At 44.1% G+C, this 144,179-nt stretch overlaps 2 protein-coding genes across 6 annotated transcripts in view; both read right to left on the minus strand.

The window, feature by feature from the left end:
• The window catches only part of SIDT2 (SID1 transmembrane family member 2), a 74,845-nt gene extending 34,933 nt beyond the window's left edge, over positions 1–39,912 (minus strand). Inside the window, exons 1-9 of one of the 4 annotated variants that reach the window (XM_056542799.1) lie at positions 39,706–39,912; positions 35,876–36,176; positions 15,265–15,386; positions 14,918–15,082; positions 14,787–14,832; positions 7,433–7,534; positions 4,961–5,044; positions 3,670–3,769; positions 3,508–3,573 (exon numbers count right to left, since the gene is read on the minus strand). In XM_056542799.1, coding sequence (XP_056398774.1) covers positions 3,508–3,573; positions 3,670–3,769; positions 4,961–5,044; positions 7,433–7,534; positions 14,787–14,832; positions 14,918–15,082; positions 15,265–15,386; positions 35,876–36,049 — 859 coding nt within the window. In that variant the 5' untranslated portion in view covers positions 36,050–36,176; positions 39,706–39,912. Of the gene's footprint in view, positions 1–3,507; positions 3,574–3,669; positions 3,770–4,960; positions 5,045–7,432; positions 7,535–14,786; positions 14,833–14,917; positions 15,083–15,264; positions 15,387–35,875; positions 36,177–39,693 lie in introns of all 4 variants that reach the window. The other 3 variants (XM_056542796.1, XM_056542797.1, XM_056542798.1) reach the window with 3 other exon arrangements.
• A 31,408-nt stretch (positions 39,913–71,320) lies between these two features.
• Positions 71,321–113,933, minus strand: PAFAH1B2 (platelet activating factor acetylhydrolase 1b catalytic subunit 2). Of its 2 annotated transcripts, none has more exons than XM_056544373.1 (6): positions 113,803–113,933; positions 100,581–100,675; positions 99,183–99,272; positions 79,536–79,652; positions 79,155–79,277; positions 71,321–72,899 (listed from the first exon to the last, which is right to left on the minus strand). In XM_056544373.1, the coding sequence occupies exons 2-6, from the start codon at positions 100,659–100,661 to the stop codon at positions 72,621–72,623; spliced, it is 690 nt and encodes a 229-aa protein (XP_056400348.1). In that variant the 5' UTR covers positions 100,662–100,675; positions 113,803–113,933; the 3' UTR covers positions 71,321–72,620. The 2 variants fall into 2 exon arrangements, with proteins under 2 accessions (XP_056400348.1, XP_056400347.1); XM_056544372.1 differs by having other exon boundaries at positions 113,785–113,929.
• Positions 113,934–144,179: the final 30,246 nt, after the last annotated feature.

Below are 144,179 nucleotides of genomic sequence, written 5' to 3' on the forward strand. Positions count from 1 at the left end.
AGACCCCTTGAGGTACGTAACAAGGAATAAAGTGAGCCTTAATACCCCACAGGTGTTTCACGACTTTTGCATATGTAAAAAAAATTTTTTTTTTTTCACTAAAATGTGTGTTTCCCCCCAAATTTCACATTTTTCCAAGGGTTAATAGCAGGAAATACCCCCCAATATTTGTAACCCCTTCTCTTCTGAGTATGGAGGTACCCCATAAGTTGACCTGAAGTGCACTATGGGTGAACTACAATGCTCAGAAAAGAAGGAGTCATATTTGGCTTTTTGAGAGCAAATTTTGCTCGGGGGGCATGTCGCATTTAGGAAGCCCCTATGGTGCCAGAACAGCAAAAAATACCCACATGGTATACCATTTTGGAAACTAGACCCCTTGAGGAATGTAATAAGGTATAAAGTGAGCCTTATTACCCCACAGGTGTTTCATGACTTTTGCATATGTAAAAAAAAAAAAAAAAAAAATTTACACTAAAATGTGTGTTTCCCCCCTAATTTCACCTTTTTGCATGGGTTAATAGCAGAAAATACTCCCCAAAATTTGTAACCCCATCTCTTCTGAGTATGGAGGTACCCCATAAGTTGACCTGAACTGCACTATGGGCGAACTACAATGCTCAGAAGAGAAGGAGTCATATTTGGCTTTTTGAGAGCAAATTTTGCTCGGGGAGCATGTCGCATTTAGGAAGCCCCTAAGGTGCCAGAACAGCAAAAAAAACACACATGGCATACCATTTTGGAAACTAGACCCCTTGAGGAACGTAACAAGGGGTACAGTGAGCATTTGCCCCCCCACTGGTGTCTGACAGATCTTTGGAACAGTGGGCTGTACAAGTTTTCCTTTTCATGGACCACTGTTCCAAAGATCCGTCAGACACCTGTGGGGGGTAAATTCTCACTGCACCCCTCATTACATTCCGTGAGGGGTGTCGTTTCCGAAATGGGGTCACATGTGGGGTTTTGTTTTTTTTTGCGTTTGTCAAAACCGCTGTAACAATCAGCCACACCTGTGCAAATCACCTCAAATGTACATGGTGCGCTCTCCCTTCTGGGCCTTGTTGTGCGCCCCCAGAGCACTTTGCGCTCACATATGGGGTATCTCTGTAGTCGGGAGAAATTGCGTTACAAATTTTGGGGGGCTTTTTTCCCTTTTACCTTTTGTGAAAATGTAAAGTATAGGGCAACATCAGCATGTTAGTGTAAAAAATAAAAAAAATTTACACTAACATTCTGGTGTAGACCCCAACATTTCCTTTTCATGAAGGGTTAAAGAAGAAAAAGCCCCCCAAACCTTGTAACGCAATTTCTCCCGAGTACAGCGATACCCCATATGTCGCCCTAAACTGTTGCCCTGAAATACGACAGGGCTCCAAAGTGAGAGCGCCATGTGCATTTGAGGCCTAAATTAGGGATTTGCATAGGGGTGGACATAGGGGTATTCTACGCCAGTGATTCCCAAACAGGGTGCCTCCAGCTGTTGCAAAACTCCCAGCATGCCTGGACAGTCAACGGCTGTCCGACAATACTGGGAGTTGTTGTTTTTCAACAGCTGGAGGCTCTGCTTTGGAAACAGTGGTGTACCGGACGTTCTTATTGGGGGAGGGGGGCTGTGTAAGGGTATGTATATATGTAGTGTTTTTAACTTTTTATTTTATTTTGTGTTAGTCTAGTGTAGTGTTTTTAGGGTACAGTCGCATGGGCGGGGGATTACAGCGAGTTTCCCAGCGCAAAATTTGCTGCATCTCAAGATGCGAGAAACCCACTGTAAAAGCCTCGCCCATGTGAATGTACCCTGTACATTCACGGGGGTGGCGGGGCGGGGGGGGGGGGGCTTGCATCAGCTGTTGCAAAACCACAACTCCCAGCATGCATGGTCTGTTAGTGCATGCTGGGAGTTATAGTTTTGCAACAGCTGGAGGCACACAGGTTAGGAAACACTGAGTTAGAAACAGACAATGTTTCCCAACCAGTGTGTCTCCAGTTGTTGCAAAACTACAACTCCCAGCATGCCCAGACAGCTGAAGGGCATGCTGGGAGTTGTAGTACGGCAACATCTGAAGGGCCAGATGTTGCTGAACTAAAACTCCCAGCATGCCTGGACAGTCAGTGCATACTGGGAGTTGTAGTTTTGCAACAGCTGGAGGAGCACAGATTGGAGACCCTTATACAATGGTCTCCAAACTGGGACCCTCCAGATGTTGCAAAACTACAACTGCCAGCATGCATGGTCTTTTAGTGCATGCTGGGAGTTATAGTTTTGCAACAGCTGGAGGCACACAGGTTAGGAAACACTGAGTTAGAAACAATGTTTCCCAACCAGTGTGTCTCCAGCTGTTGCAAAACTACAACTCCCAGCATGCCCAGACAGCTGAAGGGCATGCTGGGAGTTGTAGTTCGGCAACATCTGAAGGGCCAGATGTTGCTTAACTAAAACTCCCAGCATGCCTGGACAGTCAGTGCATGCTGGGAGTTGTAGTTTTGCAACAGCTGGAAGAGCACAGATTGGAGACCATTATACAATGGTCTCCAAACTGAGGCCCTCCAGATGTTGCAAAACTACAACTCCCAGCATGCCCAGACAGCCAAAGGCTGTCTAGGCATGCTGGGAGTTGTAGTTTTCAGACTCCTAGAAGCAGCAGTGAAGATCTTCACTGCTGCCTCTGAGGACCACATACTTACCCGTCGCTGCTCGTCCACGTGGCCGGTCCCGCGCTTCTCCTCGGTCCCGCCGCTGGATCAGGTAAGTCCGCCGGTCCCCACGTGTTCCCCCCCGAATGCCGCAGGTCCCCGCGAGCCCCTGCAGCCTTCGTCCCCCGTTCTGCCCGACTTCCAGGGGCGGGCAGTGCGGGGGATCTGAACTTTCACCCCAGATCACTGTGATTGGTCCACAGGGACCAATCACAGTGATCGCTGACCAGGACCATCAATTGATGGTCCTGGGGGTGAAGCAGAAGTTGTCCCCTGCTGGAAACAGCGGGACTTCTGCCAGTTAACCCGTTCGATGCTGCGCATCGCCGGGTTAACTGAATGTCATTTATAAACGCCGGGATGCGCGAACGCACTGCACAACCCGGCGTTTATATATGACATTCTGCGGGAAGGGGTTAAACTGCACATGGTCTTCATCAGTGGTCTCATACTGAGGCCCTCCAGATGTTGCAAAACTTCAACTCCCAGCATGCCCGGACATCCAACGGCTGTCTGGGCATGCTGAGAGATGAAGTTTTGCAACATCTGGAGGGCCACAGTTTGAGACCAATGATCTGCATAGAACCTTGTCACATATGCAGTTTCTGATTCAGTTTGTATCTCTTGTATCCTTTATGCTTTGAATTTTAACTGCCTGGCCCTTTTGTTTTTGAAAAGATAAGCAACCGTCAGAGCTGTCTGGCAGCGGCTTACCTCACCTCTCCACATTCACAACACATGAACATTCAGCTGAGCCAAATGCTAATGTGTATGATGGCTGACAGCTACTAAAGGTTGTATCCATAAATTACATACTGCTGGTGGCTGGGCTGACCAAGACTTCCAGGGTCTTCTGGCGATCTCCATGCTCCACAGGAGTATCTAAAATATAATTTGTAAGTATTAGGGGGGGTTAAAAGCTCTGAAAAAAAAATCTGTTCAAAGACAGATGCTTGAGGTAGTAAAGGACAGGTTTACCTGGATTTAATGGATAATAAGGCAGACCCCCACCGCACGCCTCATCCTCAGTCTTTACAACTACCACAACATAGAAGCCACCTTTGTTGAAATCTTTTCTCTGAAAATCACAGAAGAGTAAATGAGAATTCAGACAGAAATAGACAATTAAACCCATAAATGTATAAACAAAGACATACAAGATGTTTTATGACATAGCCCTTTCCACAAAGCAGCACATATTATTGAGATATAAAGTATAACAAGAAGTACATGAATGCACTTCAATTGTACTGTTCTGACTGTGTGAGTGTCACAGTAACGCTAGCACTATTTCCATGAACCAGCATGCCCAGGATGAGCATGTGTAGGACTGTTACTAGAATAGGGGACACTACAGTGCACAAACTTGTAGCAGGACACGATAAAATGTAAATGAAGCATTTCCCTTGAATAAAGAATGTGATCATCATCCATTAACTGCGCATGATTGTACATGGGACACAAATGCAACATATTTTCTGCAGAACTGTTAAGCTATTAAGTCCCAGAAGAAAGGCATCCATCGTGACACCTAGAATTTACTATATGTTTGTGTGTGTAGCAACTTCCACAGGCCTGGTTTCAGAAATCCCAAAAGAACCCCCCCGGCCATGTTGAATGGACTGAATACACCAGAGCTCTCTGGAACAATAGTGTGGGCTTTAAAGGGGTACTCCACTGGGAAAAAAAAAAGCATTTTAAATCAATTGGTGCCAGAAAATTAAACAGATTTGTAAATTACATCTATTTAAAAATCTTAACCCTTTCAGTACTTATCAGCTGCTGTTTGTTCCAGAGGATTTTCTTTTCTTTTTGAATTTCCTTTCAGTCTGCTCTCTGCTGACACCTCTGTCCCTTTTAGGAACTGTCCAGAGAACAAGCAAATCTCCATAGCAAACCTATCCTGCTCTGGACAGTTCCTGATACAAACAGAGGCGTCAGCAGAGAACAATGTGGTCAGACAGAAAAAGAAGTCCAGAAAGAAATACAACTTCCTTTGTAGCATACAGCAGCTGATAAGTACTGGGAGGATTAAGATTTTTAAATAGAAGTAATTTACAAATCTGTTTAACATTCTGGTGCCAGTTGATTACCAGTTTTCCAGGGGAGTACCCCTTTGAACAGGGACCCCCCACATCTATGAGTGTTATGTGCCTTAATAAGGTATATGGAAAGTGTTATCAAGGTGCGCTAAACCTTTGAATTATGAAGATTAATAAGGTGTCCCTTTAATACAACACATATATAGTGGCAAACCTGATATATGTACCTGAACTGTGATGGCAGCTTGCTTGGTCATAGTTTGATACATGCCAATAAATGCAACGTTATTATCAAGGTCATATACTGGGCACTGAAAGGAGAAAACAAGGACACCATTACATTCATGGCATTATAACTGATCTTCGCAAACAATATGAAAACTACAAAGTCATCAGCCTTTCTACTTTGGGGCAAATCAAGCCATGGAGTAGATAAAGTAGACTGTAGCCCTTGAGATCTCCAGTACCGCACTGCTTCCACGCATGTCTATAGTCCTAGCACTATACATCAGCCGGGCCACCCCATAACGCCAACAACATGACCCAAACAGTGTCACAGAATAAGCATCTTTTACACAATGCAAAATGTCTTCACAAAACATTTTATATGGGTTGGGTGTGGTGTCTGATTTATTAAGGTGGTCTGATTTATATAGGGAGTTTTAGGAGAACTGAGACCCCATGTTGTGTTTGACTTCTGTTTTTTACTTGTTCTTGATTTCTTAGTCCGACAGCAATCTTATGAGCCTTGCCAAATCTATATTAGTAATTCACGGTCCACCTCTACAGATGCAGGATAAGCTCTGATGAACGGACCTAGTCTCTACAGAACACCAGATCCCATTCTTAAATGTTCACTAAAAATAGGTTAGTAGTATCTGTTAAAGAGGTACTCCACTGGAAAACATTTATTTTTTAAATCAACTGGTGCCAGAAAGTTATACATATTTGTAAATTACTTCTATTGAAAAATCTTAATCCTTCCAGTACTTATCAGCTGTTTTATGTTCCAGAGGAAGTTCTTTTCTTTTTGAATTTCCTTTCAGTCTGACCACAGTGCTCTCTGCTGACACCTCTGTCCATTTTAGGAACTGTCCAGAGTAGAAGCAGATGCCCATAGAAAACCTATCCTGCTTTGGACAGTTCCTAAAATGGACAGAGGTGTCAGCAGAGAGCAGTGTGGTCAGACAGAAAGGAAATTCAAAAAGAAAATAACTTCCTGTGGATCATAACAGCAGCTGATAAGTACTAGAAGGATTAAGATTTTTTAATAGAAGTAATTTACAAATCGGTATAACTTTCTGGCACCAGTTGATTAAAAAAAAAATGTTTTCCAGTGGAGTACCCCTTTAAATGAATTTGTTAAATTAAAGGGGTTGTCCCAACTCGCTCCTTCCAGATTTCTCCGCTTCTCAGGCCTGTTTGCAACAGCCAGAGGTGTTTGGAAAAGCTGAAAGCAGCCAAAGTGGGGAAGTTATGCGATTTGCAGGACTGTCATTGACTTTAATCTACTCCCGGAGTCGCACAAAGAGTATCCCACAGGGCTATGCTGTCTGAGAACCTCTCATTAAAGTCTAAGGGGTGAAGAAAGTTGTGTAACTCCCCCGCTTCGGCTGTTTTTGGCTTTCCCGACCACTGCAAACAGATTCTGATGAACATTATACTTCATTTATGACTATAGAATTTTTTCTTCTTCAGCATTTCATTATTTACTGAAGATAAGTTTGTAATATTTGCTGACATTATTTACATTATATTACTTTGCAAACAAGATAGACTACTTTGTATACTCCTAAACACTGCATGACTTTACTGTAAACATTAAGTTAATTAAATTAAATTGACCATAAATTATACAGGGAGTTTACTTTGAGGTCTGATAAGTTAATAGAGTCTGGGGGACGCATTCTTAGTCACTGCTATCAAGGAAGATGAACCCTCTATTGACAGAACAGTGACAGCAAGTTAAAGTCTACAGCAGTGTTTCCCAACCAGGGTGCCTCCAGCTGTTGCCAAACTACAATTCCCAGCATGCCCGGACAGCCTTTGGCTGTCCGGGCATGCTGGGAGTTGTAGTTTTGCAATAGCTGGGAGGCACCCTGGTTAGAAAACACTGGTCTACAGCCTATTGACATCATTTTCAATCATATCTTCATACTCACCTGAAAGCTATACATTTGGCAATATCCTAGTATAAATTTAAAGGGGTTATCCAGGAAAAAACTTATATATATATCTCAACTGGGTCCAGAAAGTTAAACAGATTTGTAAATTACTTCTATTAAAAAATCTTAATCCTTTCAGTACTTATGAGCTGCTGAAGTTGAGTTGTTCTTTTCCACCTAGTGCTCTCTGATGACACGTGTCTCGGGAACCACCCAGTTTAGAAGCAAGTCCCCATAGCAAACCTTTTCTACTCTGTGCAGTTGCCGAGACAAGCAGAGATGTCAGCAGAGAGCACTGTTGCAAGACAGAAAACAACAACTCAACTTCAGCAGCTGATAATTATTGAAAGGATTAAGATTTTTTAATAGAACCAATTTACAAATCTGTTTCACTTTCTGGAGCCAGTTGATATAAGAAAAAAAGATATTTCCTGGAATACCCCTTTAAGGATATTTATGAACTTTGGTGCAGTAACAGTTCAAAATAAATAAATAAAATAAAAACTATTTGTGATACTATTCCATTGGACGTACCTGAATATCTTGTACCGAGATGACAGAGCAAGGAAAAGCAGAAGGAGAAGTGACTTTAACAATCACAGAGTCTACATCCGGTGGAAACACATATTTAAAATACTGCGAACAGACAATAAGAAACATGTTATGTAAAAACAGCATATAGGTCTGAAATGAATGAGCTTGTGACATCACATTCACTTTGTGCCATCGTGCTTTCATATTTCACAACCTTGCACTTTTTTTTTTTTTTTTATGTAGAAGAAATCCAGTCCATTACCATTCTCAAAATTAAACACCCAACAGGCCACACTTTTAAATAAATAGTGTGCTGGGATTTTACACTGATTTTCCATCTTAAGGATAGGCCATCAAGGATTATAAGGGGGTCCTAGGACCCTGTCTATTCAGTAGAAGAAACGCGTAACAGGTCTTGAGGAAGCACCCCAACTCTTTTACTGGAATAGCAACATACTTGACCAAGAATAAATAGGACATCAATGTAAACCCCCCCCCCCCCCCCCCCCCAAAAAAAAAACTATCAATATTCTGGCATTTTCCGACCCAAACTACTTAATTCAGAATGGAGAAAGACAGCTGCAGGACCACTAGCATTGAAAATATCAAGAGTATTTATCTATGCGATGTTATCATGAAAAAGTAGTAAGTGTTCCGAAACAAAGCATAATAAAAGAAAATATGGTTCATTACAGCTTCACGAATTGTGCTTTCATGGTGAGAACCACACAAACCTGACAGCACCAACAATAATGCCATATAGTGAATGGAGTTCTGTAGAAGTGTTATCCACAGGACGATTCAGCTAAGATCAGCCATTCGGATCATCTTTTACAGCATTGTTTCCCAACCAGGGTGCCTCCAGCTGTTGCAAAACTGCAACTCCCAGCATGCCCAGACAGCCTTCAGCTGTCTGGGCATGCTGGGAGTTGTAGGTTTGCAACAGCTGGATGCACCCTGGTTGGGAAACACCGTTTTAAAGCAATAACTGCTTAGGGTTACGGACTGCCGAGTCTATACTATATACTGTGAAATGTGTAAACGTTTGTCTAATAAGTGATGACCCTTAACCCCTTAAGGACGCAGGACGTAAATGTACGTCCTGGTGAGGTGGTACTTAACGCACCAGGACGTACATTTACGTCCTAAGCATAACCGCGGGCATCGGAGCGATGCCCGTGTCATGCGCGGCTGATCCCGGCTGCTGATCGCAGCCAGGGACCCGCCGGCAATGGCCGACGCCCGCGATCTCGCGGGCGTCCGCCATTAACCCCTCAGGTGCCGGGATCAATACAGATCCCGGCATCTGCGGCAGTTCGCGATTAAAATGAACGATCGGATCGCCCGCAGCGCTGCTGCGGGGATCCGATCATTCATAACGCCGCACGGAGGTCCCCTCACCTTCCTCCGTCCGGCTCCCGGCGTCTCCTGCTCTGGTCTGTGATCGAGCAGACCAGAGCAGGAGATGACCGAAAACACTGATCTGTTCTATGTCCTATACATAGAACAGATCAGTATTAGCAATCATGGTATTGCTATGAATAGTCCCCTATGGGGACTATTCAAGTGTAAAAAAAAAAATGTAAAAAAATGTAAAAGTAAAAGTAAAAAAAAAGTGAAAAATCCCCTCCCCCAATAAATAAGTAAAACGTCCGTTTTTTCCTATTTTACCCCCAAAAAGCGTAAAAAACATTTTTTATAGACATATTTGGTATCGCCGCGTGCGTAAATGTCCGAACAATTAAAATAAAATGTTAATGATCCCGTACGGTGAACGGCGTGAACTAAAAAAAATTTTAAAAGTCCAAAATTCCTACTTTTTTAATACATTTTATTAAAAAAAAATTATAAAAAATGTATTAAAAGTTTTTTATATGCAAATATGGTATCAAAAAAAAGTACAGATCATGGCGCAAAAAATGAGCCCCCATACCACCGCTTATACGGAAAAATAAAAAAGTTATAGGTCATCAAAATAAAGGGATTATAAACGTACTAATTTGGTTAAAAAGTTTGTGATTTTTTTTAAGCGCAACAATAATATAAAAGTATATAATAATGGGTATCATTTTAATCGTATTGACCCTCAGAATAAAGAACACACGTCATTTTTACCATAAATTGTACGGCGTGAAAACGAAACCTTCCAAAATTAGCAAAATTGCATTTTTCGTTTTAATTTCCCCACAAAAATAGTGTTTTTTGGTTGCGCCATACATTTTATGATATAATGAGTGATGTCATTACAAAGGACAACTGGTCGCGCAAAAAGCAAGTCCTCATACTAGTCTGTGGATGAAAATATAAAAGAGTTATGATTTTTAGAAGGCGAGGAGGAAAAAATGAAAACGTAAAAATTAAATTGTCTGAGTCCTTAAGGCCAAAATGGGCTGAGTCCTTAAGGGGTTAAAGGGGTACTCCGGTGGAAAAAAAAAATTCTTTAAATCAACTGGTGCCAGAAAGTTAAACAGATTTGTAAATGGCTTCTATTAAAAAATCTTTACCCTTCCAGTATTTTTAGCAGCTGTATGCTAGAAAGGAAATTATTTTTTGTCTTGTCCACAGTGCTCTCTGCTGACACCTGATGCTTGAATCAGGAACTGTCCAGAGCAGAAGAAAATCCCCATTGCAAACCTATGCTGCTCTGGACTGTTCCTGACACAAAAAGAGGTGTCAGCAGAGAGCACTGTGGACAAGACCAAAAAAGAAATCCAAAAAGAAAAGAATTTCCTTTGTAGCATACAGCTGCTAAAAAGTACTGGAAGGGTAAATATGTTTTAATAGAGGTCATTTACAAATCTGTTTAACTTTCTGGCACCAGTTGATTTAAAAAAATTGTTTTCCACCGGAGTATCCCTTTAAGAGATTGCAACTGTAAAAGCAGTATTTTTTATATGCCCAGTTAACAGTTCTTATAAATAGAACCCAAGATTTGGGGAGCAAAGTCCAAGCTACTGTAGTGATCATCTAATCCTGTGCACTTGTTTACTGATCTACAGAAGGTGTTAGCTAGGTCAATGCAGGTCAAAGACCGGTGTGAGAATACGAACAAGCAAAAGGAGCTCATTAAACTTGACATGGTATCTGACACAGTCATCCACCCTGCACAATGGTCTGGAAATGCAACTTTTATTATGAGGCTGGTAAGAAACTGATGAGTTTATAAAAGGTAAATGTGTAGCCTTACATTGTATCATTATCTAGATTTAATATGGCCAGCATGCCCAGTTCAATTAAATACCAAGGAGAGTTACCTTAACCAGTCAGATTAAAAAAAAAAAAAAGGGCTCAGAATAGGACTCCATCTTTCTATATAGGGTAACACTATCAGAGCATAGAAATACTGCAGAAAGCACCGTCCGCTATGTGAGACTTGGCACAACCATGTCAATCATCTGAAATACTACTACTCACCATGATAATACTACTGTTTTCCTAAAGGGACAATCTTTTTTACAAAACCTTAAATAAGTGTATATATAGAAATGTATTTATTTTTTCACATGGGCAAAACACAGAAACTGCAAGTATTTCCACATCAAAAAACGCAATTTCCATATGAAAAACCAAAGTGTCACTTATAAAAAGTGACAAGGAAATTTTTTTTTTTTTTTACATGAAATGAAATGGTTGTTTGAGCAGACAGACAACTGGTTGCTGATGGTCTTGTCAAGTAAACCTCCAGCAAACAGCTTATTTTGGTGGGGGAAGGAGCAGCCAGCCAGGCATTTCCCTTGCAGCAGCCACTGCAGTGGATATGTAGTATTACATGGCAGCCATATAAATGAAAGGCCATATATGTAATACAAGGATGACTTGAGTCTGCCAGAACAGGGATGACTCTCTGATCTAGTTCATAGATAAAGATCCCAAGAAAGGGATTCTCTCTTTAACCATGTAAGGACACAGGGCTTTCCCCTGTTTTCACTTTTTCCCTCTCACCTTCTAATAATCATCATTTTCCACCTACAGACCCATATGAGGGCTTACTTTTTGCGCTACCACCTATTTTTCTTTGTTATTACATCAATCATTTCACCACAAAATATACATCACAATTTTTTACTTGTTTTATTATTATTACTATTATTCTGGCCAGGCATGCTCACTTGTTCAGTTCTCCAACTACAGTGAACGTACAGCCACATAGACTGCAAAATACAGCTCAGGGGTGTGAAAATCCTATCGCCTGAAGCCCAAAACAGACAGTTCCAGGCACCCGGCAGGTGAATTCTTCAGGCATTTAGCCGTGCTCCGGACAAGCAGGCCTAAATGCCTGAAGAATTAACATATGACGTGGCAATCAGTCTTGTCCCCACACTAAACTTTATAGTCCGCAGCTGTATGTTGCAGACTATAGCAAGCCGCGCAGGACATCAGCCTCCCGGTGTAAACGTATGCGATGACGCCACCCATCACGTGCCCTTCCGTCAGGATCGGCGATGCCATCCAGCAACAGCAACCACCGGCAGGCCCGCCAAGGTGCCGAGCCAGAGCCTGCCGAAGCGCACCAGGGGACGGAGGACCGGTAATGCATAGCAGAGGATCAGAGAGCTGAGTGAAGGGGAGAAGGGGGGGGGGGGTGAATGAATAATGTAGTACAGGAGGTGATAAGGGGGGGGGGGGCGGCTGAAATATAATGGCACAGGGGGCATTAGGTGGGGGGATATAATGGCACAGGGCATCAAAGGGGGGGAATATAATTGCAAAGGGCATCAGAGGGGGTATAATGGCACAGGGGGCATCAAAAGCTGGAATATAATGGCAAAGGGAGCATCAAAGGGGGAGAACATAATGGTACAGGGGGCATGAGGGGATAAAATGTCACGGGGGAATGATATAGCACAGGAGAGCTTCAAGTGAGGAAAGATGTGGCACAGGGGGTGATGGGAGGGGATGGAATGGCACAAGGGGGTAGCAGCCACAATTCTAAAGCTGATACTGGTATTATGTTGTGCATTGTTGACACGCCACGTGATACTTGCAATTGGCGGTATAGCAAGGATTGTGTCACCAAACTATGCAAGTCGAAAAAGTTTTGAAAGCTCTGACTTATAATTGTTTAAATGGGAGCTCTACCTGCCTACCTGATGGGGTCATATCTATCTGGGGGCCTGTCTACCTACTGGGGGAGCGCTACCTAATGGGGGTCATATCTATCTGGGGCTCTGTCTGGGAGCCCTACCTTTCTACCAACTGGGGGGAACATATCTATCCAGGACATTATTTATTTACCTACGGGGAAAGACCTGCCTGCCTACAAACTGGGGAATCATATATCTGGGGCCCGATTTACATACTTGGGGGAGGATAAAGGGACATACCTAACTAAAGGGGGGAGGGGGACTTACTTTTCAGGGGCCCGATCCACCTAATGGGGTGACATACTGGTCTGCCAATTAAGTTTCTATTAATAAAGACCTTATTTACATACTATTTTGGTTGAAATTATTTTATGTACCAGGAAAAGTGGATTGCCAAAAGGGACAAGTAGATTGTGCTAAGTTTTAGTCCCTTGGACAAGTAGTTGTGCAGCTGCTACACTGGCCTCACAGAACCTTCTAGAACTACATCACTCACTGCAATAAATATGTAAAAGGGAGTCTGGCTGAATATTCACTGGCCAGGATGAGGTAAATATACCTCATATAATATTGTGTACTGTATAGCTTCCTATATTACAGTGTAACACTATATTCACTTAGCAGGAGGGAAGGGGGAGAGATATTATTCCCTATAATAACACTGTCTGCTGTGTAAGGAGTTGGAGAGAAGAGAGAACCATTATGTGGATAACATTAACCTTATGGATGTGTCACACTATGCAGCACAGGAATGTCATTCTGCACTAATGACTGCTGGGATATGAAGTTCAAAGCAAATCATGTGGCAATCAGAAGCTCTGTCTACCACAGATTTTCATATGAATAGGGGAGGATAAAGAGGAAGGCAGAGACAAAGAAATATGGTCATGTCTGCATCAAGTTTGCTGTGGAAAGTGGATCATGGTAAAATCCTTTAAGACTCAAATGCCCCAATAAGACTATAAGCAGTGGTTATCTTTATGAAACAACCACTTTAAATATTTTTTTTTTATATTTAGGTCTAGAAAAAATAAAAAAATAAACAACATTCATCATACAATTTCATACTGATAAAGGTAAAGCAGGGTAAAGCAGTTCTACAACTCTACAAAAATCTAACGATAGAGAACAACCTGTTAAACATACACAAGGCAAAAAAATGTTTATATAGCACAGAAATGATCATCAGTGTGATTAAAATAAAGATTTAAAATTGCCGTAACTTACCAGAAGAATGTGGAAAAGGCACTGTAGTGTATATTAATGGACACCTGTCATACTTTCATGCTGCCCGAACCACATGTCATTAGGACATTCCCTGGTGGCTTCTTCCCACCCCACCAGCTTTGACTGATCTGATCTTTTCATGTTTCGGTATAGGGTGAGATCTATGAATAAAGGCCAGCCGGGCAAGTAGAAGCAGTCAGGCTAGCCCTGATTGTTTAGGAAGCATGAAAGTGATTACAGGTTGTCTTTAAAATGTGAAAGGAGCTTTCAATACCTTCAACAATGAGATATGGCAACTTAAAATTTTGGCCCAAAGCCTGAGGATGTACAGTTCCCAAATTCTGATGACCACATAGGGTTCTGATTTTAGCCAGGTACAATATTTTCAGTCATTGTTCAATCCAGGAAGGATGTATACTTTTTGATGAGAGGGCATTCTTTTTTTATTCCCACCCTGAGCTCTTCTAAATATATAATAAATTATCTACAATACCCCTTTAAACTCTGTTCAACCCAGGTAGATGCATATATTTTAAAGTTAACACTTTAAAGCACTGATCTCTTCAACATAGATGAAATGCCTGTTTAGCCAATCACTAGTAACCTGCCTCAGAAAGTGCAAAGTGAAAGGGCAGTGGGGACCGGACTGTCAGGGGATCGGCGGCAGGAGAGAATGTCATTTTCACTTTTTCCTCAAATCCTTGGCATAAAATTAATTTTCTGGACGGCTCCATCAATGTGTTGAAATGCATGCTGGTGATGTCATAAATCCATACAAGCTCTTCATTAAAAAAACAGCACACCCCAAAAGATTACTAGAGGACATGTCCGTATAATCATTCAATAGTACAGCCTCAGGTTTTGGGCCTGCAACATCAAAATTCTAAATGTTTTTTTTTTTTTTTATTGTTTATGCCTTTCTTCTGGTAGGTCTTTAAAAGTACAAATACACCATACACAGAATGTAGACAAGAGCAAACACACACATAGACCTCATTGTCCCCTCACAAAACATGTAGTTGTCACCTCTTGTCACATTATACCTGAGGCTGAGCAGGAGTTGCATTAAAACTGAACCGTTCTTTTGTCCTACAAAGATAAAAAACTCATGAAGGTCACTCTGATACAGATGCTATCTATGAGCTACAAAGTCATACAGGACAATATTCCTTACCGCAACACAAAGCTCTCTACATGTGTGACTCGCAAGAAGTAGGTAGAATTTTTCTCTGACAAGGTAGAGACATCAACAAAGAAGGATTCGGTTTTAGATTCTGCCCGAGTAGGTGGTTGGCACAGTGTGCGTCCGACATCTTCATATTGGTAATTACGCTGGTACCTGAGGAAAGTACAAGTGTTTTTAAAGAAGGAATCCCTCACTCGTATGCATTCATGCAAAAATAGAGATGGGTTTGAAGTTGGATAATAAAGCAATAAATCACAAGACACAGTGGCAATATATATTGTATATGGTTAATATATGAGGCGGTTAATATAATCCTAAGGATGGCGGCTACTTACAATCCCCTGAGGGTAAGTGGTACTTGGAAAGACACAACAGCCTCCTTCTGCCGGACAACAAAGAGCAGTGGTGGTCCTTTCTGATCAGATAGCACTCTGACGGACACTCTCACCCCTTCAGTCTACACACAAAGGATAGACAGGCACTGTTATAGCATAAGGGCTCTACATAACAATTAATATACTAATGAATATAATTATGAAACATAACTAACAATAATATCAATAATACAAAAGTATAACTAACAAATACAAAATATAAATATTACTGATGTAAGATGTATACCTAAAACACAAAAAAAAAATGCATTAAAAATTTTGAAAAATATGTAACAACAATTGTTTCATACACATAAGTTTAACCTCTGCATCCTGAGTTCTTAAGGACGTAGGGAGTACAGGTATGCCCGGGGGAATTCTGGTCCCCACCACTACCCGGTCAGGGATCGGACCGGGATGCCTGCTCAAATCATTCAGCAGGCATCTCGGCACATCGCCGAGAGGGGTTCCGAGACCCGCCATGTTGGCAATCGCCGGTCAAGTCAGACAGGCAATCAGCGGCGATTTTGGGTCCTACGAGTCTCCGGTGACCCTGGAAAATAAGGGTGAATATAAGGGTGTCCAAGACACCCATGATCCTGCTGAAGGGATAAGGAGTGAGGTGGCAGGGGTGCCTCCCCTCCTATCCCTGCTATTGGTCGGTCAGAAGCGACCGAGCAATAGCAGATCGGGGGCCGGGGGGTTAAAGTTTGGTTCCCCGTTCTGCCCACCCACAGTAGTCAGGGCAGAATGGGGGAACTGTAGTGTGACCGGCGGTGGAGGACCTTTACCTGCGGCGATCGGCAGTGGAAGGTGGCGATCCTCTCCCTGGTGCGGCGATGACGTGCGGCGATCCTCCCGACTACAGAAGCCAGTGAGTTGCCTAGCAACATCTAGAGGGCTACAATTTGGAGACCACTATACAGTGGTCTCTAAACTGTAATGCTCCAGATGTTGCAAAACTACAACTCCCAGCACGCTCAGACAGCTTTTTGGGCATGCTGGGATTTGTAATTTTGAAACATCTGGAGGGCCAAAGTTTGGAGATCACTGTGCAGTGGTTTCTAAACTGTGGCCCGCTAAATCTTGCAAAACTACAAACTCCCAGCATGCACGAAAAGCAAACTGCTGTCTCGCCATGCTGGGAGTTGTAGTTGTGTACCTCCAGCTGTAGTGAAACTACATCTCCCAGCATGCCCTTCGGCGATCAGAGCATGCTGGGAGTTGTAGTTTTGCAACAGCTGGAGGTTTGCCCCCCCCCCCCCCCCCCCATGTGAAGGTACAGGGTACATTCACACGGGCGGGTTTACAGTGAGTTTCCTGCTTCAAGTTTGAGCTGTGGCAAATTTTCCGCTGCAGCGCAAACTCCTAGCCGGAAACTCACCGTAAACCTGCCCGTGTGAATGTACCCTAAAAACACTAAACTACACTAACACAAAATAAAGGGTAAAACACTTACATTTTTTATTTGGGGGGGGGGGGGGGGGGGGGAACGACACAGTATATCGTACGGCAGTGTTTCCAAAACTGAGCCAACCGTTTGGGAATCACTGGCGTAGACTACCCCTATGTCCACTCCTATGCAATCCCTAATTAAGTCCTCAAATGCGCATGGTGCTCTCACTTCGGAGCCCTGTCGTATTTCAAGGAAACAGTTTAGGTCCACATATGGGGTATTTCTGTACTCTGTAAAAAAAAAAAAAAATAAATAAATAAATAAAAATTTACACTAACATGCTGGTGTTGCCCCATACTTTTATTTTTACAAGAGGTAAAAGGAAAAAAAGACCCCCAAAATTTGTCACTCAATTTCTCCAGAGTACGGAAATACCCCATATATGGATGTAAAATGCTCTGCGGATGCACAACAAGGCTCAGGAGTGAGAGCGCACCATGTACATTTGAGGCCTAAAGTTGTGATTTGCACAAGGGTGGCTGATTTTACAGCAGTTCTGACATTAAAGCAAAAAATAAATAAATACCCCTCTGTGACCCCAAGGGGTATAGTGAGCCTTAACACCCCACAGGTGTTTGACAAATTTTCGTTAAAGTCGGATGGTAAAATGTAAATTTTTTTTTTTTTTTTTTTTAACTAAAATGCTGGTGTTACCCTAAATTTTTCATTTTCACAAGGGAAAATAGGGGGAAAAAAAGCCCCCCAAAATTTGTAACCCCATTTCTTCTGAGTATATAAATACCCCATATGTGGATGTAAAGTGCTCTGCGGGCGAACTACAATGCTCAGAAGAGAAGGAGCACCATTGGGCTTTTGGAGAGAAAATTTGTCCGTAATTGAAAGCCACATGTGTTTACAAAGCCCCCATAGTGCCAAAAACAATGGTCCCCCCACGTGACGCTATTTTGGAAACTACACCCCTCACGTAATGTAATAAGGGGTACACTGAGCATTTACGCGCCACAGGTGTCTGATAGATTTTTGGAACAGTGGTCCGTGAAAATGAAAAATGAAATTTTTCATTTGCACTGCCTACTGTTCCATTACAGAAAGACTAACTCTACAAAATCCCATTGTCGTTCCTTCCCTTCTGGGCTCTCTAGTGCAACCACAGAGCACTTGACATACACATGAGATGTTTCCTTACTCAAGAGAAATTGGGTTAAAAATTTTAGGGTGATTTCTCTCCTTTTACCCTTGTAAAAATTCAAAAACTGGGTCTAAAAGAACATGCGAGTGTAAAAAATGAAGATTTTAAATTTTCTCCTTCACTTTGCTGCTATTCCTGTGAAACATCTAAAGGGTTAACACACTTACTGAATGTCATTTTGAATACTTTGAGGGGTGCAGTTTTTATAATGGGGTAATTTGTGGGGTATTTCTAATATGAAGGCCCCTCAAATCCACTTGAAAACAAAACTGAACTGGTCCCTAAAAAATTGCGGTTTTGAAAATTACCGTACGTGAAAAATTAGAAAATTGCTGAATTTTGAAGCTCTCTGATGTCTTCAAAAAGTAAAAGCATGTCAAATTTATGATGCCAACATAAAGTAGGCATATTGTATATGTGAATCAAAATATAATTTATTTGGTATGTCCATTTTCCTTATAAACAGTTTCAAAGTAAAAAAAAAAAAAAAAGCTAATTTTTCACCAAGAAATGATGCAAGTATTGACGAAAATTTACCACTAACAAAGTAGAATATGTCACGAAAAAACATTCTCGGAATCAGAATAAAAGTAAAAGCATCCCAGAGATATTAATGCTTAAAGTGGTTCTAATTTGCAAAAAAGGTCTGCGTCCTTAAGGTGAAAATGAGCTGAAAAAGGGGTTATCAGAAATTAGCTCTAAATGGTAAACATTACACGGTATTCAGAAGGACACTTCTACAGATTTCTTTGATGATCTGGCTTCCTTACATTCTTTTTCCATAATGTTGGATGAGATACAGACATATCTACAAAGCTATGTAAATTAACACTGCTATTCCTACAGCCAGAGTGCAATGTTATGTGACTAAACATCCTAGATCATGTGTAAAGAAAGAAGGAAGAAGTCACAGCTGAGAACTCTCTCTCCTAGCATGTATACAATGCCTTTGGTTGTCCGGGCATGCTGGGAGTTGTAGTTTTGAAACAGTTGAGGCACCCTGGTTTCGGAACACTAATCAGTTTAGTTTTAAAGGGGTACTCGGGCGCTTAGACATCTTATCCCCTATCCAAAGGATAGGGGATAAGATGCCTGATCTCGGGGGTCCCACCACTGGGGACCCCCGTGATCTTGCACGCAGCACCCCAGTTAAAATCAGTCCCTGGAACATGTTCGCTCTGGGTCTGATTACCGGCGACCACAGGTCTGGCGGAGTATGACGTCACGCCTCCGCCCCCGTGTGACGTCAAGCTCCGCCCTTCAATGCAAGACTATGGAAGGGGGCGTGACAGCTGATCTGAGGAAGGGAGGGATCCTCCCGAAACGCATCATCACTTGTTTTTTATTTTGTTCTTACCAATAAAAATATTTCCACTGTGAACCTTAAACCTTACTTTGGTCCCATTCCGTCATTCGGAAGGAGCCGCAGCACCATCTACTAAGGATATTTTTCCAAGTTCCTCTGCAGTCTATCCAGGACAGTGTCACTGTTTCCTGCTACCCAGAAGGCCTGGCAGCGACTCAGCATCTTCAGTACATCATTATCGCTGGGGTTATATGCCTGCTATTTCGTCTCTAAGGTGAGCGGCCATCTTTATGGTTCCTGTCCAACTCTGGACCACTCTTAGCTCCTCTTACCAAGGGTAATACACCAGGCGCCGGTATCGGTCTCTAAATTTTTTCCCCTACAGATTCTGCACACTTGTAGGTTTCTGAAGCTGGTGACAGGCAGGCCAAGAAAAGTATTACAATCTGATGAAGACATTCATGGGAAATCTTTACTGTGTGAGGGCGAGCATTATCCTGCTGATAAATGCCAGTCAGGAGCCCAGCCATGAGAGAGAACACACGGCCACAGGATGTCCTGCACATATCTTTGAGCTGTTAGTGTCCCTCACATCACTACTGGGGGTGACTACTATGAGTGACTGACATCACCCTAGTAGTTGGGGCAGTGTGTCGCTCCACAGCAAAGGCAGGATTCAAGCGCTCTCCACAAGGCCTCCATAGTGGAACCTGATCATTGTTGTATCCCAAACAGAACCTGTATTTGTTGCTAAAGACAATTTGGTTCCAGTCCATGTTTCTTGTTCACAACACCACTGTATACAAGGGCGACTGTGGTTGTCTGTCAATATCAAGACAAATAATGGTTTTTATGACACCAAATGTTCTTTTGCCAAGTGTCTGGAAATGGTCCGTGCACGGCAGATGTGTCTGGATGGTGGACATGGAAACTGTGGGGGCTGCTCATGTTTGTTGGCCGACCAAACAATCCTTTTTTACTGATGGTCTGAGGCCATTCGGAGACTGTTCGCCATGTGTACCCTCATGTAACCCACTGCTTTTAACACCTCTGTAGGACTTGGTCAGAATGGCCTAGATGGCAGAAAATTCCTCAAAGCGACCATTCAGCTTCTCTCAGTCCAATGATAAGTCTCCTCTCAAAGTCTGTCAACTGGGCACAATGTCTTCGAGCACATCTTAGAAGCATGTCTAGCAGACAACAATCTCTCAACAAGAGGTACACTACTCAAAAGAAGCCTCTGAGAGCCTTGTATAGAGCAGCAGGAGAAGCAGATTTATGCCTTTTTTTAACTCTAATCAGACTACACCTGCAATACTGAAATCTTCCTGATGCAGAACTGCATGAAGGGTTGTACAGCAATCCGACAATTCTATCTGGGGTCATATTTATATTCTTTATCTATGAGTGTATATCATTGGATATCTCTTACTGCATTGCTGCTGGAACTGTGTGTGTGGGAATGTAAGAGCACGCTTACATGCTGCGCTAGCAGGATAGCAGTTCAGGTAAATATGTATGCAATAATACGTCCATAATAGGCCCCCGCGAAATCAGCCACAATGTGGCCCAAACGCTGCTCACACATACCTAAAATTCAGCTTAATATTGAGAGCTGTAACGGGGAACTCAGGTGGAAACAAGGGGAAAACAAATATTTTCTAATTAACTGGTGCCGGAAAGGTAAACAGATTTGTAAATTACCTCTATTTCAAAATCTTAATCCTTCCAGTACTTATCAGCTGCTGTATGCTACAGAGAAAATTGTGCAGTTCTTTCCAGTCTGACAACAGTGCTCTCTGCTCCATGTCAGGAACTGTCCAGAGTATAAGCATATCCCCATAGAAAACCTCTCCTGCTCTGGACAGTTCCCGACATGGACAGAGGTGGCAGCAGAAAGCACTGTGGTCAGACTGGAAAGAACATCACAAATTTCTCTGTAGTATATCTGTAGTATACAGCAGCTGATAAGTATTGGAAGGGTTAAGATTTTTAAATGGAAGTAATTTACAAATCTGTTTAACTTTCAGGCACCAGCTGAACTGAAAACATTTTTTTTTCCACCAGAGTACCCCTTTAAAGATACCAGGAGAAATGTATCAACACGTGTGCATAGGAATCTGAAGAATTTTCCTATAGGAATCAATCAGAAAAGATGAGAGCTAGAATCTGACTGGTTGTTATGGGCAACTATGCCACTTTTCCCTTAAACTAGTTTTGATAAGGGTGCATGCACACCATGTTTTTGCTATACAGTTCCCGTATACGGTTTCAAGTTAAAAACCATATGGAACTGTATAGAAAACAGTATGCATTGACTTAACATTGTAAACCGTATGTCAAACGCATCGTCCGGTTTAGTCCATTTTGCGTCTTATACGGTTTTGTCCGTTTTTTTTTTACCCGTACCCAAAACCCTAGTCTACCACGTTTTTTGGTCCGGGTGAAAAACTGTATTAAACCGTATATGTTTTTTTTTTTTTGTTTTTTTTTAACATGGGAGTCAATGGGAACCGTACAGAACTGTATGTGCATACGGTTCCATCCGGTTTTCACCATCCGGTTTTTGACTTTGCACAGTTTTTTCTCTTGGAATTTCAATCAAACAAGTGAAACTTTATTCAAAATGGAGTGAAGTTAAAAACTTATGTTTTTTTCTTAAAAAACGTATGCAACCGGACATAATTTTTCAAACCGTATGCGGTTTTCAACCGTACATGGGTTAAAATTTGTACACACGTTTAGTCAGGTTTTGAGGAATCTGTTTTTCATCAAAAACCTGATACGGGAACTGTATTGCAAAAACGTGGTGTGCATGCACCCTAAGTCTCCAGAATTATGTTTTAGGAAAATCCCCCTTTAAAACAAACCACAGTTTCACAGACCATGAGAAGGACCAGAGGGTCTCAGAGCTGGAGGATGTACTATGCATTATACTGTCAATGTAATATGCGTTAGGGTACATGCACACCACGTTTTTGCAGTACAGTTCCCGTATGTGGTTTTTGATGAAAAACAGATTCCTCAAAATCTGACTAAACTGTATCAAAACGTGTGTACAAATTTCAACCCATATATGGTTTAAAAAAATGATGTCCGGTTGCATCCGTTTTTTTAAGAAAAAAAAAGTATAAGTTTTAAGCTTTTCACTTCATTTTGAATAAAGTTTAACTTGTTTGATTAAAATTCCAAGAAAAAAATAACTGTGCAAAGTCAAAAACCGTATAATGCAAACTGAATGGAACCATGCGCATATACGGTTCCCATTGACTCCCATGTTTAAAAAAAAATGGTTTAATACAGTTTTTCACCCGGACCAAAAAACGTTGTAGTCTCCATTTTTTTGTACAGGTAAAAAAGGGACAAATCCATATAAGTCTGCATTCACATCTCGTTTTTTACATACGGGCGCCGGACCCGGCTGGGGGAGGGGCAAACCAGGCGCTCCCGTACCCCAGCCGGATCAGCCATTGACTCCATTTACTTTAATGAGCCGACTGGAGTCAAACGCTGACTTTGGTCAGCTCAGTTTTGACTCGTATGCGGTTTCCTGATCGGATCTAAAACCATAGTATACTACGGTTTTAGGTCCGGTCCAAAACTGGATACAGGTCAAAACTGAGCTGACCGGAGTCAATGGCTGATCCGGCTGGGGTACGGGAGTACCCAGTTTGCCCCTCCCCCAGCCGGATCCGGCGCCCGTATGTACAAAACGAGATGTGAATGCAGCCTAAGACGCAAAATGGACTAAACCGGATGATGTGTTTAACATATGGTTTACCATGTTGAGTCAATGCATTCAGTTTTCTATATGGTTCCGTACGTTTTTTAACTTGAAACTGTATACGGGAACTGTATAGCAAAAACATGGTGTGCATGCACCCTTAGTGAAACATCTTCTGCTATAGTGACATGTACTATTTAAAGGGAATCTGTCAGCTCTCCTTTCTGCAGACACCAATGGATAGCTATTAAAAGATTAAAATTATACATCTGTCCCTTTCCTGGAGTTAATGGTGGTTGCCAAACTTATAAAATCTCCTTTCTAATATCAATGAGGCAGAACAGAGATGCTGAAGTGCCACAGCCGAGCTCGCCTCCTTGATCACTCTCCCCTCCTAGATTGAAAAACAGGGCATTACACATTAGGCAAGGAGGGGCTAGAAGGTAAGGGCAAGTTATGTGGCAAGCCCAGCCAGCCTCCATAAGAAATAAAAAAGCCATTTTAATAATTTATACATCAACCATCAGCTCCAGGTAATGTTTCAGTTTTCTTTTATACCCTAACAGCTATCCAATGGTGACTGCAGCTCGAACAGCAAATACAGATGACAGCTTCCCTTTAACCCCTGACTGACTGGAGGAGGATCATACAGTGCCATTGTGGTTTATTACCCAGACTTATTACTTTATGATAAATTAATAGCAATGGATGCCAGAGTCCTAACCTGGTTACTGTTTGTCTTGCTGCCTGGCTGCCAACAGAACAGGCTATTTCCAGTACACAGCGTGCACTCTTTGTTCTCCATGTTGTGGATAGACATAACATATGGTCTGAAGCACCAAAAGAGCCGGAATATCTTCCTTCAATAACCTGTGCCATACCTGTTCACTGCAGCTAGAAAATATACCAGGCATTGCTCGAGACTGTTACTGTAAAGTCTGTGCTTCTCAGGAGCCATTGGGAATTGTAGAGTGAATTCTGGAGAAACACTACTACAGATGCCTACTACTACTACTACTTTTATTACAAATAACATAGGTACCCAGAAAAAGCGCAAGAACAATGCCAAGGAATAATGTACAGTTGTACATAAAGAAGCCATCCATATACCAATACTGAGTAAATTGGTAAATAGATACAGACTCTATAAAACAGGACAAGCCACAATGAACAAATACAAACCACAACGTGATCATGTGTCATTTGTGAAACAGGATAACCAAGTGTAGCTAGGTAAACAAGGAATAGAAAGTAAACAATGTAAAGGATGGGGCAGTGTTCTGCGTCATGATGGAACAGTAGAAAAAATCGTATCCAAAGAAGAGAAGTATAGAGGGCTGAAGAGTCCAGAAGGTCACTGCGTCTTGTAGACTCCCATCACTGGATATTGTGATATATACTGATCGAGTTAGAGAAACTAGCTATCCAAAGTGTGCCAAAGCTGGAAATATCTATAAAGACCCATACGGGGTACCACATAGTGCTCCGCGAGTTGGGTAAAAGATTTAAAAACATCCCCAACAAAAATGTGTGCCATAGTGGTAATCCCTAACTGCTTCCAGAACTCAGGGTCAGGGAATGAATAGAGGTGAGGAAGGACTAGAATGTCCCTAACATTAATGTCACTGATAACATCAGGGTGTGGTGCCAACAGTCTACTCACCAACCACACCTGCAAAGCCACAGGGGAATTGGCGGCCTATAGAAGCCCTCTAGAAATGCCCAGGGGTTGTCACAATAAGATAATGCAGGAGGTGAGCTTTGGCATTTGCTTTAAAACCTATGGAGGACCTAGGAGTGCAGGCAAAGCACCTGCCCAGCTAAATAATACAGAGAACATTCAGGAAGAGCATCCACAGCCCAATGCCATGGTTTCTACAGACTATCAAGAGACAGTTTAGCCCTCTATTACCCCAAATGAAGGCAGTCATAAGAGAGTGATGTTTCTGAACAGCAACAATAACAATAACCCACTGCAAGGCCATGCTGCACCTCCACATCATGTAGGGGGCAGAAAGGCATCAAGACCTACTAGGTCCAATTTATCTTAAACTCAGAGTATGCTTGAAAGGTATGGATCACATCAATAGCTATAGGAAGCAAGTCATACTAGAGAGATATCAAATTAAGTCTTCATTATATAGTCCCACTTTGCCAGTCCTGATGCACGTGATGACAGTGGATAACAGTGATAGACTCATCTTGGCGAACATGAAGGGCCAGAGACTCAATTGCCAACGCGAATAACAACGATTACAGTGGGCAACCTTGCCTTGTCCTCCAATGCAAATAAAAAAGGCAGACTGAACTCTGTTGACCAACACATTTGCCCAAGAACCTGATAAAAGTATCACCACCAACTAGAGAAAAATCGTGCCAAAGCCAAATTTGAGGACAACCAGTCAGATAATTCCAGTTGCTCCAGAACCAGAGGGAGTAAGGAGTATTAGGATATGTTCACGCTACGGAAACTCTGTGTGCAGAATTCTGCTTGGAGATTCAGTCTGGCAGCTGCCGCCAAAATACTTCGGCAGTAGGACCGCACAGACCTGCACCGTCACCATTGAGGGCAAAGCAGTCTACGTGTAATTAAGCCGAAATAATTAACATATTCCTTCATTCGGGGGATCAATTTCAGCAGCAGAGTTTTCTGCCACTGAAATTCAGCAGTGTGGATGGGTCCATGTAAGGGCCGTTTACACAAATGTTAAATGGCCACTGACAGGTTCAAATTGTTGTTGCAGATTAAATTAAAGACCTTTTGTAATATGTTGTTTAAATTTTTTTTGACTATTTAAAGGAGAACTCCGGAATATAAAAATTGTCGCCCATAGTGCCGGCAGTAAAAAAATAAAGATGTACATACCGTCCTCCGCTCCCCCGGGGCCTTTGGTAACCGGCTCCGGCCTCCGCCGTGATCCTCTTCCTGGTTGCGATGGTCGGAGAGTCTTACTGTGCTCAGCCAATCACCGGCCGCAGTGAAGTCCCGACTCGGCCGGCGATAGGCTGAGCGGCAGTGTGCAGGTGCCGGTGTAGTGAAGAATTTTGTGTCCTGAAGCGTTTTCACACTACCGCTCAGCCTATCGCCGGCCGAGTCTGACTGCGCTGCGGCTGGTGATTGGCTGAGCGCAGTATGATTCATCCGACCACCAACAACCAGGAAGAGGATCGCGGCGGGAAACCAGAGCCGGTTACCGGAGGCCCCGGGGGAGCGGAGGAAGGTATGTACATCTTTATTTTTTTTACTGCCGGCACTATGGGCGACAATTTTTATATTCCGGAGTTCTCCTTTAATAAAGAAAACTGCTACTGAAAATCCCACTACTAGGTCCCTACTGGAAAACCAGTCCTGAAGCAGCATCAGGCTTGTCCATCAGTCATGGACAAGAAAGGAGTCAAGGACAAGACTGCATGAGCAAACACACCAATCACCTGCCACCACCCCAAGGAGGGACATGCCCCTTCCCACGACACAGACACATCCCCTCCCACCACACACCAATCACCTCCCACCACCACAAGGAGGGACACGCCCCCTTCCCGAGAGGATTTCTAACACAGTGAGCTAATGAAAAGAGGCATTTTCATAACACATATGGGTGATACAGGGATAAAAATTAGATGAAAATGGTCAGGATTAGGTACTAAGTAACATTCATTTATTTTATTTTTTTGCAGGATCTGACAGGTACACTTAAAGGGGTACTCAGCCCCTAGACATCTTATCCCCTATCCAAAGGATAGGGGATAAGATGTCAGATCGCCGGGGTCCCGCTGCTGGGGACTCCGGGGATCGCTGCTGCGGCACCCCGCTATCATTACTGCGCAGAGCGAGATTGCAATGACGGGCAATACAGGGGCCGGAGCATCGTTACTTCACGGCTCCGCCCCTCGTGATGTCACGGCCCGCTCCCGTCAATACAAGTCTATGGGAGGGGCGTGGCGGTCGTCACGCCCCCTGCCATAGACTTGCATTAAGGGGACGGGCCGTGATGTCATGAGGGGCGAAGCCATGACGTTACGCTGCTCCGGCCCCTGTATCGCCCGTCATTACGCACAGAGCGAACTCGTTCTGTGCAGTAATGATGGCGGGGTGCCGCAGCGGCAATCCCCGGGGTCCCCAGCAGCGGGACCGCGGCGAGCTAACATCTTATCCCCTATCCTTTGGATAGGGGATAAGATTCCAGGGGCGGAGTACCCTTTTAAAGGTTCATACAGCAGAATTCCCACACGCAGAAATTTCGTAGTGTGAACATGGCCTTAAGCAAAAAATCTAGAAGAATGTGATTGTTATTATTAAGAAATCCGGCAACATTCTCTGTTAGGTGCAGAAAAGTACCCAGAGAGCAGACAAAGAAGCAACACATTTTATTGATAGAATTTTCACTTCCTTCTTCCTCCACCGTTCATATAAATCCTGTGTGTTAGATATTGGTTTATGTATCTTAGTAACAGTTCTTTTTTTGGACTGCATTCACATGTCAATTGTGCAACACGTTTGCAGGTATACCCAAGCATCCTATGAAAATGGGATACCGATGTATATAGGTACTGTCCCTCCTTGACTTCAATGGTCCAAGAAACTATTGACTACATTCACATTGTTTTGTGCACGTATATGTGTTTTTAATTTCTTGTGTGGTGTGCTGCACTTTTTATTAGTTAACCATGTTAAGGTCATTTAACTCAATGAGGTCTGTGTATCTCAATCAGGGTGCCTCTAGCTATTGCAAAACTATAAATCTCAGCATGCCCGGACAGCCAAAGGCTGTCCGGGCATGCTGGGAGTTGTAGTTTTGCAACAACTGGAGGCACCCTGGTTGGGAAACACTGCTTTAAGTTCACATATACGTCGGCATCCCACTTTGACAGGTTACTGTTGTGTACGTGCAACGGATCGTACAATCTTAACGTGAACTCTGCCTTACCTTCAAACCTTGTAGACTGAATAGATCTTCTGCCAATGTCGTATTAAAGGGGTACTCCACTGGAAAACTTTATTTTTTTTTTTTTTAAATCAACTGGTGCCAGAAAGTTAAACAGATTTGTAAATTACTTCTATTTTTAAATCTTAATCCTTCCAGTACTTATCAGCTGCTGCTATGATCCACAGGAAGTTCTTTTCTTTTTGTATTTCCTTTCTGCCTGACCACAGTGCTCTCTGCTGACACCTCTGTCCATTTTGGGAACTGTCCAGAGCAGGAGAGGTTTGCTATGGGGATTTTCTCCTACTCTGGACAGTTCCTAAAATGGACAAAGGTGTCAGCAGAGAGCACTGTGGTCAGACAGAAAGGAAATTAAAAAAAGAAAGGAACTTCCTGTGGATCATACAGCAGATAAGTACTGGAAGGATTAAGATTTCTTAATAGAAGTAATTAACAAATTTGTTCAACTTTCGGGCACCAATTCATATAAAAATATATATATATATATTTATATATATATTTTCCAGTGGGGGGTGTGAACACTGCCTAAAACCAAGCGGAGAAACAAGAACAGCAGCTGCTGTACACTTGATAATCACTGTCTTTTTAGACAGTTTTACAGAAGAAATAGCTGAAAAGGATTAACCACAACGTAAGCAAAAAAGGACAAATCAGTGATTTTTATATGTTCCTATGTTATTTCGCCTTTTTTAAGCATAGAACAGTACATGATGCAGTGTATGGAGGACCTATGGATAATACAGTGAATACAGTGACATCTATTTCTCCCTCAGTCACTCATCTCCTATAAACCATATTCCTACTCTAATCCCAGAGGTTTAATCCATGGAGCAGTCTGTTGTATAACACGGATCACAATTTCAGCATTTCCAAAATAAGTCAAAGCATTTTCAAGAATTCAGCATTTCCATAATACCCATTTCAGGAAAACAGAGTTGTTAAAGGGGAGCTTTACGCTGAGGATCCTCCTATCTTCCTGACAGCGACAAAGAGCATATCGAAAAAAGTGTCCGTATAGGTGGATATGTGCAGCTCAACAGATAGGTTGGAAAGTAGGGAACAGAGGTTAACTGTTAGCACTCAATACCCAAAGTGCTGTGATATACATAAAATTATAAGAAAAAAGTGTAGAGTCCTCAATGGTCTCTATACACAAAAACTAACATGGTGGGTATAATGGTAACAGTAGTGATATCAATGCTAATGATACTGGGAGTATAGGAATAGTATAATACTAGTTCTGGGGATGAACTTACAATGATGCTATAATTCAGAAAGAAGTGGAGGGAGTGCTGAGTATATAGAGGAAGGGGAAATTATAACAGAGAGGTGGATAGAAATCAGAGGGGTACAATGAGAGTCATCTGACCACAAATCGAGTACGTGAATATGTGATTGTATTACTAATAAAATACACGCGGGTATCGCAGGGCCCTTGCCATTTCCACCTAAAATCAGTACAAAAATGGAATAAAACAAGGAATATAAGCAATAAAACAAATAAATAAATGCAATACCCCTAAATGTGGATGAAGTAGTGTCCTACAGATAAAATGTCCGTATTATCACGGATATTCCTGTGGAAAGAAAGTGGAAGTGCAACAATCTCAGTCCTGTGGAAAGATGGGTGCCTCTTTGAGTTCAATAAATAAAGTGCAATCACAGTGGTGGCAGTGTCTGCGATGCCTCTATTGCCGGGCAGCAATTGATGATGATAGATGCAGCTTGTGATCCTGAGAATAGAAAGATCGTGGGACTATGTCCCGCTCACCCATCTGGCTGGGCACTCGGTTGGTACGTCCGCCCTTAAAGGAGTAGTCCAGTGGTGACCCAGTGGTGAACAACTTATCCCCTATCCTAAGGATAGGGGATAAGTTTGAGATCGCGGGGGGGTCCGACCGCTGGGGCCCCCTGCGATCTCCTGTACGGGGCCCCGACAGCCCACGGGAAGGGGGAGTGTCGACCTCCGCACGAAGCATCGGCCGACACACCCCCTCAATACAACTCTATGGCAGAGCCGAAGCGCTGCCTTCGGCAATCTCCAGCTCTGCCATAGAGATGTATTGAGGGGGCATGTCGGCCGCCGCTTCGTGCGGAGGTCGACACCCGATATCTGGCCGGAGAGCCGGGGCCCTGTACAGGAGATCGCAGGGGGCCCCAGAGGTCAGACCCCCCGCGATCTCAAACTTATCCCCTATCCTTCAGGGCCAATCAGGGCACCTGCTGCGGGTGTCACTCCCGCACCCGCTCCGCCCCTCTTCCGGAGGACGTGAGCGGGTGCGGGAAGAAGACCCCGGGTGCTGGGGACCCCGATCCCTGGCGTCCCTGTTGGGATCGGGGCCCCAGGAGCGACAGCGGCGGCGAGGGACTGTCCTGCAGCGGAACAGCAGCAGGAGGTGAGTGACAGCCTCCTGCTGTTGCTTAGCAACAGCTCCCAGCATGCAAAAAGGGCATGCTGGGAGCTGTAGTTATGCAACAGCAGGAGGCAGACCACCACAACTCCCAGCATTCCCTTATGGGCATGCTGGGACTTATGGTTTTGCAACAGCTGGAGGCACATTTTTTCTATGGAAAAGTGTACCTTCAGCTGTTGTATAACTACAACTCCCAGCTTGCACAAACAGCTAAAGTGCATGCTGGGAGTTGTAGTGGTGCATCTGTTGGTTGCATAACTACAACTCGCAGCATGCCCATTGGCTGTCGGTGACTGCTGAGAGTTGTAGTTTTGCAACAGCTGAAGGCACACTGGTTGTGAAACTCAGTATTTTTTTATCTAACTCAGTGTTTCACGACCGGTGTGCCTCCAGCTGTCGCAAACTACAACTCCCAGCAGTCACCTTACACCATGCACCGTACATACTGGGAGTTGTAGTTTTGCAACAGCTGGAGGCACACTGGTTTTGAAACAATGAGTAAGGTCACAAACTCAGTGATACATAACCAGTGTGCCTACAGCTGTTGCAAAACTAAAACTCTCAGCATGTACAGTCTGTCAGCGCATGCTGGGAGTTGTAGTTTTGCAACAGCTGGATGTTCCCCCCCCCCCCACCCCAATGTGAACGTACACATCTGATACGTCTGATACGCCACGGTTTCCAAAACGGAGCCTCCAGCTGTTGCAAAACAACTACTTCCAGTATTACCAGACAGCCACTGACTGTCCAGGCATGCTGGGAGTTTTACAACAGCTGGAGGCATCCTGTTTGGGAATCACTGGCGTAGAATTCCCTTATGTCAACCCCTATGCAATCCCTAATTTAGGCCTCAAATGCGCATGGCGCTCTCACTTTGGAGCCCTGTCGTATTTCAAGGCAACAGTTTAGGGTCACATATGGGGTATCGCCGTACTCGGGAGAAATTGTGTTACAAATTTTGGGTGGTATTCTCTGCTTTTACCCTTTTTAAAAATGTAAAATTTTTGGGAAAAGAAGCATTTTAGGTAAAAAAAAAATGTTTATTTAATTTTTTTACATATGCAAAAGCCGTGAAACACATGTGGGGTATTAAGGTTCACTTAACCCCTTGTTACGTTCCCCGAGGGGTCTAGTTTCCAAAATAGTATGCCATGTGTTTTTTTTTTTTTTTTGCTGTTCTGGCACCATAGGGGCTTCCTAAATGCAGCATGCCCCCAGAGCAAAATTTCCTTCAAAAAAGCCAAATGTGACTCCTTCTCTTCTGAGACCTGTAGTGCGCCAGAAGAGCACTTTTCACCCCCATATGGGGTGTTTTCTGAATCGGGAGAAATTGGGCTTCAAATTTGGGGGAGTATTTTCTGCTATTACCCTTTTTAAAAATGTAAAACTTTTGGGAAACCAAGCATTTTAGGTAAACATTTTTTTTTTTTTTTTTTTTTTTACATATGCAAAAGCACCTGTGGGGTATTAAGGTTTATTTTACCCCTTGTTATGTTCCCCGAGGGGTCTAGTTTCCAAAATGGTATGCCATGTGTTTTTTTTTGCTGTTCTGGCACCATAGGGGCTTCCTAAAGGTGACATGCCCCCCTAAAACCATTTGTCACTCCTTCCCTTCTGAGCCCTCTACTGCGCCCGCTGAACAATTAACATAGACATATGAGGTATGTGCTTACTCGAGAGAAATTGGGTTTCAAATACAAGTCAAAATTTTCTCCTTTTTACCCCTTGCAAAAATTCAAAAATTGGGTCTACAAGAACATGCGAGTGTAAAAAATGAAGATTGTGAATTTTCTCCTCCACTTTGCTGCTATTCCTGTGAAACCCTTAAAGGGTTAAAACGCTGAATGAATGTCATTTTAAATACTTTGGGGGGTGTAGTTTTTATAATGGGGTCATTTGTGGGGTATTTATAATATGAAGACCCTTCAAATCCACTTCAAACCTGAACTAGTCCATGAAAAAAAAGCGAGTTTCAAATTTTTTTTTAAAAATTGGAAAATTGCTGCTGAACTTTGAAGCCCTCTGGTGTCTTCCAAAAGTAAAAACACGTCAATTTTATGATGCAAACATAAAGTAGACATATTGTATATGTGAATAAAAAAATATATATATTTGGAATATCCATTTTCCTTACAAGCAGAGAGCTTCAAAGTTAGAAAAATTCTAAATTTTCGAATTTTTCATCAAATTTTGGGATCTTTCACCAAGAAAGGATGCAAGTTACCATAAAATTTTACCACTATGTTAAAGTAGAATATGTCACGAAAAAACAATCTCGGAATCAGAATGATAACTAAAAGCATTCCAGAGTTATTAATGTTTAAAGTGACAGTGATCAGATTTGCAAAAAATGGCCGAGTCCTTAAGGTGAAAAAGGGCTCAGTCCTTAAGGCGTTAAAGGAAAACTGTCACTTGTACGGGAGACGCTGATTATAATGAGCCCTACCTTGTCCGGATCTGCGCCGCCGTTCTCCCGCAATTGTAGTTTTATTATGTGTTGAAATCTTCCTGTAACTGACACGGGCGGGGCTCCGGCGCTTAACTGGCACTGACATCAGCGCCGCTTATGAATATTCATCCCCCCAGTTCTCCCTCTCTTTGCTGCTCCTAACTGGGGGGGGATGAATATTCATAAGCGGCGCTGACGTCAGTGCCAGTTAAGCGCCGAAGCCCCGCCCGTGCCAGTTACAGGAAGATTTCAACACATAAAACTACAATTGCGGGAGAACGGCGGCGCAGATCCGGACAAGGTAGGGCTCATTTTAATCAGCATCTCCCGCACTATCCACATTTTTCAAGATGCCATAACAATAACCCCTCTAGCCTGAAGTTTACAGCCATCCAGACAGTAAAGAGAAATTGGAGAGGAGGTGACTACCATCCGGATGTCAAGAGCGGAGACTAAAAAGATTTATGATTTTGAGAGAATCGGAAAAAAAAAAAAAAAAAAAAAGGACTAATGCAGGATTCAAATTATTGTTTTTTTTTTATGACACCCAGAGAGTTTTTTGAGCCATGCCAGGTATGGAGACAGGCTGTTAACAGTGCCCGTACGTGCCCAGACCCTGAACCCCTCTGGCGCTACCCCACTCTCCATTCTGATTTTTATCTACTGATTTTATTTACTGGTATCCGTATAGTTTTATCCCTATACACAATTTTATTATGCCCTCCCATGCCCATTATACACATTGTAAACCCATGTTTATACACCTTCACTTATCCATTATCATGCACAGACTTACACATGTACTCTCTGTACTGCGTGGACATAAACAGCTCCCGCCCTCCCACTTTATGTCCACGCACGCTGACATTTTCTATATTTCATATTCTATCACTGTCCCTCTTTTAGATATTTTTTTATATTTATATATTTATTTGTATTTTCATTGTATTTCTATTTTTATTTATTTATGTTATATTTATTTATTATTATTGCAAATTTGCACAGCCACAATGCCCAGATCATTTTTGCCTGTCTCACTTTTTTTGAGGGTTAAGGGTTATTAAAATTTTTCCCTATGAATTATAAACCATGTTTATGTTTTATATCCATACCACATGTACAGTAATGGCCGTAAATGTTGGCACCCCTGAGATTTTTCTAGAAAATGAAGTATATCTCCCAGAAAATGATTGTAGTAACACATGTTTTCCTATACACATTTATTCCCTTTGTGTGTATTGGAACTAAAACCAAAAAAGGGAAGAAAAAAAGCAAATTGGACATAATGTCACCAAACTCCAAAAATGGTCTGGACAAAATTATTGGCCCCCTTTCAAAATTGTGGAAAAATAAGATAGTCTCAAGCATGTGATGCTCCTTTAAACTCACCTGGGGCAAGTAACAGGTGTGGGCAATATAAAAATCGCACCTAAAAGCAGATAAAAAGGAGAGAAGTTCACTTAGCCTTTGCATTGTGTGTCTGTGTGTGCTACACTAAGCATGGACAACAGAAAGAGAAGAGAACTGTCTGAGGACTTGAGAACCAAAATTGTGGAAAAATATCAACAATCTCATGGTTACAAGTCCATCTCCAGAGATCTAGATTTGCCTTTGTCCACAGTGCACAACATTATCAAGAAGTTTGCAACTCATGGCACTGTAGCTAATCTCCCTGGTTGTGGACGGAAGAGAAAAATGTATGAAAAGGTGTCAATGCAGAAAAGTCCGGATGGTGGATAAGCAGCCCCAAACAAGTTCCAAAGATATTCAAGCTGTCCTGTAGGCTCAGGGAGCATCAGTGTCGGGGTAAACTGTCGACATTTAAATAAAATGAAACGCTATGGCAGGAGACCCAGGAGGACCCCACTGCTGACACAGAGACATAAAAAAGCAAGACTACATTTTGCCAAAATTAACTTGAGTAAGCCAAAATCCTTCTGGGAAAACCACACAAAAATGCATTATGTATATGTTTAAATGAAGGGTGTCATTAACAGGCACAAAAATAATAATGGGTCTGTTGATGACAAAAAAATAAAAAGTTCACACGACTGAATCTCTGCTATTCCACTCGAATTCTGCTCTACAATGCTTCCCACAGATTTTTTGCAGTTTTGCGGAATTTGGACAGAATTCAGATTAAATTTCTGTGCACTCAAAATACAGAATTCCACTAAATTTTGTCTTAATTTCAGGCTAAATTATTGAAAGGTTTAACTTGAAGCTCGTGGGCTCCAATGCAGAATCGTTAATAGGGAAGCCACCTACCATATATAACACTAGTTTCTTTATAACTTCCAGAGATAGCAGCTGTTAGACTCCAGGGATTGGATGCAACTACAACCTCTGCACCCGCTATAGCAACATCCCTGGCATAAAGACAAGTGTTAGACTCTGTTCACATTTGCATCCAGAAGGGTTTTCCACCATTCTTGCAATCACATATAACTGAACCCACAACGGCATCAGATCCCATCAATGTGGCCTACTGGGATACTACATTAAACCCTTTGCAATTCTTTCATGTGTATGGAAAATATATATTTTACCATTTTACATTATACACTATAAGGCAATTTTTCCCAACCAGTGTGTCTCCAGCTGTTGCAAAATTACAACTTCCAACATGCTTGGACAGCCAAAGGCTGTCTGGGCATACTGGCAGATCTAGTTTTACAACAGCTGAAGGGTCACTGGTTGGGAAACACTGATACAGGGGATAGATTGCATGTAGTTGTGTAATAATATAATGCTAAAACAAGACACGTTTTTTGCGCAAGTGTGAACATAACCTTGGTTTCCTCTTTTTTGACCACCGTACATTGCACCACAAACCTATTTCTAAATTTGACAACTAATAATAAGTTCTTGGGAGTAAAGTTTGGTCTATGGATTCTGTGACAATGCCTTGGAACATCTGCTTACTGTAGGTGCCCACAGGGTACTATCTGGGCAGACATTACGTGAAATGCTGCAGCGTTTTAGAGAAACCCTAGTCCAATAACTGTCCAGGAATGTGGCTTCAGGTAAGACAATTCTTTCATAAATATATAATGGTGGTAACACAGTGGACCGTCCAGAAGGACTTTCATATTACAGATAAATTGTTTCCCATACTTGATCTTACCTTGTTCCTTAGCATGGTGTGATTGAAGGCATATATATTCTGCATCTCACCATTAATAGTGTCATTATAATCCTGGTTAAACTCCGCATTCTTCTGGTGAATCTCTTTGGCTGAAGAGTCTGGGAGCCCCTCTATAGTCCATAACAGAAGCAGGACAAAGCCGAAAGCAAACATTTTCCAGCAGCGAGCTGTGGAGGAGTGCGGAGTCCCTGTCGTCCTGTGCACCTTCCAACATCAGCAGGACTTCACACCACACCTTAGGCAATCAGAAGACTGCATGTCTGAGTCACCAGCAGATACCCTGCATGATATACAGCAACGTGAGATATATAGGATGTGCAACGTGGGCTACACACTGACAGGTAGACAGCAGAAGATCACAACCAGACACACTGACAGGTAGACAGCAGAAGATCACAACCAGACACACTGACAGGTAGACAGCAGAAGATCACAACCAGACACACTGACCGGTAGACAGCAGAAGATCACAACCAGACACACTGACAGGTAGACAGCAGAAGATCACAACCAGACACACCGACCGGTAGACAGCAGAAGATCACAACCAGACACACCGACAGGTGGACAGCAGAAGATCACAACCAGACACACTGACAGGTAGACAGCAGAAGATCACAACCAGACACACTGACAGGTAGACAGCAGAAGATCACAACCAGACACACTGACCGGTAGACAGCAGAAGATCACAACCAGACACACTGACAGGCAGACAGCAGAAGATCACAACCAGACACACTGACCGGTAGACAGCAGAAGATCACAACCAGACACACTGACAGGTAGACAGCAGAAGATCACAACCAGACACACTGACAGGTAGACAGCAGAAGATCACAACCAGACACACTGACAGGTAGACAGCAGAAGATCACAACCAGACACACCGACCGGTAGACAGCAGAAGATCACAACCAGACACACCGACAGGTGGACAGCAGAAGATCACAACCAGACACACTGACAGGTAGACAGCAGAAGATCACAACCAGACACACTGACAGGCAGACAGCAGAAGATCACAACCAGACACACTGACCGGTAGACAGCAGAAGATCACAACCAGACACACTGACAGGTAGACAGCAGAAGATCACAACCAGACACACTGACAGGTAGACAGCAGAAGATCACAACCAGACACACTGACAGGTAGACAGCAGAAGATCACAACCAGACACCGACAGGTGGACAGCAGAAGATCACAACCAGACACACTGACAGGCAGACAGCAGAAGATCACAACCAGACACACTGACAGGTAGACAGCAGAAGATCACAACCAGACACACCGACAGGTAGACAGCAGAAGATCACAACCAGACACACCGACAGGTAGACAGCAGAAGATCACAACCAGACACACCGACAGGCAGACAGCAGAAGATCACAACCAGACACACCGACAGGTAGACAGCAGAAGATCACAACCAGACACACCGCCAGGTAGACAGCAGAAGATCACAACCAGACACACTGCCAGGTAGACAGCAGAAGATCACAACCAGACACACTGCCAGGTAGACAGCAGAAGATCACAACCAGACACACTGCCAGGTAGACAGCAGAAGATCACAACCAGACACACTGCCAGGTAGACAGCAGAAGATCACAACCAGACACACTGCCAGGTAGACAGCAGAAGATCACAACCAGACACACTGCCAGGTAGACAGCAGAAGATCACAACCAGACACACTGCCAGGTAGACAGCAGAAGATCACAACCAGACACACTGCCAGGTAGACAGCAGAAGATCACAACCAGACACACTGCCAGGTAGACAGCAGAAGATCACAACCAGACACTGCCAGGTAGACAGCAGAAGATCACAACCAGACACACCGCCAGGTAGACAGCAGAAGATCACAACCAGACACACCGCAAGGTAGACAGCAGAAGATCACAACCAGACACACCGCAAGGTAGACAGCAGAAGATCACAACCAGACACACCGACAGGTAGACAGCAGAAGATCACAACCAGACACACCGACAGGTAGACAGCAGAAGATCACAACCAGACACACTGACAGGTAGACAGCAGAAGATCACAACCAGACACACTGACAGGCAGACAGCAGAAGATCACAACCAGACACACTGACAGGTAGACAGCAGAAGATCACAACCAGACACACTGACAGGTAGACAGCAGAAGATCACAACCAGACACACTGACAGGTAGACAGCAGAAGATCACAACCAGACACACTGACCGGTAGACAGCAGAAGATCACAACCAGACACACCGACAGGTAGACAGCAGAAGATCACAACCAGACACACCGACAGGTAGACAGCAGAAGATCACAACCAGACACACCGACAGGTAGACAGCAGAAGATCACAACCAGACACACTGACAGGTAGACAGCAGAAGATCACAACCAGACACACTGACAGGTAGACAGCAGAGTGTATAGATAAGCAGACACACAGCAGACCACAGCCAAGACACAATGATAGGTAGACAGCAGAGAGTAAAGACATCCAGGCACACAGAAGATCACAACCAGACACTGAAAGGATACACAGCAGATCACATAGACCAACCAGATCACAACCAGATACTCCAAAGGGTACACAGCAGATCACACACAGACACACCAAGAGGAGACAGGACAGATCACACACACAGAGGCCGCACGGCAGATCACACACAGAGGCCGCACGGCAGATCACACACAGAGGCCGCACGGCAGATCACACACAGAGGCCGCACGGCAGATCACACACAGAGGCCGCACGGCAGATCACACACAGAGGCCGCACGGCAGATCACACACAGAGGCCGCACGGCAGATCACACACAGAGGACGCACGGCAGATCACACACAGAGGCCGCACGGCAGATCACACACAGAGGCCGCACGGCAGATCACACGCAGAGGCCGCACGGCAGATCACACGCAGAGGCCGCACGGCAGATCACACGCAGAGGCCGCACGGCAGATCACACGCAGAGGCCGCACGGCAGATCACACGCAGAGGACGCACGGCAGATCACACGCAGAGGACGCACGGCAGATCACACGCAGAGGACGCACGGCAGATCACACGCAGAGGAGGCACAGCAGATCACACAGAGGACGCACAGCAGATCACACAGAGGACGCACAGCAGATCACACAGAGGACGCACAGCAGATCACACACAGCAGATCACATCTGACATCCACACAGACTCAGGGCAGATGTTCTGCATCATGTGAATATGCAGTGTGATCACATGTGTGAACATGGCCTTAGGTTATATGGCTTCTGGAATCACAAGAACAAGTGTGTGTTGGGGAGGGGTCTTCACTGAAATGTTTAGGATGGTGGATACTCTAAGCCTCAGTTTACACCTCTGTTGTACATTCTGTCAAAAATTCTGGACCCAATGATCCAGATTTACTAATCTGGTCATATTTCAAAATTAAAGTAGAGCTGTGATGGGTTGTTATGGGTAAATGGCTCTAGACTTGTCTCCAATAACTCCACATGAATATTATGTCTGGTAAAATGCGGATTGTCATAGTGGATCACTATGGGGTTACAGGGTGATGTAGAGGTGACAGCTCCAGCACTCTGTATGTACACAACACTCTCCCCCAAGTAATGGATGGGCTTGTTATGGGGTCACATTCACTGCAGCCTCCCCATAATGGTTATCTGTGATCACTTCACCCATCTACTCAATATGGGATCCCTAGAGATAACCGCTAGGTGTGAACCCTGATCTGTGGTGGACGCTGTAAACAAGCAGCAGATGGCACAAGTCACAGCCGGCACAGACAACAATGCCCGTACATGAGAACTCACTGCCTTCCTGTCATGTATCCGCCGCACTCGTCCTCCCCGGCCGCCTCCCATCCGTCCCCGATACCGGCACACCTGCCCCGCTCCTCCTCCCCCGGAGCTCCGGGATCCTCAGTCCACAAAACAGCCGACTGACACCGAGAGTGGAGCCGGAAGAGCACAACAACACGGGGGCGGGGCGGGGGTGACATCATACGCCGCTGAGAGGAGACGGTCACGTGGGGAGCTGAGCGTGAAGTCTGAATGTGTGAGGAGGAAGAGTAACGTGACCACAGGACACCCCTCCCCCCCCCCACATGTCATGTGACACTAACACTATGTTGCCCATAGCAACCAATCATAGCACAGCTTTCATTTCTTAAACTGTTCTGGTAAATAAAAGCTGAGCAGTGATTGGTTGCTTTGGACAACATTTTGACCGTTTTGATAACTCATGAGCTATATCCAACCTCTGACAATAATACCGCAATCACCTCATTCACACCTGTGTCAGAGACTCTGTCAACATCAAAATAGCGCAGCATGCTAAAGAACAGTGGCCCAGATTTATCAAACTGTGTGAGAGAAAAAGTGGAGTGACTTTCCCAGAACAACCAATCACAGCTCAGCTAACGAGCTGAGGTAAAGTGAAAGCTGAGCTGTGATTGGCTGCTGTGGAAAAATCTCTCCACTAGTGTTCCTAGAATATAGCATGCCACCATGACAGAAACCCTCTGTATCACTTTAAAGGGGTTATCAAAGATAGGGAAAAACAGAACCAATTTCTTCCAAAAACAGCACCATTCCTCTCCTCAGGTTGTGAGTGGACTTACAGCTCCGCTCCATTCACTTCAATGGAACTGAGATGCAATACCATACACCAGTGGTCTCCAACCTGCAGACCCCCAGATGTTGCAAAACTACAATTCCCAGCATGGCCGGACAGCCAATGGCTGTCCGGGCATGCTGGGAGTTGTAGTTTTGCAACATCTGGAGGTCCGCAGGTTGGAGACCACTGCCATACACAACGTAAGCAGCAGTTTTTTCTAAATCCTGGATAACCACTTTAACCCCCTTAAGGACGCAGCCCATTTGGGCCTTAAGGACGCAGACAATTACATTTTTACGTTTTTGTTTTTTCCTCCTCGCCTTCAAAAAATCATAACTCTTTTATATTTTCATCCACAGACTAGTATGAGGGATTGTTTTTTGCGCGACCAGTTGTCCGTTGTAATGCCATCACTCACTTTACCATAAAATGTATGGCGTAACCAAAAAAATACTATGTGTGTGGTGAAATTAAAAAGAAAACCACAATTTTGCTAATTTTGGAAGGTTTTGTTTTCACGCCGTACACTTTACGGTAAAAATGACATGTGTTTTTTATTCTCTGGGTCAATACGATTAAAATGATACCTATGATAACATACTTTTCTATTACTATTGCGCTTAAAAAAAAATTGCAAACTTTTTAACCAAATTAGTATGTTTAAAATCCTCCAATTTTGAAGACCTATAACTTTTTCATTTTTCTGTATAAGCGGCGGTATGAGGGCTTATTTTTTGCGCCGTGACCTGTACTTTTTATTGATACCATATTTGCTTATATAGAACTTTTAATCCATTTTTTATAAACATTTTTGGGAATAAAATGTTATAAAAAAGCATATATTTTGGACTTTTTTTTTATTTTTACGTTCACGACGTTCACCGTACGGTATCATTAATATTTTATTTTAATAGTTCAGATATTTACGCATGCGGCGATACCAAATATGTATATAAAAAAAATGTTAACACTTTTTGGGGGCGAAATAGGGAAAATGGGACAATTTACGTTTTTATTAAGGGAGGGGGTTTTTCACTTTTTTTTTAACTTTTTTATTTACTTTTATTTTTACACTTTAATAGTCCCCATAGGGGACTATTGATAGCAATCACTCGATTGCTAATCCTGTTCAGTGCTATGTATAGGACACAGCGCTGATCAGGGTTATCGGTCATCTTCTGCTCTGGTCTGCGGGAAGGCAGATCAGAGCAGAAGACTCCCGGAAAACAGCGGAGGCAGGTGAGGGGACCTCTGGCTGCCGTGCTGGATGATCGGATTGCCGCGGCAGCGCTGGGGGCGATCCGATCATCCATTTTAGTGACCGCGACGCTGCAGATGCCATGATCTGTATTGATCACAGCATCTGAGGGGTTAATGGCGGACATCCGCGGGATCGTGGGTGTCCGCCATTACAGGCTGGTCCCTGGCTGCGATCAGCAGCCGGGACCTGCCGCGCATGATCCGGGCATCGCTCCGATGCTCGCGGTTATGCTTAGGACGTAAATGTACATCCTGGTGTGTTAAGTACCAACTCACCAGGACGTACATTTACGGTGCTCGTCGTTAAGGTTCAGTTCACACCTGCATCAGAGTTTCAGTTGTTCTGTTCCGTTACTGGTGCAGAACTTTGATAGAACTGGCACCAGTGGAGATGTTAAACACCGCACACAATCGGCACTTGACAGACCCCATTGATATCAATGGGGTCTGTTGAGGTTTTGGCATCATGTCTGGAGTTTTACCATAAAAAATTGCACAGCACACTGTCTTTTTTTGTCTGGTATCATACCTCCCAACCGTCCCGAATCCGTTGGGACAGTCCCGCTTTTGGGGTGATGTCCTAATGAGGCATCTACAGTTAAATGCGCGCTCAGTGGGAAGTTTGACAGGGTGAAAAGCCATTGGCTCCTCACCCTGTCAATCACTCTTGTGCCTGTGGCTTCATTTAGCCAGTAGACACAGGAGGCCAATCCCTTCCTCGGCGCTCCGGCGCACAAGTGACGTCATAAGACTCCGGAGCGCAGAGTAAGAGGAAAGAACATAAGAGGCTGCACTGATCCGCAGGAGCCGACAGAGGAAGAGGACCAAAGACACCAGTCGCAGGAGCCGACTGTGAAGAAAACCAGCTGAAGGTAAGTATGCCAGAGGGTGGGGGGTTCTTTTGCCTACTATGGGGGACCTCTGCCTACTATGGGGGAAATTGCTGCTGCCTACCGTGTGGTGGGGTGGGGGGGAAATACTACTTCTTCCTATGGGGAAACTGTTGCTGCCAACTATGGTGGGAACTGCTGCTACTATGGGGGGATTACTGCTACTATGGTGGGACTGCGGCTACTATGTGGGAAACTGCTGTCTACTATAGGGGAACTCCTACTGCCTACTGTGGGGGAACTGCTGCTGCCTACTATGGGGGGAAGTGCTGCAGCCTACTATAGGGGGGGGGGGGACAACTATGTGGTGCCCTGGTACAGGACCTGGTCCTGTCCCTTGTCTAAAGTCCCCTCAGCTAGAGTCCCTCCATTTATATAGGGCTCTCCTGCAGGGCTTACCCTTGGTCGCCTCATGTAAAGAGTGTTTATATTTATTTAATGTATAGAAAATATATGTAAAGGACCTTAGTGGTCACATGATGTACGGTTGTGATATATAAAATGTACAAGGACCTTAGAGGTCATGTAATGTACCCAGAGTTCACTGGGTTCATAACTTACATGTTTGCTGACCAATGAGCTTAGTCCAGCCCCTTATTATATAAAGGGCTGTAGTCAATCAATTCTCTCTTAGTTCCTGCTCTTGGTCCTGCACTAAAGAAGCACAATCATCAGCATCAATTCAATTCATCTAGGCCCAAAGCCTTAGAACCTGCAGCCACTAAACGTGAGTTACTCAAAGCTCCATCTATCAAATCCTGTGTGACTACTGTGGTGTCCCGGTACCGTATTGCATACTGTACCTAGTGTAGAGGTCTCCAAAGTCAGAGTAACTACATTCAGGTAGGGTTCCTCAGGTGGGACAGCCCCTAGTCGCCTCTCCTAAAGTCTATCTCTAATGTTAATATAAATGTATATATTTAGTAACTATATATATTCTATAGTAATGTATAGTACTTACCTTGTTCAGCGTCGCAGGACCTTCGGTCATGTGACCATGCTAGTAACCTCTATGGTATGTTGTAGGACATTAGAAGGTCCTTGGGTCACGTGTTACCCGCAAATCTCTGTAATGGTGATTGACATCAGTATGGGCCAATTAGCAATAGTCCAGCCCCTGCCCATATAAGGGAGCTGCGTCCAATTATCACTCTCTTGGGTTGCTGCTCTCGTGGATGCCGGACTAACAGGACAGTGCTACGCAACTTTCAAAGACACGCTAGGCCTCAAAACCTACGGCCTCAGCAGAACCAAAACCGTGAGTTCAACTCTAAATCCCGCTAATGCTAGCGTGACTACTGGACCGCAACTAACCACCAAATCCAGTGGAGCAATGCATAGTACTAAAAGACTCTTAATGCTAAAGTCCCAACCTTTGTCAATCTCCAAGGAAAGCTGTTGTTATACTCAGAGACTGTTGTATTATTGAAGCTTGCAGAAAACCTTCAGTAAAAGTTAACACTGTTTCAGAAAACTCTCCGGTTGTGGACAATCTATTATTATCTACCTCAAATCTATTATCATCTACCTCCCTATCTACCTAGTGTACATTCAGAATTCAGTACACATAAATCAGACACATATATCTCACAACCACAAAAATTAAGTCTTAGGGACTGTAAAATGCTATAACTCAGTCCATACCACTGTTATGCACTAATGTCATGCACTAATATGTTCTTTTGTCTTTTACATGTTCAGGATGCTCTTCCTGGCCAGAAGGTGCTTCTGTAGCTAACTAAAAATACACGTATCCAAATCCAGAGTTCTAGGGGTAAATGCGTAGTACCGATAGACCCTAGCAGCTAAGGCATTGGGCAGAAAGCCTCAGGCAACCCAATCCACAAGTGTGTATAACTCTAGAAAATAATAGGTGGTATATTAATGTGTGGTATACTATCTAAGGTATGTCAAAAAAGAAAAATATTGATAGTGAGATTTATTGCAGTATGTAGTAGCATTACTGTCATTATACATACTTCTAGTCGTGTATTAGTCTATGTGTCAGTCAAGAAAAAAAAAATCAAATGTCAGTCAAATGTTAGTTGTTATTAAATTTCATGCATAGTCAATAGGTGCATAATAAAGTAAAGTAAAATGGAGATACCAAAAGGATATATAGATAAATCCATACCATCCTGTTCGTTATCCAATTCCCAACAATCCTGTTTGTATGTAAATTTTGGAGCTTGTATGGACATTTTACTATGCACAAAGACTATACCATTATTCATCTACAGCCTGAATATGGACATTTGTATTAATGCTCAGGACTGCATCCGGCCCTATGGTCATTCCATACATATGGGTACTTATATTTTAAAGGGAATCTGACAGCAGGGTGATCCGGTCTCCGGCGCTGTTTACCGTATGATATGTGGGTCCTTGTTGTGTACAATGGAGGCGGCTGCTGTAGTATGAGCCGAGATTTCTCTCTTCTCCATTGGACAGAACACATGGTGAGCAGCGGTAGAAACCGGGTCACCTGCATCTACCTATCAATTCAAGTTAATGCAGGTGACTCTGCTGTATGATTGTCTTTAATAGTAGGTAGTATCCCCGTGCAGACATTAGCAGCTGCCCCCCTTGTAGACAGCAGCCCCCCTGTAGACATAAGTAGCAGCCACCCTGTAGACCACAGTCCTCCTTTAGACAGCAGCAGGGGCCCCCCTTTAGACAGCAGCAGGGGCCCCCCTTTAGACAGCAGCAGGGCCCCCCCTTTAGACAGCAGCACGGTCCCCCCCCCCCATTTAGACAGCAGCAGGGCCCCCCGTTTAAACATCAGCAGGCCCCCCCCCCCCCCCCCCCGGTGGACACAATAGTAGAAGCCCCCCTCCTTGCAGCTCCACTGTCCCGTTCTCCCATCCTCCGATCCGCATCAAGTCGTCCTATGGAGGAGCATGTGACATAAACGTCCCTCTGCTTCCTCCATAGCGTTACGCCGGGCGCAGGGGAGGAGGCGGAGTGATGTATATGTCACATGCTCCTCCATAGGACAACATGATGCGGCCCGGAGGACGGAAGAACGGGACAGTGGAACGGCAGCAGGTATCGGGCATGGTATTGGGGACATTAAATGAGTCCCCGATACCATGCAAATAGCTAGTATCGGCCCCGATACCGATATCAGTATCGTTATCGGGACATCCCTACTTATATGGTCTGTAGTGGTAATGATGGGGGTTGTTGTCAGTCACCTGATGTAACCGTATGTAATCACTTATATGGTCTGTAGTGGTAATGATGGGGGTTGTTGTCAGTCACCTGATGTAACCGTATGTAATCACTTATATGGTCTGTAGTGGTAATGAGCAGGGTTGTTGTTAGTCACCTGATATAACTGTATGTAATCACTTATATGGTCTGTAGTGGTAATGATGGAGGTTGTTGTCAGTTACCTGATATAACTGTATGTAATCACTTATATGGTCTGTAGTGGTAATGATGGGAGTTGTTGTCAGTCACCTGATATAACTGTATGTAATCACTTATATGGTCTGTAGAGGTAATGATGGAGGTTGTTGTCTTTTTAGGGGCTGTATACTAAAGAGAAATCCAAAAAATAAATTAATTTACTCTGATGTCATGACCACAGTGCTCTCTGTGGCCTCTACTGTCCATTTTAGGAACTGTCCAGAGCAGCTATGGGGATTTTCTCCTGCTCTGGACAGATCCTAAAATGGACAGCAGAGGTCAGCAGAGAGCACTGTGGTCATGACATCAGAGGAAATGCATTTCTTTTTTGGATTTCTCTTTAGTATACAGCCCCTAAAAGTACTGGAAGGATTACGATTTTTTAATAGAAGTGATTTACAAATCTATATATGCAAAAGAGAGTATATGCACTCACCACAGGTAAACAGCCGCCAGCGCGAAGTCCGGGATCACCACGGCATCAGCAGGAACAAGAGGGGTGCTCGGAGGCTACGCCGGCCATTTCGTATGTAGCAACGTACTTCTTCCGGCCTCATTGATCACGTCATCGCGCTTCTCTTTTATAGGACGCTGCAATCAAGGGGAAAACCATAGCAACCAATAAACTACAAGTGAGGAAAAGGGTAAAAAATGTGATAAGTAATGACCCCACCTAGTAAGCGTGTTTAACTATAGAGACAGGTAAACTACGGAAAGAAACCAGGTACAAAAGAGTAAAGAAAGCAAAAATGAAAAAATTGATATAGAATATAGAAATAAATAGCGTTACACTGAATAATTATAAGAAAAATACACCGAGAAGTGTGTAAAAGAATAAATGTTTAGAGACAAAGTTAATAAATAAATAAATATCCGAAATTAGAAAAAAACACTATAATAAAGCTATGAGGAAAGAAAAGGAGACATATCCAATTTTTCATTAAGTCCTACTGGACCTTGTGCGTTGCATTTCAGGATATGTCTTGCTTCGCACTGCAATAGGAGGGTATCACGATCTCCTCCTGTTCTAGGTGTAAACACACGTTCAATGCCATCAAAAAGAACTGTGATGTAATTATTATGGCATTCATGCAGGTGAGCTGCTAATCTAGGGGGACCTGTTCCTTTTGTAAGGGTATACCGATGTTCTCGGAACCTAGCACAGAGTTGTCTTTTGGTCTTCCCTATGTAAAACCTCTGACAAGGGAAAATTATATAGTAAACCACATAGGTGGACCTGCAGGTAATAAAGTATGAGATATTGATTGAAACACCTCCTAATACACAGAAAGAGGAGCATATATTATAATCACAATAACTGCATGTACGGCAACGAAAGTTGCCTACTAGAGACTCTTTCTGTAGCCAGTGTTCTGTAGGGAGGGAAGATTTGCGCTGTAATTTATTTGCAATTGTCCTGTTTTTACAGAAAGTGATTAGAGGGTTACGAGTGGAGACTGGTTTTAACTCGTCGTCTGATATCAGAATGTTCCAGTGCCGTCTTATGGAGGAATTAATCTGTGCATTCATTTGGGTGTTATTAAATGAGAAGGTAAATTTTCGTTTGTCGGTCGTTCTGACATTTTTCCTGCCAGAGTATATCAAGGCAGTGCGGTCTAGAGTTGATACTTTATCCTGTGCTGCCTGGATAATATGGCGTGGATATCCTCTTAATAAGAGTCGTTCCTTAAGATCATTGGCTTGCGCAGCATACATGGTCTCATCACTATTGAGTCTTTTCAACCGCATAAATTGACTAAAGGGAATAGCTCTCTTTGTGTTGTGAGGGTGTGAACTATCAAAGTGGAGAATGCTGTTCCGGGCGATCTCTGTTACGCCGAGCGCTCCGGGTCCCCGTTCCTCCCCGGAGCGCTCGCCTCATCCTCGTTGCTGCAGCGCCCCGGTCAGATCCACTGACCGGGTGCGCTGCGGTACCGCCTCCAGCCGGGATGCGATTCGTGATGCGGGTGGCGCCCGCTCGCGACGCGCACCCCGGTCCCCGTACCTGACTCGCTCTCCGTCGGTCCTGTACCGGCGCGCGCGGCCCCGCTCCCTAGGGCGCGCGCGCGCCGGGTCTCTGCGATTTAAAGGGCCAGTGCACCAATGATGGTGCCTGGTCCAATCTTCCCAATTACCTTGATTAGTTTCCACCTGTGCACTCCCTACTTATACCTCACTTCCCCTGCACTCCCTTGCCGGATCTTGTTGCCCTTGTGCCTAGTGAAAGCGTTCCCTTGTTTGTTCCTAGCCCGTGTTCCAGACCTCCTGCCGTTGCCCCTGACTACGATCCTTGCTGCCTGCCCCGACCTTCTGCTACGTCCGACCTTGCTTCTGTCTACTCCCTTGTACCGCGCCTATCTTCAGCAGTCAGAGAGGTTGAGCCGTTGCTAGTGGATACGACCTGGTCACTACCGCCGCAGCAAGACCATCCCGCTTTGCGGCGGGCTCTGGTGAAAACCAGTAGTGACTTAGAACCGGTCCACTAGCACGGTCCTCGCCAATCCCTCTCTGGCACAGAGGATCCACCTCCTACCAGCCGGGATCGTGACAGTAGATCCGGCCATGGATCCCGCTGAAGTTCCTCTGCCAGCTGTCGCCGACCTCCCCACACTGGTCGCCCAGCAAGCCCTAAAGATCGCCCAACGAAATCACCAGCTGGCATACTTGACCTCCGTGACACTGCAACTTCAGTCACAGATACAGCAGCTGCTGCCGCAGATACAGCAACTTCAGTCACAGCCACAGCAGCTGCAACAACCATCTCCTCCGCCGGCTCCTGCAACTCCTCCGCAGCAACCGGCCGCTCCTAACCCCTGCTTGTCCCTGCCGGACAAATTTGATGAGGACTCTAGACTCTGCCGTGGTCTCCTTTCTGGAAAGGCCTTGTCTGGGGCCACACCACTCTGGGACCGCAATGATCCTGCCACAGCCACAGTCCAGTCCTTCTTCGCTGAGGTCCGTGGTGTCTTCGAGGAGCCTGCCCGAGCTTCTTCTGCCGAGACTGCCCTGCTGAACCTGGACCAGGGTGTTTCTTCCGTTGGCGAGTACGCCATTCAGTTCCGTGCTCTTGCTTCCGAGTTGTCCTGGAATAGTGAGGCTCTCTGCGCGACCTTTAAAAAAGGCCTATCCAGCAACATTAAAGATGTTCTGGCCGCACGAGAAACTCCTGCTAACCTACATGAACTCATTCATCTTGCCACTCGCATTGACATGCGTTTTTCCGGATGGCGTCTGGAGCTCCGCCTGGATATGGACTTTGTTCGCACGAGGCGTTTTTTCTCCCCGGCTCCTCTCTCCTCTGGTCCTCTGCAATCCGTTCCTGTGCCTCCCGCCGTGGAGGCTATGCAAGTTGACCGGTCTCGCTTGACACCTCAAGAGAGGACACGACGCCGCATGGAGGATCTTTGCCTGTACTATGCCGGTACCGAACACTTCCTGAAGGATTGTCCTATCCGTCCTCCCCGCCTGGAAAGACGTACGCTGACTCCGCACAAAGAGGACACAGTTCTTGACGTCAACTCTGCTTCTCCACGCCTTACTGTGCCTGTGCGGATATCTGCCTCTACCTTCTCCTTCTCTACTATGGCCTTCTTGGATTCCGGATCTGCAGGAAATTTTTTTTTGGCCTCTCTTATCAACAGGTTCAACGTCCCTGTGACCAGTCTCGCCAGACCCCTCTACATCAATTGTGTTAACAATGAAAGATTGGACTGTGCCGTGCGTTACCGCACGGAACCCCTCCTAATGTGCCTCGGACCTCATCACGGAAAAATTGAGTTTTTGGTCCTCAGGTTCTTTGGCCCCAAGAAGAGGGGGAGACCCAAGGGGGGGGGTACTGTTACGCCGAGCGCTCCGGGTCCCCGTTCCTCCCCGGAGCGCTCGCCTCATCCTCGTTGCTGCAGCGCCCCGGTCAGATCCACTGACCGGGTGCGCTGCGGTACCGCCTCCAGCCGGGATGCGATTCGCGATGCGGGTGGCGCCAGCTCGCGACGCGCACCCCGGTCCCCGTACCTGACTCGCTCTCCGTCGGTCCTGTCCCGGCGCGCGCGGCCCCGCTCCCTAGGGCGCGCGCGCGCCGGGTCTCTGCGATTTAAAGGGCCAGTGCACCAATGATGGTGCCTGGTCCAATCTTCCCAATTACCTTGATTAGTTTCCACCTACTTATACCTCACTTCCCCTGCACTCCCTTGCCGGATCTTGTTGCCCTTGTGCCTAGTGAAAGCGTTCCCTTGTTTGTTCCTAGCCCGTGTTCCAGACCTCCTGCCGTTGCCCCTGACTACGATCCTTGCTGCCTGCCCCGACCTTCTGCTACGTCCGACCTTGCTTCTGTCTACTCCCTTGTACCGCGCCTATCTTCAGCAGTCAGAGAGGTTGAGCCGTTGCTAGTGGATACGACCTGGTCACTACCGCCGCAGCAAGACCATCCCGCTTTGCGGCGGGCTCTGGTGAAAACCAGTAGTGACTTAGAACCGGTCCACTAGCACGGTCCTCGCGAATCCCTCTCTGGCACAGAGGATCCACCTCCTACCAGCCGGGATCGTGACAATCTCTTTGCGGTATCCCTGAGTTTTTAATCCCTCTGATGTATTGAGGATTCTAATGTCCAAAAAGTCCAGACTTACGGGACTAAAGACACTAGTGAAGCTCATGTTCATGGAGTTTTGATTAACATAGTCCACAAAACTGTTAAACTCACTTTCAGATCCGTTTATATCCTTTGATGTTCTTAACAAAATGATTTAATGTAATGTAATTATGTTCAAAAACTGCCAAAAAAAACGTTTGCAAATGTACATGATATAGAAGTCCCCATAGCCATTCCCTTTTTCTGGCGGTACCATTGGGTGTTATACTGAAATATGTTACTCTGTAGAATGATGGAAATGGCTTCACAAACTAAATTAATTAACAGTGTAGACTTATTAGTCTGTTGCAGAAAGACTCTAATCGCCTGTACACCCGCTTCGATTGAAATGCGGGTGTACAGGCTTTCGACGTATATACTGGAGAGGTTATAAGCAGGGGACCATGGAACCGTGTCTAAGTATTGTAACACGTCACCCGAATCCTTCAGGTATGAAGGAATTGACGGTAAAAGGGGATTTAACAGCCACTCAATATATTTAGAGAGATACTCAGTCATAGAACCAATCCCTGCGACAATTGGTCGCCCAGGGGGATTGGTTTGCGACTTATGTATCATTGGCAGTATGTACCACTTTGGTTTCTTTGGATTCACCGGTAGTAGGCGCTCTGCTGTCCAGTTACTTAACATGCCATTCTCTACTGATCTTCTTAAAAATGCCCGTAAGGTCCCCATCACTTTACCAGTGGGATCTACTTTTAAGGGCTCGTATGTATCCACACCAGATAACTGTCTCATTACCTCTGCTTCATATTGTGAAGTTTGCATCACTACAACTGCCCCACCTTTGTCCACTTTAGTCACTGTTAAGTGAGTCTGAGATGTTATTCATTTAAGAGCGGCTTCATCCTCTGTAGAGAGATTTTTATGAGGAGAGGGGTATATTAAGCATCTGAGATCGTTAGTGACAGATTGAACAAATATATCAATAGGTGATCCTGGTGGTATGGGGGGGTTGTATGTTGACGGATTGCCGCTGCTGAACCGGGGGCTATCTGAACTACTGAACGCTTCAAGGTTATCATCTTCGGGTTTATCAGTTAATCCCGCTAGTAGTCTAATATGTGACCGTTCTTCTTCAGTTAGTCCGCTCGCTGGCATAAAGCCTAGAGAACTTATTACACATGGTGTATCTCCTTCTCGGGGTTGTTCTACCCTTGATTTTTTGTTTTTCTTATCATTAAAACATTTGTAGAGCTGTATTTTCCTGGCACTTTTTTAAATAGATCAATCTCAAATTGAGTGAGGCTGAAAGACTCATGGATGCCGACATTAAGTCCTTTCTCCAGTATAGCAATACAGTTAGGGGGTAATTCTTCACCTAAAATATTAACAACTAAACTTGGTCTGCATCCCAGGACACCGTTTTCCGTTTGATGGAATCTTTTCCTGTTCCTGCCCCCTGTACGAGTCTTCCTCCTAAAGGGGGCTCTCGACTATGTTGTGATCCTGCTTTAGGACCGGGCATACCCTCTCTATTGGCCTCATCCGAGGCACTGGTGTCAGAGTCGGTCGTCCAATAGTTGGACGACCGCTTCTTTCTAGGAAAGCGTCTCCGACTCCCACTCTTGTTACCCCTTCTCTGATTACGTGGCTGCTGTTGTTTCCAAGTAAAAATCATATTGTTCTCGTAATCGTTTTTATCTCGTACAAACTTATCCCGTTTTTTTTCTTTTACTTCTGCTTCGGTGACCCTTATTTTTCTGTCTAGGTTTTGAAAGAAATTAGCAGCCTGCTGTTCAGTAAGCCTTATGCGAAGTTCATTTTTCGCGCGGCATAAATCCTCAGTAGTTTTTAGGTATTCTAGTTCAGTCTGTTCTAAAACTATTTTCAAAAGGTTCTTGGCATGAATCAGATGAGCTTTGTCCCATGATTCTATGAAACCGGGGTCCTTTTGAAATTGAGAGGGCGTTTTGTAAGTTCTGGGTCCACGTGGGACTCGTCCGCTGTCCCTATAGGCTTTGAGGGAATTCACTGTCCAAAAAGACCTGAGTTCCCTATCAGCCAGAGTCGTAATTCGGTGTTCTAGGGCTTTAACGCTCAGGACCTTAATTTCGTCCAGAGAGTTACAGGACATGAAGAAGGCCCCTGCGTCCTGCCTGGTAGTGTCCGAGTTTCCGGAGGATCCGGCTAATTGCGGATCAATATCCATGTCTGTAAATTACTATATATCAAAGTTTAACTGACCGGTGCTCAACAATCCAGAAAAAATATAAAGGAGGTGCACATATAATAACTGTTGTAGAAAAGGAGGGCACTCAGTCCTTTGACAGATGTAACTATTCAGGTACTGACAGCAAGAAACAGTACCGTGATTCAGACACTGCGGACCGGGACCTCCGGACTCTAGTAATCATGCGGCACCTGTGGGGTGCACGTACAAGGTGAAGTACCAACAATAATGTATGCAAAAGAGAGTATATGCACTCACCGCAGGTAAACAGCCACCAGCGTGAAGTCCGGGATCACCACGGCATCAGCAGGAACAAGAGGGGCGCTCGGAGGCTACGCCGGCCGTTTCGTACGTAGCAACGTACTTCTTCCGGCCTCATTGATCACGTCATCGCGCTTCTCTTTTATAGGACGCTGCAATCAAGGGGAAAACCATAGCAACCAATAAACTACGAGTGAGGAAAAGGGTCAAAAATGTGATAAGTAATGACCCCACCTAGTAAGCGTGTTTAACTATAGAGACAGGTAAACTACGGAAAGAAACCAGGTACAAAAGAGTAAAGAAAGCAAAAATGAAAAAATAGATATAGAATATAAAAATAAATAGCATTACGATGAATAATTATAAGAAAAACACACCGAGAAGTGTATGGCGCTGGGGGTTGTTTACCTGCAGTGAGTGCATATACTTTCTTTTGCATATATTATTGTTGGTACTTCACCTTGTACGTGCACCCCACAGGTGCCGCATGATTACTAGAGTCCGGAGGTCCCAGTCCGCAGCGTCTGAATCACGGTACTGTTTCTTGCTGTCAGTACCTGAATAGTTACATCTGTCAAAGGACTGAGTGCCCTCCTTTTCTACAACAGTTATATGATTTACAAATCTGTTTAACTTTCTGGCACCAGTTGATTTAAAAAAAAAAAAAGTTTTCCACGGGAGTACACCTTTAAGGATGGAGGGTTTTTCAGTTTTTGCATTTTTGTTACTTCCTCATCACCTTCTAAGAATAATAACACTTTCAATTTTGCACCTAAACATCGATATGATGGCTTGTTTTTTGCGCCACCAATTCTACTTTGTAATGACATCAGTCATTTTACCCAAAAATCAACGGCAAAACGGAAAAAAAAATAATTGTGCGACAAAATGGAAGAAAAAACACCATTTTGTAACTTTCGGGGCTTCCGTTTTTACGCAGTTTTTCGGTAAAAATGACACATTATCTCTATTTTTTACGTCCATATGGTTAAAATGATACCCTACTTATATAGGTTTGATTTTGTATTACTTCTGTAAAAAATCATAACTACATGCAGTAAAATGTATATGTTTAAAATTGTCCTATTCTGACCCCTATAACTTTTTTATTTCTCCTTTTACAGGGCGGTATGAGGGTTCATTTTTTGCACCGTGATCTGAAGTTTTTATCGGTACCATTTTTGTTTTGATCGTACTTTTTGATCGCTTTTTATTCATTTTTTATGGTATAAAAAGTGACCAAAAATACGCTATTTTGGACTTGGGAATTTTTTGCCGCATACGCCATTGACCGTGCGGTTTAATTAACAATTTATTTTTATAGTTCGGACATTTACGCACACGGCGATACCACATATTTATTTTTATTTACACAGTTTTTTTTATTGGGAAAAGGGGGGTGATTCAAACTTTTATTAGGGAAGGGGTTTCACTTTTTTTTTTTGTAATGTTATAGCCCCCATAGGGGACTATAACATGCAGTACATTGATTCAATACACTGATCACTGCCATTGCATTCAATGGCATGGATCAGTGTTATCGGCGCTTGATTGCTCAAGCCTGGATTTCAGGCTTGGAGCAATAAATCGCCGTTCGGACGCACAGGAGGCAGGTAAGAGACCCTTCTGCTGTGTCCTAGCTGATCAGGACATCGCGATTTTACCGCGATGGTCCCAATCAGCCCGACAGAGCTGCCAAGAAGCTTTTACTAGATCGCCGCGTCTAAAGAGTTAATGCCGGACATCAGCCCGATCGGCGATGTCTGGCATTAGCCACGGGTCCTGGTTGCTTATAGCAACCGGGACCCACCGGGTATGATGCACGCTCACCTGCTGAGCGCACGTTATACCTCAAGAGATGCTTATGGACGTTCATAAACGTTCATATGCGTTAAGGGGTTAATATGTTTAATAGCATCATGTTGGCCATTTTGTGTATAATCTAAGAAGCCACAATTCTGAAGTTTCATCTCTACAAAAAGTGCCAGCCTGAGAGAATGCTTCTTGTCTTCTTAGATATTTATGGCTGTTTGGATAAGACAAGATAAGGGGGACCAGTTACATTCTCTAGAAGACATTCACACATCAGTGTTAGAGAATCATCCATTGTATTATTATCTTTCCAATAAATTTGGATGTCTAGTTGGTGACTCTATGTCTATGAGAATCCAAGTTTTAATTACTTATATGTGTCACACCTATTAAATAATAGCGCCATAAGTCAAGTGTGGAATGTTGGTTTAAGACCAGTTATTGACAGTTAACCCTCAATGATAATGATGCTAATTGCTTATACAATAGCACCCCCTAGTGTATGAGTAGTTGACATTACACCGACATGAAAGGCATTATGGGTGATATGCTCAATGCATTCTGGGTAGTATAGTGATATCATGGTCATTACCGTCATGTACACACCCAACCTACATTCATTGGGGAATTCCAATTTAAGAGGGTGTGTCTAACTAATTAAAAAGTCTGGTAAACCAGAGGTTAGGGGGAACTGTAACTGTGGACTGAACTGTGGATGGTAGACTGGTATGAACTGAATGAACTGTTCTGTAGGCTGTAGAGAGCATACAAAGACACAGGAAAGAGGTCCAACCAGGTGGGAAAGCCATGTGAGATTCCAGCAGACGGGCTGATCAAAGGGTACCAGACCAATGGCTATCCATGACGATGAGATGGACCGCTCACTCAGTGTTCCTCAGAGCCGAAGCGAGGTTCTTACATAGACTTCATAAGAGATAAAAAAAATGGTATTCCATTTAATTAAGACTAATTAGGATAATGTAGATGGAATTATACCATTTAGATTGGCGAATAAATTAATAAAATAAAGATCTCCATATTGAGATTATAGTTTGAGGATATTGTGAGACTTAATTCCACCTGCAGAAGAATCAAGACTCATAATCTATCAAAGCATTAAATAATTGCTTAGATATTGATAGAATTCCTACTCGCCAAACTAAGTTATAAGTAAATTTCCCACACAGGAAACTTGCTTCATGTTCTTCCTCCTAAAACATAGTCTAGCAAGATCATAAAACTCTGCTATTTGTCTTAATGTCTTACCAAGATCATGTATAGAAAATAGTGCAGAATGGGGGGGGGGGGGGAGTATATCATAGTTCTTTCATGTTTATATCCTTATGAATTTGCCCATTCTTGAAGTCATGTGATGTGTAGTTGGTTAGAAGGGGTGGGGAGTATATTTAGCATTCCATATTGAGATGTCTATAAGTAGATATTGCCCATCTTGATATCATGAGGTTCCTCTGGAGACAGTGATGTGTAACCTTTTCTTATATGATATTCCTAACCTAGTAGCTTATGTTTTATTGTAACAAGTTACTTACTACTCACATGTATTGTTCTACTATATGTAGCCAATTAACAAGCTTGTAATGTTTACTAATATATCTAATTAATATTTATTCGCATATATCATTGTGTTTGTTACTCATTTATGTTTATAACCTTATAAGCAATAAATCTGCATACTTTATAATACCTGTGTATTATTATATATTGCATAACTACATCCTTAACCCCTTGGGGACGGAGGGTTTTCTAGTTTTTGCACTTTCATTTTTTCCTCCTTACCTTTAAAAAATCATAACCCTTTCAATTTTGCAGCTAAAAATCCATATGATGGCTTATTTTTTGCGCTACCAATTCTACTTTTTTAATGACATTCTAAACAGAAAATCTCTGTGCGGACATCCTGCAGACACCAGCATAACATGCCGGCACTACGATAGCTCGGGAATGCGCTGTCTCATAGATGGCAATGCATTCCATACGGAGTCCGCAGAAAGCATGGACATGTTCATTTTTTATATGGATACAGGAATTGTTATTCCTGTGCCAAATGTTTCTTGCATGGAAATTTTGCTATGTGTACAGCGCAGCAGAATCCCATTAAAATCATGCTGCTGCGGAACTTTGCTTGGAAATTCTGGTTTGTGAACATACCCTTACCTGCAGAACCTCTCGAGCTCTGTCAGGTAGGATGGAAACTGATGGTGGAAGTCATGTTCAGGTCCTTCCAGAAATGTTTGATTGGGTTCAAATCAGGGCTCTGGATGGGCCACTGAAGGATATTCACTAAGTTGTAGGTACCCAAGTCACTCCTGTGATGTCTTGTGTTTAGGGTCATAGGGGAAAATGTACCATTGGTCCTGAAGCTGTGTTTTTGTGTCTTTATATGTGTTTCACATATGATAAATTAATTACCACTGCATGCACATCCAATGGAAAACGCTTAGTCACTTTTGTTGAAAGCATGGAGCTAACAAATTTTTGCAAAATTCTCAAAAATGTTTAAAAATCAATAGACATGAAAATGTATGTGTATAGATTACATGAAAACTCAATCCAAAAGGATTGGTAAATTACCCCTATTGTCCTGTTAAAAGGTAAACCTTGAACTCAGTCTAAGGTCCAAGTTCTGGTTGTTCCTAACTTCTTCCATTTATGAATTATGGAGGTTACCTTTTATTTTGGACATGGCACAGGTGACTCCAATCAAGGTGTAGAAACATCTCAAAGATGATCAAAAGGAATGTGAGCTTTTAGAGCTAAATTTCAAGTGCCATAGCCATGGGTCTGTATATTTACGTCCATGCCACGTATACATTTTTCATTTTTAATATATTTTTAAAAAGTTCTAAAATTCGATTTTCACTTTCTCGTTATGGAATATTGCATGCAGAATGAACATAGGTTTGTTTTTTTTACTGATATTTTAGCTGAAATATAACAAAATGTGAAAACAATGAAAGGGTCTGAAAAATTTACAAAGGCATTGTATAGCAAACACACATATGACAGAACTGACACAAAACAATGTTTGTTCAGTGACTAAACATTCTGGTTTTACAAAACATTCTTCAAACAAAGGAAAGTATGTTATTTTAAAAGGGTATTCCATGGTGCTTTAAAAATAATGCATACTTACTTGCATTGAACTCTGCAGCAGTTCCTGGGCTTCCTGTGATGTGTCGAGTAGGAAATGCCCACATAGCCAATCTATGGCCAGTGGGCATTTCCTGCAGGGTCAACGCATCAAGGAAAGCAGCAGAGAGTAATGGTAACGCCAACTGCGAGGATCACGGCAGGTGACTATGCTTTATTATTGAATTTTTAAAGCACCAGGACTCATTTTAAAATAAAAAATCAGTGCTGGAATACCCTTTAAAGGAATAGTGCAGTGAAAAATAACTTATCCCCTATCCAAAGGATAGGGGATAAGTTATGGATTGCGGGGGGTCCAACCGCTAAGACCCCTGCGATCTCCTTAACGGGCCCATGCAGTCTGCCGGAAGTGGCCGTTCCAACCCCTGCAGGAAGCCGTGGCCTACACGCGCCCTCCATGAATCTCTATGGGTTACATGGGGGAGGCGTGTCAGTCGCCGCTCCATGTGGGGGTCGGTGCGCCCCCTTCCAGCAGACTGCCGGGGCCCCATTCAGGAGTTCACAATCTGTAACTTCTTTGGATAGAGGATAAGTTATCTTTCACTATACTACTCCTTTAATAATGACTTATTCTTTTCTATATCAAATGGAGAAAAAAATTACAGAATTATAAGCCAAAAAACCTTAGCACTATGTTGTTGCTTCTGTGACTTTTATACAATCCGCAGTTATTTGAGGCCTGGACTTTACAGATGGAATTCATAAAACAATATTCTCAGCTGGTTCCAATATCAAAGTTTTACAATTGTTTCTTGCATCACCATATTCTATTCTGGCCCCCTATAGCTTTTTTCTTTCTCCATTTACAGAGGGCTTGTTTTTTGTGGGGTCAGCTGTAGCTTTTATTGGTACCATTGGGGTAGATTAGACTTTTTGTTCACTTTTTAATCCATATACTGTATGTTGGGATATGAGGTGACTAAAACAGAAATTCTGGTATTGAGAATTATTTTTTTCTTGGACAGCTTTCACCATGGTCAATAAACAACATATTTTGTTTTATTTTTTTGGAAAACTGTTTATAGTATTTTCAATAAAACATACAAAGGAATTAGCATACAATCATTAGACGAGAACAATTGAATGCAGCCCAAAGTTACAGCACAGGTACATAGACCAGAGTAGAGCACAGGTACACTAGCAGGACCACAGATGCATTGTAGACATAAACACTTGTGAAGCAAGAACAGAACAACAGAAAAAGAACGATCTAGGAGGCTTTGCTTGCGTAATGGACAAGAAAGGACCAGGGCTCGCACAGGACAACATATTTTTTTATTCTTCACAATAAGGACGACGCATTTCGTCACTGGCTCGTGCCTTCCTTAGGTCCACCAATGTATCCCCGAGGGGTTAATCCAACTTGTCGGGATTCTGGTGAGGAGATCCTGCTTTGTGAAGCAAGAGGAAAAACATAGCTCTTAGTCCCTATATAACCGTAAAATCAAATAATGGGATCCTAGGTGATAACATGCGGTGACATAGTATTGATATGCCTTGGTCTATGGAGAAAGGTCACCAAGGCCCCGAATCGCTCTGTATGTCATAGGGCACCTAGAGTTACAGTGTTGCAACTGGGGGAAATACCCTGAAACAAGACAAAACATCTATACAATAGAAGAAAGGATGCAGACAAAGAAGGAAAAGGACAAAAGGTAAGAAAAATGTGTTCTTACCTACTTGCTCACTTTTATTTATTTTTATTTTTTTTTAGAAATCTGCCTATGAAGTGCCCTCCATAAACTCGTCCCAAGGTTACCACATAGCCTCAGATCTCTTAGTGCTTTGGTCAATTCAGGCCGAGAGGAATTCTATACGTCTGCCCTCTGCAATCCTGTCCACCTGCACCCCCCTGGATGGAATCTCCACCTTTTCCACCACCAGGTACACAGACATTTAGCCGCAGTGGTGAGGAGGAGTCTGGACCCTAGTGCCATCCTCTATTATGCAGGTCTTCCATGTGCCTTTGGAGGTTGCAGAGGCTGGTATGTTGAACAATCACAGTATGCTGCAGGGAGGAGATATATTGGCAGGTAATATCATTGTCATCCTCCAAGGTTCCAACCATCTGTGAGACTTGGCATATATCTTGGGGCACGGCAGACATTTCTAACTACAAGGTATCCTTCACAATCAGCCCCTTAAAGTCCAATTTAAGTAAGTAACTTGCAGAGACACAGTTTCCATTTGCCATCAGGTATGGCAGGAGCATCATCATAATCTGAATCAGAGGAATGTGGGGACTGCAAGGACGTGCCCTGCTTCTTCCTTAAAGGGGTGAATAGAGGGCCCTGAGTGAAGGTGCCCGGCTGTTCCAGGCCCAAGGCAGTCAGAGAGAAGATGGAGCTTTTAGAAGAAAGTGGCCTGGGTCCTGTTGCGGAGAAAAACGCTGCAGCAGATCATGCAGGAACGGAGCCTGCCGAGGCAAGGAAGGCTCACTGTGGGAGGAGGGTGGCGGCGGCTGTGCCGTATGGGGCACATAGGCATCTAGGGTCCCAGACACTCCATCGCAGGGGTCCGAGCCTAGCTCTTAACTGTTAGCGTGCCCTATTGGCATTGTAGTCAGACAATGTATGGTAGTTTATCCGTAGTTTAATCAGCCGGGGAGCGAAGTGAGAGGTTCAATTGACCATACAGCAGGACTTCAGGTAACGCTCCCATATTTTAAGTTTGAACATATGATAAATGGATAAAGGTTTTTTTTACATATATTTTTTTTACATATTATAAACTTTTTAGTTTTATCAAGAAGGATAGGCCCCTAGCTGTCATCTAAACTGTTGGCATTCTGTGATCATTTCAAGGGTACCACCTGTTGCCTAATAACCTAGATATCCCAGTTGCTTGTGACTACAGACTCAAGGTGGTTAAATGACTATGACTGGTTTCATCTTTTATGCCAGTCACTGCCAGAGGCTGTGAAATACACTGCTAGCACTCTTCATACTCTTTATACTTACTATAATATATAGTGTAAGTTTGTAAAATATTGGAAAGGGGTTGGATGATGTGGACATACCAATATTTGGTCTCCATTTATACAGCCTTTGCCCATCAAATATGACCAGTCAGCTCTTCTGACATAGCTATATATTATAATACAGGTAAGTAAATAATCACCTTTCCCCCATAATATAACAATTCCTCTTAAAACTGTATGAATAATTGTACAAATAGGTGTTACTATCCCCTCTTTGTCATGAGGGATGTGTCCCTACACAGTCAGAACTAATTGACCAGTGTCAGTATAGTGACTGCTAGTAACACCCAGTTGCAATTTACTCATAAATTTTTTTGGAGCAATAACAGGAAAAGCAAATTTTAATTGTCTTAAACTGCACTAGAATATTGGGGAAAGAGTGTGGCACATTTTCGGAGCACAGTCTTAAGCCACTCCCCTTCTAATGCACGCAGTAGAAAAGTATCTAGAACACACAAAAAAAAAAAAAGTGGAACAAGGCCCAAGCAAATCTATCCTTATGTATTCTGCAAAACTGCTGTATTATGGATTCCCTGACAGATCTCTAGATTAGGAATGCATAACCTTCAGGGATGGGGTGAACACCTTCACATTCAGCAGAAAAAGCTATTGAAGTATTGCAACTTTCAAACGTAAGGACTAAGGGTTCGCTTACATGTTCATATTTTCTGCAGCGGATGTTGCTACCCATTGAAAGCGTTCACATGCCTGCAAGAGTAAACTGATGTCACTGCTGTTTTTTCTTCATCCCGCCCAGCTAATAAATATTCATAACCCTTTGTCAGCCAGCTCGCTCCGTTTTGCGACTACTGCACATGCACATCCAAAAATACCTTATTTCCCATATATCAGAACTTTATAATCTTTATTTCTCACACCACAAACCAAAAGATTAAAAATGCAGTGTTGTTCTCTCCATGAAACAGTCTATATGTATAACGGTGCCAGCCTGGCTCCTGACACTGCGATCATAAGGTCACTGCATGCACCTGCAGTGTGCTATGCAGACAGGAGAGAACACTGTGTTTAAAATAAATTCTCAGCCCCCCTCAACGTTTCGCTACAAGACTTAGCTTTGTCAAGAGGACAATGGGCACTGAGTGCAAAAACGCCAAATCGGGGGTTTATAAAACCTCCCTTGATGACATCACCGACCGGTACATACTGGATGCGGATTGGCTGCCACACCATCCATTCAATCTGCATCCCATCACTTAGACTGCTGCGCAGATAAGGATGCGCAATCTCTTAGTCTCATTTCAGTCCAGTAATTGGTGCTCACTAGAGGTGCACCGAAACCGAAATTAAAAAAATGTCCGGCCGAAACCGATACCGAAAATGACTTCTCCCCGTCTTCTGGTAAAAGGCAGCGCTCCGCTCATTAGATTAGATTAGATTCCCCCACATTAGATTGCCAGCTCCCCCACATTAGGTCGGGAATTCCCCCACATTAATAGGTAGCTCGTCCACAATAGTAGGCAGCTCCCCAACAATAGTAGGCAGCTCCCCCACAATAGTAGGCAGCTCCCCAACAATAGTAGGCAGCTCCCCCACATTAGGTCAGCATTTCCCCCACAATAGTAGGCAGCATCCCCCAACAATATTAGGCAGCTCCCCTCACATTTGTAGGCAGCTCCCCCCCACATTAGGTCAGCAGTTCCCCCACAATAGTAGGCAGCTTCCCCCCACCCCACAGACATACAGCTTCCAGCCATATACAGTGTATGGCTGGAGGCTGTATGTCTGTACTGCTGCCCCCACAGTGATTCGGTCACCGCTCCTCCGGCCCGGGGTCACATCTACTGCTATGGCCTATGGACCATAGCAGTAGGTGCTGGGACTGGAGGAGCGGTGACCGGAATACTGAAGAAGATGACGCGCCGCCGGTCACTTACCTGGCCCCGGCCAGCGCGCGTCCTCCTGCGTCTCTATCGTTGTACGCACGGGACGTCCCGTGCCGTGCGTACAACCATAGAGGCGGAGAAGCGAAGGACCGAAGGAGGACGCGCGCTGGCCGGGGAATGGTGAGTGACCGGCGGACATCCTTTTGTCCTGAAAAGATTTTTCGGGACACAGGGGTGTCCGGGATAGGAATACTTCTTTTTATGTGCCCGGGCCGGCTTCCGTGTGTGGCTGCAGGCAGGGGCCGACCAGAGCATATAAAAACTAATACTGTATACTAAAAACCAGGGGGCCTCCAGCTGTTGTGAAACTACAACTCCCAGCATGCTCAGACAGCCTTTGCCGGTCCAGGCATGCTGGGAGTTGCAGTTTCACAACAGCTGGAGGCCCCCTGGTTTTTAGTATACAGTATTAGTTTTTATATGCTCTGGCCGGCCCCCACCTGCAGCCACACACGGGAGCCGGCCCGGGCACATAAAAAGAAGTATTCCTATCCCGGAGAGAGCGCCCCCCCAGATGTTGCGCCCGGTGCGGCCAGCCCCCCCTGCACCCCCCACGCTATGCCTCTGGCACTGGCAGTGTTTGTAACTTGTGCTGTGGGCGGGCAGGGAAGGTGGGTCATTATCGGCAAATTTTTTGTTGTTTCGGCATTTCCCCAAAATAGCTATTTTCGACAGATATGTATCGGCCGCCAATATATCGGTGCATCCCTAGTGCTCACAGTCTATATAAGATATTCCAATGTGGATACTTTACAATCACTTCTCCTATATTGAATGTTCATTTATATTCTACAGATGTTTAATCAAATTGGGTAAGTAGTTATCTCTGGAGTTGTACTAGGGAATCAGTCAGTTAAGGTAGCTTATTCAATCAATTGCATAGTGGTATCTCAATGGGGATAATCAATAGAGACTAATATTAGTTTCCATTATTACATAATTGCCCTATAGGTGATTTCATCATTATATAATTGGAGAATAACGCCACAGTCCACAATTCCCATCTCACCTACATTTGCATCTTGATCGTCTCTATGTCACCAACCATGTTGCATTACTATCACTAATAGGCTCCCCCCTCTTTTCTTGTATTTCAATTGACTCTCCCATATCCATCATCATAGTTAGGTTCTCTTCGGTGGACGTACATCTAAATTGGCTACGTGTGAGTTAGTCAATATTATTATTATACAATTTCATACAAAGTCGGCAGAATTTTTTGTTTTAAATAAACGCTGAGAAGGTAAGCCCTTCATTCAATCCCACTGGACTTAAACGCTTCAACCTCTGAATCCATCTTGCCTCCTCATGAAGCAATTTTTTGTTCCCTCGTCTAGGGCCTAATTTCATCTTAATCAGTCCCCAAAATATGTGCTGCGCATGCGCCACTTTCTGATGGATGTTTATGAATATTAGCCAGGCAGAGTGATGAAGAAACAGCTGTGATGCTGTTGAACGCTTGTGAATTCCACCAGTGTACCAAGCCTGGTGACTTGCATAAATCGAATAAGAAGGATAATGTGTGGTAAGAATCATTTTAGTCAATGTCACCCACACTACAAGCCTGTACTAACAGGATAGTGCGGGTGATACTGATGATACATCCCCTTTAAGAACAACGATTTTTCATTTTTGTACTTTTTCCTCCTCACATTCTAATAGCCATAGCCCTTTCAATTTTCCACCTACAGACCCATATGAGGGCTTGATTTTTGCACGTCCAATTGTACTTTGTAATGACATAACTTTACCAAACAATCTATGGTGAAAACTTTTAAAGGCCGTTTCTAGGCAATGCACAGTTTGGTAAAAATGACACATTGGGGTAGATTTATCAAAACCTGCCCAGAGGAAAAGTTGCTGGGTTGCCCATAGCAACCAATCAGATCGCTTCTTTCATTTTTGAAAAATGGCCTCTGAAAAATGAAAGACTCTGATTGGTTGCTATAGGCAACTCCGCAATGTTTCCTCTGGACAGGTTTTGATAAATCTCGCCCATTATCTTTATTCTATAACCACTTAAGAGACCGGGCCATTTTTCATTTTTGCACTTTTGTTTTTTCCTCCTCCCCTTCTAAAAATCATAACGCTTTAAATTTTCCACCTACAGACGCCATCAATTTTACTTTGTAATGACATCAATCATTTCACCACTTAATCTATGGCAAAAAAAAAAGAAAGTTATTTCTGGGGCAAAAAAAAACAAAAAAAACAAAAAAAAGACCCATTTTGTAACTTTTGGGGGCTTTCAATTCCATTCAGTAAAAATGACACCATGTAGGTCCATACGATTAAGATGATACCCAACTTATATAGGTTTTATTTTGCTTTACTTCTTTTAAAAAAAATATAACTTTTTGTACGAAAATTAGCATGTTTAAAAATGTCCTTTTCCGACCCCTATAACTTTTTTTTTTTTTATACACGGGGATGTGTGAGGGCTAATTTTTTGCGCAGTGATCTGTTGTTTTTAATCGGTACAATTTTTGTCTTGATGGGACTTTTTGATCACTTTTTATAAATTTTTAGGGTATACAAAGTGACCAAAATACGTAATAGTGGACTTAGGTATTTTTATTTTTTTTACGCATAAGCTATTGACCGTGTGGTTTAACATTATATTTTTATAGTTCGAACATTTACGCACGTGGCGATACCACATTTGTTTAAGTTTGTTTACATTTTTTTTATGAGAAAAGGGGTGATTCAAACTTTTATTAGGGAAGGGGTTAAATCACTTTTATTAACTCTAACTTTTTTTTAAACACAATTTTATAGTCCCCATAGGGGACTATTACATGCAATCTTCAGATTGCATACACTGTTCAATGCTATGCCATAGCATAGCATTGATCAGGGTTATCAGTGCTCTGCTGCTCCAGCCTGTAATGGCTGGCTGAAGCATCAGATCATCGATCGGACTGTGAGGTGGTAGGCAAGTGCCCTCCTGCCGTTCAGAGCAGCTGCAATTAAAAAAAAAAAAAAACTAAATGTGTGGTTTCATAAACATTATAATAGTTCGGACATTTACGTACGTGGCAATATCACATATGTATGTTCATTTTGTTTACAAAATTATATTTGAAAATGGAAAAGGGGCGGATGATTCATTAATTATGGAAGGGGCTTATTCACATTTATAACCATTTTATAAAATTACTTAGTCCCCATAGGGAACAATTACATGCAATATTTTGATTGCATACACTAAACAATGTTAAAGGAGATATATCATGCCTAAACGCTTATGCATGTGTAGCTGACATGCTGGGTTGCGTAGCAGACATGCTGGGTTTCTACAGCATCAACTTCCATTGAAGTAAATGGGAGCAGAGCTGTAGTAAACCGGCACAACGAGTACAACCCCCCCCCCCCCGCCCCCCCCCCCCCCCTGAAAACACGCAAAATTACCAAATGAAAATTACTCATAATAGCAGACTACAAAAGGATGAGGGGGCAAGATGCATAGTTACACAGTTAGTATGGTTGAAAAAAAGACATACGTCCATCAAGTTCAACCAGGGAATTGAAGGGAAGGGTGTAAGGGGATAAGGGATGTTGTTTTATAATTCTGCATAAGCATTAATGTTATTTTGTTCCAGGAATGTATCTAACCCTGTTTTAAAGCTATTAATTGTTCCTGCTGTGACCAGTTCCTGAGGTAGACTGTTCCATAAATTCACAGTTCTTATGGTAAAGAAGGCGTGTCGCCCCTTTAGACTAGGGATCGACCGATTATCGGTATGGCCGATATTATCGGCCGATAATCATGAGTTTGGGCATTATCGGTATCAGCAATTACCTTGCCGATAATGCCCCGCCCCCTGCATCGCCCCAACCGCCCCCCCGCACTGCGTCGCACCCCCCACCGTAGTGCTGGGCGGTATACCGGTATGGATTTTTGCCCATACCGCTATACCGGTCGGGCCCCTCCCCCACCCTCCGAGTCAATAAAAAAAATTTAAAAACTTACCCGTAATGGGGGTGGTCCGGGCCATCCATCCTTCCTGTAGTGTCCGGCAGCATTCCGGGTGGAGGGTGAACCGGTCCGGGCTGTCCTCCGGGGGTCATCTTCTCCACTCCGGGCAGGCTCCGGCCTAGTACGCTGCATAGACGCCGCTACGCCGTGACGTCAGGTGCGTCACTGCGCCACTGCGCAGCGGCGTCTATGCTGCGTTACTAGGCCGGAGCCTGCCCGGAGTGGAGAAGATGACCCCCAGAGAAGAAGGATAGCCCGGACGGGTTCACCCTCCACCCGGAATGCCGCCGGACACTACAGGAAGGAAGGATGGCCCGGACCACCCTGACAGTTAGGTGGAGAGAAGCGGGTGGCGGCGGCCTATGGCACCGCAAAAGCCACTGCAGTGCATTGAATTAAAGCGCCCGCTTTAAATCAATGATCTGCAGCGGTGTCGCGGGGGATAAATAGCCGGTAACTTATACCGGAATATCGGTATAAGTTATCGGCTATCGGCCCTAACCTCCACCGATTATCGGTATCGGCCCTAAAAAAACGATATCGGTCGATCCCTACTTTAGACTAAATCTTTTCTTCTCCAGATGGAGGGAGTGCCCCCTCGTCCTTTGGGGGGGGGGGGGGGGGGTTAACCTGGAACAGTTTTTCTCCATATTTTTTGGTATGGGCCATTTATATACTTATATACGTGTTACGCCGAGCGCTCCGGGTCCCCGCTCCTCCCCGGAGCGCTCGCTTCTCTCTCGCTACGGCAGCGCTCCGGGCAGCTCCACTGACCCGGTGCGCTGCGATACCGTCTCCAGCCGGGATGCGATTCGCGATGCGGGTAGCGCCCGCTCGCGATGCGCATCCCGGCTCCCGTACCTGACTCGCTCTCCGTCTGTCCTGTCCCGGCACGCGCGGCCCCACTCCCTAGGGCGCGCGCGCGCCGGGTCTCTGCGATTTAAAGGGCCACTGCGCCGCTGATTGGCGCAGTGGTTCCAATTAGTGTGTTCACCTGTGCACTCCCTATTTATACCTCACTTCCCCTTCACTCCCTCGCCGGATCTTGTTGCCATTGTGCCAGTGAAAGCGTTCCCTTGTGTGTTCCTAGCCTGTGTTCCAGACCTCCTGCCGTTGCCCCTGACTACGATCCTTGCTGCCTGCCCCGACCTTCTGCTACGTCCGACCTTGCTTCTGTCTACTCCCTTGTACCGCGCCTATCTTCAGCAGTCAGAGAGGTTGAGCCGTTGCTAGTGGATACGACCTGGTTACTACCGCCGCAGCAAGACCATCCCGCTTTGCGGCGGGCTCTGGTGAAAACCAGTAGTGACTTAGAACCGATCCACTAGCACGGTCCACGCCAATCCCTCTCTGGCACAGAGGATCCACTACCTGCCAGCCGGCATCGTGACAATACGTTTATCATATCCCCCCTTAAACGTCTCTTCTCAAGACTAAACAATTGTAAATCCTTTAATCGTTCCTCGTAGCTACAATGTTCCATGCCCCATATTAGTTTAGTCGCACGTCTCTGCACCCTTTCCAGCTCCACAGTGTCCCTTTTATGGACAGGCGACCAAAACTGAACAGCATATTCCAGGTGAGGCCGTACCAATGCTTTATAATGGGGGAGTATTATGTCCCTGTCCCTTGAGTCCAAATTTTTTGTTTAACATTTGACTGACCCAAATAGCCAATAGTCAAATAAGCTGAAGAACAATAATTCATGTACAGTAGGTGTGAAAAAGGGCATTAGCACTGGTAACAATAAACCTGTGCAGTACAGAAAAAATAGTATCACCCATCCATTAGCAGCAAACATCAGCTGAAGGATCAGAAGGGATACAGTGTGGTTCTTTTGGAGTATGTGCATAACCCGAACCACACAGACTATATCCCTTCTGATCCTTCGGCTGATGTTTGCTGCTCATGGATGGGTGATATTATTTCTGTACTGCACAGATTTATTGCGACCAGTGCTAGTGCTCTTTTCTCCTGGGATATTTGAAATCTTTATTTGCTACAGGAATTTGGGGATATGTATATTGCTCACACCTACATGGGTTATTGTTCTATAGCACATTTGAGTATTGGCTATTTGGGTCAGTCAAGTGTTGTTATACATACATTTTTTAAAGCATGTGCTCCTGGAGGGAAAGAGTCTTGCCCCCGTCCTTTGTAGTGTGCTCTTATATAAGTCTTTTCATTGGTTTTAAATGTGTGTTTTTACGTACTCTATGTTCTAATAAATTTTGTAAAAATTTTTGGGAGAATAATTCCTTCTGGATGTGCATCCATTTTATTATGTTTTGCTTTTCTTTTTGTTGTGTTACAAGTATTGACACTATTCCACCTTGGGGCATATATTAAAGGCTAAGCCCCCCTGCTTTTTCAATAATAAGATAAAAACAGACAGCTGAGCACCCCATCCATCTGAAAATAAGGACTTATCCTGAAGATACAGTGGGGCAATAAAAGTATTTAGTCAGCCACCAATTGTGCAAGTTCTCCCACTTAAAAAGATGAGAGGCCTGTAATCTTCATCATAGGTATACCTCAACTATGAGAGACATAATGAGAAAAAAAAAACAAAATCACATTGTCTGATCTTTAAAAAATGTTTTGGCAAATTACGGTGGAAAATAAGTATTTGGTCAATAATAAAAGTTCATCTAAATACTTTGCTATATACCCTTTGTTGGCAATGACAGGAGGTCAAATGTTTTCTGTAAGTCTTCACAAGGTTTTCACACTATGTTGCTGGTATTTTGGCCCATTTCTCCATGCAGATCTCCTTTTGAGCACTGATTTTTTGGACCCTCCAAAGGTTTTCTATGAGGTTGAGATCTGGAGACTGGCTAGGCCACTCCAGGACCTTGAAGCCACTCCGGGCGGTGTGTTTGGGATCATTGTCATGCTGAAAGACCCAACCACATTTCATCTTCAATGCCCTTGCTGATGGAAGGAGGTTTTCAATCAAAATCTCACGATACATGGCCCCATTCATTCTTTCCTTTACACAGATCAGTTGTCCTGGTCTCTTAGCAGAAAAACAGCCCCAAAGCATGATGTTTCCACACCCATGCTTCACGTTAGGTATGGTGTTCTTTGGATGCAACTCAGCATTCTTTATCCTCCAAACATGACAAGTTGAGTTTTTACCAAAACGTTCTACTTTGGTTTCATCTGACCATATGACATTCTCCCAATCCTCTTCTGGATCATCCAAATGCTCTCTAGCAAACTTAAGACGGGCCCGGATATTTACTGGCGTAAGCAGGGGGACACATCTGGCACTGCATGATTTGAGTCCCTGGTGGCGTAGTGTGTTACTGATGGCAGCTCTCTGCAGGTCATTCACTAGGTCCCCCCGTGTGGTTCTGGGATTTTTGCTCACCGTTCTTGTGATCATTTTGACACCACAGGGTGAGATCTTGCGTGGAGCCCCAGATCGAGGGAGATTATCAGTGGTCTTGTTTGCTTCCATTTTCTAATAATTGCTCCCACAGTTGATTTCTTCACACCAAGCTGCTTGCAATAGGTCTGTGAGAGCCAGAAATCTTGCTTGTTTGTAGGTGAGCAAATACTTATTTTCCACCATAATTTGCAAATAAAATCATAAAAAATCAGACAATGTGATTTTATATATTTTTTTTCTCATTATGTCTCTCATAGTTGAGGTATACCTATGATGAAAATTACAGGCCTCTCATCTTTTTAAGTGGGAGAACTTGCACAATTGGTGGCTGACTAAATATTTTTTTGCCCCACTGTAGATCATCAATAGGTTTTGCCTTTGCCCCTTTTCCACCTTTGAAGGGGTTTTAAATCTATTTGAGTGGTAGGAAATGTGAAAAAATAAAAAACTATTACTCATTTGTTATTGTACTTTAAAAAGGAAAAAAAATTGACGTCATAAAGACTTGTCAAACATTTCGATGGGTAAGAGTGTGGGTGCTGAGATTCTCACCAATCACTAGAATAAGCAGGGTAAAACAATCGGCTAAGCTCCTCTCTCCCTGTCTCTCTACTTGCTGCAGAAGATGGATACTAAAAAAAGGCTATGGATCAAGTCTCCTGCAGTGAGGGAAACAAGTGCTTTGCTAAAATTGCTGTGGGTCTCAGAACCTTGACCCTGACAGATCAAAACGTTTTATAAACAACAGTAACATTTTAAATTTGCCAAGGCTCCGGTGCTAACATGCAGTGGTCCTTACCAGTAACTGTCTGCAGAGATCTTGTGGATGAGTGAATTGTATTTACACCTTTTTCAGCTATACATCTTAACATGCCAAGAACACAGTCAAATAGTTCAATTAGTATAAATTATGCAGACAACTCATTTTACCTTTCCCATCTTTATTAGAAGATGCCTCTACTGAAGTGATTCCAGTACAGGAGTACATGTTTCTAGCAACCTTCCACAACCGAGCATGTACTGCCTTTCATGTTTAAGTCAGTCAATCTTAGATGATCGAATGTGGAACGTTTTCTCATGACATAAAGACAGAGACTGTATTTCCATTGTTATATTTATAATTCCGCTCCATACGCACACAACACCGAGAAGGGACAATCGATTCATTACGCCATACATCAAAGCATAAGCTCTATAGATGTGAGATCTACGAAATGAGGTTTAAAGCTGTACAGACATATCTTATACACTATAGGGTATCCCCACTGTCTGCAGCTTTTCTTGGCCCTAATTCTGCATCATACATACTTTATTGTGTTACGGCTAAGTAACATATTGCTCTATGCTTCTTTTCTAAGCCGCATGCTTTTACCCATAATGCCCAAGTCTTACTGCTGATAACCTTAATACATGAGGGTCATTTTCCAGCTTTGGTCCCTGGCTAGACCGAAGCTATCGAGCATACAATCCATACAACCATTACATATATATATATATTTTTTTTTTCCACACATTTCCAAGACTGTGCATATACTGCACAGTGAGAAGACAGTCAAGAACAATGTATCATATCATAAAATAAACTAAGTAACCGCCAAATGGTGTAGGTTGCTCTGTCAAGGGTAGAGATAACTTGTAACCACTTCACTGCAGTGACACTATTAATGTTAGGCTTTATGAACTTGCTTCAGTTTTTATACATGTTTACTTTCACATGCCAGGGGTACCCGCTACACACCACCGCCTCACCAAATACCTATGCAAACCCTTGCAGGCACCAGTCAGACTCAATGCTAAGCAAAAGGAAAACAATACACAACAGGCCAGCCAGCTGTTACGTGTGGAGTGGTGTCCTGAACATTAGCTTCTACATATATGCTACACACCACATCATTTAACCCGCTGAGGGCATCACAGTCGCTGTACACTGGGTTTCTCATGGATTTACAGAGTCTACTCCGTGATTTTAGCCTTTTTTTTGCTGCTCCTACTTGTAGGATCCATATATCATTCCGCACCTCAGACTCTACTGGGGACATAAGTGTCCACTAATATGGGGGACAACAACAGGGAAGAGCAGGAAAAGCTGGGTTTCGGCAGATGTATACGAGTTCTGTGTATATACACTGAGCATGTAGATATACAGCTGAGGCAATAGTAGCGAGTGAAGGAGGGGCAGCCAATGATGTAACACTGACGACATGGTGAAGAAGGAATGTGGGGATCAGGCCAGAGTGACTTGTTTTTCCTCTGGGGTCTCCTCCAAGAGTTGCATAATCAGTTCATGAAGAGGCCTACAGACCTTTGCGTAACCAGCAGCCGTGAGATGGAGGAAATCAAACATGTCATGTCGAGATATAGTGCCGTCTGAGTGGACAAATCCAAAATCTGCATCCAGGAGCTGAACTCCAGAAAGACGTGGAAGCCATGAGCGCAGAATCTGGTTCACCCGGGTGTTCTTCTCACGCAGCTGATTGGGCCTCTCTCCACGGGGTAGTAATCCCTGCAGAAGAATATTTACATGTCAAAAACAAGCAGGAATATTGTTTTGAAAGAGTTCTGTAAAAAGTGATGTTTTACTCAAATTATTAAAAAACATTTTTAGTTTCATAGCATATTAAAAAATTTAAGAGGCACTGTCATTACGAAAAAACTTTTTAGATTTTGTAGTACTACTAAGATGACTTATTAAAATAAAAATAAAAAGATTTTTAAAAAATGTAAATTTTACTAACATTTTTTTAATGAAAATAGCTGCCCCGAGGGGTCATCTAACTTTATGCAGACAGACTACTCTGTATTTTTCAGCATACTGAATACTGGCCGTAAAGTGTGTTGGTATCCAGTATAGGAGATCACCACTGCCTTCAGCTGTTCCTAAACTCCAACTCCCATGATGGGAGTTGTAGTTTTGCAACAGCTGGGGGTACAATCTTTGTAAAGGTAGATTTTCATGCTTACCATAAAATCTCTTTCTTGGAGGATCCATTGGGGGACACAAAGACCGTGAGTATATGCTGCTGCCACTAGGCAACAAAAAGAAAGTTGGCCCCTCCTGGCAGGATATACCCCAGTTTAGTCCCAAAGCAGTAGGAGAGGACAAAAAGGGAATGAAAAACAGTAACTGTCCAAGGAAACCACAGACAAAAAAAAAAAATAACCGAACCAACCCTCGGACAGGCAACGGAACCAAGGACACCAGAACAAAAAGGGTGGGTGCTGTGTCCCCCAATGGATCCTACTTTTCTCGTTTCAGGCTCCATTGGGGACACAGAGACCGTGGGATGTACCCCAGAAGTCCCCAGGAGAGAACCCCGGGAGAGAATGGAAGGCTGGGCCACAGCCACCGGCAACACCTTGCTACCCAAACCAGCATCAGCGGATGCAAAAGTGTGCACCTGGTAGAATTTTGTAAAAGTGCACTTACCGGAAAGAGGTTCGAAGGGAGTACCCTGCAAGTCACTAAGAACCAGATTCAGATCCCAAAAGGGAGTAGGGGATCTGTACGGCTGAGCCACATGAGCTACAACCAGCAGAAAAGTGCGGATGTGAAGGTCAGACGATAGGGGACGCTAAAAGAGATTGGAGAGAGCCGACACCTGACCCTTAAGGGAACAGAGCTAAGCATTGTTCAAGACTGCAAAAAGGAAAGAAGACATGGAAGGGAGAAAACAACTGTGGAGAAGGATGGAGACTCATAACATCGGAAGTAGGACCGCCAAGTACGGTGATAAGGCTTGCGAGGAAGGCTTGCGCGCCCTGATCATTGTGCGGATCACCTGGGGAGAGAAACCCCCTGGCCCTTAGAACCGCGGTTTCAACCGCCACGCCGTCAAATGCAGCAACAATAAATTGGGGTGGCAAAGGGGACCTTAAGAGAGCAGATCGGGATGAACTGGGAGGCGCAGTGGTACGTCGGCCACTAGGCGAACAACGTTGGTGTACCACCCACGTCTCGGCCATTCTGGAGCCACGAGAATGGCGGGGATGCACACTAAGGCTGCTTTCACACTATGAGCATTCATCCGTTATTAAATGTCCGTTTTCTGTGTAAAAACGGATGTTTAATACCGGATGAAATAATGGGTGCTAACGGATGAATAAATATTCATCCGTTAAGACCCGTTATCCCTCATGTATGGCCAAACACCTCTGCCTACAGACTCCCACAGCCAGGACTACTACTGCTCCCATCATGGAACAGACTTGTTTCCATGATGGGAGTAGAAATTCCCTGGCTGCAGGAGTCTGCAGACAGCTGGGGAGGCTACATTAGTGCTTGTACTACTACCCCCATCATGGAACAGACTCTGTTCCCTGATGGGGGTTGTAGTACAGGGGCTGAGGGATTGATCACATCTGGTTTCACTTCTGAGACCCAATGCGATCAAAAGTTATTAAGCAGGGGAGCGGGGGCGGCATGCTCCGCAACCCTGCGATGTATAGTGTGTTTTAACTCATTTTTGAATCCCCCACGGGGAGCCCTGAATGGCCGGTACTGAGGAGCCAATCAGGGCTCTCAGCGTGAGATTGAAAAATGAACTTTGGGATTAGCAGGGGCCATATCTATATTAAAAGCTCTGTAGGGGGCAAGATATATAGCGCTGCAGAGGGGCAGATATATAGCCTATATATCTAGCCCCCCCCCCCCAGAAGCGCATTACATAGGACCCCCGCCTGCGCATTAAATATATACCCACGCAGCGCATGTGTATGCTTCTATATACCTATGCCACTGCAACGCTATATGTGAAAAGCATTCTAGCAGCAGCATCGGCCGCCCGATGAAATACTTTTCATACATAGTGCTGTAGTGGCATATGTATATAGAAGCGCTGTGGGGGGCAGATAACGCTATATGCCCCCCACAGCTCTTCTATATACATATACCCCTGCCGCCGTATGAATGAAAAGTATTTCTATTAGCAGCGCATAGAACCGGCTCACAGCACTATGCGCTGCTAATAGAAATACCTTTCATTCATACGGCGGCAGGGGTATATGTATATAGAAGAGCTGTGGGGAGCAGACATATAGCGTTATCTTCCCCCCCCCCCCCCCAGTGCTTCTATATACATATACACCTGCTGCCATATGAATGAAAGGTATTTCTATTAGCAGCGCATAGTGCCGGGAGCCAGCTCTATGCGCTGCTAATAGAAATACTTTTCATTCATACAGCGGTAGGGGCAAATGTATATAGAAGAGCTGCAAGAGCACATATACATGCGCTGCGCGGGTATATATTTAATGCGCCGGCGAGGGATATATATTTAATGCGCAGGCGGGGGATATATATTTAATGCGCAGGCGGGGGTCATATCTAATGCGATGCTGGGGGGCTAGATATATAGGCTATATGTCTGCCCCCCTCTGCAGCGCTATATTTCTTGCCCCCCACAGTGCTCTTTGGCCCCTGCTACTCTCAAAGTTCATTTTTCAATCTCTCGCTAAGAGCCCTGATCGGCCATTCAGGGCTTCCAGCGGGGGATTCAAAAATGAAAGTTAAAACACACTGATACATCGCAGGGTTGCGGAGCATGCCGCCTGCTCCCCTGCTTAATAACTTTTGATCGCATCGGGTCTCAGAAGTGAAACCCGGTGCGATCAATCCCACAGCCCCTGTACTACAACCCTCATCATGGAACAGACTCTTTTCCATGATGGGGGTTGTAGTACAAACACTAATCTAGCCTCCCCAGCTGTCTGCAGACTCCCGCAGCCGGGGAATTACTACTACCATCATGGAAACAAGTCTGTTCCATGATGAGAGTAGTAGTCCTCCCTCAGCACTGCAGGAGTCTGCTGATGTCACCTCTTCTGAGCATGCTCAGAAGTAATAACGGATATAATAAAATGTGTGCAAACGGATGACATAAAGGCTCATCCGTCAGCCATAGACTTCAATGTTAAAAATAACGGCCGTTAATTTACCCGTTTCTTGTGACGGAAGAAAAATTAGTGCAAGTGCCGTTATTTCTTCCGTCACAACTAACGGCCATTATTCATGACGGACTATAATGGATCATAAAGGATAATAAAAAAATCCCATAGACATTAATGGGATTGTTTAACGGCCGTTTACCAGGGCTTTTCTAACGGACGTTTGTAACGGATGAATTTTTATAGTGTGAAAGCAGCCTAAGCTAAAACAGATAGCTCAGAATCTGTGAGCAGATATATTCTGCTGGGAGAGGCAGAATTTCTTTTTGTTGCCTAGTGTCAGCCTCCTAGTGGCAGCAGCATATACCCACAATCTCTGTGTCCCCCAATGCAGCCGAACGAGAAAACTATGTTTTAGAGCTGTGTATTCTCCAGCTGTGTGCCTCCAGCTGTGGCAAAACTACAGACAAATGATGTGTGGGCATGCTGGGAGTTGTAGTTTTACAACAGCTAAAGGCAACACTGCTCTAACACAGTGCTTTATAAACACTGCAGCTCTGGCTGTTGCAAAACTATAACTCCCAGCATGCTTGAACAGCGAAAGCTTTATCTGAATCCTGAATGACAAAGAAGCTGAGCAGACATTCAGGACAGCTATGTTGACACACATAGTGACAGCTATGTTGATTAGCATCCAGCTTTACTAGGAACAGATAAAAAATGTAAGCATAAAAAACTACTTTGCAGACTGCCAGGCTCCCAGACTCAGATGAGTCTTCATAGAGAGGGAGAGACGGACACAGAGCAAGTGACCAACATATAAATGGTATTTGTTAGGGATATATAGGTCCTAGACACATAAAAATTATTCTACTACCGTGTTTCCCTGAAACTACACCCTACCCCGAAAATAGGCCCTAGCTGTATTATCGGGGTGGGCTGCAATATAAGCCCTACCCCGAAAATCAGACCTAGGCCAGTGGTCTTCAACCTTCGGACCTCCAGATGTTGCAAAACTACAACACCCAGCATGCCCAGACAGCCGTTGGCTGTCCGGGCATGCTGGGAGTTGTAGTTTTGCAACAGCTGCAGGTCGGCAGGTTGAAGACCACTGACCTAGACAATGCCCGGGCTGCAAATATTAAAAAACAAACTTAAACTTACCTTCGTCCTCCGTTCCCCCATTGCTAAGGAACCGGCCTCACTGTCCTCCGCTGTTATCGCTGCTTCCTGGTGTTGGGACGTCACAGAGCCTTCAGCCTATCACCGGCCGTAGCGATGTCCCGCCTCTGCCGATGATAGGCTGAGCCCACTGTGATGTAAGAAGCCGGCCGGCTTCTTACAGGACAGTCGTCTCAGCCTATCATCGGCCGAGGCGTGACATCGCTGCGGCCGGTGATAGGCTGAAGGCTCTGTGACGTCCCAACACCAGGAAGCAGCGATAACAGCGGAGGGACCATGAGGCCGGTGCCTTAGTAACGGGGGACGAAGGTACGGTAAGTTAAAGTTTGTTTTGTAATACCCTATTTGCAGCCCGGGCACAGGAATAGATACAGCGCAGCGGCCGATCATTATTTGGGGGGGGGGGGGGGGAGAGAAGCTGCGCTTGCGGGTGACAAACGATTATTACACCGATGTGGGATGCTGGGCTGATAAACCGGCGGGGGGGGGGGGGGAAGTTGGGCTTCAGAGCTGCGCCCATCACATGATAATAATGGGGGGGTGTAAATACCGTGGAATCGCCATGTTGTTTAATGTACATACCGTACTGTAAATAAGTAAGCCCTACCCTGAAAATAGGCCCTAGTGTGTTTTTTGTGGCTAAAAGTAATATAAGACCCGGTCCTATTTTCGGAGAAACACGGTAAATAACATAACTTATACGTTTTTGTTTTTTTTTAGCACTTTGACAGGTACGCTTTAACCTCTTAAGGACCCATGACGCACCGGTAGATCATGAGTCCGCTCCCATTCTGTAACACGGGACGGGCCTGGCCTCTAACAACAGCCGGGACCCGTGGATAATAGCGCGCGGCACTGATCGCTGTGCCGCGCGCTATTAACCCTTTAGTCGCAGCGTTCAAAGTTGAACGCCGCGTCTAAAGTGAAAGTAAAACGTTGCCGGTTAGCTCAGGGGGCTGTTCGGGATAGCTGCGGCGAAATCGCGGCATCCTGAACAGCTCTAGGACAGCAAGAGGGTCCCTTACCTTGCCTCCTGTTGTCCGATCGCCGAATGAATGCTCAGTGCCTGAGATCCAGGCATGAGCAGTCAAATGGCAGAATCATTGATCAATGGTTTCCTATTAGAAACCATTGATCAATGTAAAAGATCAGTGTGTGCAGTGTTATAGCCCCCTATGGGGGCTATAACATTGCAAAAAAAAAAAGTGAAAAAAAAAAAGTTAATAAAGATCACTTAACCCCTTCCCTAATAAAAGTTTGAATTACCCCCCTTCTCCAATATATTATAAAAAAAAATAATAATAAAAAAAACAGTGTAAATAAAAATAACATTTAACATATGTGGTATCGCCGCGTGCGGAAATGTCCGAATTATAAAAATATATCATTAATGTATCCGCGTGGTCAGTGGCGTACGCGCAGAAAAATTCCAAAATCCAAATTAGCATATTTTTGGTCACTTTTTATATCATGAAAAGTGAGCGGTGATGACGACGACGGGGGCGGGGTTGGTTTGGATGACAACGGGGGGGAGGGGGGGGTTGGGTTTATGATTTAATTTTCCACCCTAGGCTTATAGTCGAGTCATTAACTTTTCCTGGGTTTTTAGGGTGAAATTAGGGGCCTCGGCTTATATTTGGGACGGCTTATACTCGAGTATATACGGTACTTCTTCCAGGGGACCACTACATACCATGACAATTGTTTTCGCCTGTGGTTGAAGTGTGTTGATCAGTTTTATAATGGCCTCTATTCCACCGGCAACTTCTTCAGCTGTGTTTTCATGATTATTGGTGCCAATCCATAAGACAATAACCTGTTGAATAATATATGAAAACAATTATTGCACCAAATTAATAATAACTTATAATAATGATGAATGCACTTTACTTTTAAAAAATAGTAATTGGGCTGATCCACTGGCTAAAAAAAACACGATTTATTAATGGTATATCCAAGCCATGGCGTTATATTAGAGGTCAGAACAGCTTTTGCTACTACTAAAAAATCAGGACATAAAGTGATGTTTGGCTTTCTAAGTAAAGTTTTTTTTTTTTGGTGTTAATTTTCTTACCTTAGGTTTGATATTCTCTAGTTCTCCATTCTGAAGCCTCCAGAGGACATGGCGCGTTGTGTCTCCACCAATACCAAAATTCAGTGCGTGAAGTGGAGAGAACAGTTCCCTCCAAATCTGTGAAGAGAAAGAAATGTTAAAGGATGCTCAGTCACAGTAAGTCTGACAAGTGTTTTGGACTAAACTGGCAAATACAACCCTTAAAGGGGTATTCCAGCCAAAATACACTGCTCAAAAAAATAAAGGGAACACTTAAACAACACAATGTAACTCCAAGTCAATGACACTTCTGTGAAATCACACTGTCCACTCAGGAAGCAACACTGATTGACAATCAATTTCACATGCTGTTGTGCAAATGGAACAGACAACAGGAGAAAATTATAGGCAATTAGCAAGACACCCCCAATAAAGGAGTGGTTCTACAGGTGGCGACCAAAGACCACTTCTCAGTTCCTATGCTTCCTGGCTGATGTTTTGGTCACTTTTGAATGCTGGCGGTGCTTTCACTCTAGGGGTAGCATGAGATGGAGTCTACAACCCACACAAGTAGCTCAGGTAGTGCAACTCATCCAGGATGGCACATCAATGCGAGCTGTGGCAAGAAGGTTTGCTGTGTCTGTCAGCGTAGAGTCCAGGGCATGGAGGCGCTACCAGGAGACAGGCCAGTACATCAGGAGACATGAAGGAGGCTATAGGAGGGCAACAACCCAGCAGCAGGACCGCTACCTCCGGCTGTGTGCAAGGAGGAGCACTGCCAGAGCCCTGCAAAATGACCTCCAGCAGGCCACAAATGTGCATGTGTCCACTCAAACGGTCAGAAACAGTCTCCATGAGGGTGGTATGAGGGCCCGACGTCCACAGGTGGGGTTTGTCCTTACAGCCCAACACGGTGCAGTACGTTTGTCATTTGCCAGAGAACACAAAGATTGGCAAATTTGCTACTGGCGCCCTGTACTCTTCACAGATGAAAGCAGGTTCACACTGAGCACATGTGACAGATGTGACAGTCTGGAGACACCGTGGGGAAAGTTCTGCTGCCTGCAACATACTCCAGCATGACCGGTTTGGTGGTGGGTCAGTAATGGTGTGGGGTGGTATTTCTTTGGGGGGCAGCACAGCCTTCCATGTGCTTGCCAGAGGTAGCCTGACTGCCATTAGGTACCGAGATGAGATCCTTAGCCCCCCCTGTGAGACCATATGCTGGTGCGGTTGGCCCTGGGTTCCTCCTAATGCAAGACAATGCTAATGTAGCTGGAGTGTGTCAGCAGTTCCTTCAAGAGGAAGGCATTGATGCTATGGACTGGCCCGCCCGTTCCCCAGACCTGAATCCGATTGAGCACATCTGGGACATCATGTCTTGCTCCATCCACCAACGCCACGTTGCACCACAGACTGTCCAGGAGTTGGCGGATGCTTTAGTCCAGGTCTGGGAGGACATTCCACAGGAGACCATCCGCCACCTCATCAGGAGCATGCTCAGGTGTTGTAGGGAGGTCTTACGGGCATGCGGAGGCCACACACACTAGTGAGCCTCATTTTGACTTGTTTTAAGGACATTACATCAAAGTTGGATCAGCCTGTAGTGGGGTTTTCCACTTTGATTTTGAGTGTGACTCCATATCCAGACCTCCATGGGTTGATAAACTTGATTTCTATTGATCATTTTTGTGTGATTTTGTTGTCCACACATTCAACTATGTAAAGACGAAAGTATTTCATACGATTAGTTCATTCATTCAGATCTAGGATGTGTTATCTTAGGGTTTCCTTAATTTATTTGAGCAGTGTACATCTTATCCCCTATCCAAAGGATAAGGGATAAGAGGTCTGATCGCAGAGGACCTAAAGGGCGGGTGGAAGGAACTGGCGATTGGGTCTAGTCTCCACCAAAGGTAAAGTAAGTTATTTTAACAATTGTTGCAGCTTTATGACTATTTTCTCCATATTTTCTGAGCACTAGAGCATTTTTATTCTCTTTTGTACCCTAGTCTAAGTCTGGGTTGAGGCCACAGGATCCAATGATCTTCCAGCACTCTCAACTTATTTGTAATCAATGGAGAAAAGGGTTATTTTTGACATGCTCACAGGGCCGATGGGAGGCAGGGTTAGTTTTTGCGGGGTGTTCCCACAACTTCCCTTGTACACTTCCCTTATGGTATGTGGTTGTATTGTAACATATGGTATCAGGACCCTTGAAGTCTTTATCCCATGTACACCCACAGCTTAACATTACACTGATTTGGTATTGGAATGAGTGGTTCTCTCATGTCTTAAAAAAATGTTCCAGGAGTAGTTTTTCAACATGACAACACCAGACTGCATGTTGCTTGTGCTACTGTGAGAAGCCTATGTTGCCCAAACACCGTGGCCTACAGCATCTCCGGACTTATCTCTAATCGAGTACATCTAGGACATAATTAATTGGCAATTGTAAAGGGAGCCACCAGCAACGAATCTTGACGATTTGCGAGCCAAAGTGCATTCAGCGTGGTGAAACATTCAGAGTACAGCATTGGGTATCTTTGGCGCTCCCACAGGATTAAAAAAGCGTGTGTCATCTACAGCACACGCTCTCTCCAAGAGCTAAAGCCATGTTGGGGAGATCAGACAATTATCCTCTATCTTGTGTTGTTCTTAACCGGACAACCCTTTTAATAACCCTATTGATAGCATTGCACAGCACGTAAGTGTGTGTATTTCTGCGTGTGGTGCTCATACTCTATAATAAATAAGTTGAGATTAATTTTTTAATCATTAATATGTCTTTTCATCCGGAGATTTCCACAATTCCATAACTTTTCCTTCTCACTGTTGTAATTTCAGTGTTGAGGAGTGGATGTTAAAGCTTTGTAAATCTACCATTTTATAAACATATCCATGGAGTGATACCATGGATATGTGGCTGATTGTTTCCAATTATGAACCCTAACAGACTTCATGTGTATGTGGTACACGTATCAGTAAAGTCCACTGTGTTATCAGCATCTGGCCAGTTAGGAAATATTCCCTCACTCACTGTAACCATGTCTGGTAGAGGAATGCAGAAAGGATACACAAGTTACCAGCTACACTGTGGGAAAATATGGAACAATGCTAACAAATCCTGAGTGTGCAAGACTTTAAACATTGTCTATGTGGTATAAAATTCCAAAGTGTCTCCTTGTCTACTAAGGGTGTGTTCAAACGGCCGTCTTTCCCCGTTTTTTCCCCCGTTTAAGTTCCGTTGTTGCTGCTTCTAAACGGATTACAAACGGTTGTAAAATGGGATTTCTTTACAATCCTTTGACATCCGTTTGCACCAGTTTGCACTAATTTCCGTTTTTTTTTTACAGGATAAAAGACAGTGCATGCAGTATTTTTTTCTCCAGTCAAAAAAACGGAAGAAAAAAAACGGATACAGTAAATTTAACATTGAAGTCTATGGAAAACGGATGAGCCTTTAAGGTCATCCATTTGCATCCATTTTTTTTCAAACAGTTTTTTGATCCGTTTTTAACTTATGAGCATGCTCAGAACAAAAAATAAATAAAAAATTTTGGTTTATTAACTGAACAATAACGGATGTAAATGGATAACATCCTTTATTGTCCGTTTTTTTAAAGTCAGTTTTTCTTTTTGATGGGAGAAGAACGGGACGGGTCTAGACGGCCATGTGAACACAGCCTTAGATAACAAAGGCAAGGAAAATATCCTCTATTAGGAGCTGCAATTCCACAAAAACAGTAAAAAAAAAAAAAAAAAGGCATTGGTGCTGATGACTTTTAAAGGGGTACCCCCGCCCCTATACATCTTATCCCCTATCCAAAGTATAGGGGATAAGATGTCTGATCGCAGGGGTCCTGCCGCAGGGGACCCCCGCAATCTCAGTGCAGCACCCCAGACATCCGGTGCAAGGAGTGAATTTCGCTCTGTGCTGGATGACTGGCAATGCAGAGTGGAGGTTCGTCACATCAAGGCCACGCCCCCTCAATACAAGTCTATGGGAGGGGGTGTGACGGCCGTCATGCCCTCTCCCATAGACTTGCATTGAGGGGGTGTAGCCGTGATGTCACGAGCAGGGCGTGACAGGGACGTCATGAGCCGCCGGCACTGCACCAGACGCTCTAACTGAACGCCGGGTGCAGCATGAAGATCGCAGGGGTCCCCAGCGGCAGGAATCCCTCGATCAGACATCTAATCCCCTATCCTTTGGATAGGGGATAAGATGTCTAGGGTCAGAGTACCCCTTTAAAGTCCAGATAGTAGGGCCAACAAACACATTTCAGGTGTAAACCCTTAGCCAGATTGGTGTCACCAATCGGACACTAATTTGACAAAGGGAATACTCAAACTGAGTAATTAATCCCACTATCTGGAATTACAAGTCATCCACATCGATGTCATCTTTTTTTGTGAATGTTTTACTGGAATCGCATGAACCTGATAAAGGGTATTTTCCTTGCCCTAGTTGTTCATATGGCTAGGCAGACTGTCTCTGGATCTGTGCCACCCTATGGCCCAACAATGCTTCAGCTGAAACACTCATTTACCCGATTAGAAGGTTCAATGCATATTACGTTTGAGGTAAGTAGTATACATAACTCCCCCTCCTGATACACAAGTGTTTCAGGTAATGCACCAGGCGCTCCCTTTGGCCCCCTGTTTTATTACACTTCCACAATAAACAAACTTTTCAAAAACGGAGGACGAATTTGCCATTGCCACCATTTTGGGGTACAAGTGGCTTTTTGATCACTATTTATTTCTTTTTTCATGAGGCAGGATTAACAAAAACCGCAATTCTGGGCATTTTGAAGTTTAGGAAGTTATGGATTTGGTGACAGGTAGTTATGGATTTCTATAGGTTCTACTAACATATTGTGCATTCTTTTTTTGTTTAGTATTACCATGGGACAGCAGTTCGAGGGTGCATATTGTTGTGCAAGATGTGTGCGTGTTGTTCATTTGGAAGCCCAGATCCTGGATCTAGAGGAGCAACTGGCAACACTGAGATGCATTGACAACCCGGAGAGGAGTCTACTGCTCACTGAGCAAGTACTCTCTGGGGGAGAGGTGGGGGAGGATAGTAGGACAGAGGTGCAGGACAGTCAGGCAGTTAGCTGGGTTACAGTTCGAAAACGTGGTAGAGGGTAAAGTGTCAGTGAGGCTGGCAGATGAGGGGGATGCCATTTCAGAGCTAGCAGTACTGCAGCAGGACTCTGCCTCTGACTGCCAGGGGGGGTGTCTGCTCCAGTAAGGAGGGAAGGAGGAGTGCAGGGCAGGCCAGACAGGTACTGGTAGTGGGGGACTCAATTATTAGGGGGACAGACAGGGCGATCTGTCACAAAGACCGGGATCGCCGAACAGTGTGTTGTCTTCCTAGCGCTCGAGTTCGGCACATCGCGGATCGGATTGACAGGTTGCTGGGTGGGGCTGGAGAAGACCCAGCAGTCATGGTACATATTGGCACCAATGACAAAGAAAGAGGTAGGTGGAGTGTCCTTAAAAATGAATTCAGGGATTTAGGCCGCAAGCTTACGGCAAGGACCTACAAGGTAATATTTTCTGAAATATTACCTGTACCACGAGCCGCACCAGAGAGGCAGCGGGTGATTAGGGAGGTAAACAAGTGGTTCAGAAGTTAGTGTAGGAAGGAGGGGTTTGGGTTCATGGAGAACTGGGCCGACTTCGCTGTCGGATACCGGCTCTACCGTAGGGATAGGCTGCACCTAGGGCTGGGCGGTATAAACAAATATCTGTATCACGGTATTTTTGTAACTTATAGCGGTTTCATGGTATATAACGGTATTCCCTCCCCCCACCCCCAAATTAAATATCAGCTCAGTGCTGCGCTGTCCCCATCGGGGTAAAGACTCACATATCACCCGCAAGCGCTGCCCTCCTCGTCCTCCTGTATGTTGCGGGCCGCCGGCGCTGAAACTCTATACTGTACGCTGTATCCCTATGCCCGGGCTGCTAAAGGTAAACAAAATAAACTTTAACGCACGTTCCTAAGTCGGCCTTACGCTCTTCCTCGGGACGGGAATGGACAGCCGTCAGCCTATCACCGGCCACAGCGATGTTCCGCCTCGGCTGGTGATAGGCTGAGCCCACTGTCATGTAAGAAGCTGGCTTCTTACATGACAGTGCGTTCAACCTATCACAGGCCGAGGTGGAACATCGCTGCGGCCGGTGATAAGCTGATGGCTGTCCGACGTTCCCATCCCCAGGAAGCAGGTCTGGACCGACGGGGAAGATGAGTTAAAGTTTATTTTTTTACCTTTTGCAACCCGGGCATAAGGATACAGCGTACAGTATAGAGTGTCAGCGCCGGCGGCCGCAACACATAGGAGGACAAGGAGGGCAGTGCTTGCGGGTGATATGTGAGTATTTACCCCAATGGGACAGCGCATCGCTCATAATTAACCCCTTAACGACCAAGGACGAATATTTACGTCCTTGGCCGGCTCCCGCGATATAACGCGGGGACACGCGGTGACCCCGCGTCATATCGGGTCGGTCCCGGCATGTATCTGATGCCGGGACCCGGGGCTAATAGCGCGCGGCAGCGATCGCGGTGCCACACGCTATTATCCCTTTAGACGCGGCGTTCAAAGTTGAACGCCGCGTCTAAACCGAAAGTAAAACCATCCCGGCTGCTCAGTGGTGCTGATCGGTACCACCGCAGTGAAAATGCGGTATCCCGATCAGCTGGGACACGAGCGGAGGTCCTCTTACCTGCCTCCGGCGTGTCCCCTCGGCGATTGATTGCTCCCAGCCTGAGATTCAGGCTTGAGCAATCGACCGTCGATAACCCTGATCACTGCAAAGCTATGGCTTTGCAGGGATCAGGGTAAAAGATCAGTGTGTGCAGTGTTATAGGTCCCTATGGGACCTATAACACTGCAAAAAGAGAGTGTAAAAAAAAAGTTAATAAATGTGATTTAACCCTTTCCTTAATAAAAGTTCAAATCACCCTCCTTTCCCCATAAAAAAAAATAAAAATAAAATGTAAATATGTAAATAATGTAAATAAAAATATAAACATATGTGGTATCGCCGCGTGCGTAAATGTCCGAACTATAAAAATATATCATTAATTAAACTGCACGGTCAATGGCGTGCGCGCAAAAAAATTCCAAAGTCCAAAATAATGTATTTTTGGTCGCTTTTTATATCATGAAAAAATGGATAAAAAGTGATCAAAAAGTCCGATCAATACAAAAATGGTACCGCTAAAAACTTCAGATCACGGCACAAAAAATGAGCCCTCATACCGCCCCATATGTGGAAAAAAAAAAAAAAAAGTTATAGGAGGTCAGAGGATGCCAATTTTAAATGTATAAATTTTCCTGCATTTAGTGATGACAAAATCAAACCTATATAAGTAGGGTATCATTTTAACCGTATGGACCTAAAGAATAATGATAAGGTGTCATTTTTACCGAAAAATTTACTGCGTAGAAACGGAAGCCCCCAAAAGTTACAAAATGGCGTTTTTTCTTCAACTTCGTAGCACAATTATTTTGTTTTCCGTTTCGCCGTAGATTTTTGGGTAAAATGACTGATATCACTGCAACGTAGAATTGGTGGCGCAAAAAATAAGCCATCATATGGATTTTTAGGTGCAAAATTGAAAGGGTTATGATTTTTAAAAGGTGAGGAGGAAAAAACGAAAGTGCAAAAACGGAAAAACCCGTGGTCCTTAAGTGGTTAATTTGGGGGGGGGGGGGGGGCAGATCATCGCTCGCGGGTCCCATAGGATTAGTTCCCCGATGTGGGCCAAACCGGTATTGCGGTATGGGGAAAAAATCCTATTGTGCAGGACAAAAATTTCGGTATTCGGTATGAACCGGTATACCGCCCAGCCCTAGCTCCACCTCGATGGGAAGGGTGCAGCTGTGCTTGGGGAGAAGATGGCTAGGAGGGTGGAGGAGTGATTAAACTAGGGGCTGGGGGGGGGGGGGGGAAGGGAACCTACAACGTAGAGGGGGAAGATAGTGTAGATAGAGAGGGGGGACTAAGTAATATACCTGGGGGTAGAGCGGAGGGAGGGGTTAGAATAGTTAAAGGAGATGTCCGGTGCAGACTTTTTCTATTCCATCCTGCCCGGGCTGCAAAAAAAGACAAAACAAACTTTCACCTACCTTTCTACGTTCCCCCGGAGCTCCGCAACAGCTGATCAGTCGGCCTGGCTGTTTACTTCCTACTTCCCTTAGCCCAGTAGGTCACATGGCGCTTCAGCCTATCACCGGCCGCAGCGATGTCCCGCCTCGGCCGGTGATAGGCTGAAGCGCCGTGTGACGTACCGGGCTAAGGGAAGTAGGAAGTAAAAAGCCAGGCCGACTGATCAGCTGATGCGGAGCTCCGGGGGAACATAGGAAGGTAGGTGAAAGTTTGTTTTGTCTTTTTTTGCAGCCCAGGCAGGATTGAATAGAAAAAGTCTGCACCGGACATCTTCTTTAATAGGGATAAGCATCATAGGGGAAAAAAAAAAATCATACACCATTGAATTGCATGTTGACTAATGCCAGAAGTCTGACCAATAAAACTGACGAACTGAAGTTAAAAATGTCTGAAGAGGATTATGACATAGTGGTTATAACAGAGACTTGGTTGGACGATAGCTGTGACTAGACGGTCAACATACAGGGTTATAGTCTATTCAGGAAGGATCGGACAAAACGGAAAGGGGAGGAGTTAGTCTTTATGCAAAGTCCGGTGTGAAGGCCGCACTGCGGGAGGATATTTGGAAGGGAAACGATAATGTGGAGTCACTTTGGGTAGAAATATAAGGAGATATATATCCAGACTGGACCAGGGGCAATCGCTGGATGTCGTATATCTGGATTTTTCCAAAGCATTTGATACGGTGCCACATAAAAGGTTGGTACATAAAATGAGAAGCATTGGGCTGGGGGAGAATGTGTGTAAGTGCGTAAGTAACTGGCTCAGTGATAGGAAACAGAGGGTGGTTGTTAATGGTATTTATTCTGATTGGGTGACTGTTACTAGTTGGGTACCACAGGGGTCAGTCTTGGGTCCTGTTCTATTTAATATATTCATTAATGACCTTGTATAGGGATTAAATAGTAAAGCAGCAATCTTTACAGATGATACTAAACTCTGTAAAGCGGTAAACACAATAGAGGACAGTGCACTGTTACAAATGGATCTGGATAGGTTGGCGGTTTGGGCTGGGAAGTGGCAGATGAAGTTCAACACTGATAAATGTAAGAATTTGCACATGGGGAGGAAAAATCCGGGCTGGGATTATGAATTAAATGGGAGAACACTTGGGACGACTGACATGGAAAAGGGCTTAGGAGTCTTAGTGAACAGTAAATTTAGCTGTAGTGAACAGTGTCAGGCAGCTGCTGCCAAGGCAAATAAAATCATGGGGTGCATCAATAGGGGCATAGATGCCCACGATAAGGAAATAATTCTACCGCTGTACAAATCACTAGTCAGACCACACATAGAATACTGTGTACAGTACTGGGCACCAGTGTACAAGAAAGATATAGTTGAGCTGGAGAGGGTTCAAAGACGGGCAACCAGAGTAATACGGGGAATGGGAAGACTACAGTACCCAGAAAGATTATCAGAATTGGGGTTATTGAGTTTAGAATAAAGAAGGTTCAGGGGAGACCTAATAACTATGTATAAATCTATCAGGGGACAGTACAGAGATCTCTCCCATGATCTATTTATACCCATGACGGTATCTATAACAAGGGGGCATCCTCTACGTCTAGAGGAAAGAAGGTTCCTACACCAGCACAGACGGGGGTTCTTTACTGTAAGAGCAGCGAGAATGTGGAATTCTCTGCCTGAGGAGGTGGTCATGGTGAACTCTGTAAAAGAGTTCAAAAAGGGGCAGGATGGATTTATGGAGAATAACATCATCGCTGGTTATGTATATTAGATTTATAGGGACAGAAGGTTGATCCAGGGATTTATTCTGACTGCCATATTGGAGTCGGGAAGGAATTTTTTTGCCTTCCACTGGATCAACTCAACTCAGTAGGGACTCATTAGGGTTATAGCTTGAACTTGATGGACTCTGGTCTTTTTTCAACCTTATGAACTATGTTACTATAATGCACTGTACTGCTTCTGTAAAGCAGTGTATTAGGCTTTCCATGATCTCACGAAGCCACGGCAGCTCGCAGGAAGGGGGCGTTCCGTTCCCACATGACGCAGTGGACAACACGCCCCTTCCATGTATTCCATAGAGATACATTTAGAGGGCACGTCTGCCACGACTTCCTGCTGGGGATGGCACGGCGCTTCCTGCAGACTGCTGCGGCCATGAACAGGAGATCGCTGGGGGGCCCCAGCGGTCGGACCCCCACGATCTATAACTTATCCCCTAACCTTCGGATACAGAACTCCTTTAAGGGTTATTCTGATATTAGAAAATTAATTTACATAAAAGTATCGTCCCAAGATATATAAAACTTACTAATCTAGTGTTATCACAAATTGTGCTGGCTTCAGCATGATTTTGCTTTAAATACCCCTGACAGGAAGTTGTGTAGTTCAGTGTAGTATTGTCTCCACTGACACAATCATAAGCTGTACCAGGAGGCGCGGCTGAATGTTATTTCTGAACTCAAGCCCCACCTCAAGTGATGTCATCAACTCAGACCAGCCCCTGCAGCCTATATAACCAGCTCCCTGTCATATACACAGGTATATCTGTGCTTACAGCATGTTTTCAAGTGATGAACAATACCAGAGGCAGAGAACCAGCCATGCAATGACTGCAGCAGGGGCTGCACACTCTAACTGCTGATCAATAGTCTGAAGGAAAACAATGCATTCTGGGAAATGTAGTACCAAGCAACTGATCAACCAGGTAGTAGAGAGAGGACATGGTAGGAGGACTACATTAGGGCTGCGACTAACTATTATTTTCATAATTGATTAGTTGGTCGATTATTGTTTCGATTAATCGGATGAAAATAACCTTAGCGGAGATGAAGATAATTTGTGAGTAAGATTAGGGAGGAAGTTAATGAGGGGAGGGGATTAGACTGAAGGTCTTCTGTGTGTTTTAGGTAAGGGATGCATTGTGTGTTAAGAGAGTTTGTCTGGTCAGCTAGATGCTGAGGCTGAGGAGTAGCTTTTTACTATATTTAAAGGGGTACTCCGGTGGAATTATTATTTTTTTTTTTTAAATCAACTGGTGCCAGAAAGTTAAACAGATTTGTAAATTAGAAAAAATATTGCCCGGACCTTCCAAGATAGTGTAATCAATTGTATATAAAAAATGGATTACTGGGTCGTGCTCTAATAATAATTCAAAATAATTTTTTATTGTTAAAATATATTCAAATACAGTGCATTACTCCTCACAGGGCCCATGTGAGAAGAACACATAAGATGTATATACACATGCAGACAAACAAAAATAATTTTAAAATATCACTGGCATATAGGGCTGCTCTATATGGGCAAGATGTGACTCAAATCTGTATGTATCCTCGCGATGTGAAGATAAAGCAAAGATACTTATAATAAATAAGTGTCCTTTTATATATCAGTTTGTATCAAGTTAAATACTGTGTTACCGATCCTGTAGTAGAATGGATAGATTGGCTCGGACGGCTCACGCGGAAGGCAGTTGAAGTCGTTACTGTGCCTGAATGGGAGGGCTGCAGGCGTCGATCTCGGATGATGCTGTAGCTTGCGAGGTCCAGATGTTATGCGGTGGTGGTCATCACAGGCTGTTGGCGCTGGCAGGCGCCGATGGTACTTGAATGCCGGGAGACCAATGGCGCTGGCAAGCGCTTGAGATGTCAATTCCCTCACCGCTGGACTTGGAATACGCCAGAGATCGCACGCTGACTGAATGGAACTCGCCTCGTGTAGATGGCGTGTGACGTCAGCTGAGCCGGAGCTGGAGATGTGGAGTCAGGACCAGACACAAGCCTGGATCGGCTAATAGGTAGAGAGTCCGCAGTAAGTAGTCACTTTACTCCGTAGGTACAGTTCATATAGAGCATGAGTGCCAGTGAACAAGACTAAACGCGTTTCAGGGTTCTCAGATGTTACCCTTTCCTGAGTAGTCATGGTGGTTACCAACAATGATTGTCTATTTATAGGAGCACGAATCACATAAATTAACAAAATTCCAAGTAATAACAAAAGCATGGCATGGATTGGTCAATAAGGTTATCTAGAGAGCAAAAATATCTACAAGGATATGTGTATGTGTGAATGCCGTCCGAGACGGAAAAGTGCGTTAGTGATAACTTTTACACAATGATGGATAAAAGTAAGACGCACAGAACTAAAAATATTATTTTAAAGATTCCATAACTGTGAGATATAGTTCGGTGTCTATTATTAGTGCATTATGCATACTTAAAATAGATGAAAGAATGTGTACTATGATTGTGAACCCTAATATGGGAATATGATACCAAGTAGAGATTTGGCAATAGTTTATAAAGTGATAAAATTAATATATGTGTAGAAATATAAGAAAAAATCCTCTACACTCACAACTAGGGATCGACCGATATCGTTTTTTTAGGGCGGATACCGATAATCGGTGCAGGTTAGGGCCGATAGCCGATAACTTATACCGATATTCCGGTATAAGTTATCGGCTATTTAACCCCCTGCGACACCGCTGCAGATCATTGATTTAAAGCGGGCGCTTTAAATCAATGATCTGCAGTGGCTTTTGCGGGGCCATAGACCGCCGCCGCCACCCGCTTCTCTCCCCTACCTGCCAGGGTGCTCCGGGCCATCCATCCATCCTTCATGTAGTGTCCGGGGGCGTTCCGGGTGGAGGGTGAACTGGTCCGGGCTGTCCTTCTCCGGCGGTCATCTTCTCCACTCCGGGCAGGCTCAGGCCTAGTACGCTGCATAGACGCCGCTGCGCAGTGACGCCCGTGCGCAGCGACGCACCTGACGTCACGGCGTAGCGGCGTCTATGCAGCGTACTAGGCCGGAGCCTGCCCGGAGTGGAGAAGAAGACCGTGGGAGAAGAAGGACAGCCCGGACCGGACCACCCTCCACCCGGAACGCCCCCGGACACTACATGAAGGAAGGATGGCCTGGACCACCCCCATTACGGGTAAGTTTAATTTTTTTATTGACTCGGAGGGTGGGGGAGGGGCCCGACCGGTATAGCGGTATGGGAAAAAATCCATATCGGTATACCGCCTAGCATCACGGTGGGGGGTGCGTGCGACGCGGTGCGTCGGGGGTGCGGTGCGGCGGGTCGAGGGGGTGGCGGTCGCGGTGCGGTGGTGCGGGGGGCGGGGCATTATCGGCAACATAATTGCCGATACCGATAATGCCCAAAATCGGGATTATCGGCTGATAATATCGGCCATACCGATAATCGGTCGATCCCTACTCACAACATTATCATTTTTATTTTCATGTTTATTTTTAATTTTTATCTTTATTTTCAATTTTATTTTTATTTTTACTTGCATCTATTTTATATCTTATATTTTATTCATCAACCGTTCATTATTTATTTTTATTAATAATTTTAATTAGATTTTTTATTAGATTTATTACTATCATTATATCACCATTATTTTAATTTTTATTTCATTACATTACATTCCACTTTCATTTTTATTTTATTTTTTCTTATATTTCTACACATATATTAATTTTAGCACTTTATAAACTATTGCCAAATCTCTACTTGGTATCATATTCCCATATTAGGGTTCACAATCATAGTACACATTCTTTCATCTATTTTAAGTATGCATAATGCACTAATAATAGACACCGAACTATATCTCACAGTTATGGAATCTTTAAAATAATATTTTTAGTTCTGTGCGTCTTACTTTTATCCAGCATTGTGTAAAAGTTATCATTAACGCACTTTTCCGTCTCGGACGGCATTCACACATACACATATCCTTGTAGATATTTTTGCTCTCTAGGTAACCTTATTGACCAATCCATGCCATGCTTTTGTTATTACTTGGAATTTTGTTAATTCATGGGATTCGTGCTCCTATAGACAGACAATCATTGTTGGTAACCACCATGACTACTGAGGAAAGGGTCACATCTGAGAACCCTGAAACGCGTTTAGTCTTGTTCACTGGCACTCATGCTCTATATGAACTGTACCTACGGAGTAAAGTGACTACTTACTGCGGACTCTCTACCTATTAGCCGATCCAGGCTCGTGTCTGGTCCTGACTCCACATCTCCAGCTCCAGCTCAGCTGACGTCACACGCCATCTACACGAGGCGAGTTCCATTCAGTCAGCGTGCGATCTCTGGCGTATTCCAAGTCCAGCGGTGAGGAAATTGACATCTCAAGCGCTTGCCAGCGCCATTGGTCTCCCGGCATTCAAGTACCATCGGCGCCTGCCAGCGCCAACAGCCTGTGATGACCACCACCGCATAACATCTGGACCTCGCAAGCTACAGCCACAGCATCATCCGAGATCGCCGCCTGCAGCCCTCCCATTCAGGCACAGTAACGACTTCAACTGCCTTCCGCGTGAGCCGTCCGAGCCAATCTATCCATTCTACTACAGGATCGGTAACACAGTATTTAACTTGATACAAACTGATATATAAAAGGACACTTATTTATTATAAGTATCTTTGCTTTATCTTCACATTGCGAGGATACATACAGATTTGAGTCACATCTTGCCCATATAGAGCAGCCCTATATGCCAGTGATATTTTAAAATTAATTATTTTGTTTATATTTTAAGACTGTCTGCATGTGTATATACATCTTATGTGTTCTTCTCACATGGGCCCTGTGAGGAGTAATGCACTGTATTTGAATATATTTTAACAATAAAAAAATATTTTGAATTATTATTGGAGCACGACCCAGTAATCCATTTTTTATATACAATTGATTACACTATCTTGGAAGGTCTGGGCAATATTTTTTCTAGTCCTTGCAACTTTGGTATAGTTGCATGCCCTGTTGACCTCGACAGTGTCATTTAATAAATGTGAGCTGCACTTACACTTTCTTTTTTCTTTAAATTTGTAAATTACTTCTATTAAAAATCTTAATCCTTCCAGTACTTATTAGCTGCTGAATACTACAGAGGAAATTCTTTTCTTTTTGGAACACAGTGCTCTCTGCTGACATCTCTGTCCATTTTAGGAACTGTCCACAGCAGCATATGTTTTCTTTGGGGATTTTCTCCTACTCTGGCCAGTTCTTAAAATGGACAGAGATGTCAGCAGAGAGCACTGTGGTCATGATGTCAGCAGAGAGCACTTAGTTCCAAAAAGAAAATAATTTCCTATGTAGTATTCAGCAGCTAATAAATACTGGAAGGATTAAGATTTTTTAATAGAAGTAATTTACAAATCTGTTCAACTTTCTGGCACCAGTTTTACCATAAAATGTATGGCGCAACCCAAAAAATATTATTTGTGTGGGGAAATTAAAAAGAAAACCGCAATTTTGCTAATTTTGGAAGGTTTCGTTTTCACATCGTACAATTTATGGTAAAAGTGACATGTGTTCTTTATTCTTTGGGCCAATACGATTAAAATGATACCCATGATATTATACTTTTCTATTACTGTTGCGCTTAAAAAAAAAAATCACTAACTTTTTAACCAAATTAGTACGTTTAAGATCCCCATATTTTGAAGACCTATAACTTTTTCATTTTTCCGTATAAGCGATGGTATGAGGGCTAATTTTTTGCGCCGTGATCTGTACTTTTTATTGATACCATATTTGCTTATATAAAACTTTTAATACATTTTTTATACATTTTTTTGGGAATAAAATGTTATAAAAAAGCAGCTATTTTGGACTTTTTTTTTTACGTTCACCGTACGGTATCATTAACATTTTATTTTAATAGTTCAGATATTTACGCACGCGGCGATACCAAATATGTATATAAAATATTTTTTTAAACACTTTTTGGGGGTGAAATAGGGAAAATGGGGCAAATTTACGTTTTTATTGGGGGAGGGGGTTTTTGAAATTTTTTTTACTTTTATTTTTACACTTTAATAGTCCCCATAGGGGACTATTCAAAGCAATCATTCGATTGCTAATCCTGTTCAGTCCTATGTATAGGACACAGCACTGATCAGGGTTATCGGTCATCTTCTGCTCTGGTCTGCGGGAAGGCAGATCAGAGCAGAAGACTCCCGGAAGACAGCGGAGGCAGGTGAGGGGACCTCTGGCTGCCGTGCTGGATGATCGGATCACCATGGCAGCGCTGCGGGCGATCCGATCATCCAATTAAGTGACCGCGATGCTGCAGATGCCGTGATCGGTATTGATCACGGCATCTGAGGAGTTAATGGCAGACATCCGCAGGATCGCGGGCGTCTGCCATTACCGGCGGGTCCCTGGCTGCAATCAACAGCCGGGACCTGCCGCGCATGATCCGCGCATCGCTCTGATGCCCGCGGTTATGCTTAGGACGTAAATGTACGTCATGGTGTGTTAAGTACCGCATCACCAGGACGTACATTTACGTCCTTCGTCGTTAAGGGGTTAAATACATAATAAGTGTAAGGGCTAAACCCCCCTCTCCGTTTATTACCTGTGGCCAGATAGGAGGGGCAGCAAATTCACTGGTTGTCCATCCCACGTGCCCCCAGCAGCCTATTTAGTGAAGAAGAGGCCAGCACACATAGGGGGAGATTTATCTAAACCTGTCCAAACGAAAATTTGCAGAGTTGCCCAAAGCAACCAATCAAATCGCTTCATTCATTTTTCACAGGCCTTTTCAAAAATAAAAGAAGCAATCTGGGAAGAAGCGATCTGCTATGGGAAGCTCAGCAGCTTTTCCTCTGGACAGGTTTAGATAAATCCCCCCCCATAATCTATCACTTCCTGCATATTCTCTCTGAAACTATTGGGAATCTGGCCTTTAGCACAGAGCCCGACGACCGGGATCTCACAATAGCTGCAGAAAGGAGCTGCAGGATGCTGGGCCCCCGCTTCACTAAACAGGCTGCCGAGGACCACAGTTGCATTTATACATAGTGATAATCGCTAAGTGTATGTGAACTTTAGAAATTCACCGATCAACTAATCAAATAATCAATTATGAAAACAGTTGACAACTATTTTCATAAACTATTAGTTGCCGATTTGGGGGCAGACAGGTAAGCAAAACTAATTGCTTTTGCAGCATTTTTTTTAACCGGTTGATGTACCTGTTTAAATGGGTACTCTGCCCCTAGACATATTATCCCCTATACAAAGGATAGGGGATAAGATGTCTGATCGCGGGAGTCCTGCCGCTGGGGACCCCTGCGATCTCTGCTGCGCCACCCAAAACATCCGGTGCACAGAGGGAACTTCGCTCCATGCCAGATGACTGGCGATGCGGGGTGGAGACTTGTGTCTTCATGATCGCGCCCCACTTGTGATGTCACTGCCACGCCCCCTCAATGCAAGTCTATGGGAGGGGGTGTGACGTCACGAGCCTCCGGCGATGAACCCGACAATTTAAGCGAACGCCGGGTGCAGCGCGGAGATCGTGGGGGTCCTCAGTGGCAGGACACCCCCCCTCCCGCGATCAGACATCTTGTCCCCTATTCTTTGGGAGTCAGGGAGCTCAAATTTCCATGAAAAAGTATGAAGTTCTCAAGTAATTTACCTTCAAGGTAATAAGCTTGGTGGATGTGTATGAGGTCTCTGGGGGTCTTGTAACATGACAGCTCATTGTAAATTCTACTTTAAACAATGCTGAGATCTGACACCATAAATAAATGCTGGGGGACCACAGACAAACCCCCTTGGTATGACACATCACCTACACTGAATTAATTAAACACGTTCTCTTCTGTTGTGCCCCCTCCAGATGTACACTTTCTCATTTATAAACATTAGAGGAGTGCTACATAGTCTTCTAAATCAGTACTGAAGGCCAAGGCCAAATAAGTGCAAGTTCTAGAGAAACTCCCGTTTGCCAGTGTGATAAGGTCTGGGCAAAATGCCCTTCCGAATTTGTGGAATCTTCTGATTCCCCATTGCATTTTACCATCGACACTGTACTAACCTTTTTCATACCACATCTTCTCAGTCTTGTTAGACTGATACATACAAGTTCATACAGTAACATACAGTGATGCTTCTGTAAAGGTTATTGCTATCTGAACATTTATGGGATTTTCTGCACACAGAGACCTGCTTGTCCTGCCCAAACTTCCTGTATCTTGTCTAGGCACAGATGCCAGATGACAAACACAGGCAATAGCTGCAGGGACAAGAAAGTGTCCTGGACAGAGAAAGAACCCTCTAGTGCAGTGTTTTCCAACCAGCCGAAGGCTGTCCGGGCATGCTGGGAGTTGTAGTTTTGCCACAGCTGGAGGCACCCTGGTTGGAAAACACAGCACTAGAGGTAAGAAGTATGGAGCATTTTTTCACCCAAAAATTGACACTTTTTTTTAACCAGTGTATGTTACAAATATACATATAATGTTATTATCTTCATTATATAAAAGGTTTTTGCAAATGAAACAGCACCTAAACATGGGTCATACTCCTGGTGGATTGTATGGTTCCTGACTGTTTGTCGTTGTAATTGCCTGAAAGTGCTCTCCCATTTTTTGGCTTTCAAACTGCTAAAAACAAAACAAAAAAAAACACAATTCCCATCATGCTCTGACAGCCTTTGGATGTAAGGGCCACGATAAGAATTGAAGTTTTCTAACAGCCGGAGACCCGCAGGTTGGGTAAACAGTAGGGATGTGAATCGGCAAGAATTTGGCGATACGATATGTCCCACGATACACGTATGATGATACGATATATCGCCATATATCCCGATTCGGTTTGCGAGACGATATATTCCGATTCTGTCTCAAAAACGATATTATTGTGATTTTTATGCAGGCAGTGATACCAAATATGTTAATTTTCATTATGTTTACATGTTTTTATATAGGAATTGGGGGTGATTTGAACTTTTAATATGGAAGGGGTTAATGTGTGTCTTTTACACTTTTATTAAAAACTTTTTTTTTTTTTATACATTTTATCAGACTTTTAGGAGGAATCATTAGATTCCTCAGACAGATGAATAGAGTTCTATTGAACTCCATTGCTCTGTGATCCATTGATAGAGCCTAGTCCAGCCAGGCTCTATCAATGACAGAGCCACGGGCTACCTCCGGCTACCTCCACAGTGCATCGCCCGCCCACGATCGCGCTGCGGGGGGGGGGGGGGGGGGGTGATCCACCACACTGGCCCACCAGGGAGCATTCACAGGTCCCTTTAGATTCCGATCTAAAGGGTTAATAGCCAGCCGCGGAAATCGCCGCATGCTGGCTATTAGCGGCAGCCCCCAGCTACTGAAATCAGCCGGGGGCTGCCGAGTCCGGGGGCACGAGTCCAGAGCCCGCTCCATACACCCAGAGCGAGCCCCGCGCTTATAAGGTCCGGCCTTGCTTGCACGAGCCGGAAAAATTCACCTGCCCGGCGCCTGGAACTGCATATCCCCGGCGTTGGGAGATACAAATTCCACATCTCTAAAAGGATCGATTCAAAAATTTTGAATCGATACAGTATCGCCAAATGAAAAATCACGATAATCGAGTGAATCGATTTTTTCATACAACCCTAGTAAACAGTGGTCTAAAACTTACACTAAGTACAATCAAGACCAACAAATATATATATTAAAAAAAAAAAAGCTTCTTACTTCATATTGCTGCAGTAGTTGCACCATGGAATCACCAACAAACAGAACATCTGGCTCCTTGTCCTTACAGTCTAAGACAAACCTGTTGTGCTGAAAGAATGAGAAGAACAACCAGTTTGTTAGGGATCTACACGTTATTAGCAAGTGTGCATGTGTATGCTGACACACTACTGAATTTATTTAAGCGTATCTCAGAAAAAAAGACTGCGGCCCAGATTTATCAAACTGTGTGAGAGAAAAAAATAGAATCATTTTCCCACAGCGACCAATCACAGCTCAGCTAACGAGCTTTGGTAAGGTGAAAGCTGAGCTGTGATTGGTTGCTGTGGGAAAATCACAAGATTTTTTTCTCCCACACACTTTGATAAATCTGTGCCTGCGACTCTACATTTACATCCTGTCTTCTTACCGCTTATCGTCTCTGCAGCAGTCGAGGGGACATTACACACCTTTCCTGCATTAGCAGTTTGGTGAAAGCAGTATTCTGAAACCATCCCGAAGACTGTACTCACACCCAGTATTACACATCACCATGGTTTTAGCAATGAAGCGGGTGGGCACAGGCATCTCCTACCAACCTCTGTCCGCCAACCCTATACTTCAGACAAGAAAAGTAGTGCCAGAACAGGGAGACCTGATGCATTTCTAAATAAGGGTGCAGTCACACCACATTTCAGCCACACGGCAGCCGGATACGGCGGGGAAATTTCTAAACCGGCTGCATCACCGCCAGGCCCATGCTGCACCTCATCCAACTATTGTGGGTTAATTTTTGCACAGTTTCTGGTTTTGTGGCCGGACTGAAAACAGCGGCATACCATGGTCTTCAGTCTGGCCACAAAATTGGATACAGTGCAAAACTGAGCCAACTGGAGTCACTATCTGACTCCGGTCGGCGCACTTAAATGAATGAGATGCAGCACGGGGATACAACCGTGGCCAGTTTGTAAATTACTTTTATTAGTCCCCTCTTACACTAATGTTGTCACATGGTAGTGCGACGGCCGTCGGGACCGCCGGGGAGAAAAGCGGGAGAAAAAAAAACAAACAGCTTGCGCCGTCTTTTTCTTCCGCTACTCTCACTCAAAAACAGCGGTGCCCCGAAGGACCCCATTCAGTATAATGGGGTCCATCGGGTCCCGCTGTTGCCTGTTGTGCCCCGTCAAAAAGATGCCCGTCAAAACTCAAAAAAAAAATAAAGAAGTTGGACGGATGTTCTTGACAGGGCGCAATGGTAGTGTGAATGTAGCCTTAAACAGTAACAAAAATATTTCTTGTGTTGCCGACTTCCAACAAGTCCAATAGGGTTTATTTCTTTCTTCTTTCACCCTGCGGATAAACAACATAAAAAAACGTTTTTCTATGTGAATAACCTGTGATCATTTGCAGATCTCATACCTGAGACAACCAGCGGTCATCACCCTGAATATCCTCAGCAGCATGAGGGACAGCAGCGGAGTTGGTGTCCCCCTGACTCATTGTAGAAAATCGGCCTGGAAAGAAAAGAAAGTACATTATATATTTGCTCTGCTTGTCCCTTCACATCTTGTTTTTACCTTGCTGGTAAAGATCAGCAACATGAGAAAAAAATATGCTGAGGTAATGAACTGAATGTAGGGACTAGGTTTGATTCATTTCCTGAATACATATGGTTTCTGTCCAAGGCTCAAAAGTGCAGCCGACTGTGCCTTTAAGGCTGCATTCACATCTTGTTTTTGCAATATGGTTCCCGTATCAGTATTTGAAAAAAAAAAAACGTGTCTCAAAACTGGACCGAACCGTATACAACCATGTACAACCGTTTTTTGAAGAAGAAAAAAACGGATATGGTTTTGTTTTTTCAAACGGTTTAGTTTGTCCTTAGTTAAATAAAGTTCTTTTTGTTCTATTTGTGGGAAGAACTTTCAGCGTGCTCTGTGCATGTGCAAACTGCAAAACCGTATTGTGCAAACCGGATGGAACTGTAGGCACATACGGTTCTGTACAGTTCCCATTGACCACCACTTTTAAAAAAAACATATATGGGTTGTATCCGGTTTTTCACCAGGACATAAAACCGTAGTAGACTACAGGTTTTGTGTACGGGGAAAAAAAAAAAAAGGGTAAAACCGAAAAAGATGCAAAACGTACACAACCGGATGCTACATTTGGCACATGGTTTTCAATGACATACGGTTCCATACGGTTTTTATACCGAAACAGATACGGGAACAGTTTTGCAAAAACGAGCGGTGAATGCAGCCTAAATCCTGCACAGACAGTAGGGGAGGTCATAAAAACCTGTACAATTCTTAAACAGGGTGAAATAAGACAATCTAAGAATGCAATAAATGTACAACAATGGGAGAGAGTCATCAAAACCTGTCCAGAGGAAAAGTTGCTGAGTTATCCATAGCAACCAATCAGATCACTTGTTTCTTTCATTTTTCAGAGGCCTTTTCAAAAATGAAAGAAGTGATCTGATTGGTTGCTATGGGTAACTCAGCAACTATTCCTCTGGACGGGTTTTGATAAATCTCCCCCAATGACTCTGGCATATGCTTTGACTGTGAAGTTGAAGTTTGCACCTTTTATTAGTTGGCTTATGTTTATACCAAAAAAGTGCACCTAAAAGTGGCAAATTTAAGCCACCCTCACCCCCTTAATAAGCGTGGTGCATAAGTGTCTAAAACACACTGAAAATGTGGTACATATAAGCCTTTTTTAATGCAAATTGAACCCAACAGCTGTTGCAGGCAGTTTTGGTTATTGTTTGGAAAATAGAACAAATGTCGTCACTAATACTAAGGACTCGTTCACATTAAGGTCAGCCCCCGTTATGTTATGCCCGTTCTCAAATCTGTTCAAGCCCTTTTGCTAATTTTTTACAGTCCTTTGTCATTCATTTGCACTTGTTTGGTTCCTATTCCGTTATTTTTAGCAGAGAAAAGACGTTGTATGCAGTTTTCTTTCCTCCGTCAAAACTAACGAATTAGAAGCGGATATATGAAATTTAACAGTGAAGTCTATGGCAAACGGATGAGGAACCAGGAAGTAGCCAGACCAAAATAAAAATGGACAATAAGGGATTCAAACGGATTAAAAACTGACGCAACAGGTTGCCACCTAATGGCATCCTGTTACGCCGAGCGCTCCGGGTCCCCGCTCCTCCCCGGAGCGCTCGCAACATCCTCGCAATCGCAGCGCCCCGGTCAGACCTGCTGACCGGGTGCGCTGCGATACCTCTCCCAGCTGGGATGCGATTCGCGATGCGGGTGGCGCCCGCTCGCGATGCGCACCCCGGCTCCCGTACCTGACTCGCTCTCAGTCGGTCCTGTCCCGGCGCGCGCGGCCCCGCTCCTTAGGGCGCGCGCGCGCCGGGTCTCTACGATTTAAAGGGCCACTGCGCCGCTGATTGGCGCAGTTGGCTTAATCAGTTCATTCACCTGTGCACTTCCCTATTTAACCTCACTTCCCCTTCCCTTCCTTGCCGGATCTTGTTGCCATCGTGCCAGTGAAAGCGTTTCCCAGTGTGTTCCTAGCCTGTGTTCCAGACCTCCTGCCGTTGCCCCTGACTACGATCCTTGCTGCCTGCCCCGACCTTCTGCTACGTCCGACCTTGCTCTTGTCTACTCCCTTGTACCGCGCCTATCTTCAGCAGTCAGAGAGGTTAAGCCGTTGCTAGTGGATACGACCTGGTTGCTACCGCCGCTGCAAGACCATCCCGCTTTGCGGCGGGCTCTGGTGAAAACCAGTAGCAGCTTAGAACCGGTCCACTAGCACGGTCCACGCCAATCCCTCTCTGGCACAGAGGATCCACCTCCTGCCAGTCGAATCGTGACAGTAGATCCGGCCATGGATCCCGCTGAAGTTCCACTGCCAGTTGTCGCCGACCTCACCACGGTGGTCGCCCAGCAGTCGCAACAGATAGCGCAACAAGGCCACCAGCTGTCTCAACTGACCGTGATGCTACAGCAGCTACTACCACAGCTTCAGCAATCATCTCCTCCGCCAGCTCCTGCACCTCCTCCGCAGCGAGTGGCCGCTTGCGGCCTACGACTTTCCTTGCCGGATAAATTTGATGGGGACTCTAAGTTTTGCCGTGGCTTTCTTTCACAATGTTCCCTGCACTTGGAGATGATGTCGGACCAGTTTCCTACTGAAAGGTCTAAGGTGGCTTTCGTAGTCAGCCTTCTGTCTGGAAAAGCTCTGTCATGGGCCACACCGCTCTGGGACCGCAATGACCCCGTCACTGCCTCTGTACACTCCTTCTTCTCGGAAATTCGAAGTGTCTTTGAGGAACCTGCCCGAGCCTCTTCTGCTGAGACTGCCCTGCTGAACCTGGTCCAGGGTAATTCTTCCGTTGGCGAGTACGCCATCCAATTCCGTACTCTTGCTTCCGAACTATCCTGGAATAATGAGGCCCTCTGCGCGACCTTTAAAAAAGGCCTATCCAGCAACATTAAAGATGTTCTGGCCGCACGAGAAATTCCTGCTAACCTGCATGAACTCATTCATCTTGCCACTCGCATTGACATGCGTTTTTCCGAAAGGCGTCAGGAGCTCCGCCAGGATATGGACTTTGTTCGCACGAGGCGTTTTTTCTCCCCGGCTCCTCTCTCCTCTGGTCCTCTGCAATCCGTTCCTGTGCCTCCCGCCGTGGAGGCTATGCAAGTTGACCGGTCTCGCTTGACACCTCAAGAGAGGACACGACGCCGCATGGAGAATCTTTGCCTGTACTGTGCCGGTACCGAACACTTCCTGAAGGATTGTCCTATCCGTCCTCCCCGCCTGGAAAGACGTACGCTGACTCCGCACAAAGGTGAGACAGTTCTTGATGTCAACTCTGCTTCTCCACGCCTTACTGTGCCTGTGCGGATATCTGCCTCTACCTTCTCCTTCTCTACTAAGGCCTTCTTGGATTCCGGATCTGCAGGAAATTTTATTTTGGCCTCCCTCATCAACAGGTTCAACATCCCAGTGACCAGTCTCGCCAGACCCCTCTACATCAATTGTGTTAACAATGAAAGATTGGACTGTGCCGTGCGTTACCGCACGGAACCCCTCCTAATGTGCATCGGACCTCATCACGAAAAAATTGAGTTTTTGGTTCTCTCCAATTGCACTTCCGAAATTCTCCTTGGACTACCGTGGCTTCAACGCCATTCCCCAACCCTTGATTGGTCCACAGGAGAGATCAAGAGCTGGGGTACTTCTTGTTTCAAGGACTGTCTTAAACCGGTTCCCAGTACTCCCTGCCGTGACCCTGTGGTTCCCCCTGTAACCGGTCTCCCTAAGGCTTATATGGACTATGCTGACGTATTTTGCAAAAAGCAAGCTGAGACTTTACCCCCTCACAGGCCTTTTGACTGTCCTATTGACCTCCTCCCGGGCACTACTCCACCCCGGGGCAGAATTTATCCTCTGTCCGCCCCAGAGACTCTTGCTATGTCTGAATACATCCAGGAAAATTTAAAAAAGGGGTTTATCCGCAAATCCTCCTCTCCTGCCGGAGCTGGATTTTTCTTTGTGTCCAAAAAAGATGGCTCCCTACGTCCTTGCATTGATTACCGCGGACTTAATAAAATCACGGTAAAGAACCGCTACCCCCTACCTCTTATCTCTGAACTCTTTGATCGCCTTCAAGGTGCCCACATCTTTACCAAACTGGACTTAAGAGGTGCATATAATCTCATCCGCATCAGGGAGGGGGACGAATGGAAAACTGCATTTAACAACAGAGACGGACACTTTGAGTATCTGGTCATGCCCTTTGGCCTGTGCAACGCCCCTGCCGTCTTCCAAGACTTTGTTAATGAAATTTTTCGTGATCTCTTATATTCCTGTGTTGTTGTGTATCTGGACGATATTCTGATTTTTTCTGCCAACTTAGAAGAACATCGCCAGCATGTCCGCATGGTTCTTCAGAGACTTCGAGACAATCAACTTTATGCCAAAATGGAGAAATGTCTGTTTGAATGTCAATCTCTTCCTTTCCTAGGATACTTGGTCTCTGGCCAGGGACTACAAATGGACCCAGATAAACTCTCTGCCGTCTTAGATTGGCCACGCCCCTCCGGACTCCGTGCTATCCAACGTTTTTTGGGGTTCGCCAATTATTACAGACAATTCATTCCACATTTTTCCACTATTGTGGCTCCTATCGTGGCTTTAACCAAGAAGAATGCCAATCCTAAGTCCTGGTCTCCCCAAGCGGAAGACGCATTTAAACGGCTCAAGTCTGCCTTTTCTTCTGCTCCCGTGCTCTCCAGACCTGACCCATCTAAACCCTTCCTATTGGAGGTTGATGCCTCCTCAGTGGGAGCTGGAGCGGTCCTTCTTCAAAAAAATTCCTCCGGGCATGCTGTTACTTGTGGTTTTTTTTCTAGGACCTTCTCTCCGGCGGAGAGGAACTACTCCATCGGGGATCGAGAACTACTGGCCATTAAATTGGCACTTGAGGAATGGAGGCATCTGCTGGAGGGATCAAAATTTCCAGTTATCATTTTCACCGATCACAAGAATCTCTCCTATCTCCAGTCTGCCCAACGGCTGAATCCTCGCCAGGCCAGGTGGTCGTTGTTCTTTGCCCGTTTTAACTTTGAAATTCATTTTCGCCCTGCCGACAAGAACATTAGGGCCGATGCTCTCTCTCGTTCCTCGGATGCCTCGGAAGTAGAGGTCTCTCCGCAACACATCATTCCTCCTGACTGTCTGATCTCCACTTCTCCAGTCTCCATCAGGCAAACTCCTCCAGGGAAGACCTTCGTTTCTCCACGCCAACGTCTCGGGATTCTCAAATGGGGTCACTCCTCCCACCTCGCAGGCCATGCGGGCATCAAAAAGTCCTTGCAACTCATCTCTCGTTTCTATTGGTGGCCGACTCTGGAAACAGATGTTGTTGATTTTGTGCGGGCCTGTACTGTCTGTGCCCGGGATAAGACTCCTCGCCAGAAGCCTGCTGGTCTCCTTCACCCTCTGCCTGTCCCCGAACAGCCTTGGTCTCTGATTGGTATGGACTTTATTACAGACCTACCCCCATCCCGTGGCAACACTGTTGTTTGGGTGGTCGTTGATCGATTTTCCAAGATGGCACATTTTATTCCTCTTCCTGGTCTTCCTTCAGCGCCTCAGTTGGCAAAAAAATTTTTTGTACACATTTTTCGTCTTCACGGTTTGCCCACGCAGATTGTCTCGGATAGAGGCGTCCAATTCGTGTCAAAATTCTGGAGGGCTCTCTGTAAACAACTCAAGATTAAATTAAACTTCTCTTCTGCTTATCATCCTCAATCCAATGGGCAAGTAGAAAGAATTAACCAGGTCCTGGGTGATTATTTTGTTTCCTCCCGCCAGGATGACTGGGCAGATCTTCTACCTTGGGCCGAATTCTCGTACAACTTTAGAGTCTCTGAATCTTCTGCTAAATCCCCATTTTTCGTGGTGTACGGCCGTCACCCTCTTCCCCCCCTCCCTATTCCCTTGTCCTCTGGTTTGCCCGCTGTAGATGAAGTGACTCGTGATCTTTCCACCATATGGAAAGAGACCCAAAATTCTCTTTTACAGGCTTCATCTCGCATGAAAAAGTTTGCCGATAAGAAAAGAAGAGCTCCCCCCATCTTTGCTCCCGGAGACAAGGTATGGCTCTCCGCTAAATATGTTCGCTTTCGTGTCCCCAGTTACAAACTGGGACCACGCTATCTTGGTCCTTTCAAAGTCTTGTGCCAGATTAATCCTGTCTCTTACAAACTCCTTCTTCCTCCTTCTCTTCGTATTCCCAATGCCTTCCATGTCTCTCTCCTTAAACCACTCATCATCAACTGTTTCTCTCCCAAACTTGTTTCTCCCACTCCTGTTTCCGGTTCTCCTGACATCTTCTCCGTAAAGGAGATACTGGCCTCCAAGACGGTCAGAGGAAAAAGATTTTTTTTGATAGATTGGGAGGGCTGTGGTCCTGAAGAGAGATCCTGGGAACCTGAGGACAACATCCTAGACAAAAGTCTGGTCCTCAGGTTCTCAGGCTCCAAGAAGAGGGGGAGAGCCAAGGGGGGGGGTACTGTTACGCCGAGCGCTCCGGGTCCTCGCTCCTCCCCGGAGCGCTCGCAACATCCTCGCAATCGCAGCGCCCCGGTCAGACCTGCTGACCGGGTGCGCTGCGATACCTCTCCCAGCCGGGATGCGATTCGCGATGCGGGTGGCGCCCGCTCGCGATGCGCACCCCGGCTCCCGTACCTGACTCGCTCTCCGTCGGTCCTGTCCCGGCGCGCGCGGCCCCGCTCCTTAGGGCGCGCGCGCGCCGGGTCTCTACGATTTAAAGGGCCACTGCGCCGCTGATTGGCGCAGTTGGCTTAATCAGTTCATTCACCTGTGCACTTCCCTATTTAACCTCACTTCCCCTTCCCTTCCTTGCCGGATCTTGTTGCCATCGTGCCAGTGAAAGCGTTTCCCAGTGTGTTCCTAGCCTGTGTTCCAGACCTCCTGCCGTTGCCCCTGACTACGATCCTTGCTGCCTGCCCCGACCTTCTGCTACGTCCGACCTTGCTCTTGTCTACTCCCTTGTACCGCGCCTATCTTCAGCAGTCAGAGAGGTTGAGCCGTTGCTAGTGGATACGACCTGGTTGCTACCGCCGCTGCAAGACCATCCCGCTTTGCGGCGGGCTCTGGTGAAAACCAGTAGCAGCTTAGAACCGGTCCACTAGCACGGTCCACGCCAATCCCTCTCTGGCACAGAGGATCCACCTCCTGCCAGCCGAATCGTGACCATCCCTTTGCATCCGTTTGTTAGTATGGTCCGTTTAGCAGCAAAGACAGGAGAATAGCGGGACGGGAGAGCGGCCATGTGAACGCAGCCTAAGATATATCAAAACCTGTATAGGAACAGTGATGCCGTTGTTCATAGCAACCAGGTAAGTAAAGGAATCCCGGCACTCACGGATAGATGCGTAATCACTTTAAGTGTTTTATTCACACATAAAGAAGGTATTGCGACTCGCAGGACGCGTTTCGGCAATCAGGTGGCCTTTATCAATATCAGTTGATAAAGGCCACCTGTTGGCCGAAACGCGTCCTGAGAGTCGCAATACCTTCTTTATGTGTGAATAAAATATTTAAAGTGATTGAGCATCTATCCGTGAGTGCCGGGATTCCTTTACTTACCTATGCTGACTATTTGTCCACTGGCACCACACCACCGAGACGAGTGCCGACTCCCCGCTACCTATATTGTTCATAGCAACCAGACTGCAGGTGTGTTTTGTGCAACACCGTAAGATACGGCGTCACTGCCCGGCCAGCCACGACCTCTAGAGTGACATCATACGGCCCTGATGCCCTCATTTGAAGACAGGACAGAAGGTTCAGCAGCAGCGTGGCCATGGCGAGTTACACTTGTCACTAGCAGCCACAACTCTACATATAATAACCCCAGCAATTACAGCGCCCACTCTGAAATCCCAGTAATTGCAGTATGTACACTTGTAGTTTTTTTTTTGTTCAGAAACACAACAGGACTAAATATATATATCATACATTGGTTTAAAAAAAAAAATTGTATATTTTTGGGTTAAAAAATGCTCCATACTTCTTACCACTAGAGGTATTGCCTGTGTGTCTCTGTACTGAGACTAAATACAGGAAGTGTGGGCGGGACAAGCAGGTCTCTGTGCCAATCAGCCTGCTGTGTGAGCTAGGGGTGTGTCACAGAACCTCAGTGCACAGAGCAGCCAGTTGTCAGCTCTGTGGAGTGAGGGAGGAAGTTCCCACATGAAATGTGAGGGCAAGTGTCATCTCATGAAGTGAAGGCCCTCTCCTACTGCATGCAGACAGGATCAGAACCAGTTAAAGGGGTTCTGACCCCTTTCCATAGACTTTCGTTGAGGGGGCGGGCGTGACATCACGAGGGGGCGGCCTCAAACACGTAAGCTCACACACAGCGTTCGGAGTAATAAACTTCCGGACGCTGCGAGCGGAGCTCCGGAAGGCAGGGCAGCAGAGAACCCCTTTAAAGACGTAAGCAAGAAGTTTTTTTTTTGTTTTTTTTTTTTAACACCTTCATGATGGATATATACATCAAAGAGGTGTTAAACTTAATAGGCACACAGAGAATACAAAGGCACACTTTTTTTTACGTTTTTAGCATATTTCAGAAAGTGTAGCGAAACAAGATGTAAATGATTTTTATTTAAAAAAATAAAAATAAATTTGTAGAATCAAATTTTATGCAGGCACTAGGCTACCAAACAACAGTAGACATGCAGGTCTGCAGCGTCTATCTGCAGAGGACACTGAAGTTATTCTTCTGACACTTCTCCCTGGGAGAGCTTAAAGGGCTACTCTGCCCCAAGACATCTTATCCCCTATCCAGCAGCAGGACCATCGCGATCTCCCTGCTGCACCCAATGTTCGTTTAGAGCGTCGGGTGAAGCGCCAGAGGCTCATGACGTCACGCCCCCTCCCATAGACTTGCATTGAGGGGGCACCCCGCATGTCATCCAACACGGAGAGAAGTTTGCTCCGTGCCCCGGGTGTCTGGGGTGCCAGCGGCGGGACCCCGCAATCAGATATCTTATCCCTTATCCTTTGGATAGGGGATAAGCTGTCTAGGGGCAGAGTACCGCTTTAAAGGAAATGGGAATGTGTGTCACCATAATAAACTATTATATTAATCACTGGCCCTATTTCATTCAGGTGTATAATAGTCACTGATACAATAAACCCAGGGCTACCTGTATGGGGAGTCAGTAACATAACCCATTTGTTTCATCATCTGATAACTCAAGTTATAACAATTCACCACTTGTTTCCAACACAGAACTGCAAGGTAGTGAAAGGCCAGAAGGAAAAAGTGAGCAGAGAGGGGACTTCCAGGAGTATTTCATTGATGGCCTATGCCCAGGATAGGTCACCAATATCAGTGGGGCCAGAAATTAAACATATACTGCTCCAAAGCACAACAAATGTTATATAGTCACATATACCTAGGGCTATATTGAGGGCAATGAAACCGCGTAGGCTTGGGTGAGTGCATCTCATTTCTTTACTCTGAAGATTGTTAGGTTGAGGAATGCTGGTCTGTCCTGCGGGTGCAGGACAGACCACCATTCCTCAACCTAAATCTTCAGAATAAAGAAATGAGATGCACTCACCCAAGCCTTTATCTTGCGGCAAACTTTATTTCTTATTCATAAAAATGGCACAGCGGGTAGATGCTCCCCCTGCATCTACTCGCTGTGCCATTTTTATGAATAAGAAATAAAGTTTGCCGCAATATAAAGGCTTGGGTGAGTGCATCTCATTTCTTTATTCTGAAGATTGTTGCGGGGTGCAGGACAGACCAGCATTCCTCAACCTAACAATCTTCAGAGTAAAGAAATGAGATGCACTCACCCAAGCATTTATCTTGCGGCAAACTTTATTTCTTATTCATAAAAATGGCACAGCGAGTAGATGCGGGGGGGGGAGCATCTACCTGCTGTGCCATTTTTATGAATAAGAAATAAAGTTTGCCGCAAGATAAAGGCTTGGGTGAGTGCATCTCATTTCTTTACTCTGAAGATTGTTTGCTGTGCTGTTTCTTACTGGATTGAACCCCCATATAGCCACCCAGGTGTTTCTATTTAGCTTCGGTCTCCCAAAGACCCTATTTATGGATTGCAGTGCCGGACTTACTTTACCTTTCTTTGTTGCGGATTCCTCAACCTAAGGCTCTTGTATGAGGATATGGATGCAACCTGAGGATGCTGCAAAATAAGAGCTGGAGAGCTACAGATCGGGGGGCATTGCCTTACACAGAGCTTTCCCACTTTAATCATTTCTTAACCATACTGTTCACTAAAGCAGCTGCTTCAATGGTGCACCCCATTGGATGTGACCAGCATGACACCCCACCATATTTCATCGTAGCTGTACACATACACATCGTCGACATGGTCTTTGAACAAAGTGGATGATGCAGGTAAGGACTCTGTGCTGGACTGTGGATTTATTTTATCCTACGTGGTTTCATTGTATTGTGTGCCCTTTCCTCAGTAGCTGCCATCTTCTTGTGGTGAATATGTCTTCTCCTGTCTAGACACTTTACAGACCCACAAGCACTTTGTGATGCACCATATACCTCCTTCCAAGCAATGCTTCCGGGGGAGAATAACTATGGCAGTGTTTCCCAACCGGGGTGCCTCCAGCTGTTGCAAAACTACAACTCTCAGCATGTCCGGACAGCCGTTGGCTGTCCGGACATGCTGAGAATTGTAGTTTTGCAACAGCTGGAGGCACCCTGGTTGGGAAACATTGAACTATGGCATAGAAATTGTGGTATATACTTTTCTATAGCGGCTGTAGTATGGTGGTGTGCAATTGGCTTGGAACTTCAGCACTGCCACAATGAGAAAACCGAAAGATGCTCCAGAGACAATGACAACATGTGTGAAACCTAAGCCTGTGCCCCAGGTGTCATCGCTCTATGGGAATTACAACACAAAAGCAGATGACACCTATGGAAACAGCGGCGTGTCTTCAATTACTACCTGTCCGCCCATTTATCCTGGCCTTTCTGAGCAGCATGAGGTAGTGACAGGCAGATGAGCCTGCATCTCAGGAATACATCGGACTCCTACCTTAGGGTTTGTTCACACGGGCGGATTTATTTGCGGGTTTCCCGCTGCGTATTTGAAAGGGGACGGGCTCTTCTCAGCCGTCTGCAGCAGATTTTCCGCTGTGTAATTTCCACTGCGGAAAATCCGCCGCAGACCCTACTGACTTCAATGGGGCTTGCGGCAGATTTTCTGCAACGGAAATTATGCAGCGTTAAATCTGATGCAGACAAAGCAAAGAGCCCGCCCCTTTTCAAATACGCAGCGGGAACCCACAAATGAATCCACCCGTGTGAACGTAACCTTTGTTCAGTGCGGAATTTCAGCAATATACCTTGCCGAAAGCCTAAGTGAATTCACACCATTCAAAATGACCCGGATCAATGGGAATGTGCTACAAGTCAGAGCCAGAGCGGAATTCCTTTCGGGTATTCTGCACGGATTCTCTGTAGTGTGAATGGGCCTTACATCGTTGGCATGGCCCTCCACTTAGGCTGTGCATTCTCCAAAACTGAGGGGGTAATGTGTCTAGTAAAGCACCAAACCAAGCAATGATCCCTGGAAAAAAATAAGAAATATTTAAAGCAGTGCTCCAGGTAAGGTGATGGGCAGGATTATACAGTCAGGGGGGGGTGTTTTAGGCATATATATGCTTTTTAATGTACAAAATAAACCCTCAAAGCCCCCCCCCCCCCCAACTGTACAATCCCACCCATCATCTCAGTCACTCCCATTTTTTAAATTAAGCTCACGCCCATCTGACTAGTTCCTTGATTTGTCCGATAAACTCAGGAATGGAAAGGAGGATCAAGAAACCGTAAACAGGTGTGTGATCAGGGTATTCTAACCTATGTAATGACAGTGAAATCTCAATTTTGGGGGTTGGCCACATGTCTTTTATAAAGGGAACCTGTAAGTAGCTATAAATGACAAGGCTGAAATCGTGCTGCCCCTGGAGAAAGAGGGCTTATCTGGAAAACAGATTCCTTCTTACAAATTCATCACCCAAACATAGGCTGAGAATAGCAGCATCACACATGCAGAGAATTATGACATCACCCACACACACAGGCAGAGATTGATGACATCACCCACACACACAGGCTGAGAACAGCAACATCACACACAGGCTGATACTGATGACATTCCCTAAGCTGAGAATGAGGACATCACACACACACACACACACAGGCTGAGAATGATGACATCACCCACACACACAGGCAGAGATTGATGACATCACCACCTACACAGGCTGACATGATGACATCACCCACACACACAGGCTGAGAACAGCAACATCACACACAGGCTGATACTGATGACATTCCCTTAGCTGAGAATGAGGACATCACACACAGGCTCAGAATGGCAACATCACACACACAGGCTGAGAATGACAACATCTCACTCACACACACACAGGCTGAGAATGATGACATCACACACACACACACACACACAGGCTGAGAATGATGACATCACCCACACACAGGCTGAGAATGACGACATCTCACACACACACACACACAGGCTGAGAATGATGACATCACCCACACACAGGCTGAAAATGATGACATCACCCACACACAGGCTCAGAATGGCAACATCACACACACATACACACAGGCTGAAAATGATGAGATCACATAAGCTGAAAATGATGACGTCACTCACACACAGGCTGAGAATAATGACATCACATACAGGCTTAGATTGCCGGTGCTGGCTGTACACAGGGCACATCATCCTGTAGACATGGCTGCAGTCGGGCACATCATCAGTGAGGCAGCCCCAGCCCTCACACCCCGTCATTACAATAATCTGCACAGAGACGAGTCGTTGTGATTGAGGGATCCAGAGTCTACACCCTGCACCGCCAGTCACTGGTTACCAGCCCTGCATGGCGCTGTCAGACTATACACAGATGGGACCCAATGCTCCTCCACCCATACACAATGGACGACAGCTCCCGCGCAAATACCACACTAACATATACCTATATATACATCCCATCCATAAGAGGGGACAATGCTTACTCTGATGACGTCACTCACTCGGTTCTCCGGTAACTCCACCCCTTCCGGTCTAAGGGTTCCCGGTTCGACTCCTGCTGGCGCTACGGCCGCTCTCTACGTCACTTCCGTCTGCTCTAGCTGGGAATGGCCGGACCAATGACAGCTCTCGGAAGTGACGTCTAAGACAGTGCCCCCTGCGCCGCTCAATAAGATGAATGATGTAAGAGAGCAGGAGGGGCGTGGCTAAAATAATCTACTAAATTATGTTTTGTGTTTGTGCATCGCACAAGTACTGTGTAAAGTATATGTTATGTATGTGAGCCTTGTGTATAGTATATGTTGTGTATGTGAGTCTTGTGTAAAGTATATGTTATGTATGTGAGTCTTGTGTATAGTATATGTTATGTATGTGAGCCTTGTGTATAGTATATGCTATGTATGTGAGTCTTGTGTATAGTATAGGCTATGTATGTGAGTCTTGTGTATAGTATATGCTATGTATGTGAGTCTTGTGTATAGTATAGGCTATGTATGTGAGTCTTGTGTATAGTAGATGCTGTGTATGTGAGTCTTGTGTATAGTATATGTTGTGTATGTGAGTCTTGTGTATAGTATAGGCTATGTATGTGAGTCTTGTGTATAGTATATGCTATGTATGTGAGTCTTGTGTATAGTATAGGCTATGTATGTGAGTCTTGTGTATAGTATAGGCTATGTATGTGAGTCTTGTGTATAGTATATGCTATGTATGTGAGTCTTGTGTATAGTATATGTTATGTATGTGAGTCTTGTGTATAGTATATGTTATGTATGTGAGTCTTGTCTATAGTAGATGTTATGTATGTGAGTCTTGTGTATAGTAGATGCTGTGTATGTGAGTCTTGTGTATAGTATATGCTGTGTATGTGAGTCTTGTGTATAGTATATGTTGTGTATGGGAGTCTTGTGTATAGTATATGTTATGTATGTGAGTCTTGTGTATAGTATATGTTATGTATGTGAGTCTTGTGTATAGTATATGTTATGTATGTGAGTCTTGTGTATAGTATATGCTGTGTATGTGAGTCTTGTGTATAGTATATGTTATGTATGTGAGTCTTGTGTATAGTATAGGCTATGTATGTGAGTCTTGTGTATAGTATAGGCTATGTATGTGAGCCTTGTGTATAGTATATGCTGTGTATGTGAGTCTTGTGTATAGTAGATGTTGTGTATGTGAGTCTTGTGTATAGTAGATGCTGTGTATGTGAGCCTTGTGTATAGTATATGTTATGTATGTGAGCCTTGTGCATAGTATATGTTGTGTATATGAGTCTTGTGTATAGTATATGTTGTGTATGTGAGTCTTGTGTATAGTAGATGCTGTGTATGTGAGTCTTGTCTATAGTAGATGCTGTGTATGTGAGTCTTGTGTATAGTATATGTTGTGTATGTGAGTCTTGTGTATAGTATATGTTATGTATGTGAGTCTTGTGTATAGTATATGTTGTGTATGTGAGTCTTGTGTATAGTATATGCTGTGTATCTGAGCCTTGTGTATAGTATATGCTGTGTATCTGAGCCTTGTGTATAGTATATGCTGTGTATCTGAGCCTTGTGTATAGTATATGCTGTGTATGTGAGTCTTGTGTATAGTATATGTTGTGTATGTGAGTCTTGTGTATAGTATATGTTGTGTATGTGAGTCTTGTGTATAGTATATGTTGTGTATGTGAGTCTTGTGTATAGTATGTTATGTATGTGAGCCTTGTGTATAGTATAGTATATGTTATGTATGTGAGCCTTGTGTATAGTATGTTATGTATGTGAGCCTTGTGTATAGTATGTTATGTGAGCCTTGTGTATAGTATATGTTGTGTATGTGAGTCTTGTGTATAGTATATGTTGTGTATGTGAGTCTTGTGTATAGTATATGTTATGTATGTGAGCCTTGTGTAAAGTATATGCTATGTATGTGAGCCTTGTGTATAGTAGATGTTATGTATGTGAGCCTTGTGTATAGTAGATGCTGTGTATGTGAGCCTTGTGTATAGTAGATGTTATGTATGTGAGCCTTGTGTATAGTATATGTTATGTATGAGTCTTGTCTATAGTATATGCTATGTATGTGAGCCTTGTGTATAGTAGATGTTATGTATGTGAGCCTTGTGTATAGTATAGTATATGCTGTGTATGTGAGCCTTGTGTATAGTATATGCTGTGTATGTGAGCCTTGTGTATAGTATATGCTGTGTATGTGAGTCTTGTGTATAGTATATGTTGTGTATGTGAGCTGCGTGTATAGTATGTTGTGTATGTGAGTCTTGTGTATAGTAGATGCTGTGTATGTGAGTCTTGTGTATAGTATATGTTATGTATGGGAGTCTTGTGTATAGTATATGTTGTGTATGTGAGTCTTGTGTATAGTATATGCTGTATATGTGAGCCTTGTGTATAGTATATGTTGTGTATAGTATATGTTGTGTATGTGAGCCTTGTGTATAGTATATGCTGTGTATGTGAGCCTTGTGTATAGTATATGTTATGTATGTGAGTCTTGTCTATAGTATATGCTATGTATGTGAGCCTTGTGTATAGTAGATGTTATGTATGTGAGCCTTGTGTATAGTATAGTATATGCTGTGTATGTGAGCCTTGTGTATAGTATGTTATGTATGTGAGTCTTGTGTATAGTGATGTTGTGTATGTGAGTCTTGTGTATAGTAGATGTTGTGTATGTGAGTCTTGTGTATAGTAGATGTTGTGTATGTGAGTCTTGTGTATAGTAGATGTTGTGTATGTGAGTCTTGTGTATAGTAGATGTTGTGTATGTGAGTCTTGTGTATAGTAGATGTTGTGTATGTGAGTCTTGTGTATAGTAGATGTTGTGTATGTGAGTCTTGTGTATAGTAGATGTTGTGTATGTGAGTCTTGTGTATAGTATATGTTATGTATGTGAGTCTTGTGTATAGTATAGGCTATGTATGTGAGTCTTGTGTATAGTAGATGCTGTGTATGTGAGTCTTGTGTATAGTATATGTTGTGTATGTGAGTCTTGTGTATAGTATAGGCTATGTATGTGAGTCTTGTGTATAGTATATGCTATGTATGTGAGTCTTGTGTATAGTATAGGCTATGTATGTGAGTCTTGTGTATAGTATAGGCTATGTATGTGAGTCTTGTGTATAGTATATGCTATGTATGTGAGTCTTGTGTATAGTATATGTTATGTATGTGAGTCTTGTGTATAGTATATGTTATGTATGTGAGTCTTGTCTATAGTAGATGTTATGTATGTGAGTCTTGTGTATAGTAGATGCTGTGTATGTGAGTCTTGTGTATAGTATATGCTGTGTATGTGAGTCTTGTGTATAGTATATGTTGTGTATGGGAGTCTTGTGTATAGTATATGTTATGTATGTGAGTCTTGTGTATAGTATATGTTATGTATGTGAGTCTTGTGTATAGTATATGTTATGTATGTGAGTCTTGTGTATAGTATATGCTGTGTATGTGAGTCTTGTGTATAGTATATGTTATGTATGTGAGTCTTGTGTATAGTATAGGCTATGTATGTGAGTCTTGTGTATAGTATAGGCTATGTATGTGAGCCTTGTGTATAGTATATGCTGTGTATGTGAGTCTTGTGTATAGTAGATGTTGTGTATGTGAGTCTTGTGTATAGTAGATGCTGTGTATGTGAGCCTTGTGCATAGTATATGTTGTGTATATGAGTCTTGTGTATAGTATATGTTGTGTATGTGAGTCTTGTGTATAGTAGATGCTGTGTATGTGAGTCTTGTCTATAGTAGATGCTGTGTATGTGAGTCTTGTGTATAGTAGATGCTGTGTATGTGAGCCTTGTGTATAGTAAATGTTGTGTATGTGAGCCTTGTGTATAGTATATGTTGTGTATGTGAGTCTTGTGTATAGTATATGTTGTGTATGTGAGCCTTGTGTATAGTATATGTTGTGTATGTGAGTCTTGTGTATAGTATATGTTGTGTATGTGAGTCTTGTGTATAGTATATGTTATGTATGTGAGTCTTGTGTATAGTATATGTTGTGTATGTGAGTCTTGTGTATAGTATATGCTGTGTATCTGAGCCTTGTGTATAGTATATGCTGTGTATGTGAGCCTTGTGTATAGTATATGCTGTGTATGTGAGTCTTGTGTATAGTATATGTTGTGTATGTGAGTCTTGTGTATAGTATATGTTGTGTATGTGAGTCTTGTGTATAGTATATGTTGTGTATGTGAGTCTTGTGTATAGTATGTTATGTATGTGAGCCTTGTGTATAGTATAGTATATGTTATGTATGTGAGCCTTGTGTATAGTATGTTATGTATGTGAGCCTTGTGTATAGTATGTTATGTGAGCCTTGTGTATAGTATATGTTGTGTATGTGAGTCTTGTGTATAGTATATGTTGTGTATGTGAGTCTTGTGTATAGTATATGTTATGTATGTGAGCCTTGTGTAAAGTATATGCTATGTATGTGAGCCTTGTGTATAGTAGATGTTATGTATGTGAGCCTTGTGTATAGTAGATGCTGTGTATGTGAGCCTTGTGTATAGTAGATGTTATGTATGTGAGCCTTGTGTATAGTATATGTTATGTATGAGTCTTGTCTATAGTATATGCTATGTATGTGAGCCTTGTGTATAGTAGATGTTATGTATGTGAGCCTTGTGTATAGTATAGTATATGCTGTGTATGTGAGCCTTGTGTATAGTATATGCTGTGTATGTGAGCCTTGTGTATAGTATATGCTGTGTATGTGAGTCTTGTGTATAGTATATGTTGTGTATGTGAGCTGCGTGTATAGTATGTTGTGTATGTGAGTCTTGTGTATAGTAGATGCTGTGTATGTGAGTCTTGTGTATAGTATATGTTATGTATGGGAGTCTTGTGTATAGTATATGTTGTGTATGTGAGTCTTGTGTATAGTATATGCTGTATATGTGAGCCTTGTGTATAGTATATGTTGTGTATAGTATATGTTGTGTATGTGAGCCTTGTGTATAGTATATGCTGTGTATGTGAGCCTTGTGTATAGTATATGTTATGTATGTGAGTCTTGTCTATAGTATATGCTATGTATGTGAGCCTTGTGTATAGTAGATGTTATGTATGTGAGCCTTGTGTATAGTATAGTATATGCTGTGTATGTGAGCCTTGTGTATAGTATGTTATGTATGTGAGTCTTGTGTATAGTGATGTTGTGTATGTGAGTCTTGTGTATAGTAGATGTTGTGTATGTGAGTCTTGTGTATAGTAGATGTTGTGTATGTGAGTCTTGTGTATAGTAGATGTTGTGTATGTGAGTCTTGTGTATAGTAGATGTTGTGTATGTGAGTCTTGTGTATAGTAGATGTTGTGTATGTGAGTCTTGTGTATAGTATATGTTGTGTATGTGAGTCGTGTGTATAGTATATGTTGTGTATGTGAGTCTTGTGTATAGTATATGTTGTGTATGTGAGCCTTTTGTATAGTAGATGTTGTGTATGTGAGCCTTGTGTATAGTAGATGCTGTGTATGTGAGCCTTTTGTATAGTATATGCTGTGTATGTGAGTCTTGTGTATAGTATATGTTGTGTATGTGAGTCTTGTGTATAGTATATGTTGTGTATGTGAGTCTTGTGTATAGTATATGTTGTGTATGTGAGTCTTGTGTATAGTAGATGCTATGTGAGTCTTGTGTATAGTAGATGCTGTGTATGTGAGCCTTGTGTATAGTATATGTTGTGTATGTGAGCTACGTGTATAGTAGATGCTAAGTACTGTTTTCATTAGAAACACTGAACTCCTATATAATATAAATGAGACGTACCAAATATACAAATGACTAGTTCCATATTCCAGAACCACAATGAATATGTGAATTACATTTTTATAAAGTAGCATTTTTTAATTCCTGGACAAGCAGCGAGCAATGCTAACTGTGGATAGGGGAAAGTGTGTATGGTAGCAAAACCCCTCTAAAGGGATAAACATATCCATAGGCCATAATGGACAGAGTAGTGAACTATCCTGTGCAGTATATGGTTTTATTTTCCAATTGGGAATCAATAGTAAATGTATAAAGCTGTACTGTATATAGCTCATACGGTAGGAGATTTGCCCAGAATGCGTGCCACCCTAAACCTCTTTTGTGGTTTAGGGTGGCACGTTTTGTGAACAGTATGCTGTATGCCATCCGTTACCAGTGTCTTACATTATTTTGAAAAATGGACCGTAACATTACCATTTGTTTTGGCATACACAATTGCGTAGTTGACCATATTTTTGCACAAAGCAAAATTAAACAAACCACAGTGGAAACAGTAAAACAGATATAAAAACAAAGAACACACTATGGATCTGTTGTGGATTTTAACCCTTTTAACAACCAAAATTTGTTCATATTTTTAGTTTTTTTTTCTTCCTCACCTTCTTACAGCTATAACTTTTCACAAGAATACATTCACACATAGAGGATCTGCTCAATATTTTTGCTGCATATTTTGTGCAGCTGATTTTGCTACTCATTAAAGTTAAAGAGGTACTCCGCCCCTAGACATCTTATCCCCTATCCAAGAAAAGGGGATATGATGTCTGATCGTGGGGTTTCCGCTGCTGCAGACCTCCGCGATCTCTCCTGCAGCCCCTTGAGTCATCAGCTGTACGGAGCTAAGTTTGCTCCGTGGCTGATGACTCACGATACAAGGGCCGGTGGTTCATGACGTCACTGCCCTGCCCCCTCATGACATCATGCCCCGCCCCTTTAATGTAAGTCTATGGGAGGGGGCGTGACAGTGGCCACGCCCCCTCCTATAGACTTGCATTAAGTTGGCGTGGAGTGCCATCACGAGGGGACGAGGCCGTGACATCACAAACCACCTGCCCCTGTATCGTGAGTTATCAGCCACGGAGCAAACATAGCTCCGTACAGCTGATGACTCAAGGGGCTGCAGGAGAGATTGCGGGGGTCCCCTTTTTCCTTAGCAGAAACACCATTCCCATTAGCCGGCGTTCTGCACCTTGAGTGGAAATTTTGAGCGAAGTTCTCACACTTTTTTCCCCAGGACTTGACCTCCTGAGTGAAGTTGAGAACAAACACAATTTTGCAACTTTTGTTTTTTTGTTGTTGTTTTTACACAAAACACTTTACGATATGCTACGTTTATGTTATCTTTATTCTGTGGGTCACAACTATTGCAATGATACATGATTTACATAGTTTCTGTTTTATTTTACTACTTAAGAAAAGTTAAATGGGCACTAGCAGATTTAAAAACTTTTTATATTTTGTACGTCCTGGCAAAACATTACCCTTTCTAATAGACTTCATAACATTTTTTATTTCCTTTTCATAGAAATCATGGCTTTGTCCAAGCTGTAGCATAGGCATGGACAAAGTCTAGTAAGTGAGGGTGGGCTAGCACTCCTCTGTGCTCTCTCCTGTCTGATAGGTCAGGAGAGAGCACAGAGGAGTACTCTCAGGCAGGAGAGAGCACAGAGGAGTACTATCAGACAGGAGAGCACAGAGGAGTCCTATCAGAGAGGAGAGAGCACAGAGGAGTCCTATCAGACAGGAGAGAGTACAGAGGAGTAATATCAGACAGTAGAGAGAGCACAGAGGAGTGCTATCAGGCAGGAGAGAGCACAGAGGAGTACTATCAGACAGGAGAGCACAGAGGAGTCCTATCAGAGAGGAGAGAGCACATAGGAGTGCTATCAGACAGAAGAGAGTACAGAGGAGTAATATCAGACAGTAGAGAGAGCACAGAGGAGTGCTATCAGACAGGAGAGAGCACAGAGGAGTGCTATCAGACAGTAGACAGCACAGAGGAGTGCTATCAGACAGGAGAGAGCACAGAGGAGTACTATCAGAGAGGAGAGAGCACAGAGGAGTACCATCAAACAGGAGAGAGTACAGAGGAGTAATATCAGACAGGAGAGAGTACAGAGGAGTAATATCAGACAGTAGAGAGAGCACAGAGGAGTCCTATCAGACAGGAGAGAGCACAGAGGAGTGCTATCAGACAGGAGCGAGCACAGAGGAGTGCTATCAGACAGGAGAGAGTACAGAGGAGTAATATCAGACAGGAGAGAGTACAGAGGAGTAATATCAGACAGTAGAGAGAGCACAGAGGAGTGCTATCAGACAGGAGAGAGCACAGAGGAGTGCTATCAGACAGTAGACAGCACAGAGGAGTGCTATCAGACAGGAGAGAACACAGAGGAGTACTATCAGAGAGGAGAGAGCACAGAGGAGTCCTATCAGACAGGAGAGAGCACAGAGGAGTGCTATCAGACACGAGAGAGCACAGAGGAGTGCTATCAGACACGAGAGAGCACAGAGGAGTACTATCAGACAGTAGACAGCACAGAGGAGTGCTATCAGACAGGAGAGAGCACATAGGAGTGCTATCAGACAGGGGAGAGCACAGAGGAGTGCTATCAGACAGGAGAGAGCACAGAGTGCTATCAGACAGGAGAGAGCACAGAGGAGTGCTATCAGACAGGAGAGAGCACAGGGGAGTGCTGTCAGACAGGAGAGAGCACAGAGGAGTGCTATCAGACATGAGAGGGCACAGAGGAGAACAATCAGACAGGAGAGAGCACAGATGAGTCCTATCAGACAGGAGAAAGCACAGAGGAGTCCTATTAGACAGGAGAGAGCACAGAGGAGTCCTATCAGACAGGAGAGAGCACAGAGGAGTCCTATCAGACAGGAGAGAGCACAGAGGAGTCCTATCAGAACGGAGAGAGCACAGAGGAGTCCTATCAGACAGGAGAGAGCACCGAGGAGTCCTATCAGACAGGAGAGAGCACAGAGGAGTGCTATCAGACAGGAGAGAGCACAGAGGAGTGCTATCAGACAGGAGTGAGCACAGATGAGTACTATCAGACAGGAGAGAGCACAGAGGAGTACTATCAGACAGGAGTGAGCACAGAGGAGTCCTATCAGACAGGAGAGAGCACAGAGGAGTCCTATCAGACAGGAGAGAGCACAGAGGAGTCCTATCAGACAGGAGAGAGCATAGAGGAGTCCTACCAGACAGAAGAGAGCATAGAGGAGTCCTATCAGACAGGATAGAGCACAGAGTAGTGCTATCAGTCAGAAGAGAGCACAGAGGAGTGCTATCAGACAGGAGAGAGAACAGAGGAGTGCTATCAGACAGGAGAGAGTACAGAGGAGTAATATCAGACAGGAGATCAGAGAGGAGTCCTATCAGACAGGAGAGAACACAGAGGAGTGCTATCAGACAGGAGAGAGCATAGATAAGTGCTATCAGACAGGAGAAAGCACAGAGGAGTAATATGAGACAGGAGTGAGCACAGAGGAGTCCTATCAGACAGGAGAGAGCACAGAGGAGTCCTATCAGACAGGAGAGAGCACAGAGGAGTCCTATCAGACAGGAGAGAGCATAGAGGAGTCCTACCAGACAGAAGAGAGCATAGAGGAGTCCTATCAGACAGGATAGAGCACAGAGTAGTGCTATCAGTCAGAAGAGAGCACAGAGGAGTGCTATCAGACAGGAGAGAGAACAGAGGAGTGCTATCAGACAGGAGAGAGTACAGAGGAGTAATATCAGACAGGAGATCAGAGAGGAGTCCTATCAGACAGGAGAGAACACAGAGGAGTGCTATCAGACAGGAGAGAGCACAGAGGAGTCCTATCAGACAGGAGAGAGCACAGAGGAGTCCTATCAGAACGGAGAGAGCACAGAGGAGTCCTATCAGACAGGAGAGAGCATAGAGGAGTGCTATCAGACAGGAGAGAGCACAGAGGAGTGCTATCAGACAGGAGAGAGCACAGAGGAGTGCTATCAGACAGGAGAGAGCACAGAGGAGTGCTATCAGACAGGAGAGGTCACAGAGGAGTCCTATCAGACAGGAGAGAGCACAGAGGAGTCCTATCAGACAGGAGAGAGCACAGAGGAGTCCTATCAGACAGGAGAGAGCACTGAGGAGTCCTATCAGACAGGAGAGAGCACAGAGGAGTGCAATCAGACAGAAGAGAGTACAGAGGAGTGCTGTCAGACAGGAGAGAGCACAGAGGAGTGCAATCAGACAGAAGAGAGTACAGAGGAGTACTGTCAGACAGGAGAGAGCACAGAGGAGTCTTATCAGACAGGAGCAAGCACAGAGGAGTGCTATCAGACAGAAGAGAGGACAGAGGAGTGCTAGCCCACCCTCACTTACTGGACTTTGTCCATGCCTGTGCTTCCACTTGGACAAAGCCAAGATTTTATTAGCCATGATTTCTATAGAAAGGAAATACAAGTTTCTTATGAAGTATATTCGAAAGGTTAAAGGGGTACTCTGGTGAAAACCTTTTTTCTTTTAAATCAACTGGTGCCAGAAAGTTAAACATATTTGTAAATATTCTATTAAACAATCTTAATCCTTCCAGTACTTATTAGCTGCTGAATGCTACAGAGGAAATTCCTTTCTTTTTGGAACACTGACATCACAAGCACAGTGCTCTCTGCTGACATCTCTGTCCATTTTAGCAACCGTGCATAGCAGATGTATGCTAAGGGCAGCATGGTGGCTTAGTGGTTAGCACTGCTGCCTTGCAGCAAGGACAAAAATAAATAAAGACTTATTATTATAATAACGCCAGCAAAGAGCACTGTGCTTGTGATGTCATCAGAGAGCATTCCAAAAAGAAAATAATTTCCTCTGTAGTATTCAGCAGCTAATAAGTATAGGAAGGATTAAGATTTTTTAATTTGAGTAATTTACAAATCTGTTTAACTTTCTGGAGCCAGTTGATTTAAAAGAAAAAAGGTTTTCACTGGAGTACCCCTTTAATGTTAACAGAGTTTGAGATCACCCCCTTATCACTGAAGAACAAGTAATAGAAAGAAATTGGGAGTGTGATTTCTGAGAGTAAGCATTTGGACACATAATCACGGACCTGTAAGAATTTGAAAAATCGTTATTAGCGACATTATATTTACACTTGAGGTGGTCAAAGTGGATAGATTGGTGTTCTCCATTTAAGTCTTGGAGCGTTAAGATGTCTTGGGATTTCCATGATGAAACATCTAAGTCAGTAATGTTATTCTCTAAGATGTCTATGGGGATCAGTCTCGGGAAGCAAGGGGCACAGTCAGGCAAGGATAGTCATACCTGGGGCCACGCCACATGAGACATCTTGACCGCCAACAAGTAAGAAGGCCGTACAGGAGGGTCTTTTGGAGGAATACAATCGATCTGGCTTCAAGGAGAACGCCAGCTCCACTTGGCGCAGGATACAAAAGGAATGGAGATCAGATAAAATCGAGGTAGTTTATTTCCCAATAAACTAGCCGGAGGGCTGCGGATACACTACCTCCTGATGCGCTTACCATTGCTGTGTATGACGTTACACAACCAAATCTGGTGAGCTGTTGTCTTATTTCATTTTTATACTGATTATCTCACCTGATTATCTCACACCAAGAAGCGCTCTCCCTTTTCTCCCCTTTAGACCATTTTGGAGGAATAAGCAGCCTATCTCTAAGACATAAAGTCTCACTCAGAACAGTCTCAATCTCAGCTGATTCCACCAGTAAGAGAGATGATCCAGTAAACTGGCAAGGTAATAATCTTTAAGGTCTGGCACTCCTAGGCCACCTGCTTTTCTATGGCGGAGCAACAGGCTATGAGCAATCCTGGGCTGTTTGTTGTGCCAGATAAGGCGGGATATGATAGATTGAGCCCGTTGTAAGAAGGAGTCAGGCACCTTCACAGGAAGGGTCCTGAAAAGGTAGAACAGTTTGGGGAGTAAAAGCATTTTTGTGAGGGCAATCCGTCCAAACCAGGAGGTGGTAAATTTAGAAAGGCAGAGGACATCAGTTTGGATTGTTTTTTAGAAGCTGAGGGAAGTTAAGGGCGTATAATTGTGAAGTCAGGACAGATAAATAGATGATAAGAGGGTATTCTCCAACTCTTCCATTGGCTTCCATCCAAAATCCCTCAACAGCAGTGGCTCCAGGCCCTCACAAATATTTACACATTATTTAAAAGTGGACACCATCAAGAGGCGGTAACTAAGTTCTCAATCAGTTTTCCCATTTACATAGAATAGTGATAGCATTTTCACTCATGGCAACTAAATGGGTCATCACTCATTGAAAAAGCCCCATTACGCCACCTCTAGTCGAAATGATTGACTACATCAAAAAAACTTTCCTTGCAACGCAATAACCTCCCCAAGTTCTCTAGAGCCCGGGATAGATGGCTCATTAGTGACGCTGGAGGTCGTGATTGCCTTTATGTTCTGCACGCCCCCCTCCACCCAGAATCTAAATGTAACTTACACCCATTATACTATTCCGAGGTTGTTTCCTCTCCATGCAAAGCTTCGCTTTTGCCTTAGACGGCAAGCTGGACACCTGGCCAGCCGTGTATGTTCTCTGTTGTTCCTCTGACTACTCCTTGAAGAATGACTATGTTGTATTGTTGTTCTCGTTGATTACTTTATGACTAAATTTGTGATGACAAAATTTAAAAATGTATTTCAATAACATATATTGAATTAAAAAAAAGAAAGGTTAATGTTTGCCAAGATGTACAACATATAAAACGCTTTTTGTATCTGACAGTGCCCATTTAATTTAAAAAAAATGAATAAGCATTAAATCCCCCTATTCTGACCCCTTAAGAATTTTAGACCCCTAAATTTAGACTCCACACTAGAAATTCATCTCCAGTCTTTGTGTGATCAGCCCCTACAGAACTCTGTATGTACATATGGCCTCTGTAGGGCAGTGTTTCTCAAGCGCGGTCCTCAAGTCCCCCCCAACATGTCATGTTTTCTGGTTTTCCTTGGTCTTTCACAAGTGATATAATTGGGGTGATGACTGATTCACTGACTTGAATTATATCACCTGTGAAAGACTAAGGAAATCCAGAAAACATGACCTGTTGGGGGTTCTTGAGGAACGCGTTTGAGAAACACTGCTGTAGGGGATCATATGATCTCTGTATGTAGATATGGCCTCTGTAGGGGATGACATCTGTGTGTGCATATGGCCTCTGTAGGGGATGATATGACCTCTGTATGTACATATGGCCTCTGTAGGGGATGATATGACCTCTGTATGTACATATGGCCTCTGTAGGGGATGATATGACCTCTGTATGTACATATGGCCTCTGTAGGGGATGATATGACCTCTGTATGTACATATGGCCTCTGTAGGGGATGATATGACCTCTGTATGTACATATGGCCTCTGTAGGGGATGATATGACCTCTGTATGTACATATGGCCTTTGTGGGAGATATGCCCCCTGTATGTACATATGGCATCTGTAGGGGATATGACCTTTGTATGTACATTTGGCCTCTGTAGGGGATGATATGATCTTTGTATGTACATATGGCCTTTGTAGGCGATATGACCCCTGTATGTACATATGGCCTTTGTAGGAGATATGACCCCTGTATGTACATATGGCCTTTGTAGGAGATATGACCCCTGTATGTACATATGGCCTTTGTAGGAGATATGACCCCTGTATGTACATATGGCCTTTGTAGGAGATATGGCCCCTGTATGTACTTATGGCCTCTGTAGGGGATGATATGACTTCTGTATGTACACATGGCACCTGCATGGGGATGATATGACCTTTGTATGTACATATGGCCTTTGTAGGAGATATGACCCCTGTATGTACATATGGCCTTTGTAGGAGATATGGCCCCTGTATATACTTATGGCCTCTGTAGGGGATGATATGACTTCTGTATGTACACGTGGCACCTGCATGGGGATGATATGACCTTTGTATGTACATATGGCCTCCGTAGGAGCTGATATGACCTCAGTATGTACATATGTCCTCTGTAGGGATGATATTTCCTCTGAATATACATATACCCTCTGCAGGGGATTATATGACCTCTGCATCTACATATGGCCTCTGTAGGGCCATACCACCGAGCCTCTTCCAGACTGACATACAGAGCCCTGTGCATCAATCTAGGAGAAGCTGAAAGGTGAGAACTAATAAGGAGGTGTTGCAAACTTTTATATCCTAAAATAGGCTGTGATACTCTGCTAACTATTGGGGCAGGCAACCATCACTGTAATATATACAAACAATATATATATAATGACTGTACATTGTACAGCCACATCAGACATCTGCAGAAGTAGCAAAATGAATGCACAGGCACTTCTGTTGCGCTATTCATCAGCTGACACGCTGTACCCCTGCCTGGATGGTGGGTGGGCGTACCAGTGCACTCAGGGCTAGGAAATGAAAGAAGCTCATTTGCAAATTGAGATTGAGGGGAATATCTCTGGAACACAGCTGTGGATGAGGGTTTTCAATTTTGTATCGCTAATGGGAGTCCTTTTTTCCCCCAAAAAAATCTGGTCACCCTGTATATGGGGCTATATGGATGCTGTATGTGGCTTACTACGATTTGTGTATTAAGAGTAGGGTCACACGTGCCGCATTTTGCTGTGTATTTGCTGCTGCATATTTTCCTACCCATTGAAGTCAAAATCAGCTCCAGAAAATATGCAGCATAATATGGTCCATGTCAAACTACCCTTAAAATGTTTTTTTCCTAAATGTGGCAGGGTAAGATTGCTAGGGTGGATTAGAAAAGGTGGTGTAGTTAGTGTAGGGCCCTGCTCAAAAGAGTCTACCTTATATTCATGTAACGCGTTTCAAGGACGCTATGTCCTCTTCTTCAAACATGTTATAGGTTAAAAAATCAGCCAATATATACGTATTTGTGACCGGAAATGACATCATAATAAATTTACATAAATTTACATATAAATGACATCACAATTAATCAACATAAAAGTTATTTAAAATAATATTGCAATCTCCCTATATCTCTTTTCTAGGGGAGCTTCATCAGTTATTAGAAAGCATTTTATATGTTTTAACATGTTTTTTGTATTTTTTATATTTTATACTTTAATATGTTTTTTCAATCGTTTCATTAAGTCCTCTTGGCCACAATGTGTTTAATGAGAAAATCCAAAAGGATTCCCTATTAACCAACTTTTGGAAACGATCTGGTTGGTCAAGAGGGATACTTTCCAGGATACAGAGTTTCATGCATGTGTAATCGCTATTGTGCAGAGATGTAATGTGTCTCGAAACACTGTGCAATGCAAAGTTCTTTTTAATGTTGTGCCTGTGCTTATTCATGCGGGCACGTGCATGTTGAATTGTCCTGCCTACGTAATGAAGACCGCATCTACATGTTAAAAGGTATATAATATACATGGATGAGCAGTCTAGTTTTTTCTTTTAAGATGAAGGTTTCCCCAGTAGAAAAAGACGTGACGGAACTGCACGGAGGAGTACTGATCCACTCGCAGCATAAACACCGTTTTTTTTTTTTTTTTTTTTAAACATCTTTTTATTGTGTTTTCTTAATTTTAATACAATCAAATAGCCTTGGGGCATACCCCGAATATGGCTGATCAATGAAAAGGAGCAAAGCAATAATAAATAGAGACTGCACATAAGGCAGAAATGTATAGATGTGAGCATCACTTGGGGAAATTCCCCATCAGGAGTGTTAACCCCAACAGTACCCTGATCCCCGTAAGGGGGTACATAGAAAAATCAAAACAGGCAGTAGAACATACTGAACTCTCAGTGTCGACTTCCCCCCCACAGCCTCCGTGCTTGTAGCACACAAGAAATAAATGCATGTCTAGAACTATGATATCCTAACCCCACTTCAAGGAATGTAAGAGGTCTCCCCCCCCCCCTGCTGCCCCCCCTCATAAACACCATTTTTTACCATAACGAAAGGTACCGATGGTTGTGGGTTTAGCTATACATTGTTTTGTTATAATTCTATTTTTTTATTTGCTTGGGGCTAAATGGTTCCGCAATGTTTTAGCTCTCCTAAAAGTAAGTAGGGGGCGTTTTGGGAGTAGTGTATTTAGAATCGGATCTTTCATAACTATGGGCCAATATTTTTTCATAATTGTTCTTATTTGTTTTGTACTATTATTGTAAAATGCTTTCTAATAACTGATGAAGCTCCCCCTAGAAAATAGATATAGGGAGATTGCAATATAATTTTAAATAACTTTTATGTTGATTGTGATGTCATTTATATGTAAATTATTGTAAATTTATTATGATGTCATTTTCGGTCACAAATACGTATATATTGGCAGATTTTTTTTAACCTATAACATGTCTGAATAAGAGGACAGAGCGTCCTTGAAACACGTTACATGTATTAATAAAGAAAAAGATTTCTTTTACCTCGGTTGTGGACAGCGCTGCAACTTCCCAATCTTCTATACCGGATGGTGCAAAATACCTAGTTCTTTCATTCCCACGCTGCTGCGAGGGTGGGTCTAGCTCCAGTCCAAAGTGGATCTCCTGTTTGCAGTATCAACACAACCATCCGAAAGGATTATTCACCTATACCCTTATGAGCGTTGTTCCTCCAATCAGCACAACTGGATCCGGTGAGTCCATCTGTATTTGGGGCTCGTCCGGTTTAATACTGTTCTTCACAGTGGAGCGCTTTGTCTCTTTCTTCTTTTTTACCTTATTGTAGTGGCAGGCTTCATATTCTTTGGCAAAAAATATATTTCTTACTGAAATCACTGATGAGGGGCAGGCCCAAGGGCCACTGTATTGAGCTGTGTAAAGGGCCCCAAAATTTCTGATGGCAGTCCTGGTGCACACTACTGATGTTTGGTAGCAAAAACGGCGCAGATCCTACTCTGCCAAAAGAATGAACAAGTTTATTCTTTTAGTTGAAATCGATGATATTTTGAATTGCAGGGATTATTTTCTTCTGTAAATTGAACCCTGATTTTGGGTAGCATGGCTCCGCTGACAGAATTCATTGGGGAAAATTCCCTTTCATGTATGCCAGATTGAGACTCACAAGGGCATGAGCAATACACAATCACATTCTAATGGTATGATCCAGCTCCACCACCATACCAGCGTTTCCCATCAGGCTGCAGTAATGACATCATGTGATGATGCAGCCAATCAGTGGCTTCAGTGGTCATGTGCCATACATGTGAGCAGAGACCGTGGAGTAGGGTTGCCACCTTTCTTGCAAAAAAAAGTACTGGCCATGCTTATTTGCATAATTAATTATGTATGCGTAACATCACAGGATACACATATGTGGGGGAAATTTCGTCCTATTCTGACCCCTATAACTTTTTTATTTTTCCTTATATGGGCCTGTATTAAGGCATATTTTTTGCACCACGATCTGTAGTTTTTAAATGGGTACTCCAGTGGTAAACATTTTTTAAATCAACTGGTGCCAGAAAGTTACACAGATTTGTAAATTACTTCTATTAAAAAATCTTTACCCTTCCAGTACATTTTAGCAGCTGTATGTTACAGAGGAAATTCTTTTCTTTTTGAATTGCTTTTTTTGTCATGACCAGAGTGCTCTCTGCTGACGCCTCTGTCCTTGTCAGCAACTGTCCAGAGTAGCATAGGTTTGCATTGGGGATTTTTTCCTGCTCTGGACAGTTCCTGATACGGGGATCAGGTGTCAGCAGAGGGCACTGTGGACAAGACAAAAAAGAACTTAAAAAAGAAAAGAATTTTCTCTGTAGCATACAGCTGCTAAAGATACTGGAAGGGTAAAGATTTTTTAACCCCTTAAGGACCAAGCCAGTTTTCACTGCAGGACCAGATTGTTTTTTGCACATCTGACCACTGTCACTTTAAGCATTAATAACTCTGGGATGCTTTTACTTTTCATTCTGAATCTGAGATTTTTTCGTGACATATTCTACTTTATGTTAGTGGTAAATTTTTGTCGATACTTGCATCAGTTCTTGGTGAAAATTTTCAAGATTTGATGAAAAAATTGAAAATTTAGCATTTTTCTAACTTTGAAACTCTCTGCATTTCAAATAAATTATATATTGATTCACATATACAATATATCTACTTTATGTTGGCATCATAAAGTTGACATATTTTTACTTTTGGAAAACATCAGAGGGCTTCAAAGTTCAGCAGCAATTTTGAAATTTTTCACAAAATTTTCTAAATCTGAATTTTTCAGGGACCTGTTCAGTTTTGAAGTGGATTTGTGGGGCCTTCATATTAGAAATACCCCATAAATGACCCCCATTATAAAAACTACACCCCTCAAAATATTCAAAATGACATTCAGTAAGTGTGTTAACCCTTTAGGTGTTTCACAAGCATAGCAGCAAAGTGAAGGAGAAATTTCAAAATCTTCATTTTTTACACTCGCATGTTCTTGTAGACCCAGTTTTCGAATTTTTAACTGGGGTAACTGGAGAAAAAGCTCCTTAAAATTTGTAACCCAATTTCTCTCGAGTATGGAAATACCTCATATGTGTATGTCAAGTGTTCGGCAGCCGCAGTAGAGGGCTCAGAAGGGAAGGAGCAACAATGGGATTTTGGAGAGTGAATTTTGCTGAAATGGTTTTTGGTGCATTTTTTCCCCCAAATTTACCATTTTTACAAAGGGTAGTGGGAGAAAGTGCCCTCCAAAACTTGTAACCCCATCTCTTCTGAGTATGGAAATACCCCGTGTTAGGACATAAATTGCTCTGCGGGCGAACTACAATGCTCAGAAGAGAAGGAGTCACATTTGGCTTTTGGAAAGCAAATTTTGCTGAAATGGTTTTTGGGGGGCATGTTGCTTTTAGGAAGCACCTATGGTGCCTGAACAGCAAAAAAAAAAACAAACAAAACACATGGCATACTATTTTGAAAACTACAACCCTCAAGGAACATAACAAGGGGTAAAGGGAGCCTTAACACCTCACAGATGTTTGCCAACTTTTTGTTAAAGTTGGCTGTGTAAATAAATTTTTTTTTTTTTAACTAAAATGCAGTTTTCCCCCCCAAATTTTACATTTTTACAAGGGGTAATAGGAGAAAATTACCCTCAAAATTTGTAACCCCATTTCTTCCGAGTAAGAACATACCACATATGTGGATGTAAAGTGCTCTGCTGGCAAACTACAATGCTCAGAAGAGGAGGAGTGCCGTTGAGCTTTTGGAAGAGAATTTGTTTGGAATGGAAGTCAGGGGCCATGTGCGTTTACAAAGCCCCCCGTGGTGCCAGAACCGTGGACCCCCACACATGTGACCCCATTTTGGAAACTACACGCCACACAGAATTTAATAAGGGGTGCAGTGAGTATTTACACCCCACTGGCGTTTTACAAATCTTTGGAACAGTGGGCTGTGCAAATAAAAAATTATATTTTTCATTTTCACGGACCACTCTTCCAAAAATCTGTCAGACACCTGTGGGGTGTAAATGCTCACTGTACCCCTTATTACATTACGTGTTGGGGTGTAGTTTCCAAAATGGGGACACGTGTGGGGGTCCTCTGTTCTGGCACCTAGGGGGCTTTGTAAACGCACATGGCCCCTGACTTCCATTCCAAACAAATTCTCTTTCCAAAAGCTCAATGGCGCTCCTCCTCTTCTGAGCATGTGTAGTTTCCAAAATGGGGTTACATGTGGGGAGGGGGGGTCCATTGTTCTGGCACTATGGGGGCTTTTTAAACACACGTGGCCTTCAATTCCGGACAAATTTTCTCTCCAAAATCCCAATGGCGCTCCTTTTTTTCTGAGCATTGTAGTTTGCCAGCAGAGCACTTTACATCCACATATGGGGTATGTTCTTACTCAGAAGAAATGGGGTTACAAATTTTGGGTGGCTTTTTTCCGCTATTTTCCCTTGTGAAAATATAGGGTAACACCAGCATTTTTGTGAATTTTTATTTTTTTTCATTTACCCATCCAACTTTAACCCCTTAAGGACACATGACGTTCTCATACGTCTCCATTTCCGAGTCCTTAAGGACACATGACGTATGAGAACGTCATGTGTTTTACCGGCCTCCCGCAACCATCTGGAGCGGAGCCGGTGCCCGATGCCTGCTGAAATCGTTCAGCAGGCATCGGGGCATATCGCCCAGGGGGGTCATTATGACCCCCCATGTCGGCGATGGCCGCAGATCGCTGGACAATTCAGTCCAGCGATCTGCGGCGGATTCCGGGTCAATCGGGTCTCCGGTGACCCGGAATTATTGGCTGATCGGGGCCGTCAGAGACGGCCCCGAACAGCCAGAGCCAGCAGGGGTGAGGTGGCACTGGTGCCACCTCACGATCGCCCTGATTCGTCGGCCGGATTACCGGCCATCCAATCAGGGCGCCTGCTGCGGGTGTCACTCCCGCAACCCGCTCCACCCCTCTTCCGGAGGACGTGAGCGGGTGCGGGAAGACGACCCCGGGTGCTGGGGACCCCGATCCCCGGCGTCCCTGTTGGGATCGGGGCCCCAGGAGCACCGGCGGCGGCGGGACTGACCTGTGCGGCGAGGATCGTTGGAGGTGAGTGACAGCCTCCTGCTGTTGCTTAGCAACAGCTCCCAGCATGCAAAAAGGGCATGCTGGGAGCTGTAGTTATGCAACAGCAGAAGGCAGACCACCACAACTCCCAGCATGCCCTTATGGGCATGCTGGGACTTGTAGTTTTGCAACAGCTGGAGGCACATTCTTTCTATGGAAAAGTGTACCTTCAGCTGTTGTGTAACTACAACTCCCAGCTTGCACAATCAGCTAAAGTGCATGCTGGGAGTTGTAGTGGTGCATCTGGTGGTTGCATAACTACAACTCCCAGCATGCCCGTTGGCTGTCGGTGACTGCTGGGAGTTGTAGTTTTGCAACAGCTGAAGGCACACTGAGTTAAGTAGCAAACCAATGTCTCTCCAGCTGTTGCATAACTACAATCCCCAGCATCCCCAGCCAAAGTAGTATGCCTCCAGCTGTTGCATAACTACAACACCCAGCATGCCCTTCCGCTGTCCGTACATGCTGGGGGTTGTAGCTTTTGCAACAGCTGAAGGCACACTGGTTGCAAAACACTGAGTTTGTTACCAAACTCTGTGTTTCACAACCAGTGTGCCTTCAGCTGTTGCAAAACTACAACTCCCAGCATGCACTGATAGACCGTACATGCTGGGAGTTGTAGTTTTGCAACAGCTGGATGTTCCCCCCCCCCCCCAATGTGAATGTACAGGGTACACTCACATGGGCGGAGGATTACAGTAAGTATCCGGCTGCAAGTTTGAGGTGCGGCAAAATTTCTGCCGCAGCTCAAACTGCCAGCGAGAAACTACTGTGAACCCCCGCCCGTGCGACTGTACCCTAAAAACAGTACACTAACACACAATAAAATAAAAAGTAAAAAACACTACGTATACACATACCCCTACACAGCCCCCCTCCCCAATAAAAATGAAAAACGTCTGGTACGCCACTGTTTCCAAAACGGAGCCTCCAGCGGTTGCAAAACTACAACTCCCAGCATGCACTGATACACCGTACATGCTGGGAGTTGTAGTTTTGCAACAGCTGGATGTCCCCCCCCAATGTGAACGTACAGGGTACACTCACATGGGCGGAGGATTACAGTAAGTATCCGGCTGCAAGTTTGAGCTGCGTCAAATTTTCTGCCGCAGCTCAAACTGCCAGCGAGAAACTACTGTGAACCCCCCGCCCATGCGACTGTACCCTAAAAACACTACACTACACTACACTAACACAAAATAAAATAAAAAGTAAAAAAACACTACATATACACATACCCCTATACAACCCCCCTCCCCTCCCCAATAAAAATGAAAAACGTCTGGTACACCACTGTTTCCAAAACGGAGCCTCCAGCTGTTGCAAAACAACTACTCCCAGTATTGCCAGATAGCCGTTGACTGTCTAGGCATGCTGGGAGTTTTACAGCAGCTGGAGGCACCCTGTTTGGGAATCTCTGGCGTAGAATACCCCTATGTCCACCCCTATGCAAGTCCCTAATTTAGGCCTCAAATGCGCATGGCGCTCTCACTTTGGAGCCCTGTCGTATTTCAAGGCAACAGTTTAGGGCCACATATGGGGTATCGTCGTACTCGGGAGAAATTGCCTAACAAATTTTGGGGGGTATTTTCTGCTATTACCCTTTTTAAAAATGTAAAATTTTTGGGAAAACAAGCATTTTAGGTAAAAAAAATATATATTTTTTTACATATGCAAAAGTCGTGAAACACCTGTAGGGTATTAAGGTTCAAATTACCCCTTGTAACGTTCCCCGGGGGGTCTAGGTTCCAAAATGGTATGCCATGTGTTTTTTTTTTTGCTGTCCTGGCACCATAGGGGCTTCCTAAATGCGGCATGCCCCCAGAGCAAAATTCGCTTTCAAAAAGCCAAATGTGACTCCTTCTCTTCTGAGACCTGTAGTGCGCCAGCAGAGCACTTTTCACCCCCATATGGGGTGTTTTCTGAATCGGGAGAAATTGGGCTTCAAATTTTGGGGGGTATTTTCTGCTATTACCCTTTTTAAAAATGTAAAAATTTTGGGAAACCAAGCATTTTAGGTAAAAAAAAATATATTTTTTTTTACATATGCAAAAGTCGTGAAACACCTGTAGGGTATTAAGGTTCACATTACCCCTTGTTACGTTCCCCAAGGGGTCTAGTTTCCAAAATGGTATGCCATGTGTTTTTTTTTTGCTGTTCTGGCACCATAGGGGCTTCCTAAATGCGGCATACCCCCAGAGCAAAATTTTCTTTCAAAAAGCCAAATGTGACTCCTTCTCTTCTGAGACCTGTAGTGCGCCAGCAGAGCACTTTTCACCCCCATGCGAGGTGTTTTCTGTATCGGGAGAAATTGGGCTTCAAATTTTGGGGGGTATTTTCTGCTATTACCCTTTTTAAAAATGTAAAATTTTGGGGAAACCAAGCATTTTAGGTAAAAAATATTTATATTTTTTTTACATATGCAAAAGTCGTGAATCACCTGTAGGGTATTAAGGTTCACTTTACCCCTTGTTACGTTCTGTGAGGGGTCTAGTTTCCAAAATGGTATGCCATGTGTTTTTTTTTTTGCTGTCTTGGCACCATAGGGGCTTCCTAAATGCGGCATGCCCCCCAAAAACCATTTGTTGCTCCTTCCCTTCTGAGCCCTCTACTGCGCCCGCCGAACAATTAACATAGACATATGAGGTATGTGCTTACTCGAGAGAAATTGGGTTTCAAATACAAGTAAAAATTTTCTCCTTTTTACCCCTTGCAAAAATTCAAAAATTGGGTCTACAAGAACATGCGAGTGTAAAAAATGAAGATTTAGAATTTTCTCCTTCACTTTGCTGCTATTCCTGTGAAACACCTAAAGGGTTAATACACTTACTGAATGTCATTTTGAATACTTTGGGGGGTGTAGTTTTTATAATGGGGTCTTTTATGGGGTATTTCTAATATGAAGACCCTTCAAATCCACTTCAAAACTGAACTGGTCCCTGAAAAATAGTGAGTTTGAAAATTTTGTGAAAAATTTCAAAATTGCTGCTGAACTTTGAAGCCCTCTGGTGTCTTCCAAAAGTAAAAACTCATACATTTTATGATGCAGACATAAAGTAGACATATTGTATGTGTGAACCCAAAAAAAATATTTGGAATATCCATTTTCCTTACAAGCAGAGAGCTTCAAAGTTAGAAAAATGCAAAATTTTCATCAAATTTTGGGATTTTTCACCAAGAAAGGATGCAAGTTACCAAAAATTTTTACCACTAAGTTAAAGTAGAATATGTCACGAAAAAACAATCTCGGAATCAGAGTGATAACTAAAAGCATTCCAGAGTTATTAATGTTTAAAGTGACAGTGGTCAGAATTGCAAAAAACGCTCCGGTCCTTAAGGTGTAAAATGGCCTGGTCCTTAAGGGGTTAAAGGGTACCTCTCATCAAATAATCTTTTGATATATTTTAGATTAATGAATGTTGAATAACTTTCCAATAGCATGTTAATGAAAAATATGCTTCTTTCTATTGTATTTTTCCCGATCAGTCCTGTCAGCAAACATTTCTGACTCATGCTGGAGTCCTAAACACTCAGAGCTGCCAGCCTGCTTTGTTCACAGCCAAACAGGCTGTACACAAAGCAGGCTGGCAGCTCTGAGTGTTCTCCTTTGTGAACAAAGCAGACTGGCAGCTCGTAGTGTTTAGGACTCCAGCATGAGTCTGAAATGCTTGCTGCCAGGACTGGTCGGGAGACCCCTAGTGGTCATTTCTTCAAAGTGGAAAATTAAATAGAAAGAAGCATATTTTTTAATAACATGCAATTGTAAAGTTATTCTGCATACATTAATCTATAATATATCAAAAGTTTTTTTGATGAGAGGTACCCTTTAATGAAAATTCGGCAAACACCTGTGGGGTGTTAAGGCTCACTATACCCCTTGTTACGTTCCGTGAGGGGTGTAGTTTCATGTGGGTATTTATTTTTTTGCGTTTGTCAGAACCGCTGTAAAATCAGTCACCCCTGTGCAAATCACCAATTTAGGCCTCAAATGTACATGGTGCTCTCACTCCTGAGCCTTGTTGTGCATCCGCAGAGCATTTTATATCCACACATGGGGTATTTCCGTATTCAGGAGAAATTGCGTTACAAATTTTGGGGGTCTCTTTTTTTCCTTTTACCTCTTGTGAAAATAAAAAGTTATTTTTTTACACTAACAGGCTGGGATAGACCCCAACTTTACCTTTTTATACGGGGTAAAAGGAGAAAAAGCCCCCAAGATTTGTAGTGCAATTTCTCCTGAGTATGGAAATACCCCATATGTGGCCCTCAGCCACATACTCCCAGCATGTACTGACAGACCGTGCATGCTGGGAGTTGTACTTTTGCAACAGCTGGAGGCACACTGGTTGGAAAACCTTCAGTTAGGTTCTGTTACCTAACTCAGTATTTTCCAACCAGTGTGCCTCCAGCTGTTGCAAAACTACAACTTCCAGCATGTACTGATTGCCGAAGGGCATGCTGGCAGATGTAGTTGTGCAACAGCTGGAGGTACGCAACTACAACTCCCAGCATGCCGAGACAGCTGTTTGCTGTTCATGCATGCTGGGAGTTGTAGTTTTGCAAGATTTAGAGGGCCACGGTTTAGAGACCACTGGACAGTGATCTCCAAACTGTGGCCCTCCAGATTTTGAAAAACTACAAATCCCAGCATTCCCAAACAGCAAACCACTGTATAGTGGTGTCAAACTGTAGCCCTTCAGATGTTGCTAGGCAACTCACCGACTTCCGTAGGATTCAGGGAGCCGCATCGCTATCCTCTTCTGCCGCCCATCACCGCTGCCGACCACCGCCCGCTGCCGCCGCCAATGGGTAAGTGGACATCGGCGCTGGTCCTCTTTTCGGTTTCCCAGTTCTGCCCGGTCAACTGTGGGTGGGCAGAACGGGGGAACCAAATGTTAACCCCTCGCCCCCGATCTGCTATTGGTCGTTGCTTGTGAAAAACCAATAGGAGGGGTGGCACCCCTGCCAGCTCACTTCTATCCCTTCAGGGGGATCGTGGGTGTCTTGGACAACCCCTATCCCCCTTATTTTCCAGGTCACCGGAGACCTGTATGACCTGGAATCGCCGCAAATCGCCTGTGTGAATTCACCGACATGCATTTGCACGGCGGACCGAAATTCCCACGGACGTACGCATACGTCCTTGGTCCTTAAGTACCAGGCAGTTAGGATGTATGCATACATCCGTGGTCCTTAAGGGGTTAATAGAAGTAATTTACAAATCTGTTTAACTTTCTGGCACCAGTTGATTAAAAACAAAACAAAAAAAAACAAACATGTTTTCCACCAGAGTACCCCTTTAACAGTGCCATTTTTGTTTTGATGTTACTTTGGGTGCCTCCAGCTGTTGCAAATCTACAACTCCCAGCATGCCCGGACAGCCAACGGCTGTGAGAGTTGTAGTTTTGCAACAGCTGGAGGCAATCTGGTTGGGAAAATCTGGTATAGGTTATGTCTCACCACTCCAGGATTTGGAGGATTGCTTGGATAAATACAAATAATAAATAAATGACAACTCTACTGTGGAGGCCTGTGATTTGCTGCAGCCTCATCACTACACACCTGGTAAGGACACCATATAGCAGTGCATTTAGCAAGACTCCTGCACAACCCCTATGACGTGTGGAAACCGTGTGCAGGTGCATTTAAAAGAAGCGAATTGGTTGCTATAAGCAATGCCAGCAAATGTTTTGTTATCCTTTTTTCCTATATGTGCGTATTTCTTATATATTCACACACAATAATAATTCGCCACAGCTCCGGTGGAGAAACAACCAACCACAGGATTAAAATAAAAGTGCAATGCGGGAAAGAGAAAACCCATCACTGTACGGCTGCAACTCTAGTGATTTTCCACTTGGTGTCGCTGTGCAACAAGCCAATTGCCTTTGACGTCATGGTCGCCATGGAGACCTCTCGTCTTCTGCGGCAGTGCGTCATCCCCTCCCCACGCCATATTCCACCGTTGCGTCATGGCGCTGACGATCGCTGCGTAGACGCTTTCATTGTGGGTTCCTATAGTTACAACATCCCGGGCGTGTCCCGTCTGACCCGGCCTATCAGGCAGCGTTCTATGTCCTCCGTGCGTGGGGAAACCTCAGTGCATGGAGAACACGTCTCGTTGTTTGCGCTTCTCTCCCCCCCTTGCAGGCAGAGGCTGGTGTTGTGTGTACAGGACCTGACTGGGGATACACTGGAGTCTTTCACTGTTACAGGGCGCTATGTATATTCTATTTACACCATATCTGTAAGGGCTTCCACTATATGCTGGTGCCTCTGATGGTGGGCGCTACACCCTCCTTAGGGTCTATTCACACACACAGTGTTCTGCGCTGATTTAATGTGCGGGATTTTAAGCTGTGTTCAGTCAATTAGTTTACATTGAAATCTGCGCAAAATACTGTACGTGTGAATACATCATCATTGTATTAAAGGAGTAGTCCAGATTCAGATTGCGGGGGTCCGACTGCTGGGGCCCCCTGTGATCTCCCTTACAGGGCCCCGGCTTGCTGGCCAGAGAGCACGTGTCGACCACCGCACGAAGCGGCAGCTGACACTCTCCCTCAATACAGCGCTTTGGCAGAGCCAGAGCGCCGCCTTTGGCAATCTCCGGCTTTGCCATAGCGCTGTATTGAGGGAGGGTGTCAGCCGCTACTTCGTGTGGTGATCAGCACGCGCTTTCTGGCCAGCATGCCGGGGCCCCGTATGGGAGATCGTAGCTGTTGGACCCCCCGCTATCTGAATACATTTAATAATTTTCTTTTTGCCTGAGTTAACCTCTTGGGGACGCAGGGCGTATGCCCTGAGCATTTCTGGTCCCCGCCGCTCACCGGGCGAGGACCGGACCGGGATGCCTGCTGAAATCATTCAGCAGGCATCCAGGCACATCGCCTAGGGGGGGCCCTGAGGTCCCCCATATCGGCGATTGCCGCAAATCGCTGATCAATTCAGACCGGCAATCTGCGTCGATTCCGGGTCATACAGGTCTTCGGTGACCCAGAAAATAAAGGGGATCGGGGGTGTCCAAGACACCCACGATCCCCCTGAAGGGATAGGAGTGAGGTGGCAAGGGAGAAGCGACCGACCAATAGCGGGGCGGGGGGTCGGGGCAGAACGGGGGAACCGACGGTGACCGGTGTCGGAGGTCACTTACCATTGGCGGTGGCAGCGGGCGACGATGACGTACGGCTGGCTCCCTGGTGCAGACTACGGAAGCCAGTAAGTTGCCTAGCAACATTTGGAGGGCTAAAGTTTGGAGACCATTATACAGTGGTCTTTAACCCTTAAGGACCGGGGGTTTTTCCGTTTTTGCATTTTCGTTTTTTGCTCCTTGCCTTTAAAAAATCATAACTCTTTCAATTTTGCACCTAAAAATCCATATGATTGCTTATTTTTTGCGCCACCAATTCTACTTTGTAATGACGTCAGTCATTTTGCACAAAAATCTACGGTGAAACGGAAAAAAAATCATTGTGCGACAAAATTGAAAAAAAAAAACGCTGTTTTGTAACTTTTGGGGGCTTCCGTTTCTACGTAGTACATTTTTCGGTAAAAATGACACCTTATCATTATTCTGTAGGTCCATACGATTAAAATGATACCCTACATATATAGGTTTGATTTTGTCGTACTTCTGGAAAAAATCATAACTACATGCAGGAAAATGTATACGTTTAAAATTGTCATCTTCTGACCCCTATAACTTTTTTATTTTTCCGTGTATGGGGCGGCATGAGGGCTAATTTTTTGCACCGTGATCTGAATTTTTTAACGGTACCATTTTTGCATTGATAGGACTTATTGATCACTTTTTATTCATTTTTAAATTATATAAAAAGTGACCAAAAATGCACTATTTTGGACTTTTTTGCGCGTACGCCATTGACCGAGCGGTTTAATTAACGATATATTTTTATAATTCGGACATTTCCGCACGCGGTGATATCATATATGTTTATTTTTGTTTACACTGTTTTTTTTTATGGGAAAAGGGGGGTGATTCAAACTTTTAATAGGGGAGGAGTTAAATGATCTTTATTCACTTTTTTTTTTGCAGTGTTATAGGTCCCATAGGGACCTATAACACTGCACACACTGATCTTTCACATTGATCACTGGTTTCTCATAAGAAACCAGTGATCGATGATTTTGCCGCTTGACTGCTCATGCCTGGATCTCAGGCACTGAGCAGTCATTCGGCGATCGGACAGCGAGGAGGCAGGTAGGGACCCGCCCGCTGTCCTGTAAGCTGTTCGGGGTGCCGCGATTTCGCCACGGCTATCCCCAACAGCCCACTGAGTTAACCGGCAGTTTTTACTTTCACTTTTAGCCACGTGGCTCAGCCCTGAGCGCGCGGCTAAAGGGTTAATAGCGCGCGGCGCCACGATCGGCGCTGCGCGCTGTTAGCGGCAGGTCCCGGCTTCACTATGACGCCGGGCCCGCCGTGATATGATGCGGGGTTACCATGTAACCCCGCGTTATATCACGGGAGCAGGACCAAGGACGTACCTGTACGTCCTTGGTCCTTAAGGGGTTAAAAAATACAACTCCCAGCATGACCAGACAGCTGTTTGCTCTTTGGGCATGCTGGGATTTGTAGTTTGCAACAGCTGGAGGACTACAGTTTGGAGATCACTGTGCAGTAGTGTCTAAGCCGTGGCCCTCTAAATCTTGCAAAACTACAACTCCCAGCATGCACGAACAGCATACAGCTGTCTTGCCATGCTGGGAGTTGTAGTTGCGTACCTCCAGCTGTTGTATAACTACATCTCCCAGCATGCCCTTCGATGATAAGTACATGCTGGGAGTTGTAGTTTTGCAACAGCTGGAGGTTTGCCCCCCCCCCCCCCCCATTCACACGGGAGGGTTTACAGTGAGTTTACTGCTTCAAGTTTGAGCTGCGGCAAAACTCACTGTAAACCCCACCAGTGTGAATGTACCCTAAGGCTAAGTTTCTACTTGATTTTTTTGTGGCCCAAAAAAACCGCAAGAAAACAACGCCAGTAGAAACACCACAGCACTTTCCTGTGTTTGGTGTTTTTTCTGGCGTTTTTTGCATTTGAGTGGAAATTGCATTTTTTGGCCCTTTGACGTTTTATTTTTTGGTACCCAAAATTTGTTGGGTACCAAAAAAAAATATATATATATATTTTTTATACAGAAATGTAAATTTTTTTTTAATAAAGAGTGTGTGTGTTTCACTTTTTTTTCTCTATTTTTTACATTTTTAGGTAGTACTACTACTACTACTACTACTACAAACTGTTCCATGATGGGAGTAGTAGTACCTGTACTAATAGACATCCTGACAACCGATGCGATCGTCCATAATATAGCAGAGATGTGGAGCAGCTCTAAACAGCGCTCGCATCTCTGCTCTGTACTCCGGCCAGTGATGTGAATGCAACATCACTCATTCATATTTTCCGCCCAGAGTGGGGATTGGCCGGATGGTGGCAGCCAATCACAGCTCTCAGAGTGATGTTCTATTCATATTACATGCCGGAGTACAGAGCAGCGATGCGAGCGCTGTATAGAGCCGTTCCACATCTCTCCAATAGATAGGATGATCGCATCTGGTGTCAGGAGTGATACCCGCTGTGATCTGTCCTTAACTGCAGATACTATTACTCCCAACATGGAGCACACTCTGCTCTATGCTGGGAGCTGTAGTACCTGCATTAATAGACAGATCGCAGCGAGTGTAACTTCTGACACCTTTTGCGATCTGTCTATTAATACAGGTACTACAGCTCCCAGCATGGAGCAGAGTGTGCTCCATGTTGGGAGCAGTAGTACCTGCAGTTAAAGAGGTACTCCGGTAGAAAGCTTTTTTTATTTTATTTTTTTAAATCAACTGGTGCCAGAAAGTTGATTTGTAAATTACTTCTATTAAAAAATCTTAATCCTTCCAGTACTTATTAGCTGCTGAATACTACATAGGAAATTATTTTCTTTTTGGAACACAGTGCTCTCTGCTGACATCATGACCCCAGTGCTCTCTGCTGACATCTCTGTCCATTTTAGGAACTGTCCAGAGCAGCATAGGTTTGCTATGGGGAT

The sequence above is a fragment of the Hyla sarda genome, chromosome 10, assembly GCF_029499605.1.
Source record: "Hyla sarda isolate aHylSar1 chromosome 10, aHylSar1.hap1, whole genome shotgun sequence".
In the NCBI taxonomy this organism is placed as follows: Eukaryota; Metazoa; Chordata; class Amphibia; order Anura; family Hylidae; genus Hyla; species Hyla sarda.

What these genes read in the sequence shown, in the direction of transcription:
- PAFAH1B2 (XM_056544373.1), bottom strand. Translation starts at nt 100,661, where the DNA reads ATGAGTCAGGGGGACACCAACTCCGCTGCTGTCCCTCATGCTGCTGAG. An exon ending in AACTACTGCAGCAATATGAA is followed by an intron (nt 79,653 to 99,182) that starts GTAAGAAGCTTT and finishes TTCTCTTCACAG; the next exon opens with ATTTGGAGGGAACTGTTCTC. An exon ending in AGGCGAAAACAATTGTCATG is followed by an intron (nt 72,900 to 79,154) that starts GTATGTAGTGGT and finishes ATTCTTCTGCAG; the next exon opens with GGATTACTACCCCGTGGAGA.